At 42.8% G+C, this 144,179-nt stretch overlaps 2 protein-coding genes across 2 annotated transcripts in view; one reads left to right on the top strand and one right to left on the bottom strand.

Moving 5' to 3' along the window:
* Window positions 1-10,820, bottom strand: part of C5AR1 (complement C5a receptor 1) — a 16,911-nt gene extending 6,091 nt beyond the window's left edge. Inside the window, exon 1 of the mRNA XM_030218490.1 lies at window positions 10,733-10,820. The gene's annotated coding sequence lies outside the window, so the exon portion shown is untranslated. The remainder of the gene's footprint in view (window positions 1-10,732) is intronic.
* A 35,675-nt stretch (window positions 10,821-46,495) lies between these two features.
* DHX34 (DExH-box helicase 34) lies at window positions 46,496-136,052 on the top strand. Its single transcript, XM_030219286.1, has 16 exons — window positions 46,496-48,237; window positions 49,428-49,739; window positions 58,597-58,851; window positions 59,040-59,142; window positions 66,972-67,189; window positions 67,488-67,662; window positions 68,032-68,225; window positions 68,383-68,484; window positions 69,252-69,497; window positions 71,775-71,948; window positions 85,027-85,144; window positions 91,710-91,816; window positions 93,182-93,442; window positions 98,483-98,662; window positions 114,258-114,405; window positions 135,627-136,052. The coding sequence occupies exons 1-16, from the start codon at window positions 47,524-47,526 to the stop codon at window positions 135,764-135,766; spliced, it is 3,447 nt and encodes a 1,148-aa protein (XP_030075146.1). The 5' UTR covers window positions 46,496-47,523; the 3' UTR covers window positions 135,767-136,052.
* Window positions 136,053-144,179: the final 8,127 nt, after the last annotated feature.

Genomic DNA, 144,179 nt, shown 5'->3' with positions numbered 1-144,179 from the left:
ACTTGGGCGTGCCTAAGATTTGGACATCTTTGAGCCATAATCGAAAAAAGCAGGGACATCCTAAAGTAAAACTTGGACATTTTCACCCGGATGTGTTATTTTTACGAATAAGGCACAAAAAGGTGCCCAAAATGACCAGATGACCACCGGAGGGAATCGGGGGTGACCTCTTGTTACCCCCCAGTGGTCACTAACCCCTTCCCACCCTCAAAAACATCTTTAAAAATATTTCATGCCAGTCTCTATGCAAGCCTCAGATATCATACTCAGGTCCATGACAACGCATGCAGGTCCCTGGAGCAGTTTTAGTGGGTACTGCAGTGCACTTCAGACAGCCAGACCCAGGCTCCTACCCCCCTACCTGTTACATTTGTGGAGGAAACAGCAAGCCCTCCAAAACCCACCACAAACCCACTGCACCCACATATAGGTGCCCCCTTCACCTGTAAGGGCTATGGTACTGGTGTACAGTTGGGGGTAGTGGGTTTTAGGGGGCTCAGCACACAAAGTGAGGGAGCTACGTACCTTGGAGCATTTTATGAAGTCCACTGCAGTGCCCCCTAGGGTGCCCGGTTGGTGTCCTGGCATGCCAGGGGGACCAGCGCACTACAAATGCTGGCTCCTCCCACGTCCAAATGGCTTGCATTTGGACGTTTTTGACATGGACATCTTTGGTTTTGAAAATCGCCGAAAGTCAAAGATGTCCATGTCTAAGTCTCCCCCTCCGAAGGGACACCATCTTGACGAGGTGGAGGGGCTTGTGTGTTTCAATGACTTTGAGAGCTATGCTGAAGGGTCTCTGAGGAGAAACCAGACAAAGAGTGTCCCAACTGGGAGAGTGGTAAGATGGTGAACTGAAGTTCATATGCCCAGCTGCCCTCTGAAGTTTCATCTTCTTTACGTAAATTTCCTCTCTGCAATAGTAGTTACCTTAACTGAGAGGAAGGGGACAACTGGCAGTCAGCCGCCGATGGCCAGCGTTTTATCCCCTGAGCAGCAAGTGCGGGACCGCTGCGCGACGAACTGCCCACAGATGAACGGGTTGGCGAGTCCTTTGATTAGCGCCGGCGAAGGAGCGTCGACGCTCTTGGACCTGGAAAAAACAACTCCATCGCTCCCGAATTATTCAACCACCATGTCCAAAGGAGTGAAGGAGTGAGTTAGAGGTATATGTTGAAACAGAGGATGTTTACAGCAGAACCCGAATCGGCAGAACCACTCCTAAACACCTATGAGAAATCAGCTTGGAGTTTTTGGCTCCTGTGGAGGTTACATTGAATACCATCTGGAAGGCGCTTCTGGACCTAACGGTGACAGTAAATAATTTTGTAACAGATATAATTTTATTAGAGCGTTACATGGACAATTTAACGGAACCCTTTGAGAGTGAAAAATTGATATAACAAATGATTCTACATGAGCAAGAAGTGGTTATGATAATAGACCAGAAATTTTGAATAATAAAATCAATATTATTATAGATGATTAATATCGAGATTATTGTTTTTCCCAGAGTTCCGGGTATGACTCCTAAAGTTTTCCTCAGAAATATTTCCTCAAATTATTACTTTAAAAGGAGTGAAGCCTGTGAAAACTGGGATTACTTTAATCAGTGAGATTTGAATTAGAGACTTAAGTATATGTATTGCTAAATAACGTCTGGTTTTTAAAAGAGTAAGAATGTAATCAGATGTATTATTTCTAACTAATATTGGACAATAAGTATGCTTTTCAATGAAAAGATTTGACTATACACCGTATTGGCCTTGAAGAAGCCAGAAAACAGAAAAGGGGTGGGGAAAATAGGCTCTATTCAAACAATGGGGGAGATGTATGGATTAGTTAAAACAATGATATTTATTATGAATAGGTGACTCAACACAGCCGTGTTTCGGCGCCGTAGCACCTTCCTCAGGAGTCTTCCGGAAGTGTTTCAGTCTTTAAGGTGGTTGGCAACACTGGGAAAAAACACTAAGGAATACACAATCCTTTCTTCCAAAGGAGTATTCAATGGTTAGATGGATAACACTCAGGAAGATAATAGCATAAAGGAATGCACAGTTCCTCCTTAAGAGCAAGCAAGTGGCGATGCAAAAATCTCGAGAATATTTGCACATCCAAAAAAGAAGCCAACCAGATGATCAATGTGGAATAATGAATTAGACGAGTAATATCTGGGGATAATCAGGTTAACACCATGATTTTTTTTTCTGTTTACTGTTTAATTGATCTCCTTATCTTGTTTCACTCTCCCTATTTAGTGGTCTAAGGAAGAGAATAGAATTACCTGACTGAAATAATCCTTACATATTACTTTCTCTGTATTTCCAGCAAGTTGATTTATCACTTGTAAAAATTTAAATGGTTATAAATAAAAAATTTTAAAAAAAAGATGTCCATGTCTAGGGACGTCCAAATCTAAGGACGTCCATGGTATTTTCGAAATGAAAGATAGATGTCCATCTTTTTTCAAAAATACGCTTTTCCCTGCCTCCAGATTTGGACATTTTACAAGGATATCCAAATCCAAACACAGACGTTTCTTTTGAAAATGCCCTTCTATGTTACTATCAGGCTCATTTTCGAAAGAGAAGGATGCCCATTTTCGACACAAATCGGAAGATGGGCGTCCTTCTCACAGGGTCGTCCAAATCGGTATAATCGAAAGCCGATTTTGGACGTCCCCAACTGCTTTCCGTCGCAGGGATGGCCAAAGTTCAAGGGCGTGTATCGGGGGCGTATTGGAGGCGTAGTGAAGGTGGGACTTGGGCTTGCCTAACACATGGATGTCCTCGACCCATAATGGAAAAAAAGGGCATTCCTGACGAGCATTTGGACGACTTTACCTGGTCCTGTTTTTCTTACGACCAAGGCACATAAAGGTGCCCTAAATGACCAGATGACCACCGGAGAGAATCGGGGATGACCTCCCCTTACTCCCCCAGTGGTCACTAACCGCCTCCCATCCTAAAAAAACAGCTTTCAAAATATTTTTTGCCCGCCTCAGATGTCATAGGTCCATTACAGCAGTATGCAGGTCCCTGGAGCAGTTTTAGTGGGTGCAGTGCACTTCAGACAGGTGGACCCAGGCCCAACCCCCCCCCCCTCCCGGCTGTTACGTTTGTGGAGGGGAAACAGCGAGCCCTCCAAAACCCACCACAAACCCACTGTACCCACATCTAAGTTCCCCCTTCACCTGTAAGGGCTTATGGTAGTGGTGTACAGTTGGGGGTAGTGGGTTTGGGCGGGGGGTTGGGGGCTCAGCACACAAGGTAGGGGAGCTATGTTCCTGGGAGGAATTTATGAAGTCTACTGCAGTGCCCCCTAGGGTGCCCGGTTGGTGTTCTGGCATGTCAGGGAGACCAGTGCACTACAAATGCTGGCTCCTCCCATGACCAAAGGGCTCGCATTTGGTCGTTTCTGAGATGGGCGTCCTTGGCTTCCATTATCGCCGAAAATCAGAAACAACCAAGTCTAGGGACGACCAAAATTTCAAGATTTGGGCGTCCCTGACTGTATTATCGAAACGAAAGATGGACGTCCATCTTGTTTCGATAATACAGGTTTCCCCGCCCCTCCATCGGGACGTTTTGTGAGGACGTCCTCAACAAAACTTGGGCGTCCCTTTTGATTATGCCCCTCTCTGTTTGACAACTTTGAATAGTTTTGTGTTGTCTGCAAATTTAATCACCTCACTTGTCGTTCTGTTTTCCAGAGCATTTATAAATATGTTAAATAGCACCGGTCCCAGTACAGATACTTGGGGCACTCCACTATTCACTCTCCTCAATTGAGAAAAATTGCCATGTAATCCTACTCTCTGTTTTCTGTCCTAATCCACAGAAGGACATTGCCTCCTATCCCATGACTTTTTAATTTTTTCTGGAGTCTCTCATGAGGAACTTTTGTCAAAAGCTTTCTGAAAATTTAGATACACTACATCAACTGGCTCGCCTTTATCCATATGTTTATTTATTCCTTCAAAGAAATGAAGCAAATTGGTGAAAGACTTCCCTTGGCTTAACCCATGCTGACTCTGCCCCATTAAAACATGTTTGTCTATGTATTCCATAATTTTATACTTTATAATAGTTTCTACTGTTTTCCCCGGCACTGAAGTCAGGCTTAGTGGTCTGTAATTTCCCGGATCACCCCAGAACCCTTTTAAAAAATTGACATTACATTGTCCATCCTCCAATCTTCAGGTACTATGGATGATTTTAAAGACAGGTTATAGATCACTAACAACAGATCAGCAATTGAATGGAGTGGAGGAGTAGCCTAGTGGTTAGTGCAGTGGAAGTTGATCCTGCGGAATTGAGTTTGATTCCCACTGCAGCTCCTTGTGACTCTGTGCAAGTCATGTAACCCTCTATTGCCCCTGCTACAAAATAAGTACCTGAATATATGTAAACCACTTTGAATGTAGTTGCAAAAACCTCAGAAAGGCAGTATATCAAGTCTCATTTCCCTTTCCTGTTCTTTCATTACCCTGGGTTGCATGCCATCCAATGCAGGCGATTTATCACTCTTTAACTTGTCAATTTGGCTCAGTACATCTTCCAGGTTCACTGAGATTTCTTTCTGTTCCTCCATGTCATTACCCTTGAAAACCATTTCCAGCACAGGTAGATCTCTTATGTCTCCTTCCATAAAGACCTAAGCAAAGAATTCATTCAATCTCTCCATTATGGCCTTCTCCTCCCTGAGAGCCCCTTTTCTTCCTTCATGATCTAACAGTCCCACAGATTCCTTTACAGACTTTCTGCTTCTGATGTACCTGAAAAAGGTGTTACTATGAGTTTTTGTCTCCATGGCAAGTTCTGTCACTTAACCCTCCATTGCCCCTGGTACAAAATAAGTACCTGAATATATGTAAACCACTTTGAATGTAGTTGCAAAAACCTCAGAAAGGCGGTATATCAAGTCCCATTTCCCTTTCTTCATATTCTCTTTTAGCATTCTTTATCAGTGTTTTTTATTTAGCTTGACAATGCTTATGTTGCTTCTTATTTTCTTCATTCGGATCCTTTTTCCACCTTTGAAGGCTGCTGTTTTGGCTCTAATAGCCTCTTTCACTTCACCTTTTAACCACTGGCTGATGTTTGCTCTTCTTTCCATCTTTGTTAATACGTGGAATACATCTGGTCTGGGCTTCCTCGATGGCATTTTTAAACAACGCCCATGCCTGATTTATAGTCCTAACCTTTGTGGCAGACTCTTTCAGATATTCAAGGTATGTGTTTTGCGTATGTACCTCCTGTCAGAACCCTCCCCCCTGTGCCTTAAAATCACCTCCACTCCAGTCTTCAACTGGGCAGCAGCACTCATAGGCTGCCTGCAACCTGTACTGGGACTTGCTCTCTGAACCATCCCACCCCTTCTGACACAGCTTCCTGTTTTATGAAAGGTGGGGCAGTTCAGAGAGAAAGTCCTGGTGCAGGCCGCAGGCAGCCTATGAGTGCTGCTGCCTGGGTGAAGACTGGAGCGGAGGCAGGGGTGTAGCCAGACACCCAATTTTGGGTGGGCCTGGGCCCAAGATGGGTGGGCAGAAGAACTCCACCCTGTCCCACAAGTGATTTGGTCTCTCCCTCTCTCGCCTGCATGCCATATGGTCTCTCAAACATCCCCTTCCCCCCATACCTTTTAAATAGCAGATTTTCACTGGCAGCAAGGAGCAAATAATACACACTGCTCATGTTGGTTCCACAGCCTTCCCTCTGATGCAACTTCCTGTTTCCGCATAGGTGGGAATACATCAGAGGGAAGGCTGGTATGCAGGAAGGCCAGGAATTTTCAGCTGGTGGGGCTTGGGAATCCCTGCCAGACACTTCATAGATGTGCTGCTACTGGGTGGGCCTGAGCCCAAAGTAGGTGGGCCTGGGCCCACCCAGGCCCACCCTTGGCTACGCCACTGAGCGGAGGTGATTTTAAGGCAACTTCTAGTTTATTGCCTCTGCTTGTCTAGACTGATTAAGAATCCTGGTGGTCTGTGTGTTGGGTTTGTGAGTGCTTTCTGGGAACTGTGGGAGCACTGGCAGTGTGGCCCCAGTAACCTAGAAATCACTGGAGATAATTTGGGAGTGGAAGACTTGCCCAGAGGTGGTTGGGACCAGTTGGTGGGAGGAGGGTGCTAGTGTAGAGCACAAGGGTCAGGTGCAGGTGGACCTGAGCTGTGCTGGGGATAGACCCTCTAAGTGGCTGCAGTGGTAGCATGATGGGATTGTCAGGCTCAGTGCGTGGGTGAGGGTCACCATCCACTGAGTGGTTCGAAGTTTTTTACCTATAACCTCCAGACACAGAGCACAGTGAATGCGCGCAGCAGTAACAAGGTCCCATTCCTGTTCAGTTTTTTCTTTGTAGTGTTAAGAGATTAGCAGTGTGCTGATGGCAACTGGCAGCAGCCAGCAGACACTGGAGATGCCTGACCTAACAAAAGAGCAACCAGATAACCTCAGTGGGGAGCTGCCTGACCAGCCCGCACAGAGTTCTCGGGGGAAGAGCAGACAACTTGTAGGCAGAGGATCAAATTGTGGGGTCTCTACCCCAAGGAGGTTGCTCTGCCCTACCCATGGCTGCCGACCCTACCCCTTTGAAGTCACTTCCAGGTCCAGAGCAGAGCCAGCAGCCACTGGTAATTACGCCCCGCTATCTAAATATTTTTATTTTATTTAAATTCTGACTTAGCTTTTAAAGAAACATTTTATTGTTGCTGCTGCTAGTATGGAGCAGGAGCTGCATGGGGGGGGGGGGGGGGGGGGGGGATCAAAAATGTGAAAAGGAGAGGACCAACAGCACTGGATAGGAGACATGGGAGGGCATCCTGAATGGAGGAGACAGAGAGAGGGGTGAACGCTGATGGCAGGGAGAGAAGGGGCAGATGCTGGATGGAAAGGGGCACATGCTGGATGGAAAGGGGCAGATGCTGGATAGAAAGGGGCAGAGAGAGGGGGCAGACACTGGATGGAACGGAAAGGGCAGACACGTGGCTGGATGGAAAGGGGCAGAGAGAGGGGGCAGACACTAGATGGAAAGGGACAGATGCTGGATGGAAAGGACAGAGTGAAAAGCAGATGAGGAAAGCAGAAACCTGAGACAACAAAGGTAGATAAACATTTATTTTTCTTTTTTTGCTTTAGGATAAAGTAGTATTGTAGTTGTGTTAATAAACATTTATAAATAGAAAATGGAAAAAAGGTAATCTTTTTATTAGACTAATTTTAATACATTATAACTAACTTTTGGAGACCAAAACCCCCTTCCTCATGTTAGGACAGGATACTTTAACAGCAGTATACTGTACTGACCTGAGGTTTTGGTCTCTGAAAGCTAAATGTATTAGTCCAATAAAATGGTATTATCTTATTTCTCACATTTGTTTTATTTCTATATTCTATTTGTTAATTTGTAAAGTGGTGATTGGTATTTGTTAGTTTTTTCAAATTTACATCTGCTATCTTTATATTTTGCACAGTACTAAGGGACATGCATACATCATCAATATCACTGTTTCTGCTTCTGCGATGTTGCATTGTATGCAGTCTGGCTTCTAGGGGCTTCAGTTTAAATGTTCTCTGCATATTTCTATTTTTAGTTTATGCTTATTCTACACTGAGTTAGAGTGTGTCTATGAAAAAGAAATGGTTTTCCGTTGGCATAGACTACGCAGGATCAACAATATGTACCGCAGCTAAGAAAGCAAATAGAATGTTAGGTATTATTAGGAAAGGAATGGAAAACAAAAATGAGGTTGTTATAATGCTTTTGTATCGCTCCATGGTGCGACTGCACCTCGAATATTGTGTTCAATTCTGGTTGCCGCATCTCAAAAAAGATATAGTGGAATTAGAAAAGGTGCAGAGAAGGGCGACGAATATGATAAAGGGGATGGGACGATTTCCCTATGAGGAAAGGTAGTGGAGGAGTAGCCTAGTGGTTAGTACAGTGGACTTTGATGCTGGGGAACTGAGTTCAATTCCCACTGCAGCTCCTTGTGACTCAGGGCAAGTCACTTAACCTAATCATTTCTATAGCGTTACCAGTTGTATGCAGCACTTCACAATGACAAAATAAGTAATCATTTCATGATTATCATTAAAAATAATTTTTTCATGGGGAGGGGTGTTAAAAATTGATCGGCCCCGGGTGTCAAAATAGTAACATAGTAAATGACGGCAAATAAAAACCTGAACGGTCCATCCAGTCTGCCCAACAAGATAAACTCATTTTGCATGGTATGTGATACTTTATACCCGAGTTTGATTTGTCCCTGCAAGTTCTGAAGCTAACGTCGAAGCCCCTTAAAATTTACACTCCAGCACATCCATATCTATTCAGCCAGGATCAGGGCACAGACCGTAGAATTTCGCCCAGCACTGGTTTTACTCTCCAATTACTGGCGTTGCCACCCAATCTCCGCTAAGATTCCTATATCCAATCCTTCTAAACAGGATTCCTTAACATAGTAACATAGTAAATGACGGCAGATAAAGACCCGTACGGTCCATCCAGTCTGCCCAACAAGATAAACTCATTTACATGGTATGTGATACTTTATATGTATGCTCGAGTTTGATTTGTCCCTGCCTCTCTCAGGGCACAGACTGTAAAAGTCTATCCAGCACTGTTCTTGTACTAAGTTCTGGAGCTACGTAGAAGCCCCTTAAAATTTACACTCCAGCCATCCCTATCTATTCAGCCACAATCAGGGCATAGACCGTAGAAGTCTGCCCAGATCCTATTTTGTTTCCCAGTTACCGGCGTCACCACCCAATCTTGGCTAAGATTCTACGAAACAATTCCTTCTAAACAGGATTCCTTTGTGTTTATTCCACGCTTGTTTGAATTCCATTACTGTTTTCATCTCCACCACCTCCCATGGGAGGGCATTCCACATATCCATCACCCTCTCCGTGAAAAAATACTTCCTGACATTAGTCCTGAGTCTGCCCCCGTTCAACCTTAATTCATATCCTCTAGTTCTACCGCCTTCCCGTCTCTAAAAATGGTTCATTTGCGATTAATACCTTTCAAATATTTGAACGTCTGTATCACGTCACCCTTCTTCTCCTTTCCTCCAAGGTATACATGTTCAGGTCAGCAAGTCTCTCCTCATACAGTTTGCAACGCAAATCCCATACCATTTTTGTAGCTTTTCTTTGCACCACTTCCAGTCTTTTTACATCTTTAGCAAGATACAGCCTCTGAAACTGAACACAATACTCCAAGTGGGGCCTCACCAATGACTTGTAGAGCGGCATCAACACCTCTTTTCTTCTGCTGCCCCTCTCTAAGCAGCCTAGCATCCTTCTGGCCACGGCCGTCACCTTGTCACATTGTTTCTTCAACTTTAGATCCTCAGACACCAACACCCCAAGGTCTCTCTCCTGAGTTGAACTTACTAATCTGTCCCCTCCTATTTGGTATCTCTTTCGGGTTTCTGCACCCCAAGTGCATCACTCTACACTTCTTGGCATTAAATTTTTAACTGCCAGACCCTCAACTATTCTTCTAAGGTTCGAAGATCCCTTCTACAGAATGGAAATCGCTCCTTAAGAAGCTTGTAGCGAAATGGAAATTTTCTTAGAGCGTGCCCAGACGTAGTGGTCATCAAAAGCCCAGATAAGTACCGTTGACACTATAGTTGAAACCTTATATAGTCCATCGGTAAAAGTATAGTAAAAACTATCATTATATACTTGGAGGTTTTTTTTAAGACTTATGAGGAGCTCAAGCGCTATCCACAAGGGAGTATTTCCTTGTAAATAGTGGATATAAGCATTCAATGGTTCATTGTTCAAAGGAGCAAAGACCGTTGAGCATCTGAAGTCTTGGGGAAATACTGAAAACCTGACTGGATTGCAGCCCTTAAGGACTGAGGCTTGGCAACTCTGCTTCAGAAAAAGGGATGTAAAAAGCCCCTAGCTGTTATCTGCTGATATCTATCTAAACTACTAAAAAAACTTTTAAAATATTTTTATACCGCTATAACCTTGCCAGTTCTATGCGGTTAACAGATAAAAGAGGCCAGACATACCTGGGAAGTTACAATCAAATCAAAGAACTCTAAAAACAATTGTCTATTCTTTTATACAGAAAATATTTCCTTTGAACTGGATTTCATAATGATATACCAAAATAGTTGAAGAGTCTCTGTTTCAGAAGCAAAGATCAAATTTTGGAAGTTTTTGCCTACCTCTGCTTTTACTTTATATTGTCTATTTCACATTTTATTTATTTATTGTTTGTTTAAAAATATTTCTAGCCTGCATATCTAAAAATCTATGTGGATTACAGCATATAATTAAAATACATAAAATAATATAAACATATAAAATATTTAAAACAAACAATACTTCACTTGCCCCACCAATGTATCATACATGGAAATTAACATACTTATATATCATTGTTCTTCCCAACCCCATACTCTCAGTATTCTCCCATCATTGACTTCACAAGAATCCAAAAGCCTGTCGAAATAAATATGCCTTTAGTTTCATCCTGAACACAAGAAAACACAAGGAAAGGAAAACAAAAAACAGCCTCAGCAGGACACTGAATGGAGATCCCAATATGAACCCATGAGAAAAGTAAAGCATGCCTATGAATTGTGTCTAAAGTATATAATTATGGGGTTTTTAATTCAGCCCTATGGCTTATGTTTGTGCCCTAAACACTTTTCAGCTTAACCTAGAATTTGTTTTTCTTTTTAACTAGAGAAATTCCTCACCTTTGTTCTGATGCCTAGTCTTGCTCAAGAATTCGTCTCAGAACACAGTTAGATGGCTGGATTTTCAGAATATCCACAGTTAATATGGAGCAGTATACAAATCACTCTCAGGTTTGCTATTCAGAAGAGGTGTAGAACCCAGGATTAAGCAAGGGCAGGACCTGGATGATTTGACTTGTGGTCTCTAGTTGTTTAACAGGAAGAGGGTTGGGCCTGGAGGTGGAGGACTCATTGCTTCTTGCAATAGCTTCATGCAAGATTGCTTAGAGAGGAGGGACAGCTTCATGGGATGGTACAAGAGACACAGGATTAAAGAAGTGAAAATGGGAGCATCTGGTTTAAATTTCAGCTTTTGTGTGGCTAAATGTGGAAAAAAAAGAACATCTCAAAATATTTAGTGTCTCTGATTCTGCCAATGTAATTTAATGTTGCAGGTTCTGTCAGGATGGGGTTGTCACAAATGATAGACTGAACTAAAGTTTCCCTACTGGAACTGGTCAACTTGGCAGATGTGATACAAGAATTTGTAGAACCAAAGCTAGAACATATGTTTTTGAGCATCCTCGACTGAATTTCAGAACTTTGTAAAGTGCTTCTGAAGCTCCTAGGATCTCAAGACTGGATGATGATTTCTTTTTTATCTAGGATGGAACAGTTTGTCTAATGTGCTGTAAACCTGTTCCCCAGGCATCTTTGCCGTGATGCGCAGAACTCCTGCAGTAAGCCAACAGTGCTGAAAATATACCGCCAGAACAGTGCAGAAAATTAGCTTGCCAATGCTCAAAGAAAATGATATGCAAATAAATAAAAATAATAAAAATAATAAATTATATATGTGTTGTTAAAGCAAAAGCAAGGAAGGGGAATGTGCTTGGCGCATGTGCAGAAGAGTTAGGGGGTCTTTTACTTAGGTGGCGCTGGCGTTTTTAGCATGCGTTAAAAATAGGCACGCGCTAAACGCTAAAGACACCCATAGGAATGCATTGGTGTCTTTAGCGTTTACCACACGCCTATTTTTGATGTGCGCTAAAAACACCAGGGCGCCTTAGTAAAAGTCATCCTACGAGTGGTAACTGCGGCTCCTGTGCACATGAACCTAGCAAACCCGAACATGAAGCACACATTGGCGTCTGTTTTCTGCTCCTTAAATATAAGCTTTTCAATTTTTATTTTAACTTGGGAGGCTTATATTTAAAAGCAGGAAACAGGCGCCAATGCTTTCTCTTTCGGGTTTGCTCAGACTTGCACACATTTGTTTCTCACTACTGGTGCTTAGGGGCTTGCACGGGCTTCCTTCTGCGTCCAAACTGTATAAAAACTGTCAGATTTTAGAGAAAGAATCATGAGAAATCCTCTCTTCAAACCCCCTAAAGCCTGCTCAGAGCTGGTGTTATTTTTTCAGCTGTAATGCGGCTTTGTTTTATGCGTTGTTCTCTGAGCATTGGGAAGGAATAGGAAATGAGCTCATTAACATGTGTTTGACTAGATTAGCATGCTATTTGTACTAATCTTTGGCATGCTCATGGTTTCCCACGCTAGAGCGTCTGAGCATCCTGCGCTCACTAATGCAGACACTAGTTTGACACTAATTTATTTATTTATTATTTATTATTACATTTGTACCCCGCGCTTTCCCACTCAAAGCAGGTTCAATGCGACTTACATAGTAATATGGATTATATTATATTAATTACCTGCCATGTGAGCTCGTTTAACAATGCTCCCTGAAAGGAGCTTGGCTTGTGGCAAATGCCACAGAAGTTCATCTTACAGCTACCAGGCCTCACGTCTGTAAAGGGACTTAAGCACCACAAGCTTAATTATAACACTTCACTTCTCTTCCCTCACTCTGAATATCTTCTTTCTATTACGGTCTGCTTAACTCTTTTTTGTCATCCTTGATCTATTTGTAACACCAATTGTATCTTTTACCCTGTAATGGCGATGCCATAACAGATCTTTGTAAGCCACATTGAGCCTGCAAATAGGTGGGAAAATGTGGGATACAAGTGCAATAAATAAATAAGTAAAATCTTGAAGCGGATGCAGTAACCCCTTGGTAATCAGTGAAGGGTTTTTACTACTGCATCATATGTGCCTTTGTCTGAGAATTCACGTCATGGCACCGGAAGTGGCCGGTTAGTAAAACGTCAGTATAGTCTTGTGGCTTGTGACCCGCAAGGCCTCTAATGGCCTCTAGCATCCGGGTTTGCTTCTGAGCATCGGGGCACTTATTTAAAGTACCCTAGAAGTCATTTTAATCACACATGGAAACAAGTTCTACTACTGCTAGCATTTCTTTGCACTAATAGAAGTATGCAGTGCTGTACACATACATATAAGAGAAAGTCCCTGCTATGAAGACTTTACAATCTATTCAATACATTGAAATAGGACTAGGCGAACTATCCTGTTGACTAGAGAGCCAGCATTTAGGAGGGTGGCAAAAACATACTGCACTGGAGCCCCACCAATGAAGACAGTGGAGCCAATGTGCAATGCAGCATGACTGGTGGGGATCCCCAAGGGAAGAGAGGGAGTGAGGAGAGGCAATAGGTGATTGCTAGGGGGGAGAGGTAGAAGCAAATCTAGAGGAAAGAAGGGGAAGAGGTAGCTGTGGTTGCTAGGAGGAGGGAGTGGCAGAGGCAGTGACAGATGCTGGGAAAGGAGGAAGGAAGGCAAGACTGGGAAATTGCCCAACCCAGCACCATTATCATGAGTTTCCAGCTTCTTCCCTATCACCACTTTTGTGAAGAGGGACCACCTCCGCCGTTCTACAATCCCTCGGAACCTTTCCCATCTGCAAGGATATATTAAATAAATCTTTAAGAGGACCAGCCAAAACCTCTCTGAGCTCCCTCAATATCCTGGGGTGGATCCCGTCCGGTCCCATGGCTTTGACCACCTTTAGCTTTTCAAGTTGTTGATACACACTTTCTTCTGTGAACGGTGCTCTATCCACTTCATTCTCAATTGTATTATTTCCAGTCCATCGCGGTCCTTCTCCAGGATTTTCCTCTGTGAAAACAGAACAAAAGTATCTATTTAGCAAATTTGCTTTTTCTTCATCATTTTCCACATAGCGGTTCGCAGTATCTTTTAGTCTCACAATTCCCTTTTTAGTCATTCTCCTTTCACTAATATACCTGAAGAAATTTTTGTCACCCCTCCTTACATTTCTAGCCATTTGTTCTTCCGCTTGCGCTTTTGCCAGTCGTATCTCTCTCTTGGCTTCTTTCATTTTCATCCGGTATTCCTCCATGTGTTCCTTTTCTTGAGTTTTTCTGTATTTCTGGAACGCCAACTCTTTAGCCTTTATTTTCTCAACCACTTGCTTGGAGAACCATATCGGTTTCCTTTTTCTCTTGCTTTATTTACTTTCCTTACATAAAGGTTCGTGGCCCTATTTATAGCTTCTTTCAGCCTGGACCACTGTCCTTCCACTTCTCGTATTTCCTCCCAGCCCATCATCTCCTTCCTCAGGTATTCCCCTATTTTACTAAAGTCAGCACGCTTGAAATCCAGGACTGAGTTTTGAGTGGCCGCTCTCCACTTTAGCTGTTATATCAAACCAAACCGTTTGATGGTCACTGCTGCCCAGGTGGGCACCCACTCGGATATTTGACACGCTATCCCCATTTGTGAGCACCAGATCCAGTGTCGCTCCCTCCCTCGTGGGTTCCATCACCATTTGTCTCAGCAAAACACTTTGGAAAGCATCCACGATCCCTCTACTTCTTTCCGATTCCGCAGACGGAACCTTCCAATCTACATCCGGCAGATTGAAATCTCCCAGCAACAGCACCTCTCTCTTGCTTCCCAACTTTTGAATATCTGCGATCAGGTCTTTATCTAATTCCTCCAATTGTGTCGGAGGTCTGTAGACAACACCCACGTGGACAGAGGTTCTATCATCTCTTTTTAAGGTGATCCATATCGCTTCTTCCTTTCCCCAAGTCCCTGTCATTTCAGTCGCAGTGATATCATTCCTCACATACAGAGCTACTCCGCCACCTTTACGACCCTCTCTATCCTTCCTAAATAGATTATAGCCTGGTATGTTTGCATCCCATTCATGGGAACCATTGAGCCACGTCTCCGTGATTGCAACAACATCCAAGTCTGCCTCCAACATCAGGGCCTGAAGGTCATGAACTTTATTGCTTAGACTGCGAGCATTTGTGGTCATCGCTTTCCATCTACATTTCCTGGTATGCGTTTCAACATTAGTGATTTGGGGGTTTCTTTTCTCTTTGGGTACCTTTATATCTTTTTGTTCCACTTTTATTATTTTTTCTTTGGCTTCCGTTCTGTTTTCAAGAACATCACAGTGCTGTAATGGAGTAAAAGAATTTTGTAGGGGTAACACTTGTGAGGTCGGATGTTTTCTTGTCACATAACGAAGTCTGCCTGAGCCTACAGTGATCCATCTATTTTTAGGTGGTTTTATCCTTCGTGGTAGTGGTGATAATTTGGTTTGATTCTGTGCAGTATGATATTGTGCGACCGGTCCTAGATGCTGCTTTAAGTGCATCTAGTTCCTGTTTTACTTTACTGAGCTCGTGTTTTAATCTAGTGAGTTGCAGACAGATAGGACAAGCCTTAAGTCTCCAGATAATTGGTCTTGAAACTAAAGCACCACAATTATTACAGAGAATAAAAGTCATCCTGATTGATTGAAATGGGTATGAACAGGTATGATATAGTGAGAACAGCAGCCTATGGGTCTGTTGGCTGAGATTCTTATGTTTAGAGCAGTAATCCTTAGCTGGTGAGTAGAAGACTGGGGATTCCTGTGATAATGAGGGGTTTTCTTTTCAGAGACAGTTGTCATATGGGTGGAGTTAAATTGTGATAGTGTATTTGGGGAAGTTATTTATGAAGTGTGCGTCTTGGGGTGGGTGGGTTTAAGCTTAAGACTGTAGGAATGTCTCCTCTGTAACCTATCTGAAGAGCTGCACTTAAATTCACCAGAAGAAATGTCCAGGTGTACAGCTCTAAGGATTGGGACATGCAAATCACTATTTTAGCAGAGTATGTAACAAAACAGGAAAGATATAAAGATATAAATGCAGAATTAAGCCAGAGCAATTCTTATCTGTGTGTATCTTTCAGGCAGGAGCCAGTGAAGACCATGTGGTTTAACTGCTCCTCCTACAACACAAACTCACCTTAGCCTACAGATTTACAAGCCAGTTGGGGGCAGGGTACACTTTTAGGGAGCAAACAAAAGATCTAATTATTTTGCTAGTTTTCAGATTAAACAGATATCAAACCAGTTTAAAACACAGCAAGTAAATCACAATATTAGCAGATATACAGGTTTTTTTTTCTTTTTTCTAGGGAAGCTTAAGACTGTAGGAATGTCTCCTCTGTAACCTATCTGAAGAGCTGCACTTAAATTCACCAGAAGAAATGTCCAGGTGTACAGCTGTAATGATTGGGACATGCAAATCACTATTTTAGCAGAGTATGTAACAAAACAGGAAAGATATAAAGATATAAATGCAGAATTAAGCCAGAATTAAGGCAGAGCAATTCTTATCTGTGTGTATCTTTCAGGCAGGAGCCAGTGAAGACCATGTGGTTTAACTGCTCCTCCTACAACACAAACTCACCTTAGCCTACAGATTTACAAGCCAGATGGGAGAAGGGTACACTTTTAGGGAGCAAACAAAAGATCTAATTCTTTTGCTAGTTTTCAGATTAAACAGATATCAAACTGAGGCAGCCTGGGCAGAGAAATCATATTTGTTAATTCTGTTTAATTTTGGTTCAGTCCTGTAAAGTGGTAGAATGCCATCTGGTTTTGATTGCTCAAATGTCTAGCTTTTGCTAGACTAGAGGTTAGAAAGGTCAGTGAGAAATGAAACTTTCTTTGTCCCTTTTTGAGTGATGGATTGTTCATAGGTATTATTTACCACATCTGGATGCCATTCTGAGCAAGGCATACTGGACAGTTTCGCAGGCAGTTTAAAAGATTAGGCTGAATGTTGTTTAGAAGAAGATAGTTTAGATATAAATAATTCTAGATGATTTAGATTTTGTCTTATAAGGAATTCTGGTTTTTGCTTATTTTAAAATATGTTTTATTCTGTTTAATTAATAAGTTCTATTTCTATGTAGAATATCTTTTCAATTCAGCGTTACATCTTTGTCTGACTTTCAAGTGAGATTTGTCTGCAGTTTAAGAGGTCATCATCTGGTTTGAATTATCCACAGTCCTAGTTAGTTCTGTGTATGAAGCTAATAGGTGAAAGAGGTCAGGGAAAGTCTTGATGAATTATAGCTAAGTGTAGGACTGGCCTTCTGAAAGTAATAACAAACCATGTCTGTGTGCCATTAAGTAAGATTGGCCCCTTAATGAATGCCAGAGTCCAGTTAGCAGTTAGTATGAAGCTATGACTGGGAATCTGAGAATTTAATAATAATAAAATGCAGGATATAGGTGCCACATTGTCTGGTTTGAGAGGCCCCAGGTCATAGGTCAGTTTAGGAAATATCTCAAACCTATGTAACTGATATTTTTGAATAAATGTATAGAGATAATTAGTTCAAGACAGGGTAATCAATCTATTCTTTACCATCTGGTGAGAAAGGGGGGCTAGAAGGGTATAAATGGGAACAGAAGCAGTTTACGTTAGAAGAGAAGGAGCTGAGATGAGAGAGACAACAGACAGGAGAAGACAGGAGACACAGAGAGAGAGCTCAGAAGAAGAGACACAGAAGGACAAGACACAGAGAGAGCTAGAGCTGATGTCCTACTTTGTTTGCTGGCAAATAAAGAAGACTTTTCTCTCATTCTGGTGTGTGGTGTTTGACTCCTGAAGTACCACAGATTCTGCTAACAATAGTGGTAATTCCTGCAACAAAACCAGTTTAAAACACAGCAAGTAAATCACAATATTAGCAGAGGTACCTCATGAAAGGCTACAGAGGAAATTGGAGGGTCATGGAATAGGAGGAACAGTAGCGTTCCTAGGAGGGCTGACACCCGGGGCGGATCACCAAAGCGCCCCGCCCTCCGGGTGCAGCGCCCCCCCTGGATGCAGCGCGGACCCCCCCAGGCGAAAGGACACCCCCGTGAAGGAACCCCCCCCCCCCCCGGGTGCACGCTGCTGTTCGGGGGCAGAGAAGAAGCATGGGACAACGGAGGACAGGCGCGCGCGGCACCCCCCCCAGCAGCGTGCACCCGGGGCGGACCGCACCTACCGCCCCCCCCCAGGAATGCCACTGAGGAGGAAATGTCCTATTGTGGATTAAAAACTGGTTGAAGGATAGGAAACAGAGAGTGGGGTTAAATGGGCAGTATTCACAATGGAGAAGGGTAGTTAGTGGGGTTCCTCAGGGGTCTGTGCTAGGACCGCTGCTTTTTAATATATTTACAAATGATTTAGAGATGGGAGTAACTAGCGAGGTAATTAAATTTGCTGATGACACAAAGTTATTCAAAGTCGTTAACTCACGACAGGATTGTGAAAAATTACAAGAGGACCTTAAGAGACTGGGAGACTAAATGGCAGATGACGTTTAATGTGAGCAAGTGCAAGGTGATGCATGTGGGAAAAAAGAACCCAAATTATAGCTACGTCATGCAAGGTTCCACGTTAGGAGTTACGGACCAAGAAAGGGATCTGGGTGTCGTCGTCGATAATACACTGAAACCTTCTGCTCAGTGTGCTGCTGCAGCTAGGAAAGCGAATAGAATGTTGGGTATTATTAGGAAAGGTATGGAAAACAGGTGTGAGGATGTTATAATGCCGTTGTATCGTTCCATGATACACCTTGAGTATTATGTTCAATTCTGATCGCCGCATCTCAAGAAAGATATAGTAGAATTGGAAAAGGTGCAGCGAAGGGCAACTAAAATGATAGCGGGCTTAGAGGAAATTTTTTCAAGTTTATCTTTTATTTCTTTTACTTGCGTTGTAGAATTTAAAGAGGCAGTAATAAACACAGTACAGACCTTATGCATTGCCTCAAGCGCTGACCATATAGATTCCAGAGTTACCTCTTGGGGTTTCACCAAAGGTTGTATTTTCATGGCTTGCAATAAAGTTTCCTCACCAGAGTCAGCATTCTGGCTCCCCTCGATCGATGTTTCTCCTCCCGCCATGTTTGGTGAAGCAGATTTGGCTAACATAAAAGAACAACAATCACAGATAATAGGAGATCGAATGTTGTATAACAGGAAAATTGAAAATTTGGAGAACTCAGTGAGGAATTTAAACATTCGTTTGTTAAATTTTCCTCAGACTAATTATATGTCTGCTAGAGAAATGTTTAATAAATTCCTGAAAGACATATTTAAATACTCAGAACAATCCCTGCCTCCATTACAAAAAATATATTACCTAGGAGTTAAAAAGAAATTGTTGACTTCTTCACAAGCAATATTGGATCAACGGGAGATTTCTTCTGAGGTATTGGATTTGTCAGGCTTCTTAGAGCAAACTACAGAAGAAATTAAAACACGAGCAACTGTAATTGCTACATTTGTATTTTTGCAAGATAAAGAAGCGATGCTCCGTTTATACTTCAAAAAAATTAAACCTGAATTTCTGGGAAGCAAAGTACTGATTTTTCCTGATATTTCCCGCTGGACACAAAATAGAAGGAAGAAATTTTTGGAAATGAGACAAAGAACTTTGTTGATTAGTGCTTCTTTTCAGTTGAGATTTCCCTGTAAATGTTTGGTTACTTTTAAAGAAAATAGATATATATTCTATGAGCCAGAACAGTTGGGTGCCTTTTTGGATATGCAAGATAGCAAGTAGACTGACCGATAGAATTTAGTTGGACTATAAGATATAAAGAAAACCACCTACTCATTATTTCCTTGTTATAATTTTGTTGTTAAAAATTCAGCTTCCAGTATTGAAACCTTGGATCTTCCATTTTTGTGGACTATAACCCAATATTTTATTTTCTTTTTGTTTGTATAAGTATATTTTCCTTTGTGTTTGACACATAGTAGCTATGTGTAAATATTGGTATATCTATCAAAGATTTATGTCTTTGTAATTATGAAAAATCAATAAAGAAATTAAACATAAAATGATAGCGGGGATAGGACGACTTCCCTATGAAGAAAGACTAAAAAGGCTAGGGCTTTTCAGCTTGGAGAAGAGACGGCTGAGGGGAGACATGATAGAGGTATATAAAATAATGAGTGGAATGGAACAGGTGGATGTGAAGCGTCTGTTCACGCTTTCCAAAAATACTAGGACTAGGGGGCATATGATGAAACTACAGTGTAGTAAATTTAAAACAAATCGGAGGAAAAGGAGTCATGTGATGCGCTGAGAGGGTAGGACGCGTGTCCCTACTCTCCAAGGCCCGACGTCCGAAAATGGCATTAAACCACAATTAAACCTCAGCATCCAATAACCAGAGACCTGGTTCTGCTCACCCAAACCCTGATGGAGAAGTTCCTTGACGTGCCTGCTAAAACAATGCCAGCTCGCAGCGCTAAAAAAGAAAATGTTCAGATTACAAAGGCAGAAAAAAGTATTTTATTTTCAATTTATTTATTAAAATGTGTTACCTTTGGGAAATGTGCATCTCTGATATCTTCCACTTCAGCTTCTATGTCTTTAGTATTGCTGTATATGCAAGTCTAATTTCTTGAGTTGTACAGGTTTTTTTTGCCTTCATATCTCTATTACTGATGTGTGGTCTCTTGTTTCATATTTGCTGAGAGTCTGTCCATGTTTTGCATGTGTGATCAGAGTGCCGCATTCTGCTAGCATTGAGTTCCTATGCAGAGATCTGTAGCACTCCTGTTTTCTCACTAGGGGCAGTATTGGTATTTTAGGGCCCGGTGTAATATTTATAGTGTTGCCTTTTAAAGTTGTTGCTTTTTGAGTCCTGGAGGTCAGTGCTATTATGTTATGGTAAGGTGTTTCCATATACAGTTTTTCAGTGGAGGGACTGTGTGTTGGCTTCACTGATGCGATATCAAAGCTTTAATATAATTTTAGTTTGTCATAACATCAGAGTTTGCGAAATAATCAGAGATTATATGTATGTGTCATTTTTTCTTCTGAGATGACAACCCTAGTGCAGACAGTTGGGTGTAGAGAGGAGGAGCGCGGGATAAGGTGCAACGGTAGGTGAAGCAAAGGACTTGGGGTTGGGCATGGAGCACGGCAGGTACTTTGTCAAATGCAATCTAAAAATCTAGAAGTGAAATAGAGAAGGAATGTTGGAAGGCTACTCAAGCAGAATATAAGAGAGGCCATAATTTAGCTTAAAGAACCTACTACTCTATGGGGTCCTTCTACTAAGCCACGGCAAAAAGTGGCCTGCAGTAGTGTGGGCGCATGTTTTTGGTGCACGCGGGCCAGTTTTTACCGCATCTGGGAAAAAGAGTTTTTTTCAATGGGCCGGGGAAAAGACCTGCGATAAAACTGAAACCAGCGTCCACCTACTTTCGGCCTGAGCCCTTCATGCCACCCATTGATCTAGTGGTAAGGGCTCACATGCTACATGTGCGGTGACCGGTCAGCGCACGCCAACTGCCGATTAACGCCAGAAATGCCATGCATGGTAGGAAATAGAATAATTTGTCCCAGCGGTATGAGTGCGTGCCAAATCTGAAATTACCACCAGGGGGGCACGTTAGCCTGGTGGTAGTCTCGTTTTGGCGCATGATGCAAGCACGTAGAGCAGTGGCGTAGCCACAGGTGGGCCTGGGTGGACCAAGGCCCACCCAACAGTAGCACATGTTTAGCGGTAGCTGGTGGAGATCCCAAGCTCTGCCGGCTGAAGACTTTCCCTTGATAGTAACAAAATTCTACTTTCCACAATACTGGCACCTGCGCATGCTCAGTTTTCAGCTCATGCCTGCTGCAGACTGCCAAGATGGAAAGAAGCATTTTCCTGCCAACTGAGCTATTTTTTTAGTGGGGGGGGGGGGGGGGGGGGGGGAGAACATTTGGTGCCCACCCACTTCTTACCCAGGCCCACCCAAAATCTGTATTCTGCCTACGCCCCTACTGTGCTTTTGTAAAAGGGCTCCCATTTTAGTAGAGATTGAAAGATCTAATTCTAGGAAGTTATTTGGTTTGTTACAAGAAAACGTATTGCAGTCAGTCTTCCATTCTCTTCAGCCTTCTGCAGAGGCTTTGGCTAGTCATTTCGCTTCTAAAGTATATCATATTCATCAGTCATTTCAGATTTTGTTGGAGCCTGATGATTATGTTAAGTTAGATACCAATATGTGAGGCTTGCAGTTATTCCTTCAGATATACTGTGGTTTACTTTTGAGCCTCTATCTTCATCTAGATCGGGCTCTCTGTTAGATTCTGTTCCTTCTTATTTATTTAGAGATCCACCTACTGAATTGTTAACATGGCTTATTTTATTTGTTAATACTGTGCTAAAACTGGGTTGGTTTTCACAGGATATTGGAAATATTGCTTTAATTCCTATTGTTAAACGGCTTGATGGGGATTTAACTTCAGCTTCTAATTTTAGACCTATAGCAAATATTCCATTTCTTGCAAAGCTGATTGAATTTTGTGGTGGGTTCTGTTATTAAATTATATTGATGAGCACTATCTCTTCCGCAGTTCCCAGCATGGTTTTAGATCATTTCATAGTACACAGATGCTGTTGCTGACTTTAATGTCCGAGGTACAACATGCTTTGTGTAGTGGTGGTGAGCTGGTTTTATTATAATTTGACATCTCTGCCACCTTTGATACTGTAAACCATGATATATTACTGACTATGAGGGGAATAATCGAACGGCGCTGGTGAAATAGATTGCCGGCGATCTATTTTGGCGGCGCCGCAAACAGCTGGCCAAACTGTATTATTGAAAACGATGGCCGGCCATCTTTTTTTTCGATAATACGGTTTGGCCCGGCCAAATGCCAGAGTTCGCCGGGTTTGAGATGGCCGCTTTTGTTTTTCAGCGATAATGGAAACAAAAAGCGGCCATCTCAACCCCCTTTTGTTGCAGCTTGGTAAAAGGGACCCTCAGTGTTTAACTGGTTTGAATCTTTTCTGAATAATAGACAGTATCTAGTTCTAAAGGACAATTGTTATTCACGACCTTGAGAAACTCTTTGTGGTGTTCCACAAGGCTCTCCACTCTTCTACAATTTATATATGAGCTCCCTTGGCCATCTTTTATTAACACCTGGTGAGACCATGCTGTCCTATGCAGATGAGGTGGTGGAGATGAAAACGGTAACGGAATTGAAACATGCGTGGATATACATAAAGGAATCCTGTGCAGAAGGAATGGATCCTCAGAAGCTTAGCTGAAATTGGGTGGCGGAGCAGGTGGGGGGAAGAGGGGTTGGTGGTTGGGAGGCGAGGATAGTGGAGGGCAGACTTATACGGTCTGTGCCAGAGCCAGTGATGGGAGGCGGGACTGGTGGTTGGGAGGCGGGGAATAGTGCTGGGCAGACTTATACGGTCTGTGCCCTGAAAAAGACAGGTACAAATCAAGGTAAGGTATACACATATGAGTTTATCTTGTTGGGCAGACTGGATGGACCGTGCAGGTCTTTTTCTGCCGTCATCTACTATGTTACTATGATATCTTTTACTGCTTCCTGTTGATCAAGCTATTGATTCTGTCTCATTTAAAATTAAGGATTATATGAAAAGGATAAAAGATTGGACTCTCAGAGTTAAACTAAAACTCAGTGCTGATAAGACCAAGGTACTTTGGTTCTCAATGGATTTGACTAAGATTCCTCAAATAATTGTGAGTGATGATGGATCTCAGATTCATGTAGAAAAAACTTCAAGAGTTTTGGGAATGATTTTGGACTCATCTATGACAATGGAACTACAGATTAATAGCTTGATTAGAAAAGCTTATTTTAAATCAAAGCAACTATCTTGCTTATAATCGAAAGAGAAAAATGCCTATATTGCGGCCCAAATCGGGAGATGGGTGTCTTTCTCCCGTGAGTGCCCAAATCGGTATAATGGAAAGCCGATTTTGGGCGTTTCCAACTGCAATCCGTCGCGGAAACTGGTGACGGGGGCGTGTCAGAGGCGTGGTGAAGTGTGGAACTGGGGCGTGGTTATCGGCCAAGGAGAGATGGGCATCTTTAGCTGATAATCGAAAAAAAAGGTGTTTTTACCGCGATTTTGGGTCACTTTTTTTGGACCCTTTTTTTTCACGAACATGTCCCAAAAAGTGCCTCAACTGCCCAGATGACCACTGGAGGGAATCGGGAATGACCTCCCAGGACTCCCCCAGTGGTCACTAACCCCCTCCCACCAAATAAAACCCCACTTTAAAAACTTTTTTTCCAGCCTGTATGCCAGCCTCAAATTCCGTATCCACCTCCATGACAGCAGAATGTGTTCTATCCTGTGACAGCCTTTCCCTGGTTCTGATGTGGCTCTCAGGTGAGTGTGACACCTTTTCTGTTAAGGGCACTGCAGAGTCACATCAGCAATGCATTGTGGTGGGTGTAGGGTATTGGGCTCCGTGATTCCACTAGCTTGTGGCAAATGCTCACGATGTAGGTAGTTGGTAGGCTCTACTCCCATGGTGCTTTTCCCCCAGCTTACTAGGTCAGAGTGTGCCCTGTTTTGTTTCCGGTAGTCCATGAGGTAGTGGCCATTTTTGTAAGCCAGTTTTAGCTCCCTTTCACGTGTTAGCCATGTTACAGAACTTAGTTCTTACCTTGAATGCGCTAAAAGAGGACATTGTACAGCATTCTGCCAGCTCTGACCTACTGCTCATCTCAGTACCAGGGAGACTCTTTGCCAGTGGGGCACAACCTCTGATCTGCAGTTAACTGTGAGTAAGCGTGCTTATTCCAATAAAGGACGTTTTCGAACAGATTAGTCTTCAGGTGTCAACTGGTGTGCCAAGGTTATATAGCAGCAACAAGTCCTAGAGGCCTGCGTGTATGCAGGTCCCTGGAGCACTTTTAGTGGGTACCGCAGTGCACTTCAGCCAGGTGGACCCAGGCCCATCCCCCCCCCACCTGTAACACTTGTGCTGGTAAATGGGAGCCCTCCAAAACCCACTGTACCCACATGTAGGTGCCCCCTTCACCCCTAAGAGCTATGGTAGTGTTGTACATTTGTGGGTAGTGGGTTTTGGGGGAGGGGAGTTGGGTGCTCAGCACCCGTGGTAAGGGAGCTATGCATATGGGAGCTGTTTCTGAAGTCCACCGCACTGACCTCTAGGGTGCCCAGTTGGTGTCCTGGCATATTAGGGGGGCCAGTGTACTACGAATCATGGCCCCTCCCATGACCAAATGGCTCTGATTAGGACGTTTTTGAGCTGGGCGTTTTTAGTTTCCATTATCGCTAAAAAAAACAAACGCCCAGCTGAAAAACGTCCATTTTTCCGAAAATACGGTCTGTCCCGCCCCTTCACGTACCCGTTCTCGGAGATAGACGCCCATGGTGATGGGCGTTCACGTTTGATTATGCCCCTCCACGTTTACTAAGACCTTACTTCTTAGAAGATCATTTTGAGATTATTGTACAGTTAACAATTCTTTATCATTATTGAACTGTGAAAATTTTTTATGAGTTTTTCTTCAAAACAACTTTCTAGAATTCGAATTATTCAAAATTCATCTGCTAGATTAATATTTTGGAAAACACAGCTCGATCATATTAGTCCTTTATTGGAAACATTGCATTGGTTGCCATGAAATCTCAGGTTATTTTTAAGGCACTTTAAGTTTTTGGACAGTTTGAGTCCTGAATGTGGGTCCCAATTGGCGAATGTTTTGAAATCTAAAATGGTCTCTAGAAGATGTAATTATCTATTACTTGCGTTTCCTTCAATCAAGAACTAACGCTTTAAGGCTGCTTTTTTTAATTTCTCTTTTTGTCACTGGAATAATCTTCCATGTGAATTACGTTTAATGAAGAATTATTTTATGTTTCATAAAGCTTTGAAAACATATTTGTTTGCCAGGCCTGGGGGGGGGGGGGGGGTAAATTTTGTGATGCATTTACCCACCCCCTCCCATTTACAAAGCCATGCTAGCGGCTGCAGTGTGGCAATGGCAACACAGCCCATTCAAAGTGAAAGGGCTGTGTCAGCAGTAGCACATGGGGGGGGGGGGGGTTAATGAATTATGTTTCTTTTTGTATTTGTGTAATTCCTGATGTTCTGTTACCACCTTCTTATATTATACCAGTTGTAACTTGCCTTGAATCTGAATTTAGAGAGTTGGCAACAAATAAATCTCTGATAACATAACATATACGAGGCTCATTTTCGAAAAAGACGGACATCCAAAAAGCGACATAAAACGGCACTTGGACGTCCATCTCTCATAGACGTCCAAATCGGTATAATTGAAACCCGATTTTGGATGGCTCTAGCTGAAGTCTGTCGCAAGGATGTCCAAATCTCAAGGGGGCAAATCGGAGGCGTGGTGAAGGCAGGACGTGGGCGTGCCTAAGACTTGGACGTCTTTGAGCCATAATGGAAAAAGGCAGAGACGTCCAGCACTAAAACTTGGACATTTTCAGCCGGTGGAAGGAGGATAACCAGTGGAACACTGTCATACCGGGGTACAAATTATATCGTAGTGATAGGCTGGATCGAATTGGTGGAGGGGTAGCATTGTATATTAATGAGAGCTTTGAATCAAATCAACTGACAACTTGATTGGAAAATGTGGGGTAGAAATGCAGAAATACATAAATAAATAAACAAACACATTCCAGAAATCATTCAAAAATTGTTCACATTTGATATATTTATGTAAGGAAAAGACCTCAGAAGGATGGATTCAGCCATCTTTATCGCTCCATGTAACTCATTTCTTTATCCTGTAATGGAGAACTGACATCCAAGCAATCATAAGTCCTAAAAAAAATTTTCAAAGGAATATTTAAAAATAAAAATTAAGGGCTCCTTTTACAAAGTCACGCTAGCGATTCCGGGAGAGCAAATGCAACGAAGCCCATTCAATTCCTATGGGCTTTGTCACATTTGCCAAGTTGGAATTGCTAGCATGGCTTTGTAAAAGGAGTTCTCAGTCATCAGTTGACATATTTTTGTCTTTTCTGTACTTTGTGAATTTTGGACATTTGTGAAACAAATACCCCCCCCCCCCCCCCCCCCCCCCCATAAAAGCCACTTATCTCAGCACAGACAAGAGAATCAATGATAAACTTGATACATTGCATAAAGTCCAAAACACAGCAAGTGGGGCTGTTGTACAAAAATTGCTCTTTGATTCCATGACAAGCAGGTGCATGCTAAAAAGAACTACTATTTGTTAGAATAATGCATGAGTATTTGATGAAGCAGAAGTGAAACACTGGCCTACATTGGACCTTTGTATGACAAATTTATTTAAGAAATGAGTGTTGTTTATTTTGGGTGACAACCTCACTGCAATGCAATGCCCTTGCCTTTGCTGATAAGCTCATAAATATCTGATAACAGATGGTGTTTGTGCCACTGATACTAAGATAATAACAGGATTTGTTTGTATGTTGAGCTGTAAGAGGGCACATCCTAGTTCAGGCTAGCAAGCTGTTTCAAAGATACCTTTAACCAATGCAGTATGGGTTTCTTTCCAAAAATTTCTTATAGCCCTCTACCCCCATCCCAAAATCAGAGATGACACATTCAGTCAGACACTGTGACATGATTTCTGAAACATTTGTATTATGTATATAGAGAAATATACCAACATTTAGGGCCCTGTTTACTAAGACGCGCTAGCGTTTTTAGTGCGTGTTAAAATTTAGTGCACGTTAATGCTAGAGACACCCATATATTCCTATTAGCGCACACTAAAATGATAGTGTGCCTACAGCACGGCTTAGTAAACAGGACCCTTAATATTTAAGAGTACAGGGGCCAATTTTCTAAAGTGGACCTTCTGGAGCAATATCTACAGGTTTCACTTGCAAGCTTTGCATCTCTTTTGCATATGGAGGTGATTCAGTAAAGTAGGTACTAACATTTACATGCTGATTATATGTATAAATTTATGTGTCCCAGACTAAGGCTTGTGGCACTATTGACAATGGACACGTATAAGTGCCCCAACATTAACAGGAAGAGAGGGGATCTGGATATGCTACCCTGAAGGATCTGGGGCTGGAATTAGTTTCAGGTGCACTGAAAAATGGCTTGCGGTAGTGTAGGTGTGGGTTTTGGGCACATGCTGATCCATTTTCAGCACGCCTGTAAAAAAGGCCTTTTAAAAATTTTTGCCGAAAATGGACATGCGGCAAAATCAAAATTGCCGCACATCCATTTTGGGTCTGAGGCCTGACTGTCAGCCATTGACCTAGCGGTAAAGACTTACACAGTAACCGGGCAGTAATGACATATATGTGTCAAATTCCACTTGGCACGTGTCCGATTCACGCATCCGAAAATAAAGATTATTTGTTGGATACGCGTATCAGACACGTGCCAAAAATGAAATTACCACAAGAGCCATACAGTAGCAGTGTGGTAACTCCATTTTGGCATGCGTTGGGTGCACGTTGACACTTACGCAGCTTAGTAAAAGGGCCCCAGAGCTTTTCCCACTGCTGACCAAAAAAAATGTAGAAATATATGAAATTCAGGATATTAATGACACAGGTTCAAAAGGTATGGTTATTCCACTTGAATGGGTTATCCATGTGCAAAGTGAACATGGCAATGACATTTTGGAAACCACTACCCGCACTATAGTGGTTAAAGAAAGATATGGCTAATCTTAAAACTGTGGCAGTATACAGAAATTCCAAAGGCTTCTAAGGGGGTCTTTTACTTAGGTGCGCTGGTGTTTTTAGCGCACCTTAAAAATAGGCATGCTAAATGCTAAAGACACCCATAGGAATACATTGGCATCTTTAGCACTTAGCACACTCCTATTTTTAACGCCTGCTAAAAATGCCAGCGCATCTTAGTAAAAGACCCCCTAAGACTTTAGTGCATGAAGTTAGCTAGTCAGTGCTAAAAAAAACCAGAGCAACAGTATGATCTGAGTATAATTCCCTCAGATGTCTCTGATGTTCCAGTCGGAACATAAGACAAGTTGAACTGTGGGACAATGTACACAGAAATACTTTTGGAAAGAGAGGATCCTTCACCACAGAAACAATACTCAGTACTTCATCTGGCAGTAGAGCCAGTAACTAAAATTATAAAGATGCTTTAAGAAAGGGGTCTGACTAGGCCTATATCTTCAACATGCAGCTTGCCAGCCTGGAAAATAGTTAAACTGGGGCACTTGTGAACACTCACATGCCCCAAATCAAGTTTCAAAATCTGTGGTGCCTGCAATAGCTTCATATCCTGAAATTATTTCTAAATTGAGCCCCAAATGTAATATTTTCTGTGTTAGATTTATCTAATGGCTTTTGGAGTCTGCCCCTGGCCCCTGAATGTCAATACAAAACAGATTTTCAGTGGCTGAACAAACAGTTGTGTGGATTTACAAAGATCCTTCATCTATTTTTCACATATATATTTGAAGCCTTTTTATTTGTGTCTTGCAGAGAAAATATAATATAGTATGTAGATGACATTTTAATTCACTCAGAATTAATCTGCACACTAGGCTCTGGCATGAGAGATTTTAAATGCTCTCTTAGAAGCTGTTTTTAAAGCCAACCCTGCCAAAACTCAGCTGTGTAACTCCCAGGTTTCCTTAAGTTCCAATGGGTTACTATTAGCCAGGAAGGTAAGTCTGTGGATTCACAGAGATTAAAAATGATTCAGAAGCTACTCCTTCCCACAGATCATAAATCACTCTAGGGCAGAGAGCTGAACGGGAACAGGGATTGCAGGAATCCTGTGGAACTCATGAGAAACCCGGTGGTATGACTTCCGGGTGGGGATGGGAGAAGTCACTGTGGGTTTCCCATGGGAGTGTACTCCAAATTTCTAGTGATGAAAATGAGGCTTGGAATGCATGGAGAGAAGCTATTGTTACCACCCCTCTTGGCTGGACTGTAGTGATGTGCTCCCAGATACCTGATGGTTGTAGACGTGGCGAATATCCAGGGAACACACACTCACAGCCGAGGGAGTGGTACAAATAAACTAACCTCGTCCTTTACTCTCAAAGAATAAAGGAGGAAAAGAAGCTAAATTTAGGATTTGTTCCTGAACTGGAAGAACTGCACCTTCAGATTTGCAAATTATCTTTGTCTTTATTGAATACAAATGCAAACAAATGTTCATTCAAATAAACTCAAATTCACAATTAGTGTGAAGCTTAATAGAATTGCAATAACATATTCAACATTCAAATGTAGAACTACATGTATACCCTTAACTTTGTCGGTTTCACCTAAAAAGGCAAAAAAAAAACCCTTTTCAGATAAGTATTGAAATTGTCTTTTATAAAAATCAGATATTTGTGGTTATTCTCTTTCCTGATGTAAAAATTGGTCTCTTTGTGTGCACTATTGGTGTTTTTGCAGGGATCTTATGGATTTTTAATATCTGATGGTCTGTTCCTTTGTTTTCCCTTAAAATGTTGTGAAAAAAATAATATATTCCGTTCAACACCCTTGGCAATGTCACTTAGCTGTAGTTGAATTTACTTAGATGATGTCTTTCTTGCGTTGGAGCTCATCTGGAAATCCTTCAGCAGATGATCTACAGAATTCTTCTTCCTAAAACCTCACTTATAAAGAAAATAAATGGAGGCAAAGCCCTTAAAACTCCCTGCTTGTCCAGGAACGGACTCCACTCTGGTGACAATTAATCAGTTCTTAATACTGTGGCCAAACTTTCTAATTGAAATAAAATAAGTTAAAGGTTTTCTCACTACAAAACCTATTTCTCACTGTTGTTTCCCTAGTCTAAAATGATCGAGCAGGATTCAACATTCCATCTCACAGACTTCACATAAAAGCATAACTTTTCCCTTCACATCTATCAGATCAATCTGGAGAATACAGCACACTCAGACAACAGCAGTGCTGGATTTTCTTTATTCTGAACTCTGATTCCAAACCTTGCTTGCACTGATCTCAGAACTCTCACAAACAACACCCCCTCCCCACAGACACAGCTTAATGGTTTCTTTTTTTTTTTTTCAAATATCCAATTCACCTCATAGTCCTTCCCCTGTGTCACACTTTAAATCCTTACACACTTTTAGGCTTTCTCATGTAGTACAATTCCCACCACAAATCAAAGCCTCTCTCACCCTAAAATGGTAGGCAGCCATGTGTCCTCTTAGTACCTTTGCATACAGACTCTCATTCCACCTTCCATGACCTTAAATTCCCTTAGAACTTAACCATTCCATTCACTGAATGCAGAGACACCTTTCTCTCCACTCAAACCCAAATTAAATTTGGTTTAAACTTTCTCACAACTTTCTATTAGTACAGCTCTCTCTCACCCAGGACACATCAGCAACACAGCCATGAAAAAGGCAGTCTGTCTATTTAAGTACTCACTTCAAAGCTCAAATCATCTCCTTCTCAGTACCAAGGCTCACCTTCACTCACTTTCAATATCAAAGTACCCCTTTTCAATGTCACATTTCACTTTAAACTCATAAAATATACTTTTATTTCTTACACGTTGTCCCAGGCACTGCACATCTGCATCAATATATCCCAAGTCAGGAAGGTCTGTACTATTTACTGCCACTAAAGTCAGTTGACTTGCATCTTGCAAACACTCGGTATTGGCAAAATTTTTATAGAAAAAGCTAGCCAAAATTGTAGACAAGCTAGAACCTCTATCCACAGTGCAGAGTGTTTCAATACCATCAATTTTCACTTTTAACAATGGACTAGATCCTTTCTCCAAATAGTTTCTCTTCTTTCTTCTCTTCGCTACAAATGTGTTTCTGCACACGAACAATAGATTTGGGATCACTTCTCTTCTGAAGTCCAGACGTTTCACCTCTATCATCCCCACTCTTCATACCAGCTCCACTGGTACTTGGACCTTCTGCATTGGCCCTGTCTACCACAGGATATGGCTGATTTATCTACTACTACTACTATTTAGCATTTCTATAGCGCTACAAAGCATACGCAGCGCTGCACAAACATAGAAGAAAGACAGTCCCTGCTCAAAGAGCTTACAATCTCACTTAAGCAATTGCGTGCCATGTGTCCTGGTTCTTGGCACCGGAAGCAAATTAATTCCCCTGAATTGGTTCGGGAAGGCCTCCAATTTTGATTGTTTCCTGAACCTCCACTCTGGAGCCAGAATATCTCATATTACCTCTCTCTCTCCTTTGACGACTCCACTCTTCTTCTTGTCTTTCACACATTCTAGAAAACATGTTTGTCATCTGTTGCATCATTGCTACTGTAACAGATTCCTCTGACAGGGGACGATCACCTGTCTCCTCTCTGGTTCTCTGTAAAATTCTTTTGGGGCAGGACTCCCAAGGTGCAAGTCCTCTTTCTTCGCCCGCCCACCGGATTGCGGACTGCATCAACTCTGGAAATGAACTGGCGGGATTATCTTCATTCCTCCTGGACACTTCTCTCTTAAGCACTTCATCACGCAAACCAATAATAAATTGTTCTTTCAACGTTTCCTCAGAATTACCCACTCTTCTATGGCCTCTCTTCTTAATTGCCTCAATTTCTCTTGCAGTTTATAGTCGAAAACACGAATTGTCTCTTTCTCCCCTTGCCTATAGTTATAAAACTCCTGAATCCTGAGACCCAATGCCACTTTGTCTCCGTATACTTGTCTCAGCAAGTCATAGATGTCTTCCACTGAACAATCTCTTGGGAGAGAGTATTTGACCGTATCCAGGGCAAATCCTCGTAAATGATCCCTGATCACTTCCACTTGGTCTTCTACAGGGATGCGTAAAATCCTCAACCTAGATTTCATTTTGTCTATCCAGTCTTCAACTTTTAAATCTTCAGGATCTCGTGGGAATTCATAGAAATCTGGTACTGTTCGATCTTGCGGGATAACCACTGTATGTGTCAAAATTTGGGGAACAGCACGACTTCCTTCACCCTCCATCTTCTTTCTTCTATGAAGACTGGGGTTGCCTCAGAAACAGAGATGTCCGGGAGAATAAAAACCCAGAACACTTACCCAAAATAATACACAACCACTGCAAAAAAAATTTTTTTTTTCAACTTTACTAATGGCAGAATTCTTCCAAATCTTCTGACGCTTGTACCAGACCTACAGGACTAAAGTTCACTTCAATAAACCCCAAAATTTATCCAACAGGTACCCCCAAATCAGGAAAAATCCTGCCCGACTACGCCAAAATCTGTTACCACCCCTCTCGGCTGGACTGTAGTGATGTGCTCCCAGATACCTGATGGTTGTAGACGTGGCGAATATCCAGGGAACACACACTCACAGCCGAGGGAGTGGAACAAATAAACTAACCTTGTCCTTTACTCTCAAAGAATAAAGGAGGAAAAGAAGCTAAATTTAGGATTTGTTCCTGAACTGGAAGAACCGCACCTTCAGATTTGCAAATTATCTTTGTCTTTATTGAATACAAATGCAAACAAATGTTCATTCAAATAAACTCAAATTCACAATTAGTGTGAGGCTTAATAGAATTGCAATAACACTATTTGAGCCCTAGAACAGGGCTTGGAATACAAAGAGAGGCTATTGGAGCAGTGGCTCCATTGCTGTTTAGAAATCAAGCCTTTGTCATTCTGCAGTTATAATATACACGTTTGCTCTAAGCTATCTCTTAAAAAATGTCAGTGCCAAAAGATTAATCTGAAATAGCTTGAGTCTTCAGGAATAATTGAATCTGTTCTAAAAATACATTTGGAGTGGAAATAAATAGAGCAGATCAGTGGTAGATACACATAAAACTTTAATAGAATTGCAAACTAGTATATTGCCCGACACAGGCCGTGTTTCACCCAGGAGGGCTGCGTCAGGGGCTATGCTGTGATCTTAACTGTCAAAAACTTGTTAGAAGATATGTGGGCTATCCTCCAACATAAAATATTGAAAGCCAAATGTAAACCGTACCATTGTAGGAAAAAACCAGCACAAGATCAATTCGAAAAGTCAAGATAAAATCGTTCTCCAGAGAAATGGCAGTGTGCACTCTGTGAGAGGGTAGGTGAAAGGGGATCCAGGAAGGCACGCAGAAGGGGGGTGCAGGCAGCCGGGGAACCTCAACGGGGCAGACTTCATGTGCACAACACCCACATTCAGAAAGCTGCGCTACCGGAGGCAGAGAGGTTGGCCGGGTTAAGGAAGAAGAGGAGGAACTACCAGTCCCAGAATCCCTCTCTTCCCCACCCGGCTGTGCAAGAATTAGGGGAGGAGATAGAAGATTGGGAAATGGTCTCTGAGGGAGGTGATGAGGGCCAGCTGGAGAGGTTGGGGGTGGGGGAAGTTGAAGAGGAGGATAAAATGGAGGTTACTGAAGGACTAGAGGAGGAACAGATGGAGATTGGAGCTCTGGCTCAAACCCGAAAAGCTGCTGTAAGAGGGTGGCTAGCTGTGCCTTGGAGAGACTGGTGGAAGACCAGAGGAGAGAGACTGAGGCACTGGGGGAGATCTCTACTAAAGAGGAAACAGGTGCAGCCCCTGGGAGAGAAAGAGGGCTGGGCACAATTGAAACCCCAGTCTGAACCAGGTGGGACCAAAGCTGTGAGGCTGTGCTGTAAGAAAGACTGTGTAAACTGTTTCATACTGGAAAGGTCTGGGCCTGCAACCTACCAAGCTATGGTGTTTTCTTTCTGATAATGAACTGTTCCCTAAAAGAAGTAATTTTGGCTAAAGTGAAGTTATATGGACTGTTTAAACTCTGAATGAGACTTTGGCAGCAAACCTTAACAACCTGGGAGTAAGGTGTTTTCCTTTTGTGTCTATACTGAATGGAAGCAAGAAAATAAAGTTTGTTTTTCTATAAACGTTTTGCCTTGATTGAGCCTCTGTGGAAACAATAGAGAGAGGAGGAAGTCCTGCAAGCTCTCAGGGAGTCTGGCGCTGAGTTCCCAGAACAGGCCAAGGTGGTGTGGAGCGAGGCAACAGTCGGGTGAAGAAGGAAGCTAAGCAGGGTCAAGACCCGGCTGGGTCCTTCAAGGGGGACCCAGCAACAACTCCCACACCTCAGTATCCCTGGAAAAATAAATTCTCCATCTCTTTTTTTTTTCTTTGCATCCTTAGTGCTGGAAGTGGGGATAGAATGGACCTTAGGCCCTGATGTTTAGAAGCAAACACGGGTGCTAGAGGCCATTAGCGCTGGACTAGCACCCACATTAGTGAGTACAGAATGCTCAGAAGCTGTAGCACGGAAAATGAGTGTGCAAAAAATTAGCACAAAGAGTGTGCAATTGTAGTCATTTCCTATTCCCTCCCAATGCTCAGAGAACAGCACACAAAACAAAGCTGCCCTTACCTCTAAAAAAATAACACCAGATCAGAGCAGGTGTTAGGTGTATGAAGAGAGGATTTCTCATGATTTTTTCTTTAAAATCTGCCGATTTTTCTTTAATTTTGAAGCAGAAGGAAGCCCATGCAAGCCCCTAAGCACCAGTAGTGAGAAGCAAATATGCATGAGTGAGCAAAGCCGAAAGTGAAAGCACACATTGGCGTCTGTTTCCTGTGTTTAAACATAAACCTTCCAAGTTAAAAATTTTTTTTTTGAAAAGCTTATATTTAAAGGTGCAGAAAACAGATGCCTGTGTGTTTCACGTTTTGGTTTGCGTGGCACATGTGCACAGGAGCTGGACTTACCGTGAAACACTTCAGCGCATGCGCCAAGTATGTCCCCCTTCCTTGCCTTTGCTTTAACAATGTGCATACCATTTTCTTTGAGCATTGGCGAGTTAATTTCTGCACTATTCCATTTTTGGGGGATGTTTTTAGAAGTTCTTGTTTCAGCATAGCATTCTCCACTTTGTGGAATGCCTTTCCCCAATATTTGTGCCTTGAGAAATCCATTACTACTTTTAAGTCCTAGTTAAAAGCTTATTATTTTTCTTTGGCCTTCTGCCAAACTACTGCTTGATTCTGTTTTCCCTTTCCCTAGGGACTTTGCTCTTGGATACTTCAATAGGAGGCTTGGAGCTGTCTCATTCTTCTCTCCTTTCTCCTCTGCTCCTTATTTTTTTTTTTTTTTTGAGATATAGCTTTTCCTTTTCCCACTGTCCTTTTGTATTTTGCATTCTGTTTTGTTTTCCGTTGTAGTGTGTTGTTCCTTTCTCTCTCCCCGATTGGTTATGTATTGTAAACCGCTTAGATTTCTTTTTGCAAAATTTTGCTGTGTATCAAATAAATTAAACTTGAATTTGGTAAAAAATGTAGGGATAATGTTTGATTCAATACTGTCTTTTAAACCACAGGTTCAATCTGTTGTACAGAAATCTTTTTTTAATCTACGATCGTTAAGTAAGCTATGTCCATTGATTTCTTGGGACCCCCCTGAATCTCCCTGGATGGTTTCTTCTTGCCTTTCTGAATTGTCCTTTGGGCAGTGGAATTTAGCCCAATGTTTTAGGACCATCCTCTGGAAGCCTAAGGACTAGACTCCCCCATGTTTTTTGACAAGCTTTTCTCAAGTTTTCTCCAAACAGCAACTTCCCCTTAAAGAGTAACTTACTGAGCTGGGTGCTTGGAGCCACATCTGCTGACCAGCTCCTGAGCCATACTATTCGCTGACATCCTGATCAGATAATAAAAGGTGTTCACCAGGAAAAATTTACCCGTTTTGAACCTTCTTGCTTCTGGGACTTCCCCTGTGGACCAAGACAAGGATCCTGCCGGTAACTGCTCTGTTCATCTAAAATAAGCTTGGGCTATATATCACCTGCAGATTGCCACTTGCAAGGTCAAAGCTGCCACCTCAAAAGGGCTTCCAATACAGAACTGGATTATCTTTAAGATCATTATCCTAACTTTTACAAATCCTTCACTTTAGTGTTCCTTTATTCTTATTCAAACATCTTATCCTGTACTCTCTGAGCCATTCTCCATGCTCCTCCCAACACCACCTTTGGGTAGTTCCTACTTAACTCCAAATTTGTTCACACTCCACTAGAATATCCTCTTTTCCAGTTGTCTTTCCTATTCTTTGGAATAATACTTCACTCCACTTGCAAACAGAACTCGTATTCTCGAGGTTTAAGGCTATCCTTAAAGCTTACTTCTCCAAAGTGTTTTCACCTGAATCTGGAGAGACACATGCACTTTTTTTTTTCCAGTGGCACAAGTGCCCCTGGCATATGAGAATTTTCTCCTCAAGGGACACATCCTTGTCTTCTGGTACAGGAGCACTTCTCAGGCCTTAACACAATCATCTACCCACCAACCAAAACAAAACTGAAAAACCTTTCCTGCTCTGCTGATGGCCAGCATAGCTCAAACCTGCTGTACTAGTCAGTCAGCAAATAAAGTCATAAATTAGGGTAACGGATCTGGATTTCCACATACTCTCCCTGGTCAGGGGCCAAGGGCAGTTGCCCTAGTTGCACTCCTCTAACACTATCCCTGCCATGTGCTATCTTTATATTTTGCACAGGATAGGAGTAAATGCATCTCTATCTATATCTCTGGTGTTGTACTACATAACTGTTTGAGGCTTGTGTAGATGGAGTTAGATCTTGCAGGGGCAGGGAAAGAGACAAACTGTCGCCATATCATTCTCTAGTGCAGAAGCAATGCCAAAAAAAAAAATGAAATGAGTCAGGCAAGGCACTGCTGCTTACACCCTGTCACGATCTTCTTCCATTCTGAAATTACAGATGAAGCCATTAACACACCTTAAAAACTTGGAGAAAAAAATCAAAAGACTAGTAGCCATGGGTTGGCCTGGGCCCCTCCACTGCTACCCCATGCCCACCCAGCAGCTAGATGCATCATTTGGTAGCCAGTAGAGATCCCTAATCACCATCAGAAGAGAAATTACATAGCCCACCCAGCTCACCTAAACCACTTCTGTTAGTCCGTGAGCATGCTCCATTTTCGATTGTACTAAGTTCACATCTGAAAATTGACTCTCCCACATGATCAGTTCATGCGTGAAAACTGAGCATATTCATGGCTTCCTCTTTAGGGGCAGCACTTTGAGCTACGGACACTAGCCATCGGAAATGACAGCTGTGTGGGCAGGAATAGAGAGGGAAGGGTAGATTAACCACATTGGCTTCAGCTTTTTGACATCATGCCATCTCTCAATCCAAGGAAGTTGTTTATCTCAAGGAGGTTGAAGAAAACAGGAGATGGAATGACATCAAAATTTGAAGCCGCTTAGGTTAGCCTTTGTTTCCTCTTCCCCATGCAGCCGTCATCTAGTACATCAAAACAAAGCAAGCAAACCTATAAGCTGCTACATCCACGTCGTCGTTCTTTATTGTTGGTAACATTTATATTTTCAAACATGTTGGCTTGGCAAGCATACGAATGTACACAGAGGAAGTATTGGTTTCATCGGTTAGAGTACTAATTTGTTCTACATTTTAAATCATTGTGTCATTTGGCGGGGTTGGCTATAGGCACTCCCTTTGTTCGTGAAGATGTTTTCACCTAGTAAAGGACCACCAAAACAGACATCATGTTATGAGAATCAGGTACTTAACAATCAGACTTACTATTTATAAGTACAATTTAAAAAAAACATTAATTAGGTTGAAATTGGGAGCATTTAACACCTTTTTACCTGTGCCTACATCAAAAGAAAGATGGCATGTGGGAACATACTCCTTTTTGTTTTGTGGAATGCAGTGGTATATTATAAAAATGCACTTGCTTTTTTTTTTAACTACTATTTCACAGATATGTATTGAATAATGAGGTAGGGGCTTCCTTCATGAAGAAGTTCTGTCCAGAGGCAGTCTAAAAGTGAATAACAGCCTAACACAATCCCACAGGTTGTGTAGAGTAAATATGACAAAAAAGGGAAATACCCTCAGAAACCAAGGCTCCCGCCAAGGTCTAATCAACAAGACACTATTATCTAAGAAAGATTTTGTGTCCGTGATCTGAACTCTTTCATGGGGTATGTATTCCCTGTTTATTTCATTTAAACTACTGATACTCAAACATTCTTCTTAAATTTTGAATCAACAGTATTTCAAGCAACAGCATGGTCTACTTTTACTTAGCTCAATAAATGCTGGCTTGACTACCCCACAGCATGACTGCTGACTTTCTTTCTCTTTCTGATTTTCTTTCTTTTTCAATGGGGCCCAATTCGTTTCACCCACAACAGGGCTTCATCAGGAACCATTCAACCAAAACATAATCTCAGGGGTATTAGTTTCAGAGTAACATTACCCCTGAGATTATGTTTTGGTTGAATGGTTCCTGATGGAGCCCTGTTGTGGGTGAAACGAATCGGGCCCCATTGAAAAAGAAAGAAAATCAGAAAGAGAAAGACAGTCAGCAGTCATGCTGTGGGGTAGTCAAAGCCAGCATTTATTGAGCTAAGTAAAAATAGACCATGCTGTTGCTTGAAATACTGTTGATTCAGTTAATTTAAGAAGAATGTTTGAGTATCGGTAGTTTAAATGAAATAAACAGGGAATACATACCCCATGAAAGAGTTCAGATCACGGACACAAAACCTTTCTTAGATAATAGTGTCTTGTTGATTAGACCATGGCGGGAGCCTTGGTTTCTGAGGGTATTTCCCTTTTTTTGTCATATTTACTCTACATAACCTGTGGGATTGTGTTAGGCTGTTATTCAGTCTTTATTGTATTAGATTACCTAATTTTGTTTAACAGCCTGTACTGTTTTTTTTTAGTACAAGGCAGTCTAAAAGTGCCAACATTGTCCAGTTCAGCACACTATTAGCCGCCAAGTTCATACAAAATTAATTATGTTCAATGGAAAATAAATCTGTTGGCTCAGGCTGCTTGCTATGTGAATATTCCATCACAATTTAATTATTGATACCAAGTATTAGATATAAAGGCATTTGCTGTAAACTTTGTTTTAGTTTGTTTATCCAGCCTCTATCCGTTTCCGCATACAGTTCAAACTCCTCTTATTGACTTACAAATGCATTCACTGCAGCTTCTCAGTACCTCTCCACTCTTATCTCTCCCTACACTCCTTCCCCGGGAACTCTGTTCACTGGGTAAATCTCTCTTATGTGCACCCTTCTCCTCCACTGCTAACTCCAGACTCTGTTCCTTTTATCTTGCTGCACCATAAGCCTACAATAGACTTTCTGAGCCAGTATGTCAAGCTCCATCTCTGGCTGTCTTGGCCCACTTTTTGATGCTGCTTTTAACTCCTAACCCTTTCAGTACCCATGTTTTATCATTTCTACCTTAGTAATTCCCTTACCCTTATTTGTCCTGTTTGTCCTAATTAGATTGTAAGCTCTGTCGAGCAGGGACTGTCTCTTTATGTCTAGTGTATAGAGCTGCATACATCTAATAGCTCTATAGAAATGATATGTAGTAGTAGTACATATAGTAGATGACGGCAGAAAAAGACCTGCACAGTCCATCCAGTCTGCCCAACAAGATAAACTCACATATGCCATTTTTTGTGTATACGTTACCTTGATTTGTACCTGTCTTTTTCAGGGCACAGACCGTATAAGTCTGCCCAGCACTATCCCCGCCCCCCAACCACCCGCCCCGCCTCCCACCACCAGCTCTGGCACAGACCGTATAAGTCTGCCCAGCACTATCCCTGCCTCCCAACCACCAGCCCCGCCTCCCACCACCGGCTCTGGCACAGACCGTATAAGTCTTCCCAGCACTATCCCCACCTCCCAACCACCAGCCCTGCCTCCCACCACCGGCTAAGCTTCTGGGGATCCCTTCCTTCTGAGCAGGATTCCTTTATGTTTATCCCACGCATGTTTGTTTTGCTTTTTAAACCCAAAGGTGAATCTTAAGGGTGGTTGAACAATTAAGTATAAACTGTGTTGTTGTTGTTGTTGTTGTTTGTTTGTTTTTAACTTTATTTTTGATTGCTTTGGGTGCTGCTGATCTGTACATCTGCTGTCTGGAATTTTGGAAGGTGGAAATGAGAAAGTAAAAATTAAATTTTGGATGTACTCTGTAGAAGTTGTTGTTTACTTTTGCAATGTGTGTATGGATGCCTGTTCTGGTGTGTGCATGTGATAATATTTGAATAACTGTCTATACTTATGACTATGATTTCTGAACATGCGGCATCATTAAAGGACAGACTTTCAAATGCACAGTTGGGTATATATGGTAATCTCATCTTTGTTAAATGTTTCAGACATATCAATGAACTTGCTCCCATGATATAACTGAATTATATTATTCTGTCTTACTGTATTTTCAATTGCTTGGGATAATGTGGGATACAAATGTAAAAAAAAAATCCTTTATCTTCCACCTTTTAAGACACTGCCTATCCAGCTAGATGGTGATGGCACAATGAAAGCAAGTTTGGTCCAGTGCAGACTAACTCAAAATAACTTGTTCCTTAGGTGGTATTACTATACTGAAAAGGCGACCATACCATGTCTCTGTGGTTATGTTCCACTAATAAGTTAAACAATTAACTGGCTATCTTGAAAGGATTATATAACACGACTAGGGCCATAAACATACACTTATTTATTCAATATCACAATTCCTCACATACAGCCAGAAAACAACCTTTTAAGGTAGATAATGTTCGCAATGAGCTCCTTTTATTATCGGCCATTTATTTATTTTATTTATTGCATTTGTATCCCACATTTCCCCACCCATTTGCAGGCTCATTTGTGGCTTACATAGTACTATAATGGCGTTCGCCAGTTCTGGTATAAACAGTTACACAGTGATGTTGTGGTAGAATACGGTTCATATGGAACAAACATATTAGGGAATCGTATAGAGGAAGAGTTTCGTTATGTCCATTACGTGCTTTGGATTTGTAGTGTTGCAGGGTTCAGGTATTTAAGTAGGGTTGGTAGGGTATGCCTTTTTGAACAGGTACGTTTTTAGTGATTTCCGGAAGTTTAGGTGGTTATACATTGTTTTCACGGCTTTAGGTAGTGCGTTCCATAGTTGTGTGCTTATATAGGAAAAGCTGGATGCATAAGTTGATTTGTATTTGAGTCCTTTGCAGCTTGGGTAGTGGAGGTATGTTTATGTTGATCCGGTTGTATTTCTGATTGGTAGGTCGATGAGGTCTGTCATGTATCCTGGGGCCTCGCCGTAGATAATTTTATGGACCAGGGTGCAGATTTTGAAAGCTACTCGTTCTTTGATTGGGAGCCAGTGCAATTTTTCTCGGAGGGGTTTGGCACTTTCGAATCACGTTTTTCCAAATATAAGCCTGGCTGCCATGTTTTGAGCAGTCTGAAGTTTCTTTATGAGTTGTTCTTTGCATCCTGCATAAATTCCATTGCAGTAATCTAGGTGGCTTAGTACCATTGATTGTATCAGGTTCCGAAATGTTTCCCTCGGGAAGAATGATTTCACGCGTTTGAGTTTCCACATTGGGTGGAACATTTTCTTAGTTGTGGATTTCACGTGGCTCTCTAGTGTAAGGTTGTGGTCGATTGTAACGCCGAGGAGTTTCAGGCTGTCTGAGATGGGGAGAGTGTAGTCTGGTGTGTTTATATTTAAGGGGTTGTTCACGTTGTATTGGGATGAGAGGATGAGACATTGTGTTTTTTTCTGTGTTAAGTTTTAGTTGAAATGCATTTGCCCATGTGTCCATGATGTTCAAGCCGAGCTTAATTTTGTTGGTGATTTCAGTCGGATCGTGTTTGTAAGGAATGTATATTGTGACATTGCCCGCATAGATGAAAAGGTTAAGGCCTTGGTCGGATAGGGACTTGGCTAGTGGGGTCATCATTAGGTTGAAGAGGATTGGTGATAGTGGTGATCCTTGAGGTACACCGCAGTCTGCTTTCCACAGTGATGATATGTTTGAATTTGATTTCACTTGATATGTTCTAGTGGTTAGGAAACCCTTGATCCAACTAAGTATATTTCCTCCGATCCCGAAGTAGTCTATGAGTCTTAGTAGTATATTATGGTTTACCATGTCGAATGCACTGGACATGTCGAATTGGAGGAGAAGTATGCTTTTACCTGTTGCTATTTCTTGCTTGAATTTGGCTAAGAGAGTAATTAGTACTGTTTCAGTGCTATGGAGGGGGCGAAATCCTGATTGTGACTCATGTAATATTGAGAATTTGTTTATGTAATCAGTAAGTTGCTTGGTTACCATGATTTCCATCAGTTTGATTACCAGTAGGATAGATGCTACTGGACGGTAGTTGGTGATATTGTTTGTATTTTTCTTGGTGTCTTTTGGTATTGGGGTAAGATGTTGCCATTTTCCTTAGGGAAGAGACCTTGTTGAAGCATATAGTTTAGGTGGGATGTGAGGTCTGTTATGAAGCGGTCAGGGCGGATTTTATTAGGTAACTGGGGCAGGTATCCAATTTACAATGGGTGTTAGAGAACCTTTTGATCGCTTGGGTGACTGATTCAGCAGTGAGGAGCGTGAAGCTTGACCAAGTTTGTTCAACTGGGTATACTCCAGGGGTTGGATCCAAACTATTGATGAAGTTTTCGATATTGGCATTGTCTTGAGGTAACGTGTTGCGTAGGTTTGTAATTTTTTCATTAAAGTATTTAGCGAGTTTGTCTGCAGATGGAGTCTGTATTGGTTGTAGTGACCGCTGTAGTATCTAGTAGTTTGTTCACAAGTTGGTATAGTTTCTTCGTGTCTTTGTAGTCAGGCCCTAATTTAATTTTATAGTATGACCTTTTAGTTTGTCGTATTGCGTATTTATATTTTCTTTGTTTCTGTTTCCATGCATTGAGTGTGTGCTCATCTTTTATTTTTTTCCATGCTCATTCGAGTTTCCTGGATTGTGTTTTAAATTTTTCAGTTCATTGTTGAACCATGGTATAGTGTTGTTCCTACGTGAGGTTCTTGTTCATAAGGGCGCTATTTTGTCTAGTATGTTTCTGCATCTTTTATCCCATTCTGTGAGATAGTGTGTGGAGTCTGTTTGTGCTGTCTATTCATTATTGTATAGCCAGAATGTTTCCGAGTCTATTTGGCCTCTGGTGCTGTAGGTTGTGTGTTCTTGTGTGCGGTATGAGCCCTTTTCCCGCCATTTTAGTGATAGGTTTAGTTTGTAGTGATCGGTCCATAGTATTTCTGTCCATTTGATATCTGTTATTATTAGGTTCTGGTCTGTTGACAGTTTGTGTGAGATGAGGTCGAGTGTATGCCCTTTGACATGGGTTGCTTGCATTTGTGGCCATTTGAGATCCCATGAGTGGAGGAATTCCTTACATTCTCGTGCGTTAGTGGAGTTTGGGTCTTCTAGGTGAAGGTTGATGTCTCCTAGTATTAGTATATTGGCGTTGGTCGCACGTGTGTTTGAAATGAAATCAGTGAAGATTGTCTGGCTTTCGTTCCAATTACCTGGTGGTCTATAAAACAGGACACAATTCAGGTGATCAAGCAGGGTTTTGTTGTGGATTCTGATTGAGGCAATTTCAAGTTGGGGTGTTATGGACTCGGCAGTGGTTTCGTTGGTAAACTGGGATCGGTAGATTAATGCTATGCCTCCGCCTCTCTTTTTCTTTCTGGTCCAGTGAGCGATTTTATATCTTGGGGGACAGAGATCTAGTATTATGGGGTCCTTTTGATCATGGATCCAGGTTTCATTGATGAAAAGTAGATCAAGGTTTTCTGATGTGATCCAGTCTGTTACTAGTGTTGTTTTGTTTACTACGGATCTGGCGTTGGTGTAGCTCATTTGAATTTTTTGGTGTGGGTCATCTATGTTTGGTGTTATGTGGTTGTTAGTTGTCGTTTCTTTGTTATTGTGGGTTTGTTATGGGGGTTCTTTCCCTTCTGTTGGGGTTGTCCGCATGTTGATGTTCTTCCTTTGCTTTGGTTGTTGTCGGTTTGATGAGGCGGGGTGTATCTGGTCAGTCTTTTGTGATTATGTAGTATGGGGATGATGATGTTACTTTCTGCGAGTGGGGTAGTTAGTGTTAGGTGGATCAGTGATAAGGGATAAATTACTAGGAGTAATTTGATGGTATTCATTTTGGTATTAGTTCAGTTTGGGCTCCTGGTAGGCCGTGTTCAATAAGGTGCGTGATAGGACTTGGATCTTTGGGTTTTTTTTTAAAATTAAAATAAATATGGATAATTTACTCACAGTCAGATGAATTAGGAGTTCAGAATCTTTCCATCAATCTGTCAGCCAAAAGCTGCAACGGTAATTGCTCTGAAGTGCTACCCCAGGGCATTGAAATTCCTTGGTTATGGGAGCTGTATTCATGGTCGGAGGCAGGGATCCTGACGGGACGACTGTAGTGCAGGGTTAGAGCATGGACCATGCAGGCGGACGTAGGGGCACCGGCTTCAGAACAGTCGGATGTAAAGAAGTGTTGCTCCGGGGCAGAGAAACTCCGTAATTCTGAGTACTGTATCTGTGGTTTGAGGTAGGATCCGGTTGGAAGTCAGCCTGGGGCAGCAGCCGTGGGCTGCCGTTGTCGCTGTGCAGTGAGTTCTCGGGTCTGTGTCCGGGGAATCGTCGGGTCGATTCGCTGTCTCGACCACCCCGACCGCGAGGCACCGCTAATTGGCTCTTGCTGGTCTATGGCGGTCCTAGACGGGAGCGCCCTTCAGGCCTCGTTTTCACTCTCATCTGGGCAGCTTCACCGGCCTCGGGCTCCTCTTGCTCTCCTGCCGCCAGAGGAGTCTTCAGTTTTGGCACAGTATAAGTCAGCACAAGAACAAAATATAAGAAAACCAATGGACTGCATAAGGACTTATAGCCCATTCAGTTATGTTTAAACAAATGAGATATCTGCATGAAACAAAATATTTATTTTTATTTTGACTTATAAAACCACTTGTCCCTGAAATATGGTCAAAACTGAATAATCCATTTGTGTATCTAAAATGTAAATTTCTACAAAACAGATGCAGATGTGATTCCATGTGCCACAATGAAAAGAGAGTTTAATTTTATTTCCATTTAATTGTAATATATTCTATTTTTATAACACCAGGCTTCCCAAAGCAGATCACAACAAACAATCAAGAAACAGGATATCCTCACTAAAATCTCGCCCTCTGCATTGTATACAGAGATTATAACTGCTATAATAATTTTTAAAGCTGTTTTAGTGATATTCAATTTTTATTTCACGATATTTATATCTAGATATATGGGAAGCTTTCAAATAAATTAAAACGCTGTCAAATAAGTAAAAACCAAAAAAAACCAAAAAAACAAAATCATTTGTTCTCTACCTTTGAAGGCACTGCCTAACCAACTGGAACAGGTTTAGACTTTTTACAGATTAACCACGTATTTATTTTTAATAATCTTTTGCTACTGTTTAGCGTTTGTACTGTTTTAGGTGAACTAAAGCTCTGCCTACTGGCTTCAGACCGTAGTAGCGCTTTAGAAATGATTAGTAGTAGTAATACGATGGACTAGACAGAAACACTCCGTCTCCACTTTTTGCCTAACCTCGTTCTCTCAATTGTACTTGGAGAAGCCATTGGAGGATCAGAATGAGGCTTAAACCTCAGTGAGGGAAGCTATTGGTGTACCAGAAGGAGGCTCGAAAAACAGTGAAAGGAGCCATTGGTGTACTACAATGAGGCTTGGTACCGGAACAACAAGAGTGGAGATTTGGATTGGAACGCTCATCGGTTGAATAGGGAATAATACTGCTTCCCAAAAAATGCACACCGCAAGAAAATAGCTCAAAGACGTGCAACGCTAAAACTTTTCAACTATCTGCCTCCAAAAGTAGCTTAAATTGGTGGAAAACCTGTTGAACTGGCAACACTGACGGACAGCTGCACTTTAGGTGTTGGGTTTGGGGGTGGGCGGGGAATTTCTTTTGTTGGTGGGGCTTTTGGGGTTTCCTCCGGTTAGCGTATTTTGGATTTTTTAATTGGGGAGGGGAAAGGGGAGGCAGAGGAGTACGTACGTTGGTTGTGGCTACATTGCTGTTTTTGGTGGTCAGTCTCCAGAGGAGTTAAGGTTAGAGCAGGAACAAGGAACATCTTCCAGGGTGTTGAAAATGTAGCTATTTCATTTCATATGATTCTAATTTCTAGACCACTTTGACCACCAGATCTAAGAGGTTAGTTTCTAGACCACTTTGACCACCAGATCTAAGAGGTTAACAAACTAAAATCTTAGAAACGGAAAAGATTTCCAGTTGGATGGAAAAGTGGATTCATACATACAAGACAATAAAAGAGTAGAGGGTGGGGGTACTTAGCTGAGAGCTGCATAAAACAGAAAATATATATGAACATACATTTTTGTGATTAATGGAGGTAGGTAGAAGAGGGAGGGACGTGAATATTAGTTTTTCTGTAGTTAATTTTAGGGGCCAATTTTCAGCCAATGACTGGCTTAGGTTAACCATTATCCTCCATTTTAACTTAATCTGTACCGTGTTGGCATTATTGAACAGCTGAAAATTTTTTCTTTCCTTGTTCCCCTTTTTATATGAATAGTATTGGGCCATTTAGTAAACAGCCCAATATTATCTGTATATTTAAAAAGAAAAAAATACATAGAGGCAAGTTATGTGTTCTCAGGCAGCCTGTGAATATATTACTTGATTTGGAACTTGCCCCATTACTATTTACAGTTTGTATATTTTGTTGTGTTGTGTTGCTTTCCACTTTCCTATTTGAATTTTGTAGTTCCTTTCCTCTCTCTCTGATTTTAGTATTGTGAACTGCTTTTATATTACAAAAGGCAGTATGTTAAAACTAATAAACTGTATTGCTTAGGACATTTTTGGAAATGGGAAAATGGGAGTATAAATGTTTAAGTAGATGAAAAAGCTTTGCTGTGAAATTCAGGGAGCACAAGCTGCATTTAAGGCTGTAGTAAAGCCAGTGGCAAGAACATTGTAAGATTCACCGGCCAAAGATGTCTTCTGCGAAGAGGACACTTGGCAACAGGTGGGACTGGAGTTGTCCGGAGACTCGAAAGCAGTTGGAGGATGTCTTCTTTAGGGATCAAGATTATATACGGAGTGGCAGTGAGGAAAGCCGGGACTTCTGGAATTTCTTTGAGCGATTCCAGAGGTTCCAAAGCAATCAGAGGACTGAACGAAGAGAGGAGGGGAAGGAGAGGAAGGCAGGGAAAGGTGCACATCCTGGACTAGCAGATCTTCCTAAGGATTATGACCCGCGGTACAGAATCAATGTGTCAGTTCTAAGCAAGGACATGGAAATGCGCATCTTGGGGCAAGGCCAGAAGAAGGCAGAACGGCAGAAACGTAGCCACCAGGGAAGTGGAAGTGAGCGGATCCCTGGAGAAAAAGTGGCAGAGTTTCGAATGGCCATGTTGCACTTCTTGGATTTCACCCAGAAGCAGGGCTTTGCCAAGTTGGCCAAACTTCAAAGAGAAAGGGCCGGACTACCTATCGCCCAGTATCGGGACAAGATCGTGCAGATGGTGAGGAAGCACCGTGTAGTGGTGGTGGCTGGAGACACAGGCTGTGGCAAATCCACCCAGGTCCCTCAGTATTTGCTGGCTGCAGGATTTAATTGCATTGCCTGTACCCAACCTCGTAGAATTGCCTGCATCTCTCTGGCAAAACGTGTTGGCTTTGAAAGCCTCAACCAATATGGCTCTCAGGTAAGCAGTCTGGTAATGGCATAAGTGGCATAAGTGTATGGTGTACCTTGAAAAAAGGGTAACTCAGTTACTGATGGAAAAAATCATGTTGTATTCATTTATCTGCTGTCTGAAAAATCTGTGTTGTATTATAAACAATATAACATTCAAGGGAGCTATAAAGTCTTGGAAACTAATGTAGATCAAGGACTGGCACCATCTGGTGTCCAAATTTCATGCATCTGGTTACTAGTATTTGATTGGTAAGCGCCAGGTTTGGTAGAGCTCCATCTATCATTTGTTTTGGAACTTGGCTTCTTGAGTGTCAGTAGAAACAAACCAGTGTGTCATTCTGGATATTAGTGTCCCCATTTATATGATGTCATATCTGTGAGTGAGCAAAATTAAACAATGTATGATGGCATTAATATGCTCCATATCCTATTCTACAGCTCAGCCATTTGGCCTGTACAACACTCCTGAATGACCTTAGATGAGTGTCTTGTAATCCTCCTGGGTGCTGTTTTATTCTCTTCATAGTTCTATGTGTATATTTTAGTATTGTGCATCCCTGAGAATACACTGCAATACATTTGTTTATATTCTGCCATTAACAATTAACTGGTTCATGCAGATTACAAAAATAAAACCAGTCATTACTGGGAATCACATCTTCCTATTATGTAGTCCACGTTTGGAATGTAGTAAATAGTTCATTTTGTATTAAGCATTTTATGTTTAGTTAATTTTTTTTAGTTGCTTTCTCTGCAGCCTACAGGAGTGACTGCATTTGAATGAGTTCCCCAAATAATGCGCATATAGGGTGAAGCAGTCATTTTCTAGGTCATAGGTACACTTATGAGACAACCAAACACACACAGGAAAATAGTATCCATCATCTTTGATTTTAGTTTGTGCCCCTTGCTGATATCACTTCTCCATGGGGCTATGGGGGAGGGCATGATACATAAAAACTGAAAAAATGATGATTTACAAGTAGCAGATTCATTTGTATTACCTCTGGCCATGTGTATACAGATAGTGCAGAAAAGATAGTAGTCAGGCTAGCATGGTGAGTTAGTTATAAGCAAGTTCATGCAGTAGACCTGGGTTTGATTTCTGGCCAAGTTTCTGATCCTTGGATTGTCTGAGGATGCTGAAGAGGCAGTATTTACACCTACCAGTACATTCTTTTCTTTTTCATCCACTAGGTTGGGTACCAGATTCGCTTTGAGAGCACACGGTCTCCTGCCACGAAGATTGTGTTCCTCACTGAAGGCCTGTTGCTTCGTCAGATCCAGCAGGAGCCAGAGCTGCCACAGTACCAGGTCCTAATTGTGGATGAGGTTCATGAGCGACACCTCCACAGTGATTTCCTGCTTGGGGTGCTCCGTCAGCTTTTGTCACTGCGCAGGGACCTGAAGGTTATCCTCATGTCAGCTACAATTAACATCAAGCTCTTCTCTGAGTATTTTGACCGTGCTCCAGTAGTACAGGTTCCAGGACGGCTTTTCCCTATACAGGTGAATGTAATATTATTTGACAGAATGGTGCATTTTCACTTCCTTGCATTCACAGAGTCGGGCATCTTTGTTTAGGGGACTCAGTTGAAACAGCCATGGTAAAGTGTGTGTCTGTAGTTTAGTAGGGGATGTGTGAGTTGGTGTCTGGGTGAGGAGATACTGTGAGTAATGATTGATGGTGTTTGTGTGTGGGTGTATCAATAGTATGTACGTAGTTTGGTTGTGTTCAAGGGTTGATTTATGTGACCAGGAAGGTAGAGAAGAGGGGAAGGAATATTTAAAAAGAAAATTGAACAATAGTTTTATGAGGAAAATGCATTTTATAGAACCAACAGTTGCATCTTCAAACTGGTTCCTTTATTATGTAACGTTGCTTTGTTTATATTTTATTCCGCTGGGTTTCCTATTTTTATTGTTATCTTCTTATTGTCTGTTTATTGGGATTTATTAAACACCTTTATAAAGAGATTCACCCAAGATGGTATACAGCAGGGTACAGTTTAACATGAAACTTACAGTTTTGTTAACAGCATAACAATAGTAAAATGACCAAATATAAACATAAGTACAGTAAGGGGGGGGGGGGGGGTCTTTTACAAAAGATTATCTGCAGCAGGACCCATTTTATTCCTTTGGTCCCTGCTGCAGATAACTCAAGCTAATCTTAAAGACCTCCTAAATGTGATAAACTTGAAAAAAGCAAATTGATAATAGAACTATCATGAAACAATATCAATATGTACACATTTAACAGCATTGAAATTCAAATAACAGAGCTATAATACGCTGTCAGCATTATACAGTACTAATGAAACACCTAATAAGCATTCATTACAACGTTCAAATAATATATTATGCTAATGCTTTTCCAAAATACAGCTTACCATGCGTGGGATAAACATGAATCCTGTTCAGAAGGAATGGATCCTCAGAAGCTTAGCCGAGATTGGGTGGCGGGGCTGGTGGTTGGGAGGCGGGGCTAGTGCTGGGCAGACTTCTACGGTCTGTGCCCTGAAAATGGCAGATACAAATCAAGGTAAGGTATACACAAAAAGTAGCACATATGAGTGTATCTTGTTGGGTAGACTGGATGGACCGTGCAGGTCTTTTTCTGCCGTCATCTACTACGTTACCATGTAGCCGAGGGCTAAGTGTAGATATATAGATGGGGAAAAGATGGGTGGTACAAAGTCAGCTGGGATAATTAAATGGGTGGCTAAACACAAGACAAGTTAAACAAGATATAAGGAACTAGTCGAAGTTACAGTGTGTGTAGCTAGCTAGTCCAGATACAGAATAAGCATATGGAAAAAGGAGGTGATAGTGCCATTGTATAAGTCTCTGGTGAGGCCTCATTTGGAGTACTGCGTGCAGTTCTGGAGACCGCACCTACGGAAAGATATAAACAGGATGGAGTCGGTCCAGAGGGCGGCTACAAAATTAGTAAGCGGTCTTGAATGCAAAAATTATAGGGACAGGCTTATGAACCTCAACATGTATACACTGGAAGAGAGGAGACATGATAGAAACGTTTAAATATCTCGAGGGCATTTATGTACAGGAAGAGAGCCTTTCTCAAATGAAGGAGAGCTCTGGAATGAGGGGGCATATGGCAAAGTTAAGAGGGAATTGGCTTAGGAGTAACCTAAGGAAATACTATTTCACAGAAAGGGTGGTGGAGGCGTGGAATGGCCTCCTGGTGGAGGTGGTAGAGTCTAGGACTGTTCCAGAATTTAAAAAGTCATGGGGATAAGTATGTGGGATCGCTTAGGAACAGGAAGAATTAAGGGTTACAGAGGATGGGCAGACTGAATGGGTCATATGGCCTTTATCTGCCGTCATGTTTCTATGTTTCTATATGTATTAAAGGTTTAGGAGAAGAGCCAGGCTTTCACCTGTTTTCTGAAGTACAGGTAGTCTCGAGTTAGACGTAGCACCTCTGGGAACTAAATTCCAAAGCGCGGAGGCTATCCCTGAGAAGGCTTGCTTTTGGGTATCGCATGGCACAGTTTCTTTTCATGAGGGTACAGAGGTCTCAAAGGTATGTAAAGGGCTAACTTGTTTAGTATTTTGTCTGGGTACCTTGAAAATCAAACATAGTTTTAAATTTCATCCTGTAAGATATGGGTAGCCAGTGTAGCTGCTGTTAAAAGGTTGGATACTTTTACATAATTTATTTAAATTCTTCTTGGCTTAAACAATCATTGTCACGACAGTAATATCAAACAATAACATTCCATTTCGTAGCTTCCCACTATTCTAGAACCTGTGGGATAGTTGTGTCCATCAACCAGCTGGTGGAGATAGAGAAATGAAAACTGAGCTGAGACATATCTCTCTTGGCATCCAGTTCAGCAACTTAGTATTTTCTATCTCCAGGAGGTGGATGGACACACTTTTCACCCGCTGGTTCTGAGTGATTTGGTTCTGGTCCAGTTGGTCAACTGGTCCTCAGTTGAGCTTTGCGGGTTACTTGAGTCTGCAGAGTCATGTCTGGAGGTATTCAGATCCTTATCTGTGATGCTCCGCAAATTTACTTCTTCCCTCCCTTCACTTCTCCCCCGTTTCCTATGGAGCTCTCCTTTTCCAGCACAACAATCTTAAAAAAAAAAAGAAAAAGAGAGAAAAAGGTTTGCCTTCCTTTCTGCCTAAGGTGGTTTCAGCTTTTCACCTGAACCAGCCCGTTTTTTTCTTCCTTCCTTTTGTAAGGAGGAGTTTCCGGACTCCTTTGGGCAATTGCACCTTTTGGATGTCCGCAGGGCTCTGTGGCAGTATCTGCAGATGTCAAACGAGTTTAGGAATTCTGATCATTTTTTCTGCTTATCTGCTTTCAGGGCGGTCACTGCCTGAAGCGTTTAAAGCGCACTCTACCAGGACAATGTCCTCTTTGGGGGCTGAAACGGGTGGCTTTTCTCTTCAAGAGATCTGACATTCGGCTACCTGGCCTTCTCAGCTGTCTTTCGTGCGGCATTACAGGCTGGATGTGGCAGTGTGGCAGGATGTGTATTTTGGAGCGCAAGTGCTTGCTCGCAGAGTTGCCTGTTCCCACCCTACTTAGGGAGTGCTTTGGTACATCCCATCAGTTAATGGATTCATCTGCAGTTGATGACAAGGAAGGGAAAATTAGGTTCTTACCTTGATAATTTTCTTTCCTTTAGTCACAGCAGATGAATCCATGATCCCTCCCTGTGTGACTTTAGATTTTGTACAGATGTTGCATACAGACATTGTGCCTCATCAGGAGTACTTGAAGACAAGCTATCAGAGTTACTGCATGCTGTTTTTATTGCTGGAGGTTCATAACGTCCCTCCTTTTGTTTGGTTATTTCTCCGGTTCAGGGGCGTTTGTTCTCTGTGAGGAAAATTTGTTATTTCGCCTTTCTTATTCACTCTACTTTGGAAATTTCATATACTGAAGGCAGAGGGGGCTGGGCGTCCAGGAACACCATGTGCTTTCAGTGTTCTCTATCTCCACCTGCTGGTAGGCAGATACAACCCATCAGTTAATGGATTCATCTACTGTGACTAAAGGAAAGAAAATTATCAAGGTAAGAACCTAATTTTCCTGTCCTATCTACTTAGCAACTTGATGCACACTCATGCAGGCAGTAGTGGTATATGATAGATCTCTGCCAAAGCACTAGGATAAGTCTTTTCTGGTTTATATCACTTTAGAGTCCATTTTTTCCATCAGCATTAACCCATGGAACCAATTTTTTCTACTCCCAGTAAGATGGGCTTGTTACAATTTTTAATAAAAGTTTTTATTCTTTGTATTTTTATTTCTTTTGATTTTCACCCATTTTTTTCTGTTTTACTCTTATGTGGTGGTAGTGCTTTTTTTTTTTTTTTATCAAACATTTGTTATAACTAGGGTGTCTATTCTTAAATATTTCTAAATTGTTAATGTAGGTGTATATTTTCTGGCTAATTAGATGTTTTTGTTGGGATACAAAATATTGATTGATAGTTTGGGATTTATTAACCTTTTTTATGAAGAGATTTCACCCAAGATGATGTACAGCTAAACATAAAACTTACAATTTTGTCAACAGCTTAACAATAGTAAAATGACCAAGTGTACAATGGTGTGCAAAAGTCTGGAATATGCAGCTGTTAATGCTCTTTTGAAGCTTCAGTATGCAATTTTTCACATAACTGTAGATGGCATGGTGGAACATCATAATTATGGGACCCTTTTACAAAGGTGCGTAAGAGCTTATGCGCGTCCAGCCCATGCCAAATTGGCATTACTGCCCAGCAGTTCTGAATTTGTGCTGAAAACTTACAGTAGAAATATTTTCTACCGCGTGGCACTAACCCTGGTGGCAAATGGCAGTGGATGTGCACTGCATGCCTACCACCCGGGTAGCACATGAGACCTTACCACTAAGTCAGTGGATGGTGGTAAGGTCTCAGGCCGAAAATGGACGCGCTCTGGTTTTTATTTTGCCACACATCCATTTTCCAGCCCCTTAAAAATGGCCCTTTTCCCAGGATGCGGCAAAAACTGGCACGGCGCACGCCCAAAAGATACACTCGCACTGCCGCACGCCACTTTTTGCCACGGCTTAGTAAAAGGGTCCCTATATGTTTCAGTGTTCCCTTATCTTTCCAAGTGCAACTAATTGTATATGTCTGATCCTTCAGCAAAAGTGGATCCATCTTCAGTCAGTCATATTTACATAATTCTGAGCACAATCTCACCTCGTTTGCTACTCAGGCAAACTTTTTCTTAATCTACAGTGGGTAGAAGGAGCCTGGAATGTGGATTGAGGGAATGTAAAGCAAAAGGGAAGTGTTAATAGAGCTACTGAGGAAATAGAGAATCGAGTGAGCAAAGAAGTACTAAAATGGACCTGCAAGCACTTTCTGCTACTTTTGAGACCAGGCTTACACATATGTAAGGTTCTTTCCAGGTGAAGAATGCAGTCCACAGTGTTTGAATGTGTCTGTCAAAAAAAACATTGAAAATCAGGGCTTGGGGTTGCATGACAGCAGATGGTGTTGGGATGTCTACAGATCGTCAGCGGCATGATAGATGCAAAGGAAAAATACATTGAGATGGCTACATATTCTAGGACAAAAGTGCCCCATGCCATCAAGCAAAAGCAGATGTTAACAGGAAGAAATCCTTGAGTGGCCAACCCAGTTACCGGATTTGAATCCAATAGAGAACTTGTGGCATGAAATAGCAGGATGCTGCTTGGATATTTCCAGTGCTTCACAGAGCTGACAATGGAACTCATTGCAGCCTGGAATCAAGTGGTCAGCAGCCACCATCTTCTAAAGTTGGTCCATTCAGCTACAGGATGGTACAAGGCCATCTGCAAGAGTCAAGGCTGGTCTAATGTAAACGTACTAACAAACACCCAAATCTCAATTTTCATGCCACATTACATTTTTTTAAATTAAATATCTTTATTTTAATCATATGTCATGAACACAACATCCAAATAGCAGCTCTGCCACATTAAAATTGCAATATATAGATCAGTACCTGTGTATTTCTTGTTTCACTTATGTAACATACATTTATTATTGAAACAGCATTACAGAATCATCTACTATAATAGAACTCACCCTCAACGTTCTGAAGACAACATTCTGAAGTCACTCAGTCACTCACGGAAGGGTTCATGGATTCATGGTGGTGAAGCCACAACATTGACCATGTCTCTCTGCCCCGCCCTCGCATGACGGACCAATCAGAAAAAACACCCTCAACATTCTGAAACACAAAGGACCATCACAACACCGTTCCCAGGCAACACTAGGCAACGTAAGACGGACCAATCAGAGGAAACTACGTGACAATAAGGGAGGAGCATTCCCCAGCAGAATGGCTCATTATCTGTGCAGCACGGAGAGCACAGAACCACTTCTGGAACGAGAGAAGAATATTCCTGCTGTGGGTATGTGCAAAAATAGACCGGGGGGGGGGGGGGGGGGGAGACATTTTTAAATGCCTAATGCCAGTACTGAAGAGTGCCAGAGGGCCTATAGCACAGACTATATTTGGGATCGCTTGACATGGAGTCAAGAGGAGCCGGAAAACAACGTGCCCGTCACCATCTGGGACGTGGGCAAACAGGACAAGCTGCGGTCCAGCTGGAAGGATTACCCGCGACCCAGCCAGCAGCAAACAGTTACCAAGGAAGGGGGAGGAGTACTCCTTCCCTGCCTAGGAATCGCTGGAGACTGGCTGCCAAACTAACGAAACAACCGCACACCGACACACCACCTCCATCATTCGAAAGGCATCCACTCTTTCTTCAACAGAAATGCAAACTAATAATACAAAACAAACAAAGAATACATGGTTTCTCAGGCGGCTGCAGGTAACTCCCCATCCCCTTCCTCTTCCCCTTTTGCCGAAGCGGCCAAGGACGTGCCCAACCATCCCCAGCCTCAAGCAAGCTGTCTCCCACCTCGGGGATTCCCCGAACACCCGGAAAAAGACGGCGCTGATTCCTGCAACGCATAAATGTTACAGCATTCCCCTGCAGCCGACCTCAAATGGACCAAACATACCGGATCACCCCCCGACGGCCCAAGACCGTGCTCTTCTCCCTTCCGCCAACTTAAAACAACCATCCCCGTCCTCAGGCAAGCCGTCACCCACCTCCAGGATGCCCAGAACACCAGCCCAATGGAAAAAGATGGCGCTGCTTCCAACAGCACATTTCTCTTCCAGCATTCCCCTACAGCAGCCCTGAAACGGCCAAAAAATACTGACAGATAAAGAACGTGCTCCTCTACCTTCCGCACATCTAAAACAACACTGCTGCCTCAGCACAACACAAAAAAAAAAAAACCTGGAAAAAAAAACACTCAGCAAAGGCTGACCCCCCTACAACCACATTTACATTTTACCAACAGAAAGACCCCCCTACACAAACCTCCTTGACAGACAAAACCACACACACACAATACAACAGAAACACACCCTCAAAGCCACACACCAATCCAACCCACTTTGCCAGCACAGCACATCCCCCAACCCCCAAGCAAAAAACAAAAAAAAGACACACATCAACAACCTGCACACACACACCGCACCCTCACACACTCACACACACACACACACACACACACACACACACACACACAATAACTCTGTGACACATACACACACACACACACACAAAAAAAGCCACATGCTAGCGCCCGTTTCATTGGTTTCGGAAACGGGCCTTTTTTACTAGTTGTGCAAGAAGCCACAAAGAATAACAGTAAATAAGCAGAAATTTTAACAATGGAAATGAAATGAATGTCAGCAATAGTGAAATTCCACTTTGCAACCTATTCCAGACTTTTGCACACCACTTGAAAATGACAAACTGTATTGTAATAGGACTTGCGTGATACAGTATCTGAGATAGAAACATATAACAAAACTATAAGACAATCAGGTAACATAATGTTACTGAATGTATGCTAAAATTTATCTTATTTATAAAGATAAATTCCAGCATAATACCAATGATACCATAATAGGCAGCATGGAAAAACATTCCTATAACAGAGTTATCAGTGTTTGTTGGTGTTTTTGTTCCACAGGTACATTTGCTGGGTATGTCTTCTGGTGTATGTTTACTAAGGTGTGCTAGCGTTTTTAGTGCGCACTAACGCTTGAGTCACCCATATATTCCTATGGGTGTCTCTAGTATTAGCGTGCGCTAACAGTGTTAGTGCACCTATGGAGCAGTTTAGTAAACAGGGCCCTCGGTAAAGAAAACACAAAAAACTAGATGTAGAATTTAGGGCAGGCAAGAGGAGAGGTGAGAGAATACTAGAGGAATTGGTGTTTATTGGATAAGCATTTAATTTAGGGGCCCTTTTACTAAACTTCACTATGTGCTAATGCGCACCTTAATGCAGCAAAAAATGGACTACAACTGGACATGCTACAGCATCACGTAGTGTTTGAATGCGCGCATGCTAAATAATTGGTGGTATGTCAAGGACAGAGAGTGGGCATTCCTGCTCTAACCAGTAGTGCATTCACAGTACCGTGTGCTAACTGGCTAGCGCACAAATCACACAGGAGACATTACCACCTACAAAAAAGAGGCGGTAAGTGCTCCTGCGATAATTTTTAAAAATGGCTATGCACTAATTGCAACATTAGCACATAGCCATTAATGGAAAAAAATAGGAAATTGGGGGCTTTAAGGCTGCAGTAAAAATGGCCTTAGTAGTGTCTGGGAAAGACCCGCGTAAGGGCATGATAAAGGTCTATTTTCACTTCAGCTTAGTAAAAGGACCTCTTTTTTTTTTTTTTTTTTTTTTGCTTATTGGCTAAATCCTAAAATCAGAAGTCCTAATTATACCAGGTATTTTGTATTTACAATAGTACCAAACTGGATCTAAAGTACTTTGTGATTTAACATCGGCAAATATGCCATCGCCTCCAGGTTGTATGACCTGGCAGTACCAAATGAAAGCTCCCAAATAGGAGAGAGAAGAGTGTTTTTTTAATATATGTAATTTTATCCTATTAACAGGTGAATCAATTGAACTTGGATACAAAAAGTCAGAGGACACGAGGGGGGAGGGGTTAGGTAGAAGGACTCGGGAGGGGGGGTGGGAACGCAGGCCGGTTGAGGGGAGGGGAGGTGAGAGGGAGGGGGTAACGGGGGGAGGGGAGGGGGTAATGATGGTGGAAGAACTGTTTCAAAAATAATATCCTTTGCTTGATGCATGCAGCTGGCAACCGGTTTTGTTGTATATTTAATGCAATGGTTATGTATGATGTATTGATCAATCAATAAAAACGTTGAAACATAAAAAGTCAGAGGGCTTGCTCAAAATCACACAGAAGAATGTGATTTGGTTGTTGTGTATCCATCAGGTGATTTTTCAGCCGATCCCCCAGGAGGAGATGAATTTGAAGTCGGAGAAGCTGGATATAAGGCCATATCTGCGGGTCATGCAAGCCATCGATCACCGCTACCCACCTGAGGAGCGTGGTGACTTGCTTATCTTCCTCAGCGGAGTGGCTGAGATCACAGCAGTGCTGGAGGCAGCGCAGGCCTATGCTACTCACATCAAGCGGTGGATCGCATTGCCACTGCATAGCACACTTTCTGTGGCTGAACAGGACAAGGTATATGAAAGGAATGGGTGGGGTTATGGAAGTGGGCGTGGTACTGGTTCTGAGAGACTACTGAATGAATGAAATCTGCAAGAGAAGAGAGAATTTGCTATTTTATTTTCTTCTGCGTGGTTTTCTCTCCTTGCTTCAGATCTAGTCCTCGGTAGTCATGCATATCCTCTTTTTTTTCTGATCTGCAGATATTTGATATGGCTCCGCCTGGTGTTCGGAAATGCATTGTTTCCACAAACATTGCTGAAACTTCAGTCACTATAGATGGTGTGAGATTTGTGCTAGACTCTGGTAAGCAGATTGTGGGGGTAGCTATATAAGGAGCCAGGTAGTGTTAGGTGGCAGGAACATGCATAAATGTTGGTATTCATTTACACACATATGTGGACACATGCACGTAAATGACCATTTTCCAGCTACACGGTAGTCTGTAAGTATTCACCAAGATGAAATGGCGTGTATTTTGCAGGTAGGTGTTCACCTGGGGCAGAGTTTGAGCAAAACACAGATTTGCATGAAAGTTCCCAAATGGAATGTTACGTATTATTAGGAAAGGAATGGAAAACAAAAATGAGGACATTATAATGCCTTTGTATTGCTCCATGGTGCGACCGCACCTCGAAGGCTGATGCAGTTTTTTCAGTCAATGAGGTGCGAGACCCAGGCACCTGAGAAGTTGACCCCCGCCCCCCAGAGTTGCCATCTTCATCTGCTATCATTCTGCAAGGCTGTTATTTTCCAGAGGGCAATCTGTCTAATTTGGTGCCCCCATCATCTTCATCTGAGCAGGAGGAGCAGATCTCTCTGTCCCTGTCCCCCTCGGAAGCAGATCTGTAGTTTTCAAACATTGTTTTCATATTGTTGGTGGTTTAATGTTGACAAAACCAGTATAGTACAGCACTTGATTACTGTTGAGCCAATTGTAGATTCACCCCAGATTCTTCCTGAAGCTCCTTCCATGCCAGTGCAGAGATCCTCGATGCCGGCACCTCGAAGAGTGTCTACCTCAACGTGTACAGTACTGCTCTCAACACTGGGGGAGGAAGCTTCCCCGGAGTCAGAGAGTAGGGCTGTACCTCATTACTCTACGGGATATGGACATAGATTCACTGAATCGAGGCAAACACAGACTTATTTAGTACGACCTGAGTACGATGAGTCTGAATGGGACCACTCATGGGATTCAGAGGAGGAGTCTTATGGGATACCTTATGATTCCTTACCACCTCAAGAGAGACACAAATCCACACCTGAGGGTCTCTTTTTCACAGGTTTCATCAGGTAGATGGCTTCTGCCTTCCCATTTAGGTTGGAATTGGAGGAAGAGCCTAGGACAGAGATGTTGACCATCCTGGACTACAAGTCTCCTCCTAAGCATGGGGTCACTTAAGGGTGCACTGATGAAGAACTGGGAATCTTCCCTTTCAGTGCAGGTTGAACCTAAGAAGGTAAATACATAGTACCATATCCAAAAGGCTCCCGGATTCGAGAGGTATTAAACTGCCACACCATTCTCTGGTGGTTGAATCTGCTCTCAAATGAGCTAGGAGCTCCAGGACTCATGCCTCTGCATCCCCTGGTAGAGAGGCAGGACACTAGACTTGTTTGGGAGAAAGACGTTTCAGGTCTTGATGCTCATTGCACACATCCAGTTCTATCAGCTCTATACAAGCCTTTGCTTGCAGTTCTTGGTCTCGGGGATACTCTCCCACAGGAGCAGGTCGCAGAGCCTTGCCAGGTGGCCACAAGCGGCTTGAGTGTAGAAAATATCTGACCAGGGACACGTATGACTCCTTTGATATAGTGTCCAAACTGTCCATTGTGAGTGTGGGAAAGTGAAGACTCTCATAGCTGCATGTCTCTGACCTAGCATCAGCGGTTCAGGAGAGGTTGGTGGACATTCCTTGTCAGGGTTACAACTTGTTTGGAGATAAGGTGGATGAGGTCATCAACCTCATCAAGAAATAAATGGACAACATCTAAAATCTATCTCTCCACCCTCCATCTGCATCTTCTTCCTCGTGGAAATTTTTGAGTGGGCCTAGACAATGAACCTACTGCTCTCAAAGATATAGGTTCCTGTCATCTTCCCGCTCTGCTCAGCAGCCCTAGGGTGAGCGTTCTTGGCCTCGCCAACCCTGTCAGAAGCCACAGCTGGCTCCCCAGTCAAAGCAAGGGACAAGCTTTTGACAGGCTCCAAGAGAACAACAGCACTCAAAGTAACCACCCCTGACGGCCTACCGGTAGGGGAGACTGAATTTTTTTCCTTCACAGGTGGCCCAATGTAATCTCCGACTGTTTGGGAAGTATTGGGAAGTATCAAAATGTGGGTATAGACATTCTTTAAGTTCAGACAGCATAGCTAATCATTTTCCTGAATCATGGGGAGAAGGGTGCCCAGAGAAATCATCCTGAACTTTTCTTTGATCAGGAATTTGTTCAAGGCCCTTAGGTCTAGGCTAGGATGAAATCACCCTGTTTATTTGGGCACAAAGAAGTACTTGGAATAGAATCCCTTACTTGTCCCCTGGAGGCATGGGTTCGACCGCACTGACAGCTTAGTGATGACACACTCGGTGAATAATTTGGTGGTCATTGACACCAATGCAGGGCATAACCAAGATGGACTATTTGAAGAACGTTATGCCCTGCATTGGTGTCAATGACCACCAAATTATCCACTGAGAGTGTCATCACTAAGCTGTCAGTGCGGTCGAACCCATGCCTCCAGGAGACAAGTAAGGGATTCTATTCCAGGTACTTCTTTGTGCCCAAGAAAACGGTGATTTCATCCCATCCTAGACCTAAGGGCCCTGAACAAACCTGGTCAAAGAAAAGTTCAGGATGATTTCTCTGGGTACCCTTCTCCCCATGATTCAGGAAAATGATTAGCTATGCTGTCTGGACTTAAAGGATGTCTTTACCCATATTTTGATACTTCCCAATCACAGGAAGTATCCCAGATTCCAAATATGGAAATACAATTACAGTGGGGGAAATAAGTATTTGATCCCTTGCTGATTTTGTAAGTTTGCCCACTGACAAAGACATGAGCAGCCCATAATTGAAGGGTAGGTTATTGGTAACAGTGAGAGATAGCACATCACAAATTAAATCCGGAAAATCACATTGTGGAAAGTATATGAATTTATTTGCATTCTGCAGAGGGAAATAAGTATTTAATCCCTCTGGCAAACAAGACCTAATACTTGGTGGCAAAACCCTTGTTGGCAAGCACAGCGGTCAGACGTCTTCTGTAGTTGATGATGAGGTTTGCACACATGTCAGGAGGAATTTTGGTCCACTCCTCTTTGCAGATCATCTCTAAATCATTAAGAGTTCTGGGCTGTCGCTTGGCAACTCGCAGCTTCAGCTCCCTCCATAAGTTTTCAATGGGATTAAGGTCTGGTGACTGGCTAGGCCACTCCATGACCCTAATGTGCTTCTTCCTGAGCCACTCCTTTGTTGCCTTGGCTGTATGTTTTGGGTCATTGTCGTGCTGGAAGACCCAGCCACGACCCATTTTTAAGGCCCTGGCGGAGGGAAGGAGGTTGTCACTCAGAATTGTACGGTACATGGCCCCATCCATTCTCCCATTGATGCGGTGAAGTAGTCCTGTGCCCTTAGCAGAGAAACACCCCCAAAACATAACATTTCCACCTCCATGCTTGACAGTGGGGACGGTGTTCTTTGGGTCATAGGTAGCATTTCTCTTCCTCCAAACACGGCGAGTTGAGTTCATGCCAAAGAGCTCAATTTTTGTCTCATCTGACCACAGCACCTTCTCCCAATCACTCTCGGCATCATCCAGGTGTTCACTGGCAAACTTCAGACGGGCCGTCACATGTGCCTTCCGGAGCAGGGGGACCTTGCGGGCACTGCAGGATTGCAATCCGTTATGTCGTAATGTGTTACCAATGGTTTTCGTGGTGACAGTGGTCCCAGCTGCCTTGAGATCATTGACAAGTTCCCCCCTTGTAGTTGTAGGCTGATTTCTAACCTTCCTCGTGATCAAGGATACCCCACGAGGTGAGATTTTGCGTGGAGCCCCAGATCTTTGTCGATTGACAGTCATTTTGTACTTCTTCCATTTTCTTACTATGGCACCAACAGTTGTCTCCTTCTCGCCCAGCGTCTTACTGATGGTTTTGTAGCCCATTCCAGCCTTGTGCAGGTGTATGATCTTGTCCCTGACATCCTTAGACAGCTCCTTGCTCTTGGCCATTTTGTAGAGGTTAGAGTCTGACTGATTCACTGAGTCTGTGGACAGGTGTCTTTCATACAGGTGACCATTGCCGACAGCTGTCTGTCATGCAGGTAACGAGTTGATTTGGAGCATCTACCTGGTCTGTAGGGGCCAGATCTCTTACTGGTTGGTGGGGGATCAAATACTTATTTCCCTCTGCAGAATGCAAATAAATTCATATACTTTCCACAATGTGATTTTCCGGATTTAATTTGTGATGTGCTATCTCTCACTGTTACCAATAACCTACCCTTCAATTATGGGCTGCTCATGTCTTTGTCAGTGGGCAAACTTACAAAATCAGCAAGGGATCAAATACTTATTTCCCCCACTGTACCTGTATCGCATACTGCCATTTGGCCTTGTCATCTCCCAGGGTATTCACCAAATGTCTAGCAGTAGTTGCGGCATATCTATGTAGGCTGGAAGTGTACGTGTTTCCCTATCTGGACGATTGGCTGGTCAAGAGCACATCACAGGAGGGGGCGTCAGGGTCTGTGCACCTAACTATTCAGGTGTTGGAGTTACTAGGATTTGTCATAAACTACCCCAAGTTCCACTTTCTTCCAGTAGAGTGATTGGAATACACAGGAGACCTGCTAGATACATTGCAGGCTCGAGCTTTTCTTCCACGAGTGAAAGCAGATACCTTATTGGTGTTTGCCTCATAAGTCTGAAGCAGCAAGCCCATCACAGCTTGGCTAATATTGAGATTGATGGTCCTGGGCCATATGGCCTCAACAGTGCATGTCACGCCCATGGCACATCTCCACTTGAGCCCAGTAGACCCAAACTCCCCAGTGGTCTTAGGCGGATGTCATCCAGATTCCTCCAGAGTTAACTAATGCCTTTCTCTGGTGGACAGACAAATTTAACTGTGAGTCTACCATTCCAAATTCCACCTCCTCAGAAGGTGCTAACTATGGATGCATCCAACCTAGGATGGAGAGCTCATGTAGATGGGCTTCACACCCAGGGGACTTGGTCTTCTCAGGAAACATCTCCATATCACTCTGGGCCATTTGGAATGTTCTAAAGGCTTTCAGAGATCAACTTCAAAACCAAATTAGTCTCATCCAAATAGAAAACCAGGTTGCAATGTTTTGTGTAAACAAGCAGGGGGTTACTGGATCTTACCTCTTGTATCATGTGGCAGTGGGCCCTCCTTCATGAGATGGACCTCCAGGCCACATACCTCCCAGGAAAGGACAACTGCCTGGTGGAAAGACTAAGCAGGGTTTTGCAACTACATGAGTGGTCTCTCAGTATGGATGTAGCCTGCAAAATCTTCCGAGAGTGGAGCACTTCCTCAGTGGATCTTTTTGACACCTCAACAACAAGGTCCTCCAGTTCTGCTCTAGGCACAGATTGCATGGCAGACTAGCATCAGATGTTTTTCTTCTATGTTGGGGGGAGGGACTTCTGTATGGGTATCCTCAAGTTCCTCTCATAGAGAAGACTTTGCTGAAATTCAAGCAAGACTGGGGAACTATGATCCTAATCGTGTCTTACTGGCCAAGGCAGATCTGGTTCCCTCTTCTTTTGGGGTTATCCTTTGAAGATCTGTGGAGGTTAGACTATTTTGTGACCCTCATTGCACAGAATGAGGGGTCTTTTCTACATCCCAACCTCCAATCCTTAGCCCTCATAGCTTGGATGTTATGAGCATAGAATTTGAAATCTTGGATTTGCCGGAGAATGTCTCTCGCATTTTGCTGGCTTCCAGAAAACACTTCATTAAGAGATGTTACTTATTTAAGTGGAGGAGGTTTGCTATCTGGTGTGAGGGCAAGGCCTTAGATCCCTCACTTGTCCCGCACAAAACCTGCTTGAATACCTCCTGCACCTCTCTTAGTCTGGTTTGAATCCAACTCTGTAAGGGTTCATCTCAGTGCAATTAACGCTTATCACGATGTAGGAGGTAAGTCCATCTCTGTACAGTCTTGTTTGCTTCATGCAAGGTTATTGACAACCCCCCCTATCAAACTTCCAACTTTCTCATGGGATATCAACGTTGTCCACACTCAGCTGATGAAAGCTCTTTTTGAGATGCTCGATTCCTGTCATCTGAAGTATTTGACCTGGAATGTTGTGTTTCTGGTGGTGGTGAGCTTCAGGACCACCTTACACTAGGTTTCACGTCAATAGAGTAGTTCTCCGCACTAAGGTAGTGTTGGAGTTCCATCTTTAATCAGTCAATCGTTCTACCAACATTTTTCCCAAAACCACATACCCATCCTGGCGATAGTGTACTGCATACCTTGGATTGCGAGCCTTAGCTTTCTATCTATCTTTTTAGTATGTGTGAAATGTTAGTATATGTGCAGTTGAGGTGCTTGTTATGAGTAAAGCCCATAGACAGTGCACCTAGCTTTTTGTTTCTTTTGACACAAACAGGATATGGGTGGCAATCGGCAAATGCACAATTTCCATTTGGCTAGTAGATTGCATCTCCTTTACTTATGCCCATGCTGGGCTGACTCTAGAGGGACATGTCAAGTCCCCTAATGTCAGAGCCATGGCTACATCAGTAGCTCATCTAAGGTCAGCCTCCATAGAGGAGGTTTGCAAAGCTGCGATGTGGTCATCTGTCCACATATTCACATCTCATTACTGCCTTGAACTGGATACCCGATGAGATAGCCGGTTTGGGCAAGCAGTCCTGCAGAATTTGTTCGGTGTCGAATCTCCACCCCCCTAGACACAGTTTTCTTCAGTTCCAGGCTGTATCTCCACAATTAGTAAACAAATTGTTTCAGGTTGATTTAATAACAGGCCGCGATGTTTTGAGTCTCTGTTGTCCTAGCATTGTTTTCGGTGAGTCTGGTGTGAGAATACTGCAATCTGCTTGTCCTCAGAGAAAGCAGTTACCTATAGCAGGTGTTCTTTGAGGACTGCAGGCCAAGTATTCTCACATACCTTCCCACCTCCCCTTGAAGTTGTATTCTTTAGCTTTTACTATGATGGGGCGCGGTGGGACACTGCTAGAAACTTCTTTATCTCGCCAGTCAGTGTCTGCACCGGGCTCTCTTGGAGAATACTTGGCCTGCTGTCCTGGGAGAACATCTGCTACGGGTGAGGAACGTTGGTATATGTGAAGCTTTTTTTTTTTTTTTACTTCTGCCCTTATTTTACCTGTTTTGAGATGGAGCATTCTGTGCATGTGTGTATGTATGTAGTTTGCACTGCTGCTGTCTATGCTTATACTTAGTCTGGGGTGTACACATGCTGGCATGGGGGGGATGGGGAGGAAGCTTGCACTGCTGTGCCACATGCATTGTGTAATGGGGAAGTATGTGTAAAGCTTGTGTGCCTACTGCCCTTATTGACCTTGTTCTGTGAGTTCTATGTGTATGAATTGCTTGCATCATCTCTGGCTGCACAGTACCTGTGTATGTGTGTTTGAAGGAAGGTTGTGGATTTTAGTAAAACTGCTACTATTACTACTACATTTTTATAAGAATGTGAACAAAAATGAAAACACTTTGAATTCTGAAAGCTGGATTTTTTACACATTAGGAGCATATGAGCTTGCAAATGCAAGTGAGTGCTTTTCTGACATGTAACTGTGGTCTGACAAGCTCATAGACATGGTTATCTTTAGATGATTCTTTAATTGATATAAGAAATAGTGTCACAACCTACAAAAAATGAAAGCCTGGAATATACATACATAGAAGTAATTTTGTGTTTCCATAAGCTTGTTAACATACATTTTAGTGTAATTTGTAATTGTTTTATTTGTGCTATCCTATTGATTTTATTGTATATTTTGTAAGATTGTATTATGTTCGTTGTACCCCCATCCAGAGGACCTCTTATGGATTGATAAAATACCAAAATATAATGCAATTATATTTGTTTTTTATGTAAGGTAAAGTGAAAGAAATGAGTTTTGACCCCAAAGCCAAGATGCAACGCCTGCAGGAGTTCTGGATCAGCCGGGCAAGTGCAGAACAGCGCAAGGGCCGAGCAGGCCGCACAGGACCTGGTGTCTGCTATCGGCTGTATGCCGAGTCCGACTATGATGCCTTTGCTCCGTATCCTGTGCCCGAGATCCAGAGGGTCGCCTTGGATGCTTTGGTGCTGCAGGTGAGGCATGAGATGTCAAATTTTACAGGAGAATTGTCCTGTGTGGGATTCCCTCTGGATGTGTTACTTAAAATAAATGGATTTGCTTTTTAGTATGTGTGAAATGTTAGTATATGTGCAGTTGAGGTGCTGGTTATGATTTTTAATTTAGATGAAGGAAATGTCTGTTCTAGCCCACAAGATGTAAAGTCCTGATGGGTCAGGTCTGATGCAGGGCTATAGGTTTGTGTTGAAAACCAGAGGATCTCTGTCAATCATATTGTGATGTACTTCTCCTGTTTATCTCACCTGGGGTCAGATGAAGAGCATGAATTTGGGAGATCCGCGTACTTTCCCTTTCATCGAGAGTCCCCCAACATCTAGTCTTGAGACAGCCATTCTTTATTTGAGGGATCAGGGGGCTCTGGATAGCGCAGAGCACATCACACCAATCGGAAGCTTGCTGGCGAAACTCCCGGTGGATGTTGTGATAGGTGAGAGATCAGAGATTTCAGATGAAGTTTAAAACGAGCGGTTTTGCAGCAGTCATATAAGCTTAAAAAAGTGGTTAGGTGCTATTGGATTCTGATGTGAGGATGTGTTCCAAAAACTAAGCTTCCTCTAGGTTAATGATTTCAGACTCCAAATTATGGCATTGCCAGAACAGATCTACTTTTCAGGGCAGCCATAGTAAACAATATAGCCTAACTTTTCCAGTAACTGTATCAATATTTATGACTCTTGAATATTTATTTTGGATACCCTAATAATGAGGCCTGTCCTGAGGAACTGAATTTGGGAGCTAATGCTACACAATTAATTCAGAGTCTCTTTTTTTGCTGCGTTTTTGTCTCTCTCTGTAGGGAAGATGCTGATACTTGGGTCCCTTTTCAGTGTGGTGGAGCCAATCCTTACTATTGCTGCAGGCCTGAGTGTTCAGTCACCGTTCCTCCGCAGGGCCCAGAATAACCCTGATTGCAGCACTGCTAGGAAGCCACTGGAAAGTGAGCATGGCGACCCGTTCACGTTGCTCAATGTCTTCAATGAATGGGTTCAGGTGAGAGACCCTACATTACATACTTACCACTTCCATCCTTCCCTGGATTGTCCCACACGGTTGCGTACTGACTGCATGGAATAAAAATGCTCAGTTGAATTTCATCTACTCTGATCTCTGAGAGCAAGTTTATGAATCAATTTATATTTCACCACAGATTAAATCCAGCAGGAGAGCCAACTCCAGGAAGTGGAGCCGGAGACGGGGGCTAGAGGAACAACGACTATATGAGATGGCAAACCTGAGGCGTCAGTTCAAGGTTAGTGGGCAGGGACTGGTTACACAGGCTTTTGCTGCACTGACTATAACTTGCCTTTCGTAAAATGTTTCTCAAGGTGGACTCTTGGTTCTGGTCCTGCTCCTGCCATCAACTCTTTTTCTGCCCTTGAAGTAATTCACTTCCTTTCCCTGTGCTTTGTCTAATTTTGTCATATCCAAGTAATAACATCCATTCTAAATAAAAGATTTCCCCTCTTAACAAATTGAAAATGTGAAATAGTGATGAGAAGGCTCTTGTTCCATAGGTTCTGGGCACAAAACTGATTCTAGCTAGTGTAATGAAGTGTATCCACTCATTTTGTGTGCAGTGTACCGTTTGATTTGTAGATCTATAACTGAGTTGTTTCTTCTCCACAGAGCTGAATAGCATCATTCTCTTACTTACTAGGGGATATGATCAGATCAATGCGATTATCATAATGGAGTTCAAAAGAAGTTTGGATGAGTTCCAAGTCCATGAAAAATTATTAGCCATTGCTTATCCCTGGCAGTGAGCAATAGGAAATACATCTGAGGGTCTACTGTTTACTTGTGACCTGCACTGGCCACTGTTGGAAGCAGGATGCTGGTCTTGATGGACCTTCGTCTGCCCGAACATTTCTTTTCTTCTGTTCTTGTTTACCAAAACTTCATCCACTGGTGATTCAGCAGGTGGAGAGAGAGAGAGTTTTGTACGCATATCCTATGACTGTAAAGCATGTGTAGATAAAACAGTGGCATAAAAAATAAAATCTCTTACTTTGGCAGGAGCTACTGAAAGACCATGGTCTGCTGGAAGACTCAGTCGCTGGTCCCAGTGACAGCTATAGCCGGTTGCAGGCACGTAGGGAACGGAGGCAGCTGTACCATCTGAAGCGCCAGCACGAGGAGACAAAGGGGCGCAAGCGCAAAGTCCTGAAACTGAAGGATGAGGATACTGTGGGTTCATCCAGCGATGAGGGAGGAACTGCTGAGGCCTCAAGTGTGGGAGAAGTCAACAGTGTGGATATTCAGGTGCAGAGGAATTGTAATTCTGCAGAAATTAGAACTGAGAGCAGATGATCATAAGATGTCTTGTATTCATGTTTTTGGAGGGTGAGGAGTGAGTTTGTTTTGAGTTGTTTCACAGTGGGGCCCATTGTACTACAGTAGACAGATCCTAAGTCATAATAGTGAATTTTTGTCCCTAAGACGAGTACCATTCTAGTCTAATAAAACCCCTTTTATAGTAGTGTCTGGCTTGATATGTTCTGCTGAAATTTTTGATTTTTTTTGTTGTGTTTTTCTATATTAACACAAACTAATCACCACTGAAATGTGGGAATCTGGAAAAAATGGATGGAAATGAATTGGTTTTTCTAAATACTGCATTTCTTCCCTGTTCTTCGTCAAACTCTCCCAACAGCTATTGAGATTCAGTTATCTTTGCTGGGGGGGAGAGAGGGGGTTTGTAGAGGCAAAGGTGTTGCCCCAGGGTCTAGTAGTGCATCACTCCATAATGATGGCTCTGCAGTTTTTCAGACATACATGTATGTTTGTTTTATTTAGGGCTCGATATTCAAAGCGATTTAGGCGGCTGTCGACCAGTTAAATCTCTTGGTCGTGGCTAGCCGCCAATATTCTGCAGCACTTAACTAGCTAAGTGCCGCTGAATATCATGGTTAGTGCTGAACACAAAGCTGGCTATATTGAAATTGGAGTCAGCACTTGGCCGCTTAAGTGCTGATATTCAACCGTTAAGCGGCCAGGTTTACTGCATAAATGGGACTGCATTAAAGTCTGTCTTATTTTTATACAGTAACTCATGACCACGTAAGTGATAAATATCAATTTAAACGACAATGTGTTAGCGGACTTAAAAATAATCAGATATTCAAACCTGAAGCCTGCCACAGGTTCCAGCTTTGAATATCTGGGAATAACGCCGTCAGTGGTAAGCAAAGTGCTGAACACTGATGGCTGAATATTGACCCCTTATTTATGTAAATACTACTACTACTTAACATTTCTAAAGCGCTACTAGGGTTACGCAGCGCTGTACAGTTTAACAGATAAGGACAGTCCCTGCTCGAGGAGCTTACAATCTAAAGGACAAATGTACAGTCAGTCAAAATAGGGCAGCCAAATTGGGGCAGTTTAGATTTCCTGAATAGAGGCATAAAGGTTAGGTGCCGAAGGCGACATTGAATAGGTGGGCTTTTAGCAAAAATTTGAAGATGGGCAGGGAGGGGGCTTGGCGAATGGGCTTTCCACTGTGAAAAACATCATTGGGGAGCTCATAGAGGTTACCATTTTCTTTATCCTAGCTCTTCTAAACTTCCTGTGCAGTTGATGTATACACTTACATTCAGCATAGGCAAGGCTGCCTAACCGTTAGTCAAGACTAGGTGGTGGCCTAGGGCAGCATCTTCAAGGGGTGGCAGAAACCAGCTGCAGTTCAATGGCCTTTGGAAATTGCCCTCATTATGTATATGCAAAGTAAAGTTTAATAATTAAATGTGTGATGTCCAATTGTGCATTTTTACAGGATTGTTGTGGGAGGGACAGCATTGACGTTATCATGACTGTTGAGTATATGGGGTTGCCTAGGAGTTCTTGAAGTTATTTTGAGAGGGGCCTAGGGTGCCTAATACACTTGCACTGGCTTTGGGCAGAAATTTCAAGGATGAACCATCCCAGAGGGTTTGATTTACTATCCAAAAGAGTGAGATAGAAAGTGGGGGAGGGGTGAACTTTGAGCCATGTTTCCACTCCTCCCCCCCATATCAAGAGATGGCTCGTGCTTCAGGACCTCCCCTTCCCTTCCCTCAAGGTGTCCTCCCTACACCCTCCTCTTGAGGTGTCCAAATCTCTCTCCTTCTCCTTCCCTACATCCCTTCTCTGAGGTGTCCCAACAACTCTCTCTTTCCCTTCCTTACCTCCTTCCCCTGAGGTGTCCAGTGAAGTCTCTCTCTCTCTCTCTCTCTCTCTCTCTCTCTCTCTCTCTCTCTCTCGCTCTCTCTCTCTGTCGCTCTCGCTTTAAAAATAAATAAAGGAGACTCCAGGAGGCATGCTGACTATCACCCTTAAATTGTGCTGCCCTAGGCAGACGGTTAGTCTGCCTGGTGGTCGAGGCAGTTCTAGGAAGGATAGGACACAGAGCTGCCCTTGGGATTGGGTTGATGTGTGGCTGATGGTTTACCTAAGGTGTCAGATATCCTTGGGCTAGCCCTGAGCTCACAAAAACATTGTTTCACGTTGGCGCTGAGCCATGCCAGACTATTCACATCTCTTTTTCCTTCCCTGCCACAGGATATTAAGTTTAAGCTGCGCCACAACGTTGAAGAATTACAGGCCTCATCTGGTGAGTCCTGGGACCCATCTGGACAGCACATCACCCTGCTGAAGCTGATAGTATGCAGGGGGCTGTACCCCCAGCTTGCTCTGCCTGATGAGTTTAATTCCTGCCGTAAAGACTCAGATCAGGTAGGGAAAGAGGAATCTGTACTAGCTCCTTATCTTTTGGGAACAGTGTCTCTAAGTGGGTTAGTTTTGCATGATCTCATCTCTCAAATTTTCATTTGAGTGGCTTGGTGTCTTTCTGTCTGGCTGTTTTTTGGGAAGCCACCATACATAGCATTCTTCAGGGTGACAGTATACTGAGCCTCCTGTCTTATTTCTTATGCTGGTTAGTTGTTATATGGGGGAAACAGCAGGAGTGAGGAGAATAGTCCTATGGAGGCAAAGAGAGGGAGAAAAAAATTCAATTTTTTTTCCTTACTGCTTGTCTACATAAATACTGAGGAGCTGGACTGGATGCCAAGAGATAGATGTTTCAGTTCAGTTTTCATTTCTCCATCTCCACCTGCTGGATGATGGACACAACTATCCACAGGTTCTGGAATAGTGGGAAGAACTAATGGAAAGAAAATTAGGTAACACTTAATTTCTCCTTTTCTCCAGAGTTTGTTCTTTTATTACACCAAACATATTTATTTAAGAGGCCTCATTTAGCTGTAGAGCCTCTGCAAGATTCTCACACCTCATTGGTGGACTCATTAACCAGAAGGAGGCAATTAGAAAATTTTGCTGAGGTGGAACCTGCCTCTCTGCTATCCTCTCCCCCCTCGGACAAAGGCTTCTCTGCAGCATCCTTGTACTCTGTTTTTTCCAGAGGCTTTAGAGGAAGGGGAGATATTAGACAGATGATCTTCTCCATTCAGGATGTTTCATCTTTATCTTTATCACTAAAGCCTTAGAAGTCCTTAACATCTCTTCTCCTGCCTTTACAATCTTCTGCTGCTGCTAACGCTTCCTGTGGAGGGCAAAGACGTTCAGGATAGGAAGCTAGAATCTGCCTTGAAACTTTCCTTTGAGGTGTCTGCCTTATCCCTTCAGATGAGAGTTTGTAGCTCTTATGCAGCCAGACCTTGTCTTAGTTGAGTCCTACAGGCAGCTGATTCTTTTTTTGCTTCATTGGAACTGCTTTCTGTTGAAATGGGTTTAGTTTATTTAGCGAATTTGCTATATGACCTCAGAGCTTCTGCTAAACAGATAGCTTTTGGGGTCATGCTTTGTGCTTACTAATGGGGAGAGTATTTCTGATGTTATAGTAGGTGATCATGTGGCATTCAGTGATCACCAGATGGTGTGGTTTAATATTATGCTAGGTGTGGAGAGGGTTCATTCAAAGGTGAAGGTTCAAGACTTCAAAAAAAAAAAAAAAAAAAAACTATTCAGATGAGGGATTACTTCAAGGAATTTTTGTCTGGATGGGAACATCTAGAATTTGGAAAGCAGTGGGCAAAACTGAAAGGAGCTATTGTAAGGGCAACAAACCTTTTTGTAAGGAAAATAAATACAAGCAAGAGGAAAAGTAGGCTACTTTTGTTCTCAAAAGTAGGAGCTTGAAAAGGTAAGGAAAATGGAAGAAAAAAATTAGCCAATATGGTAAAATTGGGAGGAAGAATTTTTTTTAGATACGTTAGTGATAGGAGGAAGTGCAAAAGTGACCTTGTGAGACTCAATGGTAAATGGGAGGAATTGCTTAACAAATATTTCTGTTCTATGTGTACAGCTGAAGGGCTGGGAGCAGGACCGCAAAAAATGGACACAAATAGGAATGGGGGGGAGGGATGGTAGTCTCAGAACGATTTTCAGAGGACTGTGCTCATGAGGAGTTGGCTAAACTAAAGGTGGACAAAGCGATGGGGCCGGATGGCATACATCTGAGGGTACAGAAGGAACTAAGGGAAGTTCTAGTGGCTCCTCTGGCTGACCTTTTCAATGCTTCTCTAGAGTCAGGAGTGGTTCTGGAGAACTGGAGAAAAGTAGATGTGGTCCCTTTCCACAAAAGCAGGTTGGAAACTAGAGGCTGGTAAGTCTGACCTCTGTGGTAAATAAATTAATAGAAATGCTTTTAAAACAGAGAATAGTAAAGTTTTTGGAATCCAATAGAAAACAAGACTTGAGGCAACATGGTTTCGCTAGAGGCAGGTCTTGTCAGACAAATCTGATTAATTTCTTTGACTGGGTGACCAGAGATTTGGATCAAAGGAGAATGCTAGATGTGGTATATTTAGATTTTAGCAAAGCCTTTGATATAGTTCAACATAGATGACTAATAAACTGAGTGCCCTCAGTATGGGCCCTAAAATACTGACTGGGTTAGGAACTGGTTGAGTGGAAGGCGGCAAAGTGTAGTGGTAAATGGAGCTCATTCTGAGGAAAAGGGTATTACCAGTGCTGTGTCGTAGGGTTAGGTTCTTTTTAACATTTTTGTAAGTGATATTACTGAAGGGCTCGTCTGGTAAGGTTTGCCTCTTTGTGAATGATACCAAAATCTGCAGTAGGGTAGACACCCCTGATGGTTTAGATAACATGAGGAAGGAAGCTTGAGGAATGGTAGCTTAGATTTAATACTAAAAAATGCAGGGTAATGTATTTGGGCTGCAAAAACCTGAGGGAACGGTACAGTTTAGAGAGTAAAGAACTTTTGTGCATGAAAGAGGAGTGAGACTTGGGTGTGATCGTACATGATGATCTTAACCCTCCATTGCCCCAGGTAAAAAATAAGTACCTGTATATATGTAAACCGCTTTGAATGTAGTTGCAAAATACCACAGAAAGGCGGTATATCAAGTCCCATTTCCCTTCCCTTTCCCTTAAGGTGACCAAACATGTAGAAAGGGTGACAGCAAAAGCTAGAAGGATGCTTGGATGCATAAGGAGAGGAATGGCCAGTAGGAAAAAAGAGGCGATGATGATGAGACCTCGTTTGGAATATTGTGTATAATTCTGGAGACAGCACCTTCAAAAAGATATAAGCAGGATGGAGTCAGTCCAAAGGGTGTCTGCTGAAATGGTCAGTGGTCTTCGTCATATAGCATATGGGGACAGACTTACAGTCCTCAATGTGTATACTTTAAAAGAAAGGCAGGAGAGGGGAGATATGATAGAAACTTTTAAATACCTATGTGGCATAAATCCACAGGAGGCAAGTCTCTTTCAATTGAAAGGAAGCTCTGGAGCGAGGGGCCATAGGATGGTGAAAGGGGATGGACTCAGAAGTAACCTGAGGAAATACTTCTTCATGGTGAATTCGTGGAATGGCCTCCTGGTGGAAGTGGTGGAGATGAAAGCAGAATCTGAATTCAAGAGAACTTGGAACAAGTACATAGGATTTCTAAGGGTGTGATAGGGAGAGTAGATGGCATGGATGGGGATATCCTGAAAACCCCCGACTGGCTAGGTGTGTCCCGAGGACCGGGTTGAAAACCCATGATCTACAGTGTTCCTGCCCACTTGCAGATTCTTTTATAGTTTTTTTTTTTTTGTCATGGCCCTGTAAAGGCAGGAGTAGTTCAATGCATCTCATGGCAGTGGTGCTAGGTCCCGAAAGAGACTGGGGTGTTTGGAGGTACTCATGATTCTGAAGAAGGGAGAGTACTTTTCCTCTCATTCTAGACCTCAAAGGGGTGAACCGGGTACTCCGGATACCCCGTTTCAGAATTTAAAGTTTGTATTCAGTCATTGCAGTGGTTCACTGGGGAGAGTGTTTGACCTTCTTGGATCTCAGAGAAGCCATCTTCATATTCCCATTTTGTCCCTGTATCAGAACGTTTATAGGTTCACAATTCTAGGACTTCACTTCAATTTCCAGATAATACTGTTTGGCCTGGCAACAGCCCCAAGGACATTTACTAAAGTCATGGTGGTGATAGCAGACTTCCTCTGCAAAAAGGGAATTAAACTACATCCTTATCTGGATGATTGGCTTATTTGGACTGATGTTGCCGGCGAGCACTTAGGTGATAAGACGTGCTGGAGATCAGTTTAGATGAGAGCAGACTGACCCCCCTCTCAGAACATCACATATCTTGGAGCATGCTTCGATAAGAAAACCAAGAGTTTTCCTTCTGGAACAAAGGTTGTGGAACTTGCAGTTGTAGATCTGTTGTCTTCTCAAGTAGAGGACTTTTCCATGTTGGGACTATTTGCAAGTCCTGTGTTCTATGGCAGCTAACTTAGCTTGGTTCCCTAGGCATGAGTGCATATGCAACCTATGCAGAGGTCCTTCCTATCTCTGTGGTCTCCTCAAGCTCAGAGTGTCAAACGCCGGTTAGCATGGACGTTTTAAGTGAAGAACAGCATGTGGGCTTCAGCCTTGCAACTTTAAGAGGTGTGTGGACCTGGAATCCTTGATTTGTAGATCTCATCTAGCTCCAGGTGGACAGGTGCTCCATATCCTCAGAAAAATAAGGGCCTTCTATTTCAGGGACTAGTGGCAATGGAGGACCTCTCTCCCTTTTGGCTTGGCCCTTGATAATATGATGTCTGAGATGCAGGGGATTTTCAGAAGTCATTTCTACCTTGTTCCATGCTAGAAAACATTCCTCTTCCTTGACTTATGCTAGTCTCTGGTTTGTATTTGAGGCTTCATGTGGAGAAGGGTGCTATAGCCTTTCAAAGCTTCAGTGGCAAATATCCTGGCATTTCTGCAAGACGGGTTCACAAAAGGCCTGATGATAAGTTATTTAAGGGTGCAGGTAACAGCTCTAGTTTGTTTCCACAGGTACATTGAAAGGATATTGTTCGTGGCTCATCCAGATGTGATTCTGTTTTTAAAACGGGGTTTCTTCTCAGATCCCCCAGTACGAGCAAGTTGCTTGGAACGGAATTTGAATTTGGTGCTCACAGCTTTGCTGCTGCCACTGTTTGAGATTTTAAAATGGGCAGCTGTCAAACATCTGTGTTCATTTGTACTTTCTGCTCTAGCCACAGACACTCAAATACATACGTGCCTTTTATTTCCTTTCCAGAATCCTCAGACACAAATATGAATATGTTTATTACTCCTTAAGTAGAGGAGTGTGGTAGCCGTGTTAGTCCACTCTTAAGGTTATCAATAGAAATCAAACAAAATAAAACATGGAAAAGAAAATAAGATGATACCTTTTTTATTGGACATAACTTAATACATTTCTTGATTAGCTTTCGAAGGTTGCCCTTCTTCTTCACCGTATCTGCTCTGACCCAGGGGACAGAGACAGACACCTTTAAAAGCCTGGGTGCATCCTTCAAACAGGCTACAACCCCAAAATAATCTCCAAGAATATTGCCTCCTCCCTCAAAACACCCAGGGAGTATCTGCTACAGTACAAGGAGAAAAAATCCACAGACAGAATTCCCCTTGTAGTGACATACAATCCAGAGCTGGAAAAACTGAGGAAAATCATAAGAGATCTACAACCTATACTCCAGGAGGATGAATTACTGAAAGAGATATTCCCATCCCCACCAGTACTGGCCTTCCGACAACCACCCAACTTAAAACACAAGCAAATCAAAGTAAACTTCCATCACAGACTGAAAAGGAACAGAAGGGCACACGTCCCTGTAATTTATCCAGTTGCAAACTATGCCAAAATATTTCACAGGACCCCACAGTTACCCACAAAGGAAAGATATTCAACATAAAGGGATCTTTCACTTGCTCATCTTCCAATGTGGTATATATCATTCAGTGTAAAAAATGTAACGAAGGATGCTATATTGGAGAAACAGGCCAGATGCTTAAGACAAGATTCAATTTACATAGACATCACATGAACAATACAGCCAGTAGGGCCCCCACCACGGTGGGACAGCACTTCACAGAACCAGGACACTGTACCAGTGATTTCACAGTGAGAATACTGAAAGGTAACTTTAAAACCATACAAGAACGTAAGACCTTTGAAGTCAGAATGATTGAATATTTTAACACCCAACAGAAAGGACTTAACAAGGACCTGGGGTTCCTAGCCCATTATAAATCATAAAGCTGTATGTCTCTGTTGATCACCCCACCCCTCACCTATCCACACCCATCCTGTTAGAATATCAATGATATGCTTTGATGTCCCCATGCATACCTCCGACCCACCCCCATCCTCCCACCCTGTCAGACTGTCATAGTAATGCTTGAATGTTTTCACTTATATACACTGTCAGCTAGCACATTTGCTTATTTCCGATCTGACGAAGAAGGGCAACCTTCGAAAGCTAATCAAGAAATGTATTAAGTTATGTCCAATAAAAAAGGTATCATCTTATTTTCTTTTCCATGTTTTATTTTGTTTGATTTCTATTTATTACTCCTGATAGTGGTTTAAGTCTGGATCAGAACACTGCCACAGCTAGATAACACCCATTACTTCCTACAAAAGAGATTCTGACAGCTTTAAACATACTTCTACAGGTGCTACAGCCTGCACTATGGTCAGTCAGGCAAAGCAGTATGATAGCTCTGTTTTTCTAGCCCCATAGCTAATCACTGGGGAGGGAAAACTGAGCCAGTGATTGTAACCTTGTCAAAATGCACACCAGTTCACATAAATAATTGGATCAACAGCTGGACAGAAAGACTGTAAGTAAGTAAGGTGGTGGGATATCTGTCCATTTTAATAACTCAATGTAATTAAATAGTCATAAACATGCATGTGGTCATAAGTACATACATAAGTACATAAGTATTGCCATACTGGGAAAGACCAAAGGTCCATCAAGCCCAGATCTTGCTTCCAACAGTGGTCAATCCAGGTCACAAATATCTGGCAAGATCCCAAAAAAGTACAAAACATTTTATACTGCTTATCCCAGAAATAGTGGTCCATTTAATAATGGTCTATGGACTTTTCCTTTAGGAAGCTGTCCAAACCTTTTTTAAACTCCGCTAAGCTAACCGCCTTTACCACATTCTCTGGCAATGAATTCCAGAGTTTAATTACACGTTGAGTGAAGAAACATTTTCTCTGATTCGTTTTAAATTTACTACATTGTAGCTTCATTGCACGCTCCCTAGTCCAAGTATTTTTGGAAAGCGTAAACAGACGCTTCATATCTACCCGTTCAACTCCACTCATTATTTTATAGACCTCTATCATATCTCCCCTCAGCCGCCTTTTCTCCAAGCTGAAGAGCCCTAGCCGGTTTAGCCTTTCCTCATAGGGAAGTCGTCCCATCCCCTTTATCATTTTTGTCGCCCTTCTCTGCACGTTTTCTAATTCCACTATATCTTTTTTGAGATGCGGCGACCAGAATTGAACACAATATTCGAGGTGCGGTCACACCATGGAGCGATACAAAGGCATTATAACATCCTCATTTTTGTTTTCCATTCCTTTCCTAATAATACCTAACATTCTATTTGCTTTCTTAGCCGCAGCAGCACACTGAGCAGAAGGTTTCAACGTATCATCAACGACGACACCTAGATCCCTTTCTTGGTCTGTGACTCCTAACGTGGAACCTTGCATGACTTGGCTATAATTTGGGTTCCTCTTTCCCACATGCATCACTTTGCAGTTGCTCACATTAAACGTCATCTGCCATTTAGACGCCCAGTCTCCCAGTTTCATAAGGTCCTTCTGTAATTTTTCACAATCCTGTCGCGAGTTAACGACTTTGAATAAATTTGATACATGTTAGTTCACCCCTTCAAAGAAATGTAGTAGATTGGTGAGGCAAGATTTTCCATCACTAAATCCATGTTGACTTTGTCTCATTAATCCATGCTTTTGAATATGCTCTGTAATTTTGTTCTTAATAATAGTCTCTACCATTTTGTCTGGTACCGACATCAGACTCGCCGGTTTTTAATTTTTCCCGGATCTCCTCTGGAACCTTTTTTAAAAATCAGCGTTACATTGGCCACCCTCCAATCTTCCAGTACCATGCTCAATTTTAAGGATAAATTACATATTACTAACAATAGCTCCACAAGCTCATTTTTGAGTTCTATCAATACTCTGGGATGAATACGATCCGGTCCAGGAGATTTGCTACTCTTCAGTTTGTAGAACTGCCCCATTACATCCTCCAGGTTTACAGAGAATTCATTAAGTTTCTCCGACTCGTCAGCTTTGAATACCATTTCTGGCACCAGTATCCCACCCAAATTTTCCTTGGTGAAGACCGAAGCAAAGAATTCATTTAATCTCTCCGCTATGGCTTTGTCTTCCCTGATCACCTCTTTTACTCCTTGGTCATCTAGCAGTCCAGCCGATTCTTTTGCCAGCTTCCTGCTTTTAATATACCTAAAAAAATTTTTACTATGTTTTTGCCTCCAACGCAATCTTTTTTTCGAAGTCCCTCTTGAATAACCTTTTCTATTCCCTATCTTACCTTTCCTTTTCTAGCTTGATCAATATTGTGCTATGTCTTGTTATCAGTACATGTTACCCTAGGATGGATTTGGTTAAGAAAAATGCTTCATTATAGTGGAGTTCTAAAATATGGTATTTGTAAGCGGAATAATCCATCTGTCTGTTTTGTGTGACTTATTTAACAGGGCTCCCAGTCTTTCTTAATTCCATAGGTATGACAAGGTCCACAAATTTGACTCTCAATATAGAAGTGTATGTTCCCTTCTATAATTGCAGAAAGCCATGGGCTGGGTCTGGATGTCAGTAGCTAACAGGACCGGTTCAGCATACACAGTTTCTTTCCTCTATGCTCCCTACTATCATTTGCTTCTCAGAAGGAGCAGTGGTGCCTCAGGCCATATTGTTCTCTGCAACCTGGGACGCAACTTAACTATAAACCACCTGCTCTGTCCTCTGTGGTGACAGGCTCCGGGCAGCAGAGGATGCAATCTGAGATTCCACTGTTCATCATTTCCTTCCAAGATTGAAGACTGAGTAGGGGTAAATAAGTAAAGGGTTTGGAAAGGTGGGGGGATAAAGTAGTTGTGAGAGCATAGCCTACGGATTGCATACATGTATATGTGATGGTGATGGGGAAAACGGAGATGGGATTATTGGCATGGGGGAAGTAGCTGAGAGAGGCGATGAGGAACATGGGGGGTATATAGGTGTGAGAAATAATAGCTGTTTGTGTTTCAGGGCAGATTGACATGGTATATTAGAAAGATGGGGAATTAACATTGGTGTATGTATTTGGGAAAGAGAGAGAGGATTGATTATGGGTTTGTGTATGTGTGTGCAAGGGGATTTGACAGGGAGATTGAGGTGGGGACATACACCCATAAGAGACAGGATCTGCACCTGGAGCAAAGGTTTTGGAGAGACAAGGTATTTGCAGCTGTTGGGAATGGGGAGTGAGAGAGATGATCCCAACTCTCCTCCAGTCGTCCTCTGCTATTTCTTGAGAATTATGTGCAGTTCTGGTTGCCATATCTCCGAGAAAATATAGTGGAATTAGAAGGGGTTCGGGGAGGGGTGACCAATATGATCAAGGGGATGGAATGACTCATGTGGGGAAAGGCTTAGGCGGTTGGGGCTTTTCGGTTTGGAGAGGAGACGGCTGAGGGAAAATATGATACAGAATCCTAAGTGAAGTGGAACAGGTAAATGTGAATTGATTGATCTTTCAAGACGTACAGAGACTAGGTGATACTCAATGAAGTTACACAGTAATACTCTTAAAACTAATAGGAGAAAATATTTTTTCACTCAGTTCTTATTTAAGCTCTAGAACTTGTTGCTGGAGGATGTGGTGAAGGTGGTTAGCATGTCTGGGTTTAGGGGAGGTTTGGGCAAGTTCCTGGAGGTACAATAAAGTTCATAAACTTATTTTTTTCTTTCTTTCTCCCTCTCTCTGGAATGGGCTTCCAAAAGATTAGATTAGAGAAGTCCTATATTCACTTTCGAAAACTTTTGCAAACTTTTTTCTTTATAAACTATATTGAACAGAACTTATGATAGTAGAGAAGGTGTAGAAGGTTAGGTTTAACTGTATTTTTAATCCGTAGATTGTACTAGTTATGTCTTTCTTTGTCATTTTTGGCTTGCTGTGCTTTTCTGTCAATGATTGGAGTTCTTATCTGTTTGTATGTATGAGTTGTATTTTTTAAATGTAAACCGTTCTGTTTTGCAGTTGCAGTAAGAAACGGTATATAAAATGAATAAATGATAAATGATTAAGGTAGACATGGAAAAAGCCACTGCTGATCCTTTAGGGTTGTTAGCATAGGATCTTGCTAGTTCTTGGGATTCTCCCAGGTACTTGTGACCTGGATTGACCATTGTTGACAGCAGGATACTGGGCTAGATGGACCTTTGCTCTGACCCAGTATGGCTATTTTTATTTATGTTTATCTTACTTGCAGGTTTTCTCCTTGCCATGGCATTGGCAAGAAAGTTCTTAGAGCTCTCTTTTCTCTCTAAGGAGACAGATGTTTCCATTGCTTTGTTATCAGTATACTGAGGAGCTGTATCTGCATGGTGCCCTTATAGAGCAAGGGCTCACAACAGTTTGTTCTGTGTCTCCATCTACTGGTTGATAGATACAACCCACTGGGTCAGGTCTGGGCTGGTGGGACTGAAGGAAGGAAACTTAGTTGGTAAGACAATTTATATTTACCCCAGAGAAAAGTCCATCGACTGTTATTGAGATGGACATGGGGGAAGCCACTACTTGCCCCAGGATTGGTAGCATGGAATGTTGCTACTAATTGTGTTTTTGCCAGGTGTTTGTGACCTGGATTGGCCACTGTTGGAAACAGGATACTGGGCTAGATGAATCATTGGTCTGACCAGTATGGCTATTATGTTCTTATCACAGTGTAGGAGAATTTTGTTGTTTCCTCCTTACTAACACATCTTTCACTTATACCCCGCATAAATAAATAAATAAATGAAACTTGTTCATAATTATTGGAGTTTGTGTTTTGCAATTCAGTTTCAAGTTTATTAAAGAAAGGCTTATATCCCGCCCATCAAAAAATATTATAGTAACATAGTAGATGACGGCAGAAAGAGACCTGCACGGTCCATCCAGTCTGCCCAACAAGATAAACTCATATGTGCTAGTTTTTGTGTATACCTTACCTTGATTTGTACCTGTCTTTTTCAGGGCACAGACCGTATAAGTCCGCCCAGTACTATCCCCGCCTCCCACCCACCAGCCCCGGCACAGACTGTATAAGTCTGCCCAGCACTAGCCCCGCCTCCCAACCACTGGCTCTGCCTCCCATGCTAGGCTAAGCTCCTGAGGATCCCTTCCTTCTGAACAGGATTCCTTTATGTTTATCCCACGCATGTTTGAATTCCGTTATGAGTGCTCTAGGGACAGAAAAAGTAGCTGCATATAACGTACAGCGCTGCGTATGTCTGGTAGCGCTATAGAAATGATTAGTAGTAATAGTAGTAGTAGTAAGAAAGAGTAAAGAGGAAATGGAGTAAATAAATCCTAATAAATGACAACAGAGCAATGGGGATGAGCGATGAAATACAATATAAAATGAAAAGCAAAGAGGGCGACACAAGAGGGGGGTGGGGCATCGTGTCTTCCAGGGTACCATCACTCCCAAGGAGTGCAGAGGGAGTAGGTTAATTAAAGGCGTTTATAAATAGGAAAGTCTTCAGACTTTCAGTGCTTTGTCTCACTTCTTTCTGATCTTCTGGTTCTGAAGATTGACCCAATATGTCGCAGTGTATTGGCATCAGTTTTCTCTCAGATTGCAAGAAGCCTGCAAATGTGTCATTCTTTGCTCGTTTTGCCCTTGGAGAGAAACAGACTTCTGGCCTAAGATTCACATATCCTAGTCATCGCTTCCCAGTGAGAAACGCCATGTTCTTTACAATGCATGGTCAGTGGTTTCTTTGATGGGTTTCTACACATAACTCTGGCAGTTCTTCTCCCCTTTTCCCTCCTCCATGCTTGTTCAGATTATTGGAAAGAGTTTTTAGGAATAAGTTGAGGATCTGATTTAAATTTGGCTGTGACTGTACTTGAGAGAGATTTGGCTGGTAGCCTTATCTCCTACTGTATTTTGTGGTTTTTTTTTCTTATTTTATTTATTGCGTTTAATCAAATTTTATACAAGATACACTCTTGATTGGAAAAGTGTCCATAAAATAAAGTTTCACAAAAATAAGAAATTAACTTTTCCATATATTGACACTCAAGTCCATAATTACAGGTCTGAGATTTAGGAAATATGGGGACTTGTTACAGAAATTATAAAAAGGAATAACACAAACTCTTACTAAGCTGAGTAATTATTACATAGCTTCTCCATTCTCATCCTACTGTATTTTGGATGCAAGCTTCTGTTAGTTAACCAGTAACGATGAGATGAGAAGTCTAGGGTTATTGTGGAAGCCCTGGGTTAGAAACAGAAGGGATAGAGGTGCCAACAGCCCCAAGACTTAGGAGACCTGAGTAGGAAAAGAAAAAAATTATCTAGTAAATATTCACGTATTGTGGTCAGAAAATGTCCAGATATTCAGCTCCACTATTTAGATTGTTGTCAGTGCTGAATATCCAGATAATGTGGTCATCTTTGGAACTTATTCACACAGTGTCAATATATATATATATTTTTTATTTGTACCCCGCGCTTTCTCACTCATGGCAGGCTCAATGCGGCTTAGGTACTTATTTGTACCTGGGGCAATGGAGGGTTAAGTGACTTGCCCAGAATCACAAGGAGCTGCCTCTGCCTGCAGTGGGAATCGAACCCAGTTCCCCAGGACCAAAGTCCACCACTCTAACCACTAGGCCACTCCTCCACTCCTCAGTCTGCTGTCAGGTAATTAGGACAGCCTTCTTTTACTTGTAAGCTATCTGGATAGCAGACTAGCTATTGCTACTATCTGGATAAGTTCTGGGATTGCCCTCCGCCCAAACTCTTCCCTGGCACTATCCGCATAGTACAGAGGCAGTCTGTAGGGATATTCAGAGGCATTGTCTGGATAGTGCTGCTGAATATCCTGGTCAGCAGCGATTATTTATTTGTTTATATATTTGATACTTGTATCCAACATTATCCAAATTCAGTTATTCAGTTCTATGTGGCTTTACATGAGTAATAAAAACAGTACAAAGTGGTGAATGATAACAGATAAAAACTGTGAAATTACAGAACATAGTTGAAAGATAGTAGGTGATGTTATCCGAGATACGTGCATTTGAATGTTGATCTGTTTAGATTTTAAAATGAAAGTTAAAAAAAAGAAAGTGCCCTGTGATGGAAGATATGCTATCAAACTTTATGGTATTCAAATATTTTTGGAGTGTTTTATAAATTTGAAACCTTTCCGGATGTTAATTGCAGATTTTTCACACTAAAAACAAAGCTGGAGTAGTCCTTCATCCCACCAGCGTGTTCTGTAGCAACCCTGAGCTGCTACAAGTAGAAGGAATCCAGGACGATCGCAACAGGGCTGTGAAAGGTAGGATGGTGAAAGCAGGGGGCTGGACACACACTCTGAATTCATCTAAACCTGGCTATGGCCTTGCACTTGGAAACTAAATTTCTCCAAAAGCCAAACTCTCTTGAGGAAAGGAGAGGTGATATCTCTTTATATAATATGCTTGGGTGGTATCTGTCAGCATTAGTTGGTGTGCACACTCACACTCTGACCCAGAACTTTACTGTGCAATGGCATATTAAAGGCCTGATTTATTAAAGTTTCTCAAAGACACAGAATGAGAATACAGTCTTATTTATTTTAAAAATGTATATACACCACCTAAAATGTAGGTGGTTTCCAGAAAACACACGTAATAAGCTTATTCAATATTTAAGACAAACATAATCATACACAAAACATAAACATTCATTTCTCCATTCCTAATCTCTATTAACAAGGAACTAACAGCTTACAGGATATAAAACAATCTAAACCTTAGAAAAATGCTGCCACAAATAACTGTGTGTTCATACGTTTTTTTAAATTCAGAAGACATAAATGTCCTGCAAGTGCATTCTATAGGGTTCCTGCCACCGTAAAGGTGGATGCTCCTTCTCCGAATACCGTGTTTGTGCTGTTGGGTCCACAGAGAGCTTCATGGCTTTGTCTGATCTCAAAGTCCTCCTTGGATGATACACATTTAGAGCTTGTTTAAAATAAAAAGGAACGTTGGAATAAAGAGTCTGATGGAAAATTGTCAAAGTCTTAAACTGAATTTGTTGAATCACTGATAACCAATGTAAATGCTTAAGAATTGGTGTCACATGAGAAAATTTTGACACACTTGGGCAATCAATCGAGCCGCTACATTTTGGACTACCTGCAATGAACATAACATAAGAATAGCCATATTGGGTCAGACCAGTGGTCCATCTAGCCCAGTATCCAGCTTCTAACTGTGGCCAATCCAGGTCATAAGTACATAAGTATTGCCATACTGGGAAAGACCAAAGGTCCATCAAGCCGAGCATCCTGTTTCCAACAGTGGCCAATCCAGGTCACAAATACCTGGCAAGATCCCAAAAAAGTACAAAACATTTTATACTGCTTATCCCAGAAATAGTGTTCACCCCTTCAAAGAAATGTAGTAGATTGGTGAGGCAAGATTTCCCTTCACTAAATCCATGTTGACTTTGTCTCATTAATCTATGCTTTTGAATATGATCTGTAATTTTGTTCTTAATAATAGTCTCTACCATTTTGCCCGGCACCGATGTCAGACTCACCGGTCTATAATTTCCCGGATCTCCTCTGGAACCTTTTTTAAAAATTGGCATTACATTGCCCACCCTCCAAATCTTCCGGTACCACGCTCGATTTTAGGGATACATTATGTATTACTAACAATAGCTCTGCAAACTCATTTTTCAGTTCTATCAGTACTCTGGGATGAATACCATCCAGTCCAGGAGATTTGCTACTCTTCGGTTTGTAGAACTGCCCCATTACATCCTCCAGGTTTACAGAGAATTCATTAAGTTTCTCCAACTCGTCAGCTTTGAATACCATTTCTGGCACCAGTATCCCACCCAAATCTTCCTCGGTGAAGACCGAAGCAAAGAATTCATTTAATCTCTCCGCTACGGCTTTGTCTTCCCTGATCGCCCCTTTTACTCCTCGGTCATCTAGCGGTCCAACCGATTCTTTTGCCAGCTACCTGCTTTTAATATACCTAGAAAAAATTTTACTATGTGTGTTTGCCTCCAACGCAATCTTTTTTTCGAAGTCCCTCTTAGCCTTCCTTATCAGCGCTTTGCATTTGACTTGACATTCCTTATGCTGTTTCTTATTATTTTCAGTCAGTTCCTTCTTCTGTTTTCTGGCACAAAACCAATTAGCATCATTCCATGTTAGCAATCCCGTGGCAAACAGTGGCTTCCCCCATGTCCATCTCAATAACAGACTATGGACTTTTCTTCCAAACCTTTTTTAAACCCAGATATGCTAATTGCTGTTACCACATCCTCCAGCAGTGAGCTTAACTATTTCTTGAGTGAAAAAATATTACCTCCTATTTGTTGTAAAAGTATTTCTATATAATTTCATTGTGTTCCCTGCTCTTTGTACTTTTTGAGAGTGAAAAATTGATTCACTTCTACACCACTCAGGATTTTACAGACCTCAGTCATATCCCACCTCTGCCGTTTCTTTTCCAAGCTGAAGAGCCCTAACCTCTTTAGCCTTTCCTCATATGAGAGGAGTTCCATCCCTTTTATGATTTTGTTCGCTGCTCTTTGAACTTTTCTAATTCCGTTACATCTTTTTGAGATACGGCGACCAGAATTGGACGCAATACTCAAGGTGAGGTTGTGCCATGGAGCAATACAGAGGTATTATAATATTCTTGGTCTTATTTTGCATCCCTTTCCTAAACATTGCTAGCATCCCGTTTGCTTTTTTGTCTGCTGCCACACACTGGGCAGAAGATTTCAGTATACTGTCTACAGCGACAACTAGATCTTTTTCTTGAATGCTGACTCTTAAGGTGGACCCCTAGCATCAAGTATCTATGATTTGGATTATTCTTCCCAATGTGTATCATTTTGCACTTGGTCCACATTAAATTTCATCTGCTATTTGGATGCCCATTCTTCCAGTTTCCTAAAGTCTTCCTGCAATGTTTCACAGTCCGCATGTGTTTTGACAACTTTGAATAGTTTTGTGTCTTCTGTAAATTTAATCACCTCACTTGTCGTACTGTTTTCTTGATCATTTATAAATATGTTAAATAGCTCTGGTCTCAGTACAGATCCCTGCATCACTGTTCACCCTCCTCCATTGAGAAGAATGGCCATTTAACCCTACCCTCTGTTTTCTGTCCAGTAACCAATTCCTAATCCACAGAAGGACATTGCCTCCTATCCCATGACTTTTTAATTTTCTTAGGAGTCTCTCATGAGGAACTTTGTCAAAAGCCTTCTGAAAATCTAGATATACTACATCAACCAGCTCACCTTTATCCACATGTTTATTTACGCCTTCAAAGAAATTAAGCAAATTCATGAAACAAGACTTCCCTTGACTGAACCCATGCTGACTCTGTCCCATTAAACTATGTTTGTGTATGTGTTCCATAATTTTATTCTTTATAATAGTTTCCACTATTTTTCCTGGCTCTGACTTCAGGCTTACTGGTCTGTAATTTCCCGGATCACCATTGGAACCCTTTTTAAAAATTGGCATTACATTGGCCACCCTCCAATCTTCAGGTACTACGGGCGATTGTAATGACAGGTTACATATCACTAACAAAAGATCAGCAATTTCATGTTTGAGTTCTTTCAGTACCCTTGGGTGTATGCTATCCTGTCCAGGTGATTTATCAACTCTTTAACTTGTCATTTTGGCTCAGTACGTCTTCCAGGTTCACCAAGTTTACTTTCAGTTCCTCTGCATCATCATCCTTGAAACCCATTTCTGGTACAGGTAGATCTCTTACATCTTCCATAAAGACCGAAGCAAAGAACTAATTCAATTTCTCTGCTATGACCTTGTCCTCCCTGAATGCCCCTTTTGCTCTTTCATAATCTAACAGTCCCACAGATTCTCTCATAGGCTTTCTGCTTCTGATGTACCTGAAAAATGTGTTACTATGAGTTTTTGTCTCCATGGCAGGTTTTTCTTCATATTCTTTTTTTAACCTTCTTTATCAGTGCTTTGCATCTAGAGAGTTGCACGGGGATGGGAATCTAACCCTTCCCTGACCATTCCCGTGAGAATCTAACCCATCTCCTCCGCAAGTAATTTCCATTCCCACCCCGGCCCACCCAGCCCCGCCCTGTTGCACTGCCACTCTGCATCGCACCTCGCTGCACAGTCACCTTGACCCCACCCCAAGAAAGCCAGATTATATAAATACTGATAAAAGTAACATAAATGCATTTTCTTCCATACTCTGCGGAAGTCTCGGCAGCCATTTAAAAAGAAACAGCGGCAGAGAGAGGATCGGCGGTAGCAGGCAGTAAAGAGTGGGATTCTTTCCTGCCCCACTAGAGCACTAGGATGTACTGAGGTATGTTCGGGGAGGGCACCTTGGGCTGGAGGGGAGTGGAGATGTCACTCGACTTGCCTATGCTTCCGCAGGATCCCCACAGGGTTCGGGTCAATCCCCATGGTATCCCCGCAGACCTGGGTCCATCCCCATGGTACCTGCAAGATTCTCACTATCCCTGTTTCTGTGCAGCTCTCTATTTGCATTTAACTTGACACTGCTTTTGTTGCTTCTTGTTTTTTTCATTCAGATCCTTTTTTTCATTCTTTGAAGGATGTTCTTTTGGTTCTAATAGTCTCTTTCAATTCACCTTGTAACCATTCTGGCTGCTGTTTGCTTTTCTTTCCACCTTTGTTAATATGTGGAATACATCTGGTCTGGGCTTCCACAATGGTATTTTTAAGCAACTTCCACGCCTGATTTAAAGTCCTAACCTTTGCGGCCGACCCTTTCAAATTTTTTAAAACTGTTTTCCACATTTTGAAAATTAAATGCTGCTGCAGTAGATTTCTTTAGTGACTTCACTTCAGATATCAGCTCAAATTTGATCATTTTATGATCACTGTTTCCTAGCATATCCAACAATATTACCTCCTGTACCATGCCCTACATTACACTCAGGACTAGATCTAAAATAGCTCCCTTCTTGTTGGTTCTTGGACCAGTTGCTTCAAGAAGCAGTCATTTATATTACGTCTAAGAATTTTACCTCCTGAGCACTCCCTGATGTAGTATTTATCCAGTCAATATTGGGGTAATTGAAACCACCCCTTATTATAATGTTGCCCAATTTGCCAGCTTTCCTAATTTCTGTAAACATTTGTTCATCTCTCTGTTTGTTCTGTCCTGGCAGATGGTAGTACAGCCCTACCTGTATACTCTTTCCCTTCACACATGGAATTTCTATCCACAAGAATTCCACGCTGCTATGTGTTTCATGTAGAATATTTATTTTGTTTGACTCAGTTCCCTCTTTAACATATGGCGCAACCCCCCTCCAATTTGATTCACTATACACACTGCCCCATCCTCCTTCCTCCAGGTCTCTGAGATGCTGGTTATGTCTACCTCTTCATTTAGTGCTATATACTCCAACTTTTCCATCTTATTTTTTAGGCTTCTAGCATTTGTATATAAGTACGTAAGTATTGCCATACTGGGACAGACCAAAGGTCCATCAAGCCCAGCATCCTGTTTCCAGCAGTGGCCAATCCAGGTCACAAATACCTCACAAGATCCCCCAAAAAGTACAAAACGTTTTGTGCTGCTTATCCCAGAAATATTTTCCCCAAGTCCAATTTAATAATGGTCGATGGACTTTTCCTTTAGGAAGCTGTCCAAACCTTTTTAAAACTCTGCTAAGCTAACCGCCTTTACCGCATTTTCTGGCAACGAATTCCAGACTTGAATTACACGTTGAATGAAGAAAAGTTTTCTACGATTCGTTTTAAATTTACTAATTTGTAGCTTCATTGCATTCCCCCTAGTCCTAGTATTTTTGGAAAGCGAAAACAGACTTCACGTCTACCCGTTCCACTCCACTCATTATTTTATAGACCTCTATCATATCTCCCCTCAGCTGTCTTTTCTCCAAGCTGAAGAGTTCCAGCCGGTTTAGCCTTTCCTTATAGGGAAGTCATCCCATCCCCCTTGTTTTTTTCCTTGCATCTACAAGCTGCTTTGAAGTTGACGGAATAATTTGCATCCTTTTCTTAGGTCTCCCATTAAACACTCCTGACTTTCTTTCACCATTATTGAAACCTCTCTATTGGGATTTTCTAAAGATCCTGTTTCAGTAGTATCCTTTGAGGATACTCCACAGCGAACCATGTGCTCCTGGGCGACTGTGGCTTCTCCCTCCCCCCCCCCCCCCCCCCCCATTTTATTTTAAAAGCTGCTCAATCTCCTTTTTAAATGTTAGTGCCAGCAGCCTGGTTCCATGCTGATTAAGGTGGAGCCTATCCTTTTGGAACAGGCTCCCCCTTCTCTAGAATGTTGTCCAGTTCCTGACAAATCTAAATCCCTTATTCTTGCACCATCGTCTCAACCACCCATTGAGACTGTGGTGCTCTTCCTGCCCCTTGGGTCCTGCGTTTGGAGCAGGAGGCATTTCCGAAAATGTAAATCAGGCCCTAAAGGAGTTGCTGTATACCTTTTTTTTGGGGGGGGGGGGGGAGGGGCTTGCATTGAGACATACCAGTAAGTCTCAGTGGCCAGCTCCTCAATTTTTAGGATGGCACCTAGATTCAAAGAAAAATTCTCAAGGCCTAGTATAACTTATGTGCATAGCTGCGGAACCAATTAGGCAGCCTGTTATAAAGTTCCTCTCTGTACTGAGCCCTTAAAAGATGGCTCCTGTACAACAGGGCTAAGACATAGTGGCATTATATGTGAAGGAAGCTGGCACTGTTTCCCGAGCTTTGCTTGATCTGTGTGTGTGAGTGTAAGGGATGCTTGTACTGATGCTACCTGTGCAATACCGCTACACATTTAGATTTATGTAAAGTCTTAATTCTGAAAACAAAGACTGAAAATATAGCTGTATTTTTGCAGATTCCAGGAAAAATGTGAGCAGTCACCATCAGCTGCTGGCGTTTGTCTCTTTGCTAGAAACCAATAAACCATACCTAGTGAATTGTGTCCGGATCCCAGCCTTACAGGTAGGCCTCCTCACCTCTGTGAAACCAAATGGCATGTGTCTCCATGTTGTCTTGTATGGTTTCTTATATGTATTTATATAGCACTGTGTATATCCAGAAGTAAAAGTAGTAGGAAGTTCTGATCCATTAGTGTTTGTGTTACATACTAAATGTATCTGTGTTGTGAGTTCCTGTTGTCCCTCTTTATATTAAAAGAAATACAATGGTTCTTTGTTAGAGCATACTGTGATCCTGCTCCTCTGTGGTAGATCTCATATAGACTTCAGACTAAATACATATGTTGATTTGACTCCTAGCCTGTGATGTTTTCTTATGTCCTAGGCAATAATTTGACTACCACTGCATGGTCAATTATGATATTCTGAGTTTTCATTTCTGTGGATGTTCATCTGAGGTTTTAAATCTGCCTATGTAACAGTGGGCAAAGATTTTGGACTGAGTGCCAAATCGGGTGGTGCACTGTGCTGCTAGGCAGATGTGAGGGTTCTACCCCATGGTAGATTCTCCTCCCAAGTACCATAATGGCTGTCCTTGACTACTGCTGCTTCCCCAGAGCAGTGGGAAGGAAGGAGGCAAGAAGTAGCCATTGCTTCTCCACCCAAAACTTCTGGGGGCCACAGTTAAGAACATAAGAAAAGCCATACTAGGTCAGACCATTGGTCCATCTAGCCCAGTATCCTGTTTTCAACAGTGGCCAATCCAGGTCACAAGCAACTGGTAAAAACATAAATTGTAGCAACATTCTATGCTACCACTCCTGTGGCAAGCAGTGCCTTTAGAGCTTATGATATAGAATAAAGACTGACTGAAACTTCGGCCAAAATTGCGACTTGGTTTCGCCCAGATCCAAAACTGAAAATGTCGTGCCTATTCCCCACCCCACCTCCCTTGGTGGAAGACAGGTCTCTCTGGGTGCCCCCCCCCCCCCCAAGCATGAACAAGCCCTTGCAGACCAGTGCCCCCCCCCCCCCCCCCCCCCCCCCCCCCGGGCAGGAATGAACCCCGCTTCCTCCTGCTGCCGAGACTTCCTGGAAGCCACCCCGAGACAGGCACCAGCACAATCAAGAACAATCTTGCTCTTGCCCACGCTGGCGCCAATCCCAAAATGGCTGCCAGAACTCCCACCGTAGTCTCCACAGCCATTTAAAACCAGCAGCGACACTGGGCAGGAAAGAGTGGGGTTCCTCCCCACTCTAAAGAGGCCACAAGACCACCAGGTCAATGGTATCTTCCTTGTACAGGTGTAGTAAAGGTGTCTTATTTCCTCACAACTGATGGCTAATTCATAGTAAAATCTGGAATGGTTCAAATCGTTATACAGTGGATGATGTAGAATCTTTCTTCTCACTTTCTATATTCTGTCAGGCGCTACTGATGTTGTCACGGTCCCTGGATACGAATGCAGATTGCAGTCGCATGGTGGTGGATGGCTGGCTAGAGGTCCGTATTGTTGAGAGTGAGACTGCGCTGAGGTTACTCTCTACAGCAGTTCAGCTCCGGGCAGAATGGGAAGAAACACTAAGTTTGCAGCTGTCAAACAAATCCAATGTGGACAAAGAGAAGGGGAGAGAAAGGAAGAAAATCTCAGCCTTGGCTTGGAGTCTGCTTGACTATATAAAATGCAAGGTACCATAGCAGGGGTGCATGAATTCTGTTTAAGCAGTATGCTTCCTAAATTATACACATTGTGGAAGGGAATGAGAATCTTGAATTCTGTTTGGCAGACACCTACAACATTTTGTTTAGTCTGCCATCATCTCGTGCATTAGTGTTTCCAAAAGCAAATTGGATGACTGGAGGATAGCCACAATGAAATACAGAGCTTGGCACCTAAAATTGGAGAGCTCAGATTTTGAAGTGAATTTGCCCTTGGACACTGTCACCCTATGGTTCTAGTTCAGCCAATTCATTAGTCTCTGAAAGCTCCTGTTAGATCCATAGTAGTCAAATTCCACATTGATGTCATGAGCAGCCTGGGATTGGATCTGAAAGCAGTGGACTGGTTTGGAATTCATTTTATTTATTTATTTATTTGTTACTTATATCCCACATTTTCCCACTCATGCAGGCGCAATGTGGCACACAGAGAATTAAATAATAGTACAATCTTAATAGCTTAGTCAAACATAAAGAAGTAGGTTGGAGGGAAGAAACTAACAACGTGAACTAGATAGGGTAAGGGACAAGGGATGTTTTAATCAACATGGCAAGTTGAGTGGTAAGTCTTGGCAAAGAGGAATGTCTTTAACAACTTCTTAAAAAGGGCATGATCCTCTTGAGTTTTAAGGTGATGAGGTAATGTGTTCCAGTATTTGGGACTCCAATAACAGAAGGACGAGGCGAAGATTTTCTTATACTTGACTCCCTTACAATTCGGAAAATGGAGGTGGAGATAGGACCGAGCAGCAGGGTTGGCATTTCTAGGCGGAAGGTCGATCAAGGGGAGCATGTAATCCGGGGAGGCCCCATAAATGATTTTATGTGTTAGGGAGCAGATCTTAAAAGCGATTTTGAGGGGAGAGCAGCAATTAGTGGAACGCTGGTTTTGTTCAATAGTTTTGCGAGTGATACCGCAGAAGGAAAACCTCATGTTTCCAAAGTGACACTAAGAGCTGCAACAGAACTGGCACCCCTGAGAGTGTAGACAGAAGGAAAAGTAATCCAAAGAGCTTGAGTGCATGGCAATTAAGATTCGGTGCAGGATACTGCATTTGATAGCCGGATGGGAAGGAATGGTAGTAAAAAAAATTGATGTTTGCTGTCAGGAGAGAGAATTCAGTTTGCTTGTATTTAAGGCCCTCAAGGTAGCAAAGACTGAAAAAAAAAGTTTTAGATAAGTTTCTGGAGGAGATATTCATTAACTGTTATTAGCCAAGTAGATCTGAAGACTGCCATTTGTTACTTCTGGGAAAGAGCAACAAGGAATGGATATCCCCAATCTGGTTCTGTCAAATCCTGTTATCTGAGATAGGATGCTGGTCTTGATAGAGGATCTTAGCCAGGTTGGCATGTATGTTCTATTATGAAAAGCAGTGATTACAGAACCAGAAGGATGCTAGGGTGCATGGGGAGAAGCATAACCAGTAGAAAAAATGATGTGCTAATGAACATTAGTGAGATCTCAACTAGAAGTTTTGGTGGTTGTATGAAAGCATAGAGGGGCCCTTTTGCTTAAGGCCTGCTGAAAAATGGCCTGCGCTGGTGTAGGCTTGTGTTTTAGAGGTGCGCAGGTCCATTTTTCAGCGCACCTGCAAAAAAGGCCTTTTTGGGGGGGGGGGGGGGGGGACGGACGAAAATGAACGTGCGGCAAAGTTAAAACCAGCGCTTGTCCATTTTTGGCCTGAGACCTTACTGCCACCCATTGACTTAGCGGTAAGGTCTCGCACGTTAACCGGGCAGTAATCATCACTGCTCGTACACTGCCGATTATTGCTGTGTAAGCGTGTGTTTTGGACGCATGTCAGAAATTACCGCCTGGGGCACGCGGTAACCGGGTGGTAGTTCCAATTTGATGCGCATTGTACGTGCGTAGGTGCCTACACGCCTTAGTAAAAGGGCCCCAGAGGCAGGCTGAGGTTGGTCCAGAGTATCCTCTTCAAATGGTGAAGATTCTACACCCAAAACCATAAGAGATGAGACGTAGGCTTGTATTTTAAAAGCATTTCCCCATATAAATAGCAGCATTTACATGTCTAGATCACAAGCACGTGTAAGTGATGATTTTAGAACGCTGTTTACACATGGAGATCACCAGGACACTGAGATTTCAAGAGGGCAAAACTCTACCTTCTATTCCCCATTTTGCATTAGAAGTGCATGTTTGTGTTTTATAAAAAAGTTTCCCTGTTGAGTTTTCTACCAGCTCAGTGGTACACAGAGATTTTAAAAGCAAGGAGTAATTGTTAATTTCCTCCTGTAACAGAAAAAAAACCACTAAAAAACTGCTGCCTCTCTACTTAACTGGCAGCATTTTTAAGTGTAGTACCAGCACTTACATATGGAAGTTGCAGAATCGCCACTTCCAAGTGCCAGCAGTTACATGAGGAAAATGGAGAGTTGATGTTGCTCTTTTAATTCATATGTAAGCTTAAAAACTCTCTGCTTCCACTATACGTACCAGTAAATAAACATGCACTCCTGCACAGGTGTATATATATTTTACAAACAGCTCCACATTTGTAAAATATTCTCCACAAGAAATGAGCACACCCCGACTTGGATGTCTCAGTCACAATCTCTATGACCTATCTAAAATAAACATCTTAAGAGCCTAAAAAATGTTTTCGCTGCAAGCAAGCAGCGAAAGAGATGGAATATAATAAACATATTCAAATGCTTCAATGATATAAATCAGGCACAACGGCCAAACATTCCTTAGAGTAGTGGTTCCCAAACCCGGTCCTGGAGGCACCCCAGCCAGTCAGGTTTTCAGGATATCCACAATAAATATTCAATATGCATGAGGTGGAGGTAGTGCATGCAGATCTCTCTAATGAATGTTCATTGTGGCTATTCTGAAAACCTGACTGACTGGGGTGCCTCTAGGACCAGGTTTGGGAACCACTGCTTTAGAGGCAGGAAAGAAAGCCAGCAATCAGCTGGGGTTTGTGGTATTGTATTACTACTACTACTTAACATTTCTAAAGCGCTACTAGGGTTACGCAGTGCTGTACAATTTAACATGGAAGGACAGTCCCTGCTCAAGGAGCTTACAATCTAAAATACAAATGTACAGTCAATCTGATAGGTCAGACAGATTGGGGCAGCCTATATGTTCGAAAGGTTAGGTTCCAAAAGCAGCATTGAAGAGGTGAGCTTTAAGCAAGGATTTGAAGATGGGTAGGGAGGGGGCTTGGCGTAGGGGTTCAGGAAGATTGTTCCAGGCATAGGGTGAGGCAAGGCAAAATGAGCAGAGCCTGGAGTTGGCAGTGGTGGAGAAGGGTACTGAGAGGAGGGATTTGTCATGTGAGCAGAGGTTACGGGCAGGAACGTAGGGGGAGATGAGGGTGGAGAGGTAGTGAGGAGCAGCAGACTGAGTGCATTTGTAAGTAAGAAGGAGAAGCTTGAATTGTACGCAGTATCTGATCGGAAGCCAGTGAAGTGACCTGAGGAGAGGGGTGATATGAGAATAACGGTTTTGGCGGAATATAGGACGTGCGGCAGAGTTCTGAACGGATTGAAGGGGGGATAGATGGCTGAGTGGGAGGCCAGTGAGGAGTAAGTTGCAGTAGTTGAGGCGAGAGGTAATGAGAGCGTGGACGAGAGTTCGGGTGGTGTGCTTAGTGAGGAAAGGGCGAATTTTGTTGATGTTGAAGAGGAAGAAGCGACAGGTTTTGGCAGTCTGCTGGATATGCGCAGAGAAGGAGAGGGAGGAGTCGAAGATGACTCCGAGGTTGCAGGCAGATGAGACGGGGAGGATGAGGGTGTTATCAACTGAGATAGAGAGTGGAGGAAGAGGAGAAGTGGGTTTAGGTGGAAAGACGAGGAGCTCGGTCTTGGACATGTTCAGCTTCAGGTGGCGGTTGGACATCCAGGCAGCAGTGTCGGATAGGCAGTCCGATACCTTGGCCTGGGTCTCTGCGGTGATGTCTGGTGTGGAGAGATAGAGCTGGGTGTCATCAACATAAAGATGATACTGGAAACCATGAGATGAGATCAGTGAGCCTAGGGAAGAGGTGTAGATAGAGAAGAGAAGGGGTCCAAGTATTGGGCAAGTAGAAGAAACTGGAGACAAACCTCTGCAAAAATTTGCAAGCAAACCAACAGCAGAAGTGATCCAGGGAATGAAGAGCAAACGAGAGTTCACCAAAGACGATTTTATTAAAAAGGGAGCCGAATTCTCCTGCTAAGTGGGTGATAATTTGCAGACTGGCAGAACTACAGTACAATAGAGCAATGAAACAGAAACCAAGACCGCAGAATGGCACCAGTAGTTTATATTTATTTTTAAATTTTGTTGCATAATGTTCGGGTTGCTATTTGAGACATTTTAAAGTTAATATGCAGATTTATTGATAATAGTTCTGTACAAAACTTTTGCATATATATGCCAATGTTAATATAGTACTACGGAAGGGGGGGAGGGGAGGGGGGAAGGTTAGAGGGGAGAAATACAAGAAAAGTTGATGATAGCAGTTCAGCTGTATTAGTACAGGTTTGAAATGTTTATGGCCAGAGTGATACTGATGGGCATGGAATTGTTTTGTATCTGCATTCATCAATAAAAAATTATTAAACCTAAAAAGGGAGCCGATATGGCCAAGTTTCAGCTTGCCTTCATCAGGGCAATATAAATTAAAATGAAAACAAAACCAATAAAAAATTACACAAATTATAAACAGATCATCACCAAAGAAGAGACAAACAGCAAAAATACATAAAAGAGCTGAATGGTCCCTGGCTTCTGTAATAATCTGTTTGTATTTATTTTGTATTGTGAATATCCTCAGTCTTTTTCTCATATCTATGGATAAATATTCATTCTACCCTTCTCTAACTTTATCCTTGTTTAACATGGAAAAACTCATGGATGTCTGTCTTGTAATCCATGAGTCTAGATGGGAGTCCAGTTTCCAGGTCTGCCTGTCCTAGACTGAAGTTATTCAGTAAGTTAGAAGGTTAGGGTCCATATCATTAACCCTTGTATGCCATTTTCTCTTTAAAAAGGCAGATTATAGCATTCACAGGCTGGCTGGAGTGGAGATGGAGAAGCTTTACATAGGGCCACAGACTGTCCCCGATAACTCCTGTCTCCCAGGAGTGTTTCCCAGCACCATGATGATGAAACCTGACCACATCAAGGGAGGCTATGCAGTCACCAGCTTCTTGACCTATAACTGTCTAACTGTAAGTACAGGTGAACAATAGACTATTGAAACATTTTTTGTTCAGACTTTTAATTGAAAAAGAAAAGACAGTTACAACATATGTAACAGTGTTAAGAGTATAACACAAAATAAAATAAAAATCACTGTAAGTCATATATCTACACCTAGTAAATCATATATTATGATAAATGCAGTCACATCCAGGTATTATTGACAATTAGAAGCATTTACAAAAATCATCCAGTGGCATAGGAGCCAACTTTTCAAAATTATTGGGGGTGCTAAGCCCAATGGAAATCATCCCTCCCTGGACCCATACAAGGAATTTTCTCAATATTGGGGGTGCTTAAGCACCCACAGAGTCGGCTCCGATGTCCAGTGGTGCCTATATTTCCTTTTTAAGGCAGCTGCAACCTCATATTTCTGCAAAAGGTATAACTCACTCCACAGCTCATACATGGAGTTTTAAAGTTGAGCTAAAAACCTGGCTCTTCAGACAGGCCTTTGGAGGTGCAGATTGCCAGATTGAGCTCTAACCACCCCCCCCCCCCCCAGCTGCCTTTTCTTTCCCCCTCTTTCCCTCCTTGTGTGTTTGCAGTACTTTACTATCTTTATTTATTTAGGATTTGCTCACACCTTTCAGTATCTTAAATGGTGTTCATTTCCTTTTTAATCTAATATGGAGGAGTGGCCTACTGGTTAGTGCACAGGTCTTGGCATCCAGAGGTGGCAGGTTCAAATCCCACTGCTGCTGCTTGTGACCTTGGGCAAGTCACCCAATCCTCCATTGCCTCCAGTGTACCTGAATATAACTCACCAATATACTAATATAGTATGGATTGCCAAAGCTATCGTGTCAAAACACTTGACATGCTCTGTGGAAAAGATTGACTGCAAGCTTAATAAGGAGCTCAAGATAACTATTTGAAAAGAAAAATCTATTTGGAGAGAGAAGATTTTTGAAAAACGATCCTAAACTGAGTCCCAAAATTGGCGAAGATTCATGCAAAAAATTATCATATGTAGTAATGTGCCAGTGTACGTAGGCCAAGACCAACATGTATTTGATACCCCACCAGGAAGTTTTTATATTTTAAGCAGTGTCCAATGTGCTTTATGAAATTCTTTTAACACGAAGACTGAGTGATTGCCGCTGCTAATGTTGAAAAAGCGATTTTGAACAGATGAACTTCCAGTCTAGTTCTGAAGAAGATGAAGATACAGATAGATCACGTTCCCAGGATTTTTCTAATCTCAAGTAACTAACAAAATTTATGAGTCAATTTTTTTTTAATTATTTTATTTATTCATTTTATATTACATTTATGTTCAATACAAAAATGGGAAAGAAAAGAGAAAATATAAATTAAAACAAACATTACGGAAAAATATCTTTGTTAGTCCACATTATTATCCACAATTGGGGGATCCAAGATCAGGAAAACTATCTCAAAGAAAATAAGAAAAACACGGAATGGTTAATCTTACAATTCATATTTTCTGAGGGAGGAAGGTTAATCGGTAATTGCAGCCGGTACAGTGGTAACTTAAAGGAAGTTGCTGCAGAGGGTTCTTCATCTGTTCTTTTAACTCCACAAACTCTTATAATTTCCTGGGTTCAACAAATAAGTAATCAGGAAATAAAACACTTACAAGGGAATCGCTCTAGGAAGGTCCCACCTAGGGCAATGATTCTTGGCTTAAAAGCCAAGAGTTCACACCTCCTAGTCTGCGATTCCCTTGATATGTCAGGAAATATATTTATCTTTGAACCCAAAAAAACTATCAGCCATATGTCGGAAATACAATTTCAAAACATTGTTCCTATCTAAATCAAAGGCAAAAGTCACAAATAATATAACTCTATATACAGGGTATTTTAGGAAAATTTATCTTTCTCAAGTTATTTTTCCTTAATTGGTTCTCCAGAAGTTCCAATTTTTTACAAGAAACATAATTGGCCTTCATTACCAGACTAAATGATTTTCGTAGAGAAACCATTTCCGAAATCAAAGTCTTTATTATTTTATCTTGGACTTCCACTTTGTTAGATAAGTATTGATGTAATCACATATTTATTCCTAAAAAATTTTTGACATCTGAAGAAGAGAGTTATTCATACTCTGCAGCACTTCCCATAGTGCGTCCACTGTGACATTGTCTGGCTTCACCAGGTCCAATTTCTCCACAGAAACTGCTCCAGATATCTTCGGGGGGAAGAGCTTACTCTCCAATACCCCAGTTGGTTTATTATCCGGAGTCAATGCTGCGCCAGGACCTCCTCGGATCGCGTGAAAATTCTAACCCACTTCGGGCGTTTCCACTGTCGACCTCCAAAGTGAAGCATTACTGTTTCCGGGTCTTGGAGAGGTCATGCCAACAGGGGGACTCAAAGTCACTCCCTCTCCACTGAGATTCGGCAATAAAGCCTTGCTGTTCCCCGAAGCAGGAACCGATATCCCCGACGTTATGACCCCGAATCTCTCCAAAGTAGACTGAGAAATGGTGGGAACCCCAGCCGTGTTCGAGGAGGACAACACCACGACTTTGCCTTTCTTCTTCCCCATTCTCTGGGGAGTGCGCCTACTTCTTCAGGTATTCTGGTGTAAAACGGGAACTCAACTAACGTATATCCTCCCTTGACGCCATCTTGGATCCTCCAGTTTGGGACACTCTTTGGTTTCTCCTCAGAGGCCTGTCTGATATGGATAACCCTTCAGCATAGCCCTCTGAGTCATTGAAACATGGAAACCCCTCCACCACTTACAAGGTGGTGTCCCTTCGGAGGGGATGAGTCAGTTTAATAAGTTTATAAAATTTAAAAGCCACTTTTGTCATAGTCAACAATAAGCTATAAACACTTTCCATTTCCGAAATGCGTGGTAGATTCGCAGTATCCAAATGTGAAGCAGTTGTACAATGATGAAATTGGTACCAGAGAAAACCATTAATATGGTTTCGCCCCAACTCAATGATTTGAATTTATCATCTTACTAATTGAGATGCAGACCAAATTGCTCCCTGGTGCCACAAGTCCAATTAATTATCATTCTTAAAAGTTGAATTCAGCCACAGGGTTATATCCAGAGAACCAGTCCAATGCATTAAATGTTTATTATTTTTTAGTTGGATTTTATTATCAACATGTCATATGAAAATGCATATCCAGACATTGACGGGAGAGTAGATAACGAAAAAGGGAAATCCAAGCCGCCTTTAACAAAACCCATCTCAGAGTAGTTGAATCTGTGGCCGCAGTCAGAAGGATGCTAGGCTGTATAGAGAGGGGTATAACCAGTAGAGAAAAGGAGGTGTTGATGCCCTTGTACAAGTCGTTGGTGAGGCCCCACTTGGAGTATTGTGTTCAGTTTTGGTATGCGGTTTGCATAGCAAGACATATGAGGAGAGACTTGATGACTTGAACATGTATACCCTGGAAGAAAGGAGACAAGGAGTGATTTTATACAGATGTTCAAATATTTGAAAGGTATTAATCCACAAATAGCCTTTTCTAGAAAAGGGAAGGTGATAGAACTGGAGAACATGAATTGAAGTTGAAGGGAGGCTGACTCAGGAATAATGTCAGGAAGTATTTTTTCACCGAGAGGGTGGTGGATATGTGGAATGCCCTCCCGTGGCAAGTGGTGATAAAAACTGTAACTGAATTCAAAAATGTTTTGGATAAACATGTAGGAATCCTGTTTAGAAGGAATCGATCCAAAGAAGCTTAGCAGAGACTAGGTAGCAACACTGATAATTGGGAAGCAAAGTCAGTACTGGGCGGACTTCTATGGTCTGTGCCTTGATTGTGGCTGGATAGATTTGGATGGGCTCGAATGGAGCTTTTCAAGGACTTCAATAACGGCTTCAAAAGTTTCAGAACAGAGACAGTGCCTGGCAGACTTCTATAGTCTATGCCCTGAAAATAGCATGGACAAATCAAGATCAGAAAAACATATGCTGTATCACCTCATACCTTTTGTAATGAATTTATCTTCTCAGGCAGACTGGATAGACGGTACAGGTCTTTATCTGCCGTCATCTACTATGTTACTATATTCCTAACCCAGTGTACTGCCTGAAATAGCTGGAAGACTTGATGATAAGCCTGAAAATCAGGAAGGATGTACTCCACCTTTGTCCTTACTCAGTTTTAATTTTTGATAGGAAATGTGAGGACTCTTACTTTTCCATAGAAATTATGGGGTAAATATTCAGCCTGCGGCGGTGAGTGTTTTGCTGACCTCTGCTACCGGCATTATTGCCAGATATTCAGTACTGGGCCATGTCTGGGCTTCGGCACTGAATATCCATTTTTTTTGTGGAGCCAGCTGAACGCATAGTCCGTTAAGTCAATATTTAGCACTTTAAGCGGCTGTGGGTTACTGCATAAAGGTAGGACTGATTTTTATGCAGTCCCATTTATGTAGTTATCCTGGCCAGATAAATGCTGACTATCAATACTTGAATGACCAAGCGCTGACTCCGTCCCTGGAATGCCCCCGAAATAACCAGTTTTTACTTATGCACTGACTGCTAATTTTCAGTGGTGATAACCTGTTAAGTGCCACTGAAAACTAGTAGGTAACCCTAAACAAGTGATTTAAGTTGTCAGCGGCTGTTTCTGGCCAGTTAAATTGCTTTGAATATTGACCCTTATGTTATAGAAGGAAAATAAAAAAGAAATGGGGATCATGCTGAGAATGAGGTTAAACTTCAGAGTTAGAACCATTTTAATGACTTCTAGATATCCCAACCGAGAGAGTTTGAGACCATTTCAGTAACAAATCTCTTGCCAATTGCTCTTGCCAATGGTATCAAGAAATCTACATTTAATTTGGTTTGTCGATGGTTTTTACCCAACGGCGGCCCAACCATTAGTCTGCCTGAGGTGGCACTCTTCTGAGGCAGCATCATCCCCTCCATCCTTCCTTCCCCAACCTCCTTCCTTTAACTTATCTTTTCTTTTCTTCTTTTTTAAAAGGCGGCAGCGATAGTGGCAGCAGTGATACCCATAGGCTGCCCTGCCGCTGTTCCTGGCCCCTTCTCTCTACTGCGGCCCACCTCTCTGACATAACTTCCTGTTTCCTCGGAGGCAGGCCGCAGTAGAGAGAAGGGACCAGCGGCAGGGCAACCTATGGGAATTGCTGCCTCTGCCTTTTGGAAAAACAAAAAAAGAAAAGGTAAATTCGGGGAAGGGGGGGGGGGGGAGATGTCAGATCGTGGGGGGGGGGGGGGGGGTAGCTCATTCCTCGCCTCAGACGGCAGATTGTCTTGGGCCACCCCTGCTTTTACCATACTAGGCACTTAGTTATTTTAACTTATCAGGTTCCTAGACAAATGAGAATTGTGGTCAATGTTGTTCAAATACAAAAAGAATGAGTGGCATTACTGCTGATTTGTTCCAATTGATTTTATAACCAGAGAGCAAGGCGAACGATTCTATACATTGAAGTAATGGTGTAATAGAGTAAATATCCAAATACAGTATAATATCAGCATATATAAAGAGCTTATAATTTTTATACATAATACCTTGTATATCTAGTGCAAGTGGCTCTAAAGCTAGCTTGAATAACATGGGTGAAAGTGGGCAACCCTGCTTGCAAAATAATTTTATAATGTGTCTTGTCTGTGTGCATCCATTAAATGGAAAATCCACTAAATGGGAAATCCTGAATCTATTTATCTTTGATGTTAAAAATTGTGCCAAAAGGTGTCTAGATCGATTGTTCTCAGTATAGTACAAGGAGACTTCTTTACCCAAAATAGTGTTATAGTTATATTTCAAAGATTAGAGTTGTAGAGTTGTTATCAAAATATTTATCTTCCAGTAATTTAATATTGTGTTCCATTTCTGGTAATTTGTGTTTGTTCTTTAGTCTTCCCAGCAGAATAATTGATAATTGCACTCTAAGTATGGCTTTATAAGAATCCCACCAAATATGTGTAGGAAAACTTGGTATTGGGTTATGAATAAAATAGTCTTCAGAGACCGGTCTAATAAGAGGAGAAAATGAGTCATCTTTGAGCAAAATTGAGTTAAAACACCGGAATGAATGAGAAACCATTGTAGATATCCTATATAATAATTTGTACCTCCAATGTTCTGTGGCTGGCTGGGTTCGTAACATCTCCTGACGTTAGCAAGCCTCCAGCGTTCCCTTCCCTCTCACTGTCCCGCCCTCGCGTAAAGACGTATTGATGTCAGAGGAGGGTGGAACAGTGAGAGGGAAGGGAACGCTGGAGGCGAGCTGATGTCAGGATGTTACGAATGGAACGGAAGCCAGCCAGCCAGCCAGAGGACGTTCAGGTACAAAGCGCTGGACATGGAGGGGAAGAGAGAATCGCGGGGCATGGAGGGGAGGGCAGGGCAGAGGAGAATCGATGGACATGGATGGGAGGAGAGGAGAGAATCGCGGGACACGGATGGGAGGACAGGGAAGAGGAGAATCGCTGGACATGGAGGGCATGGGAGGGGAGGGAAGAATCGCTGGACATGGAGGGGAGGGCAGGGGAGAGAGAAAAAAACGCTTACACAAGAGCCTTCCTAGGGCCTGTTTCATTGTTGACGAAACGGGCTTGGTTCCACTAGTAGTTACAGAAACAGCAGTGACCAGATTGTGATTCCATAGATTTCTGAAGACTGCAGTAGAGGAGTTAATGATTTAGGTAAAAGAAAATATAGTCTCATACAAGCTTTGATATGGAGATGAGAAAAAGGTGTAATTAGGACTCATAGGGAATTTTAGTTTCCAAGGGTCATTAAGGCCCAATGAATACTTAATAAACTGAATGACTTGCTGAGATTTGGTTTGTCTGCTGGGATATTCAGAGTTCCTATCTAAAATTAGATCTTGTACGTGATTAAAATCCTTACTTAAGAGGAGGTCATGTGGTGCTATGATTGAGAGAGGACGCAGGGGCTGAGCTCTCCTGGTCTTCCCACTCTATTCTGCAGGTTTATATTTAGTTTGTTATTTTTATTTTAGTTAAAGTTGGATAACGGAGTGGATTCTGAGCACCGAGGAGCATGTTTTATATAGCTGTGCTTGAAGTATGGCGTCAAAAACTGGACGAAAAGGGAATGAATGGGTTAGAGGAGGCGAGGACAAGATGGCGATGTCGGCTAGGCCTGCCGATGTGGGACTTAGTTCGGCTTGGATCTCAGAGGTGGCAGCCAAGGTGACTTCAGTTATGGAGGCCCTTTTGGATCGGAGGCTTCAGCCTATTGACAACAAGCTTGAAAGACTACAATAACAGTTTGATAATATCAGCCGGGATTTACTGCAGCAGCAGCAGCAGCGGAGGATCGAATGAAAAGCCTAGAAGACACGTTTGCTAAACTACAAACTGTGCTTGAAAAGTACGAAGAGAAAATGGAGGACCTGGAGAACGGATCCAGGAGGAATAATCTGCGACTCGTTGGCCTCCCAGAGTCTATGGGGGAACAGGAGCTTATTGGCAGTTTTGGAGAACTGGCTTTACAGGGATTTAAAACTGCCTGAATACCAGGGATCTTTGCAGATCGAGAGGGCACACAGACTGGGGCAACGCCATCTCGGTGCTCCTAGGCCCCGAGTGATCATCCTCCGAGTTCTTAATTATGCACACAAGGTTTCCATTTTGCAGGCACTTCGCAGTGGTAAACAATTAATCTACCGAAATCATAGAATTTTGTGCTTCCAATTCGGCTATTCGGCTAAAGTTGGGGCAAGGCACAGGAATTTTGTGCCTTTGTGCTCCCAACTAGCAGCCAGTAAGATTCGGTTTGTGCTTCATTACCTGGCGAGATTAAAGGTGACCCACGCTAGTAAAGTTTTGTTTTTCGACACTGTGATAGCTGCAAAGGAATTTGTGGATGGTCTTCCAGAGATGTCGTCGGCGACTAACTGAGGCTTGAGCCACAGCTAAGGGACTATTAACTCTTTGGTGTCTGGCATGGGTGGCTTGTTTGTCATATTGGACAGTATGTGGACAGTTTGGATGTGATGGGGCACCTGGCTGGATGATTAACCTCAGGGTTACTGAAGAGGCTGTGTGGGTAGACTTGTATTATGGGGCACTTTGGATATGTTGGGAAACCTAACTGAGATCTTGCTTTATTTATTTATTTTTATTTGTTACATTTGTACCCCACATTTTCCCACCTATTTGCAGGCTCAATGTGGCTTACATAATACCGTAAAGGCGTTCGCCAGTCGGTTGATAACAAATACAAGGTTATGTTGTGGTCGAATGAGGTAGTTGTGTATCAGGTACCATGAAGGTCGGAGGGAGTGAAGATTGTGTATTGTCCAGTACGATCATTGGTTATGCTGTGTTGCTGGGTATGGGGATTTACGTTGGATCGGTGGGGTAAGCCTTTTTGAAGAGGTTGGTTTTTAGTGATTTCCTGAAGTTTAGGTGGTCATGGATTATTTTCACAGTTTTTGGGAGTCCATTCCATAGTTGTGCGCTTATGTAGGAAAAGCTGGATGCGTAAGTTGTTTTGTATTTGAGTCCTTTGCAATTTGGGTAATGTAAGTTTAGGTATGATTGTGATGATCCGATTCTGTTTCTGGTTGGTAGATCTATGAGGACTGTCATGTATCCTGGGACTACGCTGTAGATGATTTTGTGAACCAAGGTGCAGATTTTGAAGATGATCCGTTCTTTAATTGGGAGCCAGTGCAGCTTTTCTCGGAGGGTTTTAGCACTTTTGAATCGTGTTTTACCAAATAGCCTGGCAGCTGTGTTTTGGGCGGTTTGGAATTTTTTTGCGAGTTTTTCTTTACATCCCGCATAGATTCCATTGCAGTAATCTGCGTGGCTTAAGACCATTCATTGTACAAGGTTTCGAAAAATTTCCCTAGGGAAGAAAGGTTTTATTTGTTTCCACATTGAATAGAACATTTTCTTTATTACGGGGTTTACTTGGCTCTCAAGGGTAAGGTTGCGGACGTTGATATGTAACGCCCTTATTTTTTTTTTCAGTGTGAGTGTGGATGTAGTCGCGTATCTCATTTTTATGAGTTAACATGCTTGCATATTATATTTTTAATTGCAATATAAGCACATGTACACTATACAACTTTACTTATGCATGCTGCAGACAGTATGTTATAAGAAGAGGGTTTTTTTTGTTTGTTTTTTTTGAGAGAGGAGGTAGCCATTTATCTCATTTTTTTATGTGTTAATACGCTTGCATACTATTATATTTTCAATTGCATGTGGAAGTGTAACATATACTTTGTGGGTGACCGTAAGCACATGTACAATGTACAACTTTACTTATTCATGCTGAAGACAATATTTTATAAGAAGGGGTGGCTTTTTTTTTGTTTGTATTGTTATTTTATGAGCTAACATGCTTACATACTATTATATTTTCAAATGTATGTGGAAGTGTAAATCATGCTATGGGGGTGAATATAAGCACATGTACAAAGTACAGCTTTACCTATGCTTGTTAAGGATTATATTTTATAGGAAGGGGATTCTTTTTTTTTTTTTTTTTGCATGGGTGGAGCGGGAAGGGGGTGCTGAGTGATCTGCCCCTTAATTGGGTCTTAGAGGTGGTGGATGGGGAGGGATAGAGTTATGGAGTTGGGTGAGGGAGGGGGAGGTAGGGAGGAAGGTTTTTTTGGGGGGACGTATTGGGCCAAGTTGGTATGTTGTTACTGGTTGGGTTTTTTCTTGAAGGGACAGGGGGGATTGGGCGGAGTACTGGTGGAGAGAGTAGGCCGGGGGAATGAACGGGATTACACCCACTTTTCTAGAGCGCATAAGACACATTCCAGAATAGATTATCTTTTGGAAGAACATCCGTTTTTCACAGAGATTATTGATGCAGAAATAGGGCCCACAGAAGTTTCGGATCATGCCTTGGTGTGGTTCCAGTATCGTAATAGGGCAGATGATAATCAGCTGTTTCGATGAAGTTTTCCTATTGAATTATATCAAGACCCACTTTTTCAGGACTATATCAAAAATTAAGTGGGTGGAATATAAATCTTTTAATGATGTTCATAGGGAGAATCCAGTATTATTCTGGGACACAGCTAAGGCTGTATTAAGAGGAGATATAGCGTATTGTGTAGCCAAGTGGAAGAATCGAGATAATTTCTTTTCAAGCTGCAAGATAGAACTAACAGGTCTTCGTAAAACTGCAGGACCCGCTCGCAGTTTGGGTCTTAATGAACAGTTTCTGGCTACTCAGGCAGCACTTAACGAACTTCTTCATCAGAGAGCTAAGAAGACTGCTGTTTATTATCAATATCAATTGTATAAACACAGTCAAAAGTTGGAGATTGCTGGTGTGCTTGGCAGATCCTCAAGGACTCTAATGTTCTGACCCTAAAGGGGGCAGATGGAAGGATGATTCATGATTCTCAGGGTATTACTGATGCATTTATGGAGTTTTATCAACAGCTGTATGCGGGGAATTCAGAAGGGGATCTGGATACTTACTTGGCAAGCTTGGAATTGCCCTCTCTTATGCAGGCGCAATCGGATTCGCTAAATTCGCCTATTGGGAAAGATGAGGTGGCAGGAGCTATACAGCGTAGCTCACGGTTTAAAGCACCTGGACCAGATGGGTATAGGGCAGAATTTTATAAAATCTTGATGACTGAAGTTGCCCAGCTTCTGGTTGCTATGTTTAATGAATTTATAACATTTAAACGGATTGCCGATTTGTTGACCTTGGTTCATATTATGGTACTTCCTAAGGATGTTACTCTGCCTGCTTTGTATAGGCTCATCTCATTGCTCTGCTATGAGGCTAAATTGCTGGCCAGGATCTTGCCTCACCTTATTGCAGACCCTCAGGTGGGATTTGTTCGGGATAGGCTTGCTGTTAAAAACATAAGACAGATTTTGATCTCCCTGGTTGACGCTCAAGCTAGGTGGGAACCGACACTTCTTATCAGCTTTTATGCAGAAAAAGCTTTTGATAGTGGCCTGGTCCTTTATTTTTAAAGTTCTTGAACGATATGGCATTCATGGTATTTTTTTTAATGCGGTGAGTGCATTATACTCTGATCCGAAAGTGGCGATTTTGATTAATGGCTCTCTTTCTTCGCCATTTACTATCGGTAGAGGGACCAGACAGGTGCCCGCTGTCCCCATTGCTTTTTGTGTTGACTCTTGATCCACTGATACGGGAAATTCTGGCTAATGCAGAGATAATAGGGGTGAAAGTGGGGAAGGAAGATTTTAAAATCTCGGCTTTTGCAGATGACCTTTTAGTACACTTAGCCTCTCCTCGGACATCCCTTCCTATTTTGTTGGAAAGCGTTCGAGAATATGGAGAATTTTCTAGGTTTTGATTGAATATAGAAAAATCAGTGGCATTGCCTACTTGTACGTCAGTGCGCGAAGAATGGGAGGGACCTTTTCCTTTAGTTTGGGCTATGGGCCGCTTTACCTATTTAGGTATTCAGCTGCCAGGTGATCCTAGTGAGTTATATTCTTTAAATGTTAGGCGTTTGTTATGCTCGACGGAGCAGCATCTGTGAATTTGGCAGACATTACCTTTTTCTCTTCATGGTAGGATTAGCTTATCGTATGTCTCTTTTTCCGAAATGGTTGTATGTTCTTCAACAACTCCCTTTGTGGATATTGAAAAAAAGATATTAAGGTGTTGAATCGTATGGTGAGTGAGTTTCTTTGGAATGTGAGGAAATCCAGATTACACATGGATTATTTATATGGACCCTGGATGGCGGGAGGCATGGGACTTCCTAATATTCATCAATATAATGTGGCGTGTATGTTTCAGCATCTCCAAGATTGGGTTATAGAAACTGAGGTTTATACTCCATGGACACTAGAGAAAGCATTGTTTCATCCGCTGCATCCTTATTATTTGCTACATGCAAAGAGGGTGGATTTGCCTGTGGCTGTGCGCACTAATGTCTTGTTGAAGCCACTATGGGTGGCCTAGACCACTTTACTTACATATTGGAACTGTACATCTTTTTATACAGATTTTTTGCCATTAGAAGGGAATCGGGCTTTTCTGCCGAGTTTAGATTCATTAGTGTTTCAGCATTGGGGTAGGCATGGGTACTTGTGTGTGGCAGATCTGTTGAGTGACGCGGGTTCTCTCAAAACTTATATCAGTGTTTTGGGTACCCTGTCTCTGCACCCAGGTAATTTTTATGCTTACATTCAATTTGCCCACTATGTGACTCATCTTTTAAGGGAGGGGTGTGCAGTGGGAGTGGTGAGTAGGCTCCAGTCTTTTTTTCACATCTACTCAGGTGACACTTTTATGTCGGTTTCTTATTTTCATAAAGCACTCACTTTGTTAATTCTTAAGAGGTCTTATGTCCCTGTATTAACAAAGTGGACAGGAGAATTGGGACATCAAATAGGGGAGGAGGCGTTTTTTGCAGTGATGCGACTTATCCCATGAATTGTATATAGTGCTAGATATAGGGAATGCCTGTTTTGTAGTCTTACTCCAGCATATTTTTCACCAAGGCAGGCATTTCGTGCTTGGTGTTCTGCTTCTTTACAGTGTGGGAATTGTGGCACGGCGGAGAATACCCTCTCTCATTCTTTGTGGCTGTGCCCGGCCATTCAAGCTTATTGGCATCGGGTGGCATTGGCGCAATGTTATACAGCTGTTGTGTACCTGGGAGGCCCACTCTGCTTATTTAACGGCAAAGCAGAAACCAAGGTTTTGCTTGCTTTGGGAGCCTTTTGTACAATGCCTTTCTCCTAAGGTGTGTAGCCTCCTTCTTAGTACTTTAACTCTGTAACTTTATTTGGGGTAGTTTATGTGTGTGACTCATTGGTTCCTGATGGGTTCAGAAAGTCTGTGGATGGAAGGGGGGGGGGGGTTGATTATGAATGGGGTATATATAAATGAAACTTTCTGTTGTAATTGAAGAATTTGATGACATATTATTATGGGGGTGGGTGGGGAGGGGGAGTGGGAGGACAATAGGTAAAAATGGTTGATGGCCGGTATAGTCAAATTTTTTAAATTATGTATTTTTGATAGCTGCCTTGTTTATATATGTTTATGCTTGTTACTATTGCTGTTGTCATCAATAAAAATTATTGATACTAAAATCCCCACTTATTACTAATGAAATAGGACCTAATTTAGTTACCTCATTATCCAATTTTTGAAAAAAGAAATGGCGAATTAATATTAAATGCATAAATGTTTATTATAAATAAGCATATATTAGAAATCTATATATATAAAACTCACCCTCAACGTTCTATTGTCTGCTGATGTCACTGAAGCCAAGGTTCGTATGTTCGAAGCTCTGAAGCCACGAAAATCACAGTCTCTGGGCCCCGCCCGTGCGTCAAACGTTATGACGTTGAGGGCGGAGCAGATTCTCACCTCCAACGATCTACTCAGGCCACAAACTCCGGATTTCCACACTGTAGCTCTGCTCCGCCCTCGCGTCAAAACGCGATGACGTCGAGGGCGGGGCACGAAAACCGCCACCCACACAGAGCTACAACGGAAACAGCAGCGGTGCACATCACGAACCAGGTAAAACCGTGACGAGCCATGCAGCCATGAAACCCTTGCTAGCGCCCGTTTCATTGCGCTCAGAAATGGGCCTTTCTTTACTAGTATACAATAATAGCATAACCCTTCTACCCTCTTTATCAAATGTTGGTGAATAAATTCTGGTTGTAAAGGTTTGTGAATAGCAGAAGAGTATGTTATAACTTCATGAAACTTATCCAGAAGTTTGATATCTGATTGAGAAAGGTGCCTCTCCTCTAATAATATTATATCTGAGTCAAGTCTTTTAAGATAAATTAATGTCTTTTTCCTATTTAGCCCTTTTACATTTAAAGTGACTACACATTGATCAGTATTAATAAGGGTGACCACCAGCCAAATGGGAAAAATTTGATAACATGGTCAGTATGGAATTTGGTAAAATCAAATTGATGATATGAGACATACGGCAATTCAGTAACACAAGCAAAAAAGTGAAAATATGAAAGAGAAAAATAACGCTGAAATGGGCAAAACCAGAAAACCCTGGGTGTGAACATCGGTGAAGTGCTGTCCCATTCATAAAGTAAAGAACAATATAAGATAAAATAGATGTAATAGCAGCTAAGTTATTAATATTCTTGAAGTATATTTCTCTAGTTTGGCCAGCAGGTGGTGCATGTTTATGTTTAAAGCTGTTACAGAGAACTGACTGTTCCTTCTTTAGTTAACACAGATAAGAGGTAACCTGCAGTGATGTGACCAGCTCTTTTAAAATTTGTTGTTCTAGTCTCTGACTGGCCCAGGAGCTCCATTCATGTAGAATGTACTGGCTTTTCTCTCCAGTCTTGGCTAGGAAGAAAAGCGAGAAGGATCTCTTTGCTGAGGTCCTGTAAACAGTTATATTTGATAACTTGTGAGCAGCTGTATGTCCTGATCTTCCCAGATACTATTTAGATAGTGTAATTGATCCGTATTTCAGTTAACTGTTTGCTGATTGCACCTTTTCTGTTCATTGTTCTGATTTTTTCATGACAATAAACATTTTTTAGTTTATTGCCTCTGCTTGTTTGGACTGACTAAGAATCCTGGTGATTTGTGGGTTGGGTCTGTGAGTGCTTTCTGGGAACTGTGGGACCACTGGGAGTGTGGCCTCAGTAATCAAGAATCACTGGGGTTAATTAGAGAGTGGGCGACTCTCCCAAAGGTGGTTGGGACCCGATCGGTGGGAGGAGGCACTAGTGTAGAGCACAAGTGGCAGGTGCAGGTGGACCTGAGCTGTGCTGGGGACAGACCCTCCAGGTGGCTGCGGGGTAGCCCTAGGTGGGTGGCTAGGCATTTTGTGACAATAACACTTTGTTTTATAGCCTGCAAAACCTCACAGTTCTGTACAGGTTACATACAGAGAGTCTGGACAAACCAGGAAATATTGCAAAACTTAACAATCAATTAAAACTAATACATTTATTTCCTTCCATTATTCTTAAACATATGTCTTAAGTAAGCGTCTAAAATGTATATAACTTAATGCCTGAATTATCAAGGATGAAACTTTACCTATTTTAGCCGTCTGATAAGAAAGCAAAGAACTCATACACTTTTCTTTCTTTGCCCTTCATTAATGGAAAATAAAATAGTTTACTGGATGGGATACAAATTCAAATAATAATAAAACAATTATAGAATATGGTACTATCAGTAATAAATAAGAAAATATATAATAATAAAGATCAACAAAAGCAGCAGCTCCGATCAAAAAGCATGAATATGTGATAACTGCTTAATATTGTCATCTAAATGAGTTCAGAGTTATATCCAAGTCAGCATCCAGCGCTATTTCAGCTGGAGTTGCTGGGTAATGTTTTTGTCTCTTTGGAGCTGGTTACAAGGAACAATCAGCTTCTGACTTCCTGGATTTATTTGCTATGTCCTTGGAGATATAACGTTACACACTGCTGCTCCAAAAGAGACCTGAAAAAGATACTCAAATGCTCATCTGGAGCAAAACGATCAAATGGCCAGTTCCCCCCCCCCCCCCCCCCCCCCAACAGTCATTAAATTAGATCATTGATGAATAGTTTGCAGCTGTGTCTTCTCATTAACCAATCTTGTTCCCCTATTTTGATGACTATTTTTTTTCTGCCTGCAGAGCGATATGGATTTCTACAGTGAGTGCTTACGTACCTTCTGGACTTGCCCTCATTGTGGTCTATACATGCCCTTCACCCCCATTGAACGTATGAGCCATGAAGCCAGCTGTAAGCCAGAGGAAGCGGTGGTAGACCAAGGAACAATGGGTAAGGGCACCTGCCTTTCTATATGTATAAAGCTGGGGCTCTCAACCCAGTCCTCAGGACACACCTAGCCAGTCAGGTTTTCAGAATATCCACAATGAATATGCATGAAAGGGATTTGCATGCAATAGAGGCAGTGCATACAAATTTATGTCATGTATATTCATTGTGGATATCCTAAAAACCTGCTGGCTAGGTATTTCCTGAGGACTGGGTTGAGAATCTCTGGTATAAATTATGTTTGTTTACAGACCAGGTAGGCACATGTAGGTATATCTGAGACTTGGGGTTTTTTTTTTTTTTTTTTTAGCAAGAATAATAATCCTTCTATATTAGTAGTCAAACCCACAAACATGTTCTTCCATTCTTCTTCCTTCCAACACTGTTTTCACTATAATCTTTCTCTAACAGTGTCTAGCAATTAAGAGAGTACCCCTGTAATGCATGCATTCCTTATGCACACCCAGGTTGTTTTAGAAGAAGGTTCTGAGCCTAAAACATTGTCCTTCCAGCAAACACATAACCTCCCCTTCCTGCGCTGATCTAGGGACCAACTCTTAAATGTAAAATAAGACACAAACCAAGAATTAATTCATGCAGGATTATATAATACTATCATCTTGGCATCCTAAGTCCTCTCAAAATAATTTAAACCACAATCTGAGCTTGAGGTGAAAGGGTAAGTGTCATGCTTTTGATATACTGCCTTTCTGTGGTACAAGCAATATGCAGGTACTTTCTCTGTCCCTAATGAGCTCAAGATGTAAGTGAATTTATATACAATCTTTCCACAAGAAAGTTCTTTTCCTTCTTAGGGAACATTTAGCTTCCTGCTTCTCCATTAACATTAGACTGTAGAGAACATTCCTCCATTTCTAAAATGAGGCTAGTGCAACCTTTGAAGGACATATGCCTTTCTACATACGGTAATGACCAGGGCAAAAAGGGCTAGGGTCACTGGGAAAATGAAATTGAGTTCTAGGTAAAAGTAAGTTTAAGAAATACAAATGCAAAACTGTGCCAGTAAGATGTCTTATGGGCATTTTCAAAACTAGTATCATTTGCCAAGGATTTAATTTTCCTCAGCTACAGGGAGTAAAAAAAAAAAAAAAAAAAAGAATCAGCAGGAAATACTAAGGAGGAAAAGGTTTTAGCAAAAGTGCTGAAGGACATTTTGCCCAGTGGTTAAATTTTAGGACAGGGCAATGTGGTAACGTGAAGGAAGACTTGCCTTGGAGCCAGGACAAACCAGAGCCACACAATGGGTTAAGGTGAGCAAAATAATATTTATTTAAAGTATCAGGTGGGGTCCTGTTCAGTTCACAGGTGAAGGAAGAAAAGTAACATAAAACTAGTCCTTAGATATAAGAATGTTCTTTCGTGGCCTGCTTCTGTAGGGCCATAGTGTACACTATGGTCTCTCAGCAAGGTAACTTACACTGCTGGGCTCTGGTCTGGCTCCCCAGAGTACCAGTACAATCTTTAGCAGTCAGCATAGGCCAGCCTGCATCCGGCTGGTTCAAAGATATCGGGTTGCAAGGTTCCAAGTTGAACTTGGTTTACCTGGCAGTTATAGTTCATAGATAAGTGGTGGAGGCAAATGCAGTTGGGTATTGCTGCTTCTCTCTGGGCCTCCTTAACCTAGCTGTGCCCTGAGCTTGTATACTTCCTGGACCAACCATGCCCTCCTGGCTCCACCCCTCCTATGTCACTTCCCTTTTGGGCAAGACTATGAGTAACTTCTAACGAGGTTTAATGAAGAGAGAAGACTGCATGACATCAAAAAGTTGAAGCTGCTCCCTCTCCCTCCTCCTACGGCCGCATATTGGTGACACCAAAACAACAATCTGCTGGTACATGCTTGTTGGTAGCATTTTTATTTCATCTCGATTATAGAAACATACCGGCTTGTGCAGGTATGGATGTACACAGATTAACGTCAGAACGGAATAACCTTGCATCAGTTAGAATGGTAATTACTTCTAAATCGTAATCAGTGTGTCATTTCTAGGGGCTGGTTATAGGGACACCCTAGCACGTATTGGTACTGAGATGTTTTCATCTAGTGAAGGGCCACCAAAACAGAGATCATATTTTGAGTTTTTATTTTTAACTACAAAGGATTTTTTAAACCTTAATTACGTTGAAATCTGGGAGCATTTAAAATATTTTTTTTCATGTACATAGATCAAAAGAGAAAGATGGTATGAGGGAACATGCTCCTTTTGTTTTGTGGAATGCAGTAGTATATTATAAAAATGCGCTTGATATTTTTATTACTACTATTTAAAAGAGAGGTATTGAATAATGAGGTAAGTGTTACTTTTATGCAGAACTCCAGAGTCAGTCTACATGTGCCAGTTCTGTTTTATATATTTATTTCTACTTAGTCTGTTTGGATGTAAATGCAAGCAGCACACTGTTAGTCGCCGAGTTCATACAAAGTTAATTATTTTCAGTGGAAAATAAATGTGTTGGCTGCCTTCTATGTGAATGTTCCATCACTATTTCATTATGGTTACCAAGTATTACATATTTGGGACATTTGCTTAAAACTTTGATGGTTTTAATTTGTTTATCCAGACCATACATGCACACCATACATGCACATGGTATTGCTTTTTAAACCCAAAGACCAAAGACGAAACCTAAGGGTGGTTGAACAATTAGGTTTAAACTGTGTTGTTTCTGACTTTATTTGTTTTGGACTTCTTTGGGTCCTACTGATCTGTACATCTGCTGTCTGGAATTTTGGAAGATGGAAAAGAGGACATAAGAAATAAATTTTGGATGTACTCTGTTGAAGTGGTTTACTTTTGCAATGTGTGTATGGATGCCTGTTCTGGTGGAGGACAGGTTTTTAAATACCAGGTTGAGTATATATGCTAATCTCAACTTTGTGAAATGTTTCAGACACATCCATCTTTTCTCCCACGATGTTACTGAATTCTATTATTTTGTCTCACTGTATTTTCAACTGCAAGCCACATTGAACCTGAGTTTGCTTGGGATAATGTGGGAAATACATGTAAAAAAAAAAATCTTTATCCTCCACTTTTTAAGACACTGCCTATCCATCTGGATGGTGATGGCACAAGGAAAGCAAGTTTGGTCCAGTGAAGACTAACTCAAAATAACCTGTTCTTTAGCTGGGTTCTAGTATTACCATATTGCAAATGTGACCATACCAGGCCTTTGTGGTTATGTTCCACTAATAAGTTAAATGATTAATTGCCTTTCAAGGATTACATAACCTTTGGATGCATGATTAGGAACAAAAACACACTCACTTGTTTATGCAATATCACAGTTCCTCATGTACAGCCGCAAAACAGCCTTTTAGGGTGAATAGTATTCCCAATAAGCTCATTTTATTATCTACCAGATAGAAGTGATAAGAGTTTCAGTTGTGGCTCAGTATAAGTCATCACAAGAACAAAATATAAGAAAACTAATGTACTGCATTAGGGACTTATGGGCAGATGATCAAAAGCCCCACGCTGTTTCAAACAGTGCTCTAAAAATAGTGCTGGAACAGCGCGGGGCTTTATCTGCCTGAGATAATAGCATGCAAATCTATGTGCGCTATTATCTCTGATCGTAGAGTAAAGTGTGGGAGAAGTGTCCCCCCCCCCCCCCGATCTCTCTCTCCCCCCCCCCCCCCCGGACGCAAGTTCAGGGGGGGCTGGAGAGCTGGTGAGGTTATATAGTGTGAAGCCCCGCCCAGTGCATCTCAGGATGCACTGGGCTGGGTGCCGCCATTTTTTGAGGCGTGCCGATGGAAGAGGAGGGAGGCCACCTCCTTCCTCCAACGAAGGTAGGGTGGGATGGTGAAGAGGGCCGCTGGGGTTGATCCGCGGCCCACTGGGTCACCAGGGCTCTATTTGAGGGGATGCTAGAGGGGTTAGGGGGCAGGAGACCCACCAGATCTCCAGCACCCCCTCTGAACTTGTGAGGGGGGTTCAGGGAGACTTAAGGTTCACCAGACCTCCAGCCCCCGTGTCGCTTGGCTCGGGGTGGGGGTACTAGGCCACCAGGGCCATGCTCTCTTTGGGGTCTGGTGGTCCCATGGACCTCCAGCCCCAGTGTTTGACAGGTTTGGGCTTTTGACAGCCCAGACCTGTCAAACAAGTGCGGAAGGACTTCGCTCAGGCATGCTCCATGGTGCGACCGCACCTTGAATATTGTGTTCAATTCTGGTCGCCGCATCTCAAAAAAGATATAGTGGAATTAGAAAAGGTGCAGAGAAGGGCGACAAAAATGATAAAGGGGATGGGACGACTTCCCTATGAGGAAAGGCTAAAGCGGCTAGGGCTCTTCAGCTTGGAGAAAAGGCGGCTGAGGGGAGATATGATAGAGGTCTATAAAATAATGAGTGGAGTTGAACGGGTAGATGTGAAGCGTCTGTTCACGCTTTCCAAAAATACTAGGACTAGGGGGGCATGCGATGAAGCTACAATGTAGTAAATTTAAAACGAATCAGAGAAAAGTTTTCTTCACTCAACATGTAATTAAACTCTGGAATTCGTTGCCAGAGAATGTGGTAAAGGCGGGTTAGCTTAGCGGAGTTTTAAAAAGGTTTGGACGGCTTCCTAAAGGAAAAGTCCGTAGACCGTTATTAAATGGACTTGGGGAAAATCCACTATTTCTGGGATAAGCAGTATAAAATGTTTTGTACATTTTTGGGATCTTAACGGGTATTTGTGACCTGGAGTGGCCACTGTTGGAAACAGGATGCTGGGCTCGATGGACCTTTGCTCTTTCCCAGTATGGCAATACTTATATACTTTGTAATCCTCCCGCACTTTACCCTATGATCATAGATAATAGCGTGCATAAATTTGCATGCTATTATCTCTGATCATAGGGGCGGTAAATCCCCGCACTATTCGAGTGCTGTTTAGAATAGCATCATCTGCCCATTAGTTATGTTTAATCAAATGAGAGATCTGCATGAAACAGAGTATTTATTTTTATTATTTTGGCTTATAAATCCACTTGCCCTGAAACATGCTGAAAACAGAATAACCACAGTATCTACACTTCTACAGCTTGTAAGGTCCAATCTAAACATTGTATTCTTTCCTAAGATGACATTGAAAAGCCTATGGAAGTTCCTCAACTAGAAATCTGTTTAGATTTTGTGTTAAAACTCTTCTCTCATCTGTTATGGATTTTTGCTAATGTTGTCCCAGGGACTATCAGGCTTATTTCCGAAAGTGATCACCGGCGATCTTCCGACATAAATCGGGAGATGGCCAGCGATCTCACAAAAGTGGTGAAATCGGTATAATCGAAAGCTGCTTTTTTTACACTATCGCCGCTTTCCCATTGCCGCGCCGGCGAAAGTTCAAGGGGGCGTGTCGGCGGCGAAGCAAAGGTGGGGCATGGGCGTGGCTACCAGATGGCTGGCTTTTGCGGATAATGGAAAAAAAAGCAGCGTTAATCAGTATTTTGCCGAGTTTACTTGGTCCTTTAATTTTCACGACCAAGCCTCAAAAAGGTGCCCCAATTGACCAGATGACCACCGGAGGGAATGGGGGATGACCTCCCCATACTCCCCCAGTGGTCACTAACCCCCCTCCCACACTAAAAAAATAAAAATAAAACACTTTTGCCAGCCTCTATGCCAGCCTCAAATGTCATACCCAGCTCCCTGACAGCAGTATGCAAGTCCCTGGAGCAGTTTTTAATGGGTGCAGTGCACTTCAGGCAGGCAGACCCAGGTCCATCCCCACCCCCCTCTACCTGTTACACTTGTGGTGCTAAGTGTTGAGCCCTCCAACCCCCCCCCCCCCAAGACCCATTTTACCCACATGTAGGTGCCCCCCTTCACCCATAAGGGCTATGGTAATGGTGTAGAGTTGTGGGGAGTGGATTTGGGGGGCTCAGCACCCAAGGTAAGGGAGCTATGCACCTGGGAGCTATTTGTGTATTTTTTAAACATTTTTAGAAGTGCCCCCTAGGGTGCCCGGTCGGTGTCCTGGCATGTCAGGGGGACCAGTGCACTACAAATGCTGGCTCCTCCCATGACCAAATGCCTTGGATTTCGCCGGGTTTAAGATAGCTGGCATTTTTTCCATTATCGCTGAAAAACAAAACCGGTGATCTCAAACCCGGCGAACTCTGGCATTTGGCCAGGCTAATCTGTATTATCGAAAAAAAAAAGATGGCCGACCATCTTTTTCGAAAATACGATTCCAGCCAGCTGTTGCGCCGCCGCCAAAATAGATCGCCGGCGACCTATTTCGCTGGCGACATTCGATTATGCCCTGCCACGTCACTCAGATGCCTTTTTATGGACGAGAAATTTCAGTGATCACCACTCCCAAGGCTTGCTTCAATTGTAGAAGCAATTACTCCCCAGGAAACCAGTCAGTGCCCTCCACCCAGCTAGCCTTTACTATCCCCAGCAAGGTGGTCAGTCCCTCCTAACAGCTCTTACTCTTAAAAACCAGTCAGCTCCTCCCCACCTGTACCCTGGTGAGCCCATCAGCAACACCCTAGCCCCTACTCCAGCAAGCCAGTCAGCCCTCTAACTTGTACCCCAATAAGCCACTTTGTTATCCCCTAACCCTTACTCTACCTCAGCAAGCCAGTTCCAGCCCCTATTCCCCCATCTGCAAGCCAGTTCATGATGGCCTAGCCCCTACCTTCTTAAACAGTCAGCCCCTTGTATTCTGTACCCCAGTGAGCTAGTCAACCTGTCCTCCCAGCCACTAACTCCTTGCAAGCCAGTGAGTGAGCCCCCCCCCCAGCTCTTACTTCTTGCAAGCTATGGTCCACTCCATCTGCTATTGTCCCCATCCCTTATTCCCTGCAAGCCTGTCAGCCTCCCTCCTTCCCCCAAGTAGCCCTCAGCACCACTCACCCTGTTTTCTATGGCTGCCGAAGTAGAAACTTCTTTCTGCTTCACATGGTTTTTTGTGAGCCCGCTGTGCTGCACAGCGGAGACTCAGACAGACCTGTGCGGTGTAGTGAGAAAGAAGTTCCTGTACTGGTTGCAACAATGGCTGCAACAAAACTTTTTTTTTTTTTTTTTTTTTTTTAAGGACAACGAAATCTCAGATGTCAGAAGCAAACTTCTAGACACTATGGTGACCTGAGGCCTGGGATTTCTCAAGCCCTGAGATAAGCCATGGTGATTCAGCCCAGGGTCCATCAAGTTTAGCATCCCATCTCTAATCATGCCTGTCTGGATCAGAAGTACCCAGTAAATCCCCCAAAGTAGATCAGTTTTCAATGATAAACGATGGCTTTCTCAAATATACATGGCTAATCATTTTTTTATTTATTTAATTTAATGTAATTCATTATTTAGACTGTTCTTCCAATAATGCCCAGAATTGATTACAGAATTACATACATAATAAAGTCAACAAAAAAGCATTAGTACAGAAAATAATAAAATGTAAAATCCTAACAAACATTTCTTGAACTTAATATAATAACATTATACAGGAGGTACCCTAAAGGTAAATCTACAAATCCTAAAAATCATGCCATCAAATAAATTCAATTAAAAAAGTTTTAAAAGCTCTTTGAAAGCCTAATAAATCATCTATTAATCTAACAGAAGAAAGGACTTTATTGTATAAAAATGGCATGGAATATGAATAAGCACAAGGCACATAAACCTTGCAGAAGGAAGAAGAAAGTGCCTATCACTCAGAGCATGAAAACCTCTTAGGAGCATATATTGGTGACTTTTCAAAGAAGTGTTCTGGTGCCATCCTGTGGAAGACTAAATGCTAAAAGCAGCAATTTAAAAGAACAATGTTTCTCAATTGGATGCCAATACAAAGAAAGAAGAATAGGTGTACTATGACTACGCAAACCAACATTTTCAGCAGTTGAGCATTGAAATCTATTTTTTTAATGGACGTTTCCTCCAGGAACTTGCCCAGTCAACTCTTTTGGATCCCTGCTATGTAAAATGTGTTGACCACATCCTCTGGCAGCTTATGAAAAAGTACTTTCTGTGATTTATTTTTAGTCTGCTAGTTGTTAGTTTCATGGAGTGACATCTTTTTGTAGTGCTGTTTGAAAAGTACCCTCTTTATCCATTCTACACCTCTGAACTTTTTCCACTTTCCATTACGTAGTTTCCTACTATTCCAGAACCTGTGGGATAGTTGTGTCTTATCAACCAGCAGGTGGAGGTAGAGAACTGAAAACTGAGCTGAGACATATTGGCATATAGTCCAGCTGCTCAGTACTTTCTATCTCTAGCAGATGGATGGATACACTTTTCAGCCTCTGGTTCTGAGTTGTTTGCTTCTGGTCTCCAGTTGAGCTTTGCAGATAGCTTGAGTCTGCAGAGTCATATCTGGAGGTCTTCCCTGTCTGTGGTGCCCCGCGAATTTACTTCTTCCCTCCCTTCACCTTTCCCCTGTTTCCTGTGGAGCTCTCCTTTTCCAGCACAATGACCTTTGTAAAAAAAAAAAAGGAGAAGGAAAGAGGATTGCTGGAAAGCGTGGGACAGTCCTGAGCTTTTCTCATCTATGGTAAGACTTGTGAAAACTGTGAGCTTGGGGGAGCAGCTGGCAGTGTTAAGTCCAACTACAGTTTGACTCAGAACTGCTTGGAGGCAGTCATAAACCTCACGTTTCCTATTGTTTATGCAAATGTTTGAGGGTCACACAATATGGTGGCAAGCTCTGCCCACTGTCTTCAGTCCACAGAATGGGCGATATAGGCTCATGCTGACTCCTGTCATAAAATCTCCTTGATTCAACCAATTTGTGTTCCAAGCCTCACTCTGGTGTTCTGGCTGCCTCTCAGTGCATTCCAAGCCTCATTCTGGCACCCTAATTGCCTTGCTCAGTGCATTTGAAGCCTCATTCTGATATCACCAAAGATTTTGACTACACTCGTGCAGAAATACTGTGGCAGCTTTTTCCATCTTCGTGGGAATTTTGTGGGTTCTGCAGGATTCCTGCAATCCCCATTCCCGTGCAGCTCTCTGGTGAAGAAGTGAAACCTATACATTCCTATAATCAAATTAGAGAGCTGCACGGGAACGGGGTTTGCGGGAATCCCGCGGAACCCGCGGGATTCCCGCAGGGACGGAAGCAGTTCTGGGGGGTTCCCCGCAGGGACGGAAGCAGTTCTGCGGGGTTCCCGCGGGGACGGAAGCAGTTCTGCGGGGTTCCCGCGGGGACGGAAGCAGTTCTGCGGGGTTCTCGTGGAAGTGTAAGCTACACATGCACCAGCCTCTCATCTACCGAGTACCAAGTTCTTTGAGTGCTGTCTCCTCCTCCTCCTTGCTTTAACAGCACAAATGTGGAAATGGTAGAGACACAAATGATGATGGAATTCAAAAAGGCGTGGTATAAACACAGAGGATCTCTAATTAGAAAATGGAAGTTATAAAAAACCTAACCTTAAATGGCTGCATGTGTGTGGATGTGTGAAGTAATGCTTAGATGGTGACTGGCTGTGATTAACTAGGGCCGATACCAGGCAGACTTGTATGGTCTGTGTCTAATATATGGACGTCTGGTTTAGGATGGGCTGGAAAGGGCTTAGCAACTTCAGTGGCTGGAACATATGGACAGTTCTGGACAGATTTTTACAATCTGTGTCCCACAAATGAGAAGATGCATAGACTGGAGTGGGCTTCAATGACAACTCCAGCAGTTGGAACATAAGGATAGGGCCAGATAGACTTTTATGGTCTATGTTCCAGAAACACAAAAGAGAGACTATAATCAAGTATATAATATCACACTCGTTGATTTAATCATAAATTGATAATGAGTGTGACTATTGGGCAGACTGGATGGACCATTCAGGTCTTTATTTGCTGTTACTTACTATGTTACAATTAATCCTTTTTGCTCCCGGGCTGATGAGCAGAACTCAGCTCTGACAAGGCATGAGCATCAGATGTCACCTGACCTACTGGTGCGTGCATGTGGTGACCTCTCAGCACACAGTGCCAGTAAATCAGAGACAAATCTTACATGTGCACACCAGAGTGTTCCAAGTTTCAGCTTCCATTCCTTCCTTGCCTACAGTGCTGTGGCTCAAATCCAGAGAGAGACTGAGGGAGCTGATTGGAATTTTCTTTTATGTATCATTAAATTCTTACAGTGATGGGTTATCATTAAATTCTTACAGTGATGGGTGGGGATGGGTTAAATTCTTGCGGGGACGGGTGGGGATGGGTTAAATTCTTGCGGGGACGGGTTGGAATGGGTTACATTTTTGCGGGGATGGATGGAGATGGGTAAGATTCCAGTGGGGACAGGAAATATTCCAGCAGGGATGGGTGGGGATGGGTAAGATTTCTGTCCCCGTGCAACTCTCTAAATCTAATCCAGTGTGCTGTGAGAGGAATTTAACACAAGCATGAGTAATATGTTTGAAAATCTGGAAGGTATGTGCCTCCAGACTTTTTAGATATCAAACGTTTTCTAAAATTCACCTGGGCTTTCTTCCTTTTCCAAACATGCATCATGAAAGGACAAAAGTAATGCATGAAAACTAGGGGGAAAAACAGCAAATGAGGCAAAACCAGCATTTTAATAACATTAATCCTATCCACCCAGAATACTACCACTGATTTCTAATTACCTAAATCATCCTTAATCTGTGTAAGTACTTAGCCATAGTTTTGTTGGCATAATATAGTCAGGTGCCCTGTGATCACAATCCTGAGATACTTAAATTTTGCAATAACTATAAAGTCATAGTTAATGACAACTGGCATCTTTACAAAGTTAACAGATAAGCCAGATAGAGCTAAACTTGCCCAGGGGCTGTATCAAAGGAGAAAGATAAGTATAGGATCAGAAAAATAGAGATACAGAATGAAGTTTATTTTCCATCTTATTTGTTGAATATCACCACTTTTCCAAATAGAAGGATTACTAGCCCCCCTGTTTACTAAAGCTTAGCTCGAGTTATCTGCAGCAGGGCCCATTTTATTTAGTAAACAACCCCCTAGGACTGATTTTGAATCTAGCTGATGTCCTGAAACTCTGCCCAAATATCAGATCAGATAACTCCATGAGGCATCAGATAAAATGCTTAAATTCTGTGATCTTGGATTCTCCAAAGACAGGCAGGACAGTGGTATCCTTACATACGGGTGATTTCATCGCAACGGAGCTGAGTGCGGACTTCCCAGCATTCTATAGCTTTTAGAGGCTTTTGGCAGCGGCCCCACCACACATGTGCGAGTGCCTGCAAGATGCACAAGTGGCAGGACCCTCAATTTTGATTTTTATACAGAGCTAGGAGGTTGCGTCTCGATCTTCTCAGCATTTTTTTTCATTGCATATTGTGCCTTCCTGTGCGGGTATTTGTTTTTTTTTCTTCTATTTTTGATCTCCCTTCCTGGGTTTTTTTTAAATTTTTTGCGTTTTTGGCTCTTTTAAATTTTCTTTATTTTTTTGCAGCTCCCGAGGCCCTTTTAAACCAGAGCACCGAGCTCAATTTGAGGTAAGCCCCTTTTTGGCATCACCATTGAACCTTTTGATTAAGCTGCTATTCTTTTTCACATGCCTCAGAAGACTCCCAGTGACTTCGGAAGATGCACCCAGTGCAGTCAAGTGATCTCTAGCACTGTCCCACACAATTGATGTGTGGGGTGCCTGGGGCCTGACCATGACCCATAAAACTCTGTTCTTTGTTTAAAAGTGCAGAAAAAGAACACATCAGGCCTGCCAGAGGGAACTTTTTGGATCTTCAAAGCCTGGCACATCGGCTTTGGCATCAGAAGCATCGACCCCGATGGCTGCCAGGGAATCATCTTACACTTGGAGTGTGCTGGCATTGAGGGCGTCTCCACCTCTCTCAGCATTGGGCACTGCTAGTAGGCCACGGAACTGATCTGCATTGGACCTGACACCGAGGACCGTGTGGATTCAACATAATACTCATCAGCGGCAAAGATCAAGAAGCATCAATATCTGTCCCCTTTGACACATGGTGCCAGGAGCTCTGGGACATCATCACTGGCACCAAGGACGTGTCGGTGCTGGGAAGGGGAATGGGACTTGATATACCACCTTTTTGTGGTTTTTGCAGCTACATTCAAAGTGGTTTACATAGTATATACAGGTACTTATTTGAACCTGGTTCAATGGAGGGTTAAGTGATTTGCCCATAGTCACAAGGAGCTGCAGTGGGAATCAAACCCAGTTCCCCTGGATCGAAGTCCGCTGCACTATAACCACTAGGCTACTCCTCCACTCCTATGAGGACTGCTCCACTCCTATGAGGACTGCTCCCCCTTTGTTATCCTGTTGCCATCACCTCCGCCCCCGTGCAGCCAGGACCCTGCTTCCGATCCTGCACTGACAAATCATCAGCCTGTCTCCACACTGTCACTGGCCCCAGCCTTACCAATGCCTGTCCTTCATGACCGGTTCTGGGTCATGCTGAGGGAGGAGTTAGCAGGTCTCCTACAGCTACAAAGTGCTCAGGCATCGAGGGTGCTTGAACCAGCTGCAGCACTCAGCCACTCTGAGTTTGAGGCCCATGACTCTATGTGCAAGTTCAAGTGGTACCCAAGAAGGTGGATTCCATGTATCAGATTCAGAAGGCTTCTGGTTTGAGAAGGCCCAAGCCATACCCACTCCCTGGTGGTCGAATCCGCTCTCAAAAAGGCTAGGAATTCCAGGTCTTATGCCTCAATGCCCCCAGGCAGAGAGGCCCAGACCTTAGACTCTTTTGGGAGGAAGATTTATCAGGCCTTGAGGCTAGTCTCCCACGCACAGGGCTACCAACTCTACACGAGCATATACTTGCAGTCCTTGGTTCTTAGTGTGCTAGACTTTGCAGACACTCTCCTGCTGGAGCAGGCTACTGAGCATTGCCAGCTGACCAAGAATCAGAAGGAGTGCCGAAAATATTCAGGAGAGGCTAGCAGATGTACCTTGCCGGGGAGTCAATCTTTTTGGGGACAAGGTGGAGGAAGTTGACCTTATCAAGAAACACACTGACATCATCCATTTTCTCTCCCGGTGGCCTCCTTCTGCAGCCTCCACTACTTGGAGGTTCACCAGCGGGACACAAAGAAGTTCCTATTACTCTCAAAGACGTAGGTTTACTTTTTCCACCCATCCTCAACAGCAGCCCCAGACCCAGCAGCCCCAGGTTGCCAGCAATGTTCACAAAAGTCACAACCTGCTCCCCAGGCAAAACAAGAGGTGAGCTTTTCAGTGGCTCCAGGAGAGTATAGCTGCTGTCACAGTGTTCCGGATGACCTGCCAGTAGGGAGAGGCTGAATTTTTTTCCCAAGAAAGGTGGCCCCTTGTAACCTTCAACTGGTGGGTTTTCCAACTCGCCCAACCGGGGTAACTAACTCCTCCATATTGTTCACCACAAGCATCTTTTCAGCACTCAGCACAAGCAGATACTTCTAGAGGAACTTCCTGCTCTTCCTCAGGCCCATGCAGTCAAGCCTGTCCCACCAGGGCAGGAGGAACAGGGATTCTATTCCAGGTACTTCCTTGTAACCAAGACGACAGGGGATTTTGTCCCATCCTAGACCTAAGGGCCCTGAACAGATATTTGGTCAAAGAAAAGTTCAGGATGGTTTCCCTGGGCACACTTCTCTCCATGATTTCAGGGAAACAATTGCCTGTGTTCTCTGGATCTGATGGATGCATGTACCCACATCCAGATACTCCCCAGTCACTGGAAGTATCTCAGATTTCTAGTAGAGAAGCACCACTACTAGTACCATGTCCTACCATTTGGCCTCACATCCTTGCCCAGGGTATTCACCAAATACCTTGCAGTAGTTGCAACGTTGCTACGCAGGCTGGGAGTGCATATGTTTCCCTACCTGGACGATTGTCTGGTCAAGAGCATATCGTGGGAGGGTGCTCAAGCATCAGTGCAGTGAACTATCTTGGTGTTGGAGTTATTAGGGTTTGTAATCAACAACCCAAAGTCCCATCTCCAACCTGTCCAGCAATTGGAATACATAGGAGCCTTGCTAGACATAGAGCATGCTCGAGCCTTCCTTCCTCAGGATCTGGTGGTTGCTGTCATGGCAATCACCAATCATTCACAGCAGCCAGGAGATGTTGAGATTACTAGGCTACATAGCCACCACAGTATATGTTATACCCTTGGCATGTCTCCATTTCAGCAGAGCCCAATGAACCCTGGCTTCTCAATGACACCAGGCCATGAGGAACCTAGAGGATATCATCGTGGTCCCACCACAGCTCAAACCATCTTTCTGCTGCTGGTTAATTCAGTCCAATTTAACGTTGTCACTACCATTCCAAATTCAACCTCCCAACTGACCAGTGATGTATCTAACATGAGATAGGGAGCTCATGTAGATGGGCTTCACACTTAGTCCTGCCAGGAGATGTCCTTCCATATCAATATCCTGGAATTGCGGGCAATGTTGAATGCTCTAAAGACTTTCAGAGATCAGCTGATGAACCAAATTATTCTAATTTAAATGGACAATCAGGTTGCAATGTACTATGTCAACAAGCAGGGATGGTATGGGATCCTACCCCTTGTGTCAGGAGGCGGTCAGGAGCAATAGGCTCTCAAGTATGGCATGGTGCTCAGGGCCACATACCTGGCGTGAAAAGACAACTGTCTGATGGACAGGCTGAGCAGGATCATGTAATCAAACGAGACGTGAATCGTTTGTTTACTCTTTCCAAAAATACTAGGACTAGGGGGCATGTGATGAAGCTACAAAACAGTAAATTTAATATGAATCGGAGAAAATATTTCTTCACTCAATGTGTAATTAAACTCTGGAATTTGTTGCCTGAGAATGTGGTAAAGGCGGTTAGCTTAGCGGGGTTTAAAAAAGGTCTGGATGGCTTCCTAAATGAAAAGTCCATAGACCATTATTAAATTGATGTGGGGAAAATCCACTGCTATTTCTGGGATAAGCAGCATAAAATGTATTGAACTTTTTCGGGATCTTGCCAGGTATTTGTGACCTGGATTGGCCACTGTTGGAAACAGGATGCAGGGCTTGATGGACATTTGGACTGTCCCAGTATGGCAATACTTATGAGTGGTCTCTCAGTATGGGCATAGCCCGTGAGATCTTTTGAGTGTGGGGCACCCCTTTGGCATACCTTTTTGCCATTCATCTCAACAACAAAGTCCCTCAGACTCAGATCACATGGCAGACTAGCATCAGATGCCATTTCTCCTGCATTGGGGGAAGGTCCCCTGTATGCGTATCCCCCTCCCCCACCCCCCCCCCCCCCCCCGCCAATTCCTCTTATAGGGAAGACTTTGTTGAAACTCAGGCAAGATCAGGGAACCATGATCTTTATCACTCCTTACTGGCTGAAACAGATCTGGTTCCCTCTATTTCTGGAATTGTCCTCTGAAGATCCAAGAAGGTTGGACTGTTTTTCAACCCTCATCACACAGAATGAGGAGTCCCTTCTGCATCCCGATTTCCAGACCCTTGTTAATGTCCTGGGTGTTAAGAGAGTTGTTTGCCTCCTTGCAACAGCCCGAGAGTGTCTCTGAGGTTTCGCAGTCTTTCAGGAAAGATTCCACAAAGAGGTGTTATACTTTTAAATGGAGGAGGTTTGTCATCTGGTGTGAGGTCAAGGCTCTAGATCTGCTATCTTGTCCTACACAAAAACTGCTTGAGTACCTCCTCCACCTCTTCATGGTTTAAAGACCAACTCTATAAAGGTTCACCTCTCTGCAATGTGCTTATCACTATCAGGTGGAGGGCAAGCCCATCTCTGTACAGCCTCTGGTTGTTTGCTTCATGTGGGGTTTGATGTTGATGAAGCCCCCCTCTCAAAACTCCCATGGTGTCTTGGGATCTCAACAACATCCTCACTCAGCTGATGAAAGCTCCTTTTGAGCCACTAGACTCCTGTCATATGAAGTATATGATCCTGAAGGTCTTGTTTTTGGTGGTGGTCACTTCAGCTCACAGAGTTAGTGAGCTTCATGCCCTAGTTAGCTGATTCACCTTACACTAGATTTCATCATAAGAAGATAGTTCTGTGCTTGCATCCTAAGTTTCATTCCTAAGGTGATGTCAGAGGTCCATCTTAATCTGTTGATCATTCTACCAACATTCTTCCCAAAACCTTATGCCTATCTTGGCGAAAGTGCGCTGCATACCTTGGACTACAAACGAGCTTTAGCCTTCTATCTGGAGCAGACTAAACCCATAGACAGTCCACCCAGGTTTTTGTTTCTTTTGATCCCAATAGGTTGGGGACAGCCATTGATATGTGCACATTATCCAATTGGCTAGCAGATTGCATCTCCTTTACTTATGCCCAGGCTGGGCTGACTTTTGAGGGACATGTCACAGCTCACTATGTCAAAATAATGGCTGCGTCGGCAGCCCACTTGAGGTAAGCCTCCACTGAAGAAATTTGCAAGGCTGTGATGTGGTCTTCAGTCCACACATTCACATCTCATTACTACCTTGAGCAGACTACCTAACACGACAGTTTGACCTGACAGTCATGCGGAATTTGCTTGTTGTCTAGAATCCAACTCCACCCTTCTGGGCCCTTTTTATTCAGTTCCAGGCTGCACCTTGACAACCAGTTTTGTATATACTTTGAGGTTAATTGGTTCAGCATAGTCTTGCCATTGCAAGACTCTGTTGTCCTACTGTTGTTTTCAGTGAGCCTAGTAGGTAGGATTTCCCATATTTGAGGATATCACTGTCCTATTTCTTCTCAGAGAAAGCAAAATTAGCACAATTGTCCTTTCAGTGCATTCCACAATTGTACCCCTGCGATGAAAACAGTAGCAGATCTCGTCTCACAGTATCTTATATTTACCATCATATCAAGAGACAAACGCATTGTCATCTCTGACGTCAAACTCCTGTTAGGGTGGTACACATGAAAACTATCTTTCAGGTACTTTGGAGCAAATCTGTGTATAGCTTGATGGACGTAACAAAGAACCTTAAACCGTATTCTGCTGTATTGTAGCTGTCTCAAAATTGGAGTAATATGTGCTACGTGAGCCACACCTGTAACCAGCCTAGAGGCAGCATTTTTGACAAACTGCAGTGCTCTCACCTTGGTCTTTGCCATTCCAAGACAGTGTTGCAGTAGTCCAAAAGGGAAAGCACCATATTCTGAATCTCCCCACGAAAATCATATGGAGGAAGCATTGGTTTCAGCCTATATACAGTGGGGGAAATAAGTATTTGATCCCTTGCTGATTTTGTAAGTTTGCCCACTGACAAAGACATGAGCAGCCCATAATTGAAGGGTAGGTTATTGGTAACAGTGAGAGATAGCACATCACAAATTAAATCCGGAAAATCACATTGTGGAAAGTATATGAATTTATTTGCATTCTGCAGAGGGAAATAAGTATTTAATCCCTCTGGCAAACAAGACCTAATACTTGGTGGCAAAACCCTTGTTGGCAAGCACAGCGGTCAGACGTCTTCTGTAGTTGATGATGAGGTTTGCACACATGTCAGGAGGAATTTTGGTCCACTCCTCTTTGCAGATCATCTCTAAATCATTAAGAGTTCTGGGCTGTCGCTTGGCAACTCGCAGCTTCAGCTCCCTCCATAAGTTTTCAATGGGATTAAGGTCTGGTGACTGGCTAGGCCACTCCATGACCCTAATGTGCTTCTTCCTGAGCCACTCCTTTGTTGCCTTGGCTGTATGTTTTGGGTCATTGTCGTGCTGGAAGACCCAGCCACGACCCATTTTTAAGGCCCTGGCGGAGGGAAGGAGGTTGTCACTCAGAATTGTACGGTACATGGCCCCATCCATTCTCCCATTGATGCGGTGAAGTAGTCCTGTGCCCTTAGCAGAGAAACACCCCCAAAACATAACATTTCCACCTCCATGCTTGACAGTGGGGACGGTGTTCTTTGGGTCATAGGCAGCATTTCTCTTCCTCCAAACACGGCGAGTTGAGTTCATGCCAAAGAGCTCAATTTTTGTCTCATCTGACCACAGCACCTTCTCCCAATCACTCTCGGCATCATCCAGGTGTTCACTGGCAAACTTCAGACGGGCCGTCACATGTGCCTTCCGGAGCAGGGGGACCTTGCGGGCACTGCAGGATTGCAATCCGTTATGTCGTAATGTGTTACCAATGGTTTTCGTGGTGACAGTGGTCCCAGCTGCCTTGAGATCATTGACAAGTTCCCCCCTTGTAGTTGTAGGCTGATTTCTAACCTTCCTCATGATCAAGGATACCCCACGAGGTGAGATTTTGCGTGGAGCCCCAGATCTTTGTCGATTGACAGTCATTTTGTACTTCTTCCATTTTCTTACTATGGCACCAACAGTTGTCTCCTTCTCGCCCAGCGTCTTACTGATGGTTTTGTAGCCCATTCCAGCCTTGTGCAGGTGTATGATCTTGTCCCTGACATCCTTAGACAGCTCCTTGCTCTTGGCCATTTTGTAGAGGTTAGAGTCTGACTGATTCACTGAGTCTGTGGACAGGTGTCTTTCATACAGGTGACCATTGCCGACAGCTGTCTGTCATGCAGGTAACGAGTTGATTTGGAGCATCTACCTGGTCTGTAGGGGCCAGATCTCTTACTGGTTGGTGGGGGATCAAATACTTATTTCCCTCTGCAGAATGCAAATAAATTCATATACTTTCCACAATGTGATTTTCCGGATTTAATTTGTGATGTGCTATCTCTCACTGTTACCAATAACCTACCCTTCAATTATGGGCTGCTCATGTCTTTGTCAGTGGGCAAACTTACAAAATCAGCAAGGGATCAAATACTTATTTCCCCCACTGTAACTGTTTTAGCCCCCGATGCAGCCCCTGTGTGGGCAAAACACAGCCAGTGTCAGGCTCTTTTTTTCTTTTTTACTTATAGACCTCACATGAATAAAGTATTTCTCAAGGGACTTAAAGCCTCCATGGAAATATAGATCAAAACTTTGGTCTCACGTATAACTTGTTAAACTAACTTAAACCACTTGTGACTAGCTTTTGGGATCTCTGCTTCCTTTATCAGGTCAGTGCAGAAGGATGGTGTTGCATTACCGTCCTGTGTTTTTCAAAGCAGTAAAGTACAAGAAAAAGACCTGATAAGGCTAATAGAGATAAACAGCAGAATGTACAACTACAGGAAGATTAGGGTTGGATAATGGCGAGAAAATCTAGGTCGCTATTAAGATCTTGGTTTTTGATTGTTTGGACATGTTTCTCTTGTGTGAATGATGTCTGTCCTTTCAATATTGTAGTTCATTTCTTTTTTTTTTTTTTTTTTTTTTTTCACTGAATAATTTTGAATTGTACATTTTTGCCCAGTTTTGTGTGTCAGTTTGGGCAGTATAGAAAGTCTTAAATAAACTGTAAACTTTCTATATTTTACAAAGCTTTTGATTATCCAAGGTTTGTGATCTGGCTTAGAAAAATGCCCCCCCCCCCTCCCTCTACCAGTCAGCAGCAGTGTCCCCTTTCTCGTTTTGGTGATTATTTTGCATCTGTGAAGATTCTTGTTTTTTACAATTTTAATTCTAACTTGTTTCTCTTTTGTTGTTGGTTTTTTTTTTTTGCATTGGATGGTATATAATACACTAACTGAATCAGCTGTCTGTCAGCTGTCTGTCTCCCTGTCTGTTACAAACAGAGGTTAGGGATAATTTTGTAGCAGATTGCTTGTAAAAAAAATCTTGCCCATTTTGTAAAGGCAACATAGGTGCTTGTGTGCCTTTATAAAATAGAGCCCAGAACTACCCCCAGTAAATACAGTCACACAAATTCACACATGCCCCTAGACCGGTACAAGTACATATGTGTATGGTTGTCAAGTTTACTGTTGTGCTTGCTTGGTGGGATGCAATGGGTTCTTTTTCTATGGTATTTAAAATGCATTTTGCTGGAGGGAGGTTTTTTTTTTTTTTTTTCTTGTGGAAGTGTTTCTCTAGTTGCAGTTCTCTAAACAACCCAGTCCTCAGGGCACACTCAGCCAGTCAGTCTTTCAGGATACCCACAATGAATATGTATGAGCTACATAGTGGATGACAGTAGATAAAGACCTGCATGGTCCATCCAGTTTGCCTAACAACATAAACGCATAGCATATGCTATGATGCAATATAGCATATACATACTTGTTCTTTTATCTGTCCTTGTCATTTTTGGGGCACAGACTGTAGATGTCTGCCTTCCTTATGCCTGGCAATGGTCTTATTCCCCAACTAGATAGATTTGAATGCACTGCCTCCTTGGTATGCAAATCTATCATATACATGTTTATTTTAGATATTCTGAAAACCCAACTGTCTGAGTGTGTCCCAAAAATTGGTTTGAGAAACACTGCTCTGAAACAAGTCTTTGCTTACAATGTGGAAAACAAACCCCACCATGTCACTATTGCAATGCAACCTCTGTGATACACTAGTATGGTCAGGCAGCCGGCTTCATACTTAGTTTATATTCTACAGTCCTGATCAAGGGAGCATAGCCTCCAAAACTTAATTACCACAGTATTAGGTGAGTCTAATATAATGGAATCACCTACAAATTGCTCACTGGCTTTTAGTTATGTGTGTGCAAAAAATACATGGCCTTAGTGAGGTGGGGTGCTAATTTTATAATAGGGCAGCTATGTGAAAAGTCGAAACAGGCATCCATTATATGCGTATGTGTCTTTTTATAACAAATGACCCCTACTAGTGCTCAAATGCTTTCACACAAATGTATATCTGTTCTGAAGGTGTATTGTATGTTTTATCAGATTCCCTTGTGTAGTATTACATTTTGTTTAAAGATCTGAAAACATTCAGTGTGACATATATCTATCTATCTCTTATATATATAGTGTGTGTTTTCTAGCAAAAAAGGTGTTAGTACTCAAATGCTAGGCCACCCTTCAGGAGTCTGGTGATTACTGAGGGGCCAGGCCCCCTGCAACCAGTCACAGAATCTATGACAAGACTGGATTGGTATGTGGAGCCTCAGCTCTTTCATTAAAACATGGGGTCCATGGGTAATTTTAGCAGACAATGGAAAAGGTGCCAGTACCCTCTCAAAAAAAAAAAAGCCCTGTGTATATATATATATATATATATATATATGAATGAAATAATAGGGGAAATCAGGAAGGGGGCACAAACTTTTTCACATCACTGTGTGCCAGCTGTCATGTGTATTTTTAATGTACATATACCCAGACATTCAATTTTATAAGAGTCTTGTTTCCAGTTTTAAAACATATTTTTCATGTTTTATAAAATTACTCTCTCTCATTTGTTTTGTCGTTTTGTTTTGTTTTTTGACAGTTCCTGCAGAGCAGGTGGCCAGAAGTGCTTCTACTTTGTCACTGCAAAGGCCTTATCATTGTGACACTTGTGAAAAAGACTTTATGTTCACATCAACGGAGATTTTGAAGCACAGAAGGCAGCACCAAGGAAACCTTTAACAATCAGTAGCAGGTGTAATCCCCCCCCCCCCCCCCCCCCACCCAGCAGCAAGGATTTAACATTTTTCCCCCTCAATGAGACTGTGTGTCAAGGCAGAGGTGTTCAGAAAAACTACCAACTCGTTATCCAAACTGTCTGAAGCAACCTCTTCTCCAGACAAAAAGTTCTCAAAACTTGCAGCAGTTCCAGAAGGGTCCTTGACAAAGCTGCTGACTGGATGCCAACAGTTTTTGATACATGGAGAAAAATAACTTTCTTGGAAAAATAAAAGAATCCTGCTGATTATTTTTTTCCTATATAATTTTAACCAGGTCATATGTTACTAATGTAGCGTTTATTTTTAGCTGATAACTTCTTCCTGCTGCTTTGGGCTTCCAGCCTAATTGGACCTGCCTCTTATGAGGCTACAGCACCTTGCGTCTTCAGATGTAGCCACCTTCTAGACCAGGGGTGGGCAACCTGCAGCCTATGGCTCAAACGTGACCCACTACTGAATTTTATGTGGCTTGCAAGACAATGGGAAGTGTACACAGAAAACATCATTAACCGGTTCTGGGAGTTTCAAATATTGTATTTTGCAAATATTTTTCAGAATGGCCACTCTAGCAGTTTGTTTTAATTATTTTGAGTTACATTTTTACTTATTTATCACAGAAGGTCCGTGGAGCTCTTTGCATTTCTTGTTTCAATGTTACATAATGATGCCACCTGCCAAGGATAGTACTGACATTCTTGCAGCCCTCTGTGCATAAAGATTGCCCACCCCTGTTCTAGACCTTACTACATGTGCATCCTGAGCTTGGCCAGTGAGTGTTGCTGTTGCTACCAATCCACCATGAGACAGTTGTGAATGTTGCCTCTATGGAAGCTGGGCTGAGGAATTAAGGGTCATCAATGGCAATGCTGCAGTGGAGGAAGCAAATTAAGGGCTCCTTTTAGGGGGAAAATGAAGGGAAATGGGACTTGATATACCGCCTTTCTGTGGTATTTTTGCAACTACATTCAAAGCGGTTTATATATATATATACAGGTACTTATTTTGTACCTGGGGCAATGGAGGGTTAAGTGACTTGCCCACAGTCACAAGGAGCTGCAGTGGGAATGGAACCCAGTTCCCCAGGATCAAAGTCTGCTGCACTAACCACTAGGCTACTCTTCCACTCCGTGCTAGCGATTCTGGTGCGGTAAATGCAGCGAAGTCCATTCAATTCCTATGGGCTTCATCGCATTTGCCATGTGGGAATCGCTAGTGTGGCTTTGCAAAAGGAGCCCTAAGTGTTCTGAGTTTTATAGGTTAACACATATATCACACAAATATTTTTTTATTTAAAAATAAAAAAAAAAGTTTAATTAGATAAAAAGGAACAACATAACAGAGTAGGGATGCTATTTTAAGCTGATGGCAAGCAAGTATTGTAGCTAGAATTAGTTTGTGGGGTGTGGCAGACCAGCAGTATGGGTGAGCACCAGGCAGTCCATTTCCTCTGCCTCCCCTTTCATCCCATCCCCCCCACCCCCCACAAATCAAAATTATATTAAGAATACCCTAACTAGTAGAGATTCCCAGATCATGCCAACTGTAGAAATCCAGACATGCATTTTGTCACTATGCCGTGGCACTCAATGACCACGTTGAGATGCTAAAGCTGACATCCTGAATATGCTCAGTTCTCACATATGAACTGAGCGTGCATGAGAACAAGCCCAGATCCATTTGTGACTACGACCCTGCTGCAGGCACCATTTCCTCATGCAGTTTTCTTAGTAGTTCTGAAAGCTTATGTCTTCAAGCATATGCAGGCCTTCAGAATGCATCCTCTCCACTCCAACAATGTGTTTAGTCATCTTTTGCATACTTTTATTGTTTGCAGGATGGCACCCTTCTCCTTCCTTAACTCTCCAGACCATTTTCGACAAGTGAGTAATATGCTCTCCTACCAGCAGACTTGGGAGTCTGAGCCCTCCTGGTTTGACCTTTGACTGGGTATGCCATGTTTAGCCTCATATTAAAAAAATATTTAAAAATAATTCCTTTTTTTGCAACAGACAAAAAAAAGATAGTGAAGAAGCCTTAACGTCCCTTGGTTTCCAGTGCCCCACTCTGGTGTTTCTGGGCCCCTCCCCCCTGTTGAGTTCTTGACTCCACCAGTGGGAGGGCTTCATTGAGAGCCTTCATTGGGGGGAATAGAATAGCTGCGAGTAAACCCCCCCCCCCCCCCCCAAAAAAAAAAAAAAAAAAACTCAGAGCCTTCTGTCGTCCTGGTGCTGTGGATCTTTAGGGGGCAAAATGAGTGTGTTTGGTGGGAAACCTCTGGCCTGGTACCGTGGAGGTTGGCGCAGTAGTGGCGGCTCCCTCAGAAAAGATGCGCTGCTGTGGAGTTTGTTCATTATGCCGGGTGGTTTCCTCTGTCACCAGCCTCTGCTGCATCTGTGTGGACTGTTTGGAAAGAGAGAAATGCACAGTAACACACTTTTCTGGTAATAATTTGTTAGTTACCACATAAATTTGGTTGACAGTGAATTATATAGCACATTTGTTAATTTTCTATGTGCAGCTTGCTAGTACTGATATTTATGTGGCTCTCTGTCTAAAGGTTCCCCATCCCACGGCCAAACCATGCTCCAAACCCTGCTGTAGAAAGACCAAAAGAGCAGACAATGGCACTTTGTACTGTAAAGTACGTTTCTGAGCACTAGCTCTCAAGCAGATTCCACATGTGCATATAAGCAACTGAGGTGGAGTGTCTCCGGGACTGTAACAAAGTCTCAACAACCAACACTGAGTAACCTTTATTCTTCAGTCAATGTCTTTCAAGCGCCAAGGTATAAGTGAAAAGGGAGCTGGATCCTCCATGAAGGTGGAATCCTGCTGGAGAATCCTTCAAGGTCCGTGGTAATCTGGTGCCACTAAAATCACCAGCAAGGGGTGTCTTGCCGTCCTCCGTAGCATTCTGCCAATCAGAGGCCAAGGGGGGGGGGGGGGAACGCATGAAATGTAGGTCCACTGTTGTACCAGTTCGTCTATTCCCTTGGCTATGGCCTCCCTTCTGTGGCTGAGAAACAGCTCACATTACACATTCCACCTCAAGGCAATCCAATCGCAACAAGGGAACCCCCAGTAATTCACAATGAGACCAAACCCTTCTGGATCCATATCCCACTCCCTGGGTCAAGGGAATTGCATCATAGAAAAACTGACTGCATGTTCTCTGAGCCAACTATGTGAGCTGCTAAGAGGGCTAACAACTTGTTCTCTACCCAATGCCACGCTGCTTCCAGGACCACAGCTGCACGCTTGATTCTCCCTGATTGTTGATATAAACCACTGTGATGGCATGGTCCAATAGTACCCAGTCAGCCTTCCTCACCAGATTTGGGAGGAAGAACCTGAGAATCAGATGATTGATAGGCCAAAGTGCCTCCCTTGAAGACCATCTGCCCTACACTACCTTGCCTTCACAGTATGGGTGCTCATTTTCAAAGCACATAGACTTGCAAAGTTGCATAGGTTGCTATCTAACGTTATAAGTATATGTGCTTTGAAAATGAGCCTCCTAGTCCCCAGCCTACCAGGCTAGCATCCATTGTGACCTCTGCCCAGTGGGGGAGAGAGGGTCCAACAGAACCCTCTGGGCCCAAATGAGCTGAATTGTTCCATCAGGCCAACGCCTCCTATAAAGTTGAGGAGAGCAGCAGGTGGACTTTGAAAGCCTAACAGGGAGCTCACCTGGAGGGCAAGGCTCTTTGCAAGAGTCTTATGTGCACCCTGGCCTAGGGACCCTCTTCTGTGGTTGCTGCAAATAACCCTATGCTGTGGAGACCAGTTGTGCACAGGAATTCATGTTCTGGGCTGGAAACTTGCAGATCCTTTCCAGGAGGAAGATGCAAACCCTTAAGTACTCCATGCCCTGGGAGGGGTTCAACTGGTTCTGGTAAAAATCTATTTGAGAAACAAACAAGGAGGAGGAAAGGACCTCACGATGCAGTGAGAAACCAAAGAAAAAAAGTGAGGTAAATCCAAGGAGGATAACAAAAAAAGTCTTTATTGAAAATGCTAAAAGGACTTGACACGGCCGTGTTTCGGCCTGAAGGCCTGCCTCAGGGGTCTTGATAAATCTACATCAAAAACAGACATGAACATAAATAGTATATATAATCTGAAACAATAAAATGAATAAATAATATATAGAAAAAACGCATGCTATAATTTTAAATATGTGTGTATGAATGATTGAAGGCACATTAAACATAACAAATGCCGATCAAAAAACATATTGTTATGATTGGGGTCAGAACCCCTCTCAAACTTACCTCTTTCCTGGGGGTCAGCTTCTTAGCTGGCTTCTGTTTCTTTTGTCTGTCCTGTCTGAGCTGGCTCTGTCTCTCTGTGCTGGCAGCTTCCAGCAGCATGGCTCTAATTGTTTCACTATACTGCACCTGTGTGTGTGTTGCCTGAGTTGCTCTACCTCTCTTTGAGGGTACTGGCTTCAAGTGCTTCACGGTTTTGCATTGGTGTGGGTTGGGCCTCTCTGGGTCAGTGTGCTGTTGCCTGGGGCTAGGGAGTGTGACATCATCAGGGAGGGCCTTGATCAGTGTTGCCAGGTGGGCGGTTTTACCGCCCAATTGGGCGGTTTTCCGCGACCCGCCGCGGGAAATTTTTGCCCGTGGCGGGTTGCGGTTTTTTGGGCGGTTTTTTAAGCTTCCGGGCGGCTTTTTGGGCGGCTTTTTGATTTTTTTCGGCCGCGGGGGGCGGGGTTAGTGACGTTTTTGGGCGGGGTTAGTGACGTTTTGGGCGGGGCCGATGACGTGGGAGGCGGGGCCGATGACGTGGGAGGCGGGGCTGATGACGGGGAGGCGGGCCCGATGACGTGGGAGGCGGGGCCGGTGACGGCGGGGGCGGGGCCGGTGACGCGGGGGGTGGGGGTGTCAGGGGCGGGGTTTGTGTTTGGGCGGGTTTTGGGCTGGTTTCTGGCCCGGATTGGGCTGGAAAAAAAAATTCTACCTGGCAACCCTGGCCTTGATAAGAAAGTGGTGTTGTTTCCTTCAGAGCCTTTGCAACAGTGGTGTTTGCTTTAGGTAGGGTGGTGCAGTGTGCACTTCTGACTTTGTGTCTAGTTTCCCTGCTTGCTTTTGCTAAGGTCCAGGTTAGTGTTAGTGCAGTGTGCACTGGTGACTGTGTGTTTAGCTTTCCTGCTTTTCCCTCTTGGTTTTGGAAGCATTGCTATGTGTAGGGCTTTGGAAGCTCTGTTGCTGATAGAAGTACTTCAGGGTTTGGTGTTGTTAGGAACACTGCAGAGTTTGCTGTTAGAAGTACTTCTGGTGTTTGTGCTATTGGGAGCATTGCAGTCTTTGCTGTTGGTGTTTGGTGATTTAGAATCACTTTTGGCTTATGTGTTAGCTTCCCTTCTTTTTCCTTGTGGCTCCCCTGTCTTCCCTTTTAGTGCTAGGAGCTCTTCTGGTTGCTTGCCAGAGTAGTGCTTGGGAAGCACCTTGTTAGTTGTATCTAGCTTGCTAGAGCAGTGCTTAGGTAGCTTGTTAGTTTTGTGTTTAGCTTATTAGTGTAGAGCTCTGCTTGTAGCTTGGTGCTTAGTAGCACCTGTGTTAGCTTTGTGTTTAGTTCCCTGCTCTGTTAGTTTAGGGCTTAGGAAGTCCCTTTCTTGAGCAGGGCTTAGGAGCTCCTGTTTAGTATAGGGCTTAGGAAGTCCTTTTGTCAGTTTACTGTTAGGAACACTCCTGCTGGTTTAGGGCTTGGGAGCACGTAGATCAGTTTAGGGTTAGGAGCACTTCTGTTTCCAGTCCTGGTCTCTATGTCATCCGGTATCCAGTAAGTCCTGTCGGCTACTCGAACCCAGGAGCTCAACTCCTGGGGGGCTTAGTAGCTAACTGCAGGTGAAGCTGTGCGGACCAGTCCAGTGTGTTCCGGTCCGGTGTGTGTTCCAGTCTGGTGCGCTCCAGTCCAGTGTGTTCCAGTCCTGTGTCCTCCAGTCCGGGGGATTGCAGTCCAGTGTTCCAGTCCTGGGTCCTCCAGTCCAGGGGATTCCAGTCCTTGTGTTCCGGTTCGCTGGGCAGTGCCTGCAGTCCCTGCCGGTGTGCTTACCCAGCGTTGGTTGGTGGGTTTTGCCTGCGGCTGTCACTCCTCGTCAGCAGCCCAAGGGCTCACGTTTGCTCCAGAGCCCAGCCCCGCGGGCTCTGAACCTGAGAACCTGACACACATGTTGTTACATTTAGGTGTATAAAATATGGACATCTAAGTATGTTAAAATATATCAAATGAAATGTGATAAGCAATTGACTAACAAAATGGAAAAATAAAAAAAATAAAATCTTGTACAAACACATGATATAACATGTAAAGTTATCGATGTGAACATTGTGAATGTATATGTTTTTTGATCGGTATTTGTTATGTTTATTATGCCTTCAATCATTCATACACACATATTTAAAGTTATAGCATGTTTTTTCTATATATTATTTATTCATTTTATTGTTTTAGATTATATATACTACTTATGTTCATGTCTGTTTTTGATGTAGATTTATCAAGACCCCTGAGGTAGGCCTTCGGGCTGAAACACGGCCATGTCGGGTCGTTTTAGCATTTTCAATAAAGACTTTTTTTTCATTGATAATTCCATATGAGACATTCCAGCAATTCAATGACTGAAGCCATTATTTCCTTGAACTCCTGACCTTGCTCAGATGAGCTAGTTGTCTAGATAGGGTTGAACTCAAATCTGCTGTTTGTCAAGGCAGGCCACCGCCACCTCCATGACCTTGGAGAAGGTCTAAGGCACCGTGGTGAGCCCAAAGAGCAATGCTGTGAATTGAAAGTGGCAGTCAAACACGCAGAACTGGAGGAAGCGCTTGTGTGATTCTGGAATGAGAATATGCAGGCTAGCATTCATGAGGTTTAAGGAGGTGAGATATTAAACTGACCTCACCACTATGATGACAGACCACAGGGTTGCCAAGTGAAAATGAAGGACCCATAGGACCACGTTAACTCCCTTGAAGTCTACAGCAGGGCAGGAATAGCCCCCCCTTTGGGACCATGGAGTACCAACCCAGCCCCATCTCCAGGAGAGGAACCAGCTCCACAGCCCCTAGAGTCCACCAAGCATAAAAAGTGGCCTAGGCTGTCTCTGTGGGGGATCTGCAAGGAGAAATCATGAAGGCGTTAGAAAGAAATCTTGCAAACTCCAAGGCATAACCCTGACTTAACACCTCTAGAATCCACTGGTCTGAGGTGATAAGGACCCACTCATGTTAGAAGAGGCACAGCTTGTCCCCTAACCCCATCATAAAGGGCTACCTTGAACATTACTGGGAACTCCTGGATGGCATGGTCCCAGAGTCCTTGGGCCTTCGTGCACTTGGAAAAGGACTGCCCCTTAACACCACTGAGGGCAGAGGAGCCACCGCCTGGTCTGGTTTCCTACCCTAATGAAATCACTCCCATCCTAAAGGTCATGACTTCTCAGGCCCAGGGTGAGCTGATACCTTTTGTCTCTGGCAGCTTGCTAAGGCTTCATCTTGCCCAGATCCTTCACCAGCTTCCCTGACATGAAGGCATCCCCAAAAAGAGCAATTTACTGAGCTATGCCTCAGAGGCTGCATTCCCTGCCCAGTTATGGAGCCATAGCCTCCACCAGGCTACTATCACCAACGCAACCAACCCAATTAACTCCCTTTCCAAATCAGCAGAGGTACCACAGCGATCCCCACAGGCTAGTCCAGTGAGCTAGAGTCTATGGGCTGGAGACTGAGCAATACTACTGACTCCGCTGTTGTAAGGCAGCTTTGCTGCTGGGAGAGGGGGAATCTATTGGCTGCTAGGAACAGGGAGGGAGGGAGAGGGGAAGCTGCTGTGGGGGGGGGGGGGGGGGGGCAGGGGAGCAAAGTGAGAGAGTGGATAAACTGGATAATGGCATTAGCTTCCATGAAGGAGGAGAGAGACATTTTAAAAATGGGGTGGGGCATTTCCACATGTAGCACACACCCCTCAAAAATGCTTTATGAAATTATATTCAAAATTGTATCAGTAAAATAAAGCTACAGGGCATAGAGAGGTCAGATTCAAAAGCAGTAAGTGTGGGAACGTACAGTGCATGTGCAAGTCCATGCGTGCATGGGTAAACTTGGTTTAAGTCTAGGAGGTGCTTCGCAGGCTGGTGATGCCCTTTACTGGATGCATGCAGGCTATCATGACCCACGGCTCTGGTCAGGATCAGAATTTTATCCTTAGGGATTTCCAAGGATGGGTCCTGCACTCTTCCTACAGTCAGCTCCCGAACAACCATAACACTGGGACATCAACGAGGTCAAAGCCGCCCCAACTATCCATGTCTCCAAGGAAGGAGGTTTAATAAGATAGGAGATGGCATGAATTTTTCTGGCTCATTATTTGGG

This window comes from Microcaecilia unicolor, chromosome 11, assembly GCF_901765095.1.
Source record: "Microcaecilia unicolor chromosome 11, aMicUni1.1, whole genome shotgun sequence".
Taxonomy (NCBI): Eukaryota; Metazoa; Chordata; class Amphibia; order Gymnophiona; family Siphonopidae; genus Microcaecilia; species Microcaecilia unicolor.
Note: the sequence above shows the minus strand (reverse complement) of the source record. Positions and strands in the feature narration are given on the sequence as shown.

Coding starts and splice junctions, on each gene's coding strand:
- DHX34 (XM_030219286.1), top strand. CDS start 47,524: ATGTCTTCTGCGAAGAGGACACTTGGCAACAGGTGGGACTGGAGTTGT. Junction 58,852..59,039: donor CTGTGGCTGAACAGGACAAG/GTATATGAAAGG, acceptor TCTGATCTGCAG/ATATTTGATATGGCTCCGCC. Junction 85,145..91,709: donor TCGCAACAGGGCTGTGAAAG/GTAGGATGGTGA, acceptor GTATTTTTGCAG/ATTCCAGGAAAAATGTGAGC.